The following is a 144,179-nucleotide window of genomic DNA, read 5'->3' on the forward strand; positions in this document are numbered from 1 at the left end:
TAAATGTGTGAACAATTTTTCAAATGGTTATTTCACAAAACAAACTTCACATTGAAAAGCTTCCTCTCAAAAATACAACAGTTGCTGAGTTGCAAAAATGTGGAGCAGAGATCTGTTTGTGGTGTAAGTTAATTCCAGTGGCATCATTAGGATGTCAAACCTCGGGGCGGGGGTGCGGACGACATATTTCGTAGGTAGACAAGACTTAGCATTAAGACGACATAGTGCGGCGCAAAATGTCACAAAAGATCGGGGGCAAGTTCATTATGACACCCAAAATTAAGTGTAAGTTCCAAAGTGAATTTCTGTTTATTAGAAAGTTTAGAGATTATGCTAATTGGACTGTACATACATTCTACTTTGTCGGATCTAGGACCCCCCCCCCCCCAAGCCTTCTTCTCTTGCTACACAACAAACTTCCTGTGAAGAACGTCCCGGATTTTTACTTATTAAATGTAACAGCCTTAGGAAAGCCAGTTTTTTCTTCCTTTATTTTAAGTGGACATTTTTGCCGTTTGTGGCCAATCTATTTCTGTTTCTGATTCAGTTTTAGGGTTACCGAGCACTCAACTGCCGGACTGTGACCCGGTACCGAGCCAAGAGAAAAACTTATGTTCAGTGGCTGACAATTATTTTAAACCCAAATTTATATTTGCTATGAAGCCTCGAAATTTAACGTATGCCATAATATATTTATTAATATTTAATTTAAAGGGTTAATATCATTTGTATAATATTTTTTGAATAGAAAGGATATATATATATAGATAGATAGATAGATATTGGTAGGGCAACGACTAGAATAAATTTAAGTTATCGTTCTTTGGTCTCACAACGGTTCAGAACAACTACATTAGATTGCCGAAATGCAACAGGACTTGCTCCATGACCAGATTAAGTAGCCATTAAGTTAAATTATACATGAAACACTTGAAAGACAGAATAGAAATATCTTAAGGTACAAATGTAAAAAGGATTCATAGTAAATTTTCTATTTTGGATAATTTAAGAAACAAACTGTTGTTTGACGGTATACCTTTGATAAGTTTATCGAAAGATGTAGAAATATGTTCTTCTTTCTTTTTCTCTTCCTTCATATGAATGTTCATATGGCAAGTTCAAGAGATGAATTTTGTAGTATTAGATTCTATTTACAAAATATATTTAAAAAAAATACGTTAGTTATGTGAGTGTTATGGTAGATGTAATAAGCTTACTGAAATATGATGATAAACCTTGGAAATACATCCATTCAAGAAAGCCAATCTTTTCCCAACAACTGCTTATAAAAAAGGTAAAGTGCTCTCCTGTGCTTAGCACCACGCCATGAAGGAGTAAAGGGGGTGTGAGGTTATTGCCCCACACTTTCTTCATCGTGAGTGGGGGTGATGTGATCAGCATCACGCCCCTGACCGCCTTCGTCCCCCAGGTACCTATGTCATTCGAAGCTGGGCGGCCTAGGGGGCCGCTTCCAACGTTAGAAAAGTTCCTGCATTTGAACCGGCCGGGGATCGAACCAAGGACCTTTAGCATGGTAGTCAGACGCGTTACCGACTTTATATATATATATAAAGCAAGGCCCCTAAGCGGAAGCTTCACCCATCACACTTCATTCACTCATATCATTCCATTTAAATATCAATTTCAGGACTTTTCAGGACAGACAATCACAAACATCCATGTCCGAGCCGGGATTCGAACCCCGGACCCCTGGCGTCGTAGCGCTATATGCTAACCACTCCGCCACGGACGCCGACAACTGAACCACCGCGGCCACAACTTCTTATGTACCTATCAATTCTAATTCGAAAGCTGTATTTTAAATTTAGGTATAAATGTGCTTTTTACATTAGTGATATAGATCAAAGATGTGGAACTAGAAAATTGAGGCCAAATAATCTATTTTAATTAATATGAAACACTTTGCGGGGAAGAAAAGGCGAAACAAGAAAGTCGCGGGAAAAACCTCCGCCCCCTTAAAGAGAAAAGGTTTTCTCCGACCACCTCAAACTCTAAATTTTGACAACCCATTTATCTCATGAATACAATGGATACATGTGTCAAAATTACCTAAGTACTACTAAAAAAACAGGGCTATATTGTTTAGAACCGCTGCATTGTCAAACTCGACTGCCAAAAATAGGGAAACTACATATACATATATTTCTTGGACTACTGCTAAGAACTAAAAAAAAATATGTTCGGCGAGGAAATTGGATAAATTTTGAGAATAACGAAAATTTTATGAGAACTAATGGGAACTAACTAAAATCAATCGATTTGGATGGTTTTCGGTTCGAAGTTGAATATGGATCGAAGAATTGTGAAGTTGGTCGGACCCATTTATTTCCTTAATAGTTTCTATGTATTTTTGGAACTAAACAACATTTTATGAGAACTATCGAGAACTAACGAAGAACTAACGTCCTGACTAGGTTTAGGTGGGCAACGAAATTTGGCCGCTCAGGCCAACACATTTCGCCTACTCATTTATTCAGTGAATAAATTAGATGAATTTGATAAAATGACTAAAGTTTCAACAAAATTGACTCATACTCTCTACAGTCTGCCAATATGGAAATTTTTTTTGTGAAAAAATCGGTGTGAAAATTGGGAAATTTCAAATTGCTTCCATATTTTGATCGGCGAATAAATTGGATAAATTTTGAGAACTAATGAAAATTTTACGTGAACTAGCGAGAACTAACGTCCTGACTAGGTTTCAGGTGGGCAACGAAATTTGGCCGCTCAGGCCAACACATTTCGCCTACTCATTTATTCAGTGAATAAATTAGATGAATTTGATAAAATGACTAAAGTTTCAACAAAATTGACTCATACTCTCTACATTCTATTAATGGACAATTTTTTTGATAAAAATTTCGTGTGAAAATTGGAAAACTGCAAATTGCCTCCGTTATTTGTTCGTCCAATAAATTTGATAAATTTTGAGAACTAACGGGAACTAACGAAAATCATCGATCTGGATGGTTTTCGGTTCGAAGTTGAATATGGGTAGAAAAATTGTAAAGTTGTCTCGACCCATTTATTTCAATAACAGTTTCTATGTATTTTCGGAACTAACGAATGATTTATGAGAACTAACGAAGAACTAACGTCCTGACTAGGTTTGAGGTGGGCAACGAAATTTGGCAGCTCGGACCAACACATTTCGCCTAATCATTTATTCAGTGAATAAATTGGATACATTTAATAAAATGACGAAAATTCTCCCAAAACTAACCCACTCTCTCTACAGTCTGGCAATATGGACAATTTTTTGTGCAAAAATTCCGTGTCAAAAGTGGGAAATTTCAAATTACTTCCATTTTTTGATCGGCGAATAAATTGGATAAATTTTGAGAACTAACGAAAATTTTTCGTGAACTATCGAGAACTAAAGAAGAACTAACTTCTTGACTAGGTTTGAGGTGGGCAACGAAATTTGGCCGCTCAGGCCAACACATTTCGTCTAATCATTTATTCAGTGAATAAATTGGATGAATTTGATAAAATGACTAAAGTTTCAACAAAATTGACTCATACTCTCTACATTCTACCAATACGGACCATTTTTTGATAAAAATTTCCACATTTTTTGTGTATCCATTTTCAATTTACATGTAGCTTACTGCTCTATACGCAAATTATCAAATATGTAACATTATATTGACAAGGGTTAGGTGGTAGAGCAGCCCTAGACTACATTATTATTATTAGGAGTGAGCGGGACATACATATACATACATACTTTATTGGTTTTAGCTGTTATACCAGCTCTACACCAAGTGTCCTAAAAATATGTCATGCATGACACTGTTACACAAATTACAAATTTTGAATATATACAGTTTTCTTATACATAATTTATCTACATCATTATCATACAAATTTAAAATTGATAATAAATACAATTGTTATATCTGGTGACTATATCAAGTTACACATTTTGAATATTTACAATTTTCATATGTCTATATTAATATCATGAAAAAATCTACAAATGATAAATACAATTGTTACATCTGGTGACGATATTAAACAGGATAAAGAAGTTGGAAGAGGTATTCCTTTCTTTATTAGATTCTTGAATAACATCTCCCTTTGAGTGGTATAAAGTGGACATTGAAATATAACATGATGAGCATCTTCCTGATCTAGATTGCACTTGCACATAGGTGAATTTACTAAATTAATTTTATATAAATGGTGATTTAAACGTATGTGACCTGATCTCAATCTTAGTATTAAAACTAAAAACTTTCTGGGTATATTAAATGTATAAAACCACGGAGTCTTATTGTTTAAATTTAGTACATTTTTATATGAATGACCCATATATGTAAATTTTTGTTTGACCCATATCTCCCAATCTTGTTGAATTTTGTTTTTAACACTTGGTAACATATCTGTATATGATAATAATATATTCGTTCTGTGATCCATAAGTCTTGCTTCTTTAGCATTTTTATCTGCCAGTTCATTATAATGAAACCCTGAATGTGCTGGTATATATGCAAAATGAATTGTCCTTCCCTCTGTAGTTAACTTAACATACAATCTTATTATGTAAAGTACCAATGCTGATGCCTTATATAACTTTTTATATGAAGATTGCACACTGTACAAAACACTTTTAGCATCTGTTAATATTAATATCCTTTTATCTGGAATATTATTAATGTACATCAATGCACGATATATTCCATATGCTTCTGCCGAGAAAATAGAACACTCTCCAGGTAGTCTAAACTTTTTAATATTTCCATTTGAAGAGTCAATAAAAGCACATCCTACTTCTTCTTTATTTTTTGATGCATCTGTGTATATGAATCTATAATTCTCCCAATTTTGTAAATATAATTGAATATTTTCATAACTTGTTAATGAAATATTCCTTACCGGTATTTGATCATATGAAATTTCATAAATTGGATGTTTGCTATGCGGCCTATTCCAAATGCAGACAGGCAGGGGGTGTCAGGGTGATGTCACAGATATCCATGAAACTGAAATATATTATTCTAGATACAAAATTATAAGACACATATTTTTTTGTTTCGCAATAAAAAAAATTTTGGCCGTCTTAGGCCGCTTCAAAGTTTGGGGCCAAATTTTCACAAGTTTTGGTGCCAAAAAATGTAAACGGCTGTTTCTCAGGAACCATTAAAGATATTTGGATTCTGTTTTTTTTATCTGAAAGTTTATTGAAAGCCTTTTCAAATGCATATACAACGAACTTTATATGCAGCTTTTGGGGTGTGCTATGAATGAAATTTTAAAAAATTAGCCCCCTTTTGGACCCCCAAAATCTCGAAAAAGCCACCCTAAAAAATTTTCAAAATTTCAGGGCAATTAACAGCAATACCTCAAGTTGAACATATATAAATTTCACGGGGTGTATATGCCTGGTTGTAATTTTACACAACATTTTAATAAGCACATTGACAAGCTGAAAACTTAAACGTAAGACATTTTTTATGCAAGCTATGCGATGTGAACTCCCAGTACCGGCATTGCATATGTTAGTTCTGTTCATGAAAGCTTTTTCTACACAGGCAGTTTCAGTATTAGAGATGGCATGCAGTCTTCCAGATTGTCCAAGGGGGTGTGGTGGAGAAAGAACTTGCAGAATATTTTGCAAAGATATCACGTACTGATGTTCTTGTTGCCTAATTCTATCAGGAAAATTATAGCCCTTTGCAGGTCCACGTGGCAGCATGAAATTTACATGCACTTCCTGCATCTCGAAGTACACTTTAGTTGCTTCTTCAAACCACCAGCAGTCATCATACATAACAGCCAAAAACGTTCTCACTTTGATGTCGTGAATTTTACAATACTGCATAACATGTGAGCTGTTTCCAATAGTAACATTCACTTCTTGTTTCTCATTCTGGGCAGTTCTTGCAATGGAAACTACAATATCATTTCCAGTTCCCTCTGCATGCCACACATGATTTTTATGAATCATTCGCACTGCCTGCACATGTTCCCACTCTTTGTGTTTCATATCACGGAATGTTTGAATCTCTGCAGATGGAATGTAAATCAGTGTAACACCTGATGTATGTGTCTGAACAACAGTCTGAAATTCTTCTGCAGTCTGAATGCACTTAATATGCTTTGCTGATAAATTGTGCCGTGTAGCAAGGTGCTTAACTGTGTAACGACCCTGCATGAACATATGTTCAAGTTGTCTGAACTTCCAACTCTTGCTTTGATATACACATTTTTTATGCCTGTTCTCAAACCAGGTCACTTTATTCTTTTCTCAGAAAACACTGCTTTTCCACTTGTAAACATCTTCCTAATGACTCAAAACTCAAGGAATTAACAGCAATTTGTCTCAAACGAAAAGAAACAAATGAACATGTGAACATGAAAAACAAATGACTTCTAGTATGTTCTATAAATAATAAATGTTGAATATGATCAGCAATATCATGATATATACCAATTACATGAATTATTTGGTTATGGACTCTTATGATTTGTATATTGTTTACCAATAATAGCCTGATGAAATAAGGTTTGTCTCCTTCAATATTACGATTGTGTTTAAATTTTCAGCTTGTCAATGTGCTTATTAAAATGTTGTGTAAAATTACAACCAGGCATATACACCCTGTGAAATTTATATATGTTCAACTTGAGGTATTGCTGTTAATTGCCCTGAAATTTTGAAAATTTTTTAGGGTGGCTTTTTCGAGATTTTGGGGGTCCAAAAGGGGGCTAATTTTTTAGAATTTCATTCATAGCACACCCCAAAAGCTGCATATAAAGTTCGTTGTATATTCATTTGAAAAGGCTTTCAATAAACTTTCAGATAAAAAAAAACAGAATCCAAATATCTTTAATGGTTCCTGAGAAACAGCCGTTTACATTTTTTGGCACCAAAACTTGTGAAAATTTGGCCCCAAACTTTGAAGCGGCCTAAGACGGCCAAAAATGTTTTTATTGTGAAACAAAAAAATATGTGTCTCATAATTTTGTATCTAGAATAATATATTTCAGTTTCATGGATACCTGTGACATCACCCTGACAGATTTTCTCAAATCTGCCTGAATTGAAATGGATTTGCCCATGCGTTATTATTGTAGAAAATAAATCTTGAAATTCTATTTTACATTGTAGGAAAGTTGAATATTGTCCCTTTATTTTGTTCTCTTGATATAAAATCCATTGGTCTTGCATAAGTTTATTTACTGGATGTTCTTGTGTTTCCCAGCACTTGAAAACGAATTTATTTGTAATCCATTTGCATCTATACTTAAAAGGTTTTTCTATGGATTCTAAATAAACTCCTACATTGGGAGCTGAATTCATGAGACCCAATGATCTCCTCAAGACTTTTCTTTCTAAACTATCTATCTTAGATAGAATTCTTTCTGTAGCATTTCCATATATACTGCATCCGTATTCGAGCTTAGGCCTAAAAAAGTTTTTGTAAAATAAAAGCATTATTCTTGGGTGAGCACCCCAATTAGTATTTCCTAAAATTTTAAGCATGTTGAAAATTTTTTCACCTTTAGCTTGTAAATACCTTATATGATCCATCCACATTAATTTTCTATCAAAATTAATTCCTAAATATTTTATTTTATTTTGAAATGGAATACCAGCAATTTGTGTCAACGTATTTGGATATTTATGTTCACTTTTGTTATTAAAACATACAGCTGCTGACTTGTTCTGTGATATGATAAAGTTCATTCTCTCCAGCCAACATTTCACTTTATAAAAATTATTTTCTATTTTCTGAATACCTTCATATGGATTACAAAATGATCCTAATATACACAAGTCGTCTGCATACTGAATTATTTTTATTGTAGAATTATGAAATTGAAATATTCCTCGCATATATATATTAAATAATAATGGACTCAGTGGACTTCCCTGAGGTAATCCTTGTGAAGTGGTACGGGGCCCACTAAGTGTGTCCTGAAACCAAAATAATATTTTCCTATTTATCATCAAGTTCCATATTATCTTCATAATTATTTTCGGAGTATTTGTCTGATTTAACATATCAATTAATATATGAGGATCAACGCTATCATATGCACCTTGTATATCTATAAAGTGAGCAAATGTATATTGTTTCTTATACATTGCATTTTGAACATGCAATGTTAATGTTGATAATGCATCAATACAACCCTTGTTTAGCCTAAAACCGAACTGATAGGGATAAAAATATTGTTCTTTCTCAAAATACCACTCTAATCTTTTTAATAATAATCTCTCAAATATCTTCTCAATTGTAGGAGCCAACGTAATAGGTCGATATGATTCAGCTTCTTTCGGATCTTTAGTTGATTTAAGTATAGGTAGTATCATATGTGTTTTCCAGTTTTGTGGCACATTTCCACTTCTCAGAATATTATTATAAATATTTACAAGTACTTTTAATGCATTGTCCGATTGATGTCCTATCATTTCATACGTTATTCCGTCGTATCCTGGAGCAGTTGATTTTATATTACTTAGAGTTTCTCTTAATTCTTGCAATGTTATTTTTGAATAAATTTCATCACTGGAACTTATATTATTTATAATCTCGGGTATTTTATTTCTTACATAACTAGGTGTAAACTTTTTTTCAAAATGTTCTTGCCAAATTGTTGTTATAGGTGAAACTCTAATTTTATGTCCTTTTTTAAGAAAATTTTTTTTTTTCCAAATTGTGTTTGTTTTAACGGATGGTGATAATGATTCACAGAATTCTTCCCATGCTTGCCTTTTTGCTTTATTAAAGATACGTTTTGCTTTAGCAATTACTTGTTTTAAATTTATCCAATTATTTGGCAAAGGTTGTTCAGCAAATATTTCAGACAATCTTATTCTTTCTTCTTTTGCATCTTGACACTCATCATTCCACCAACTTATAGTAGGAAAGTTGTTTTTATTATTAATTTTCTTCTGTTTAGCTACAATATCCATTGCATATGTTATTAATTGTAAATAACGTTGACACGTTATGTTTTGTTCCTGTTTAATATCTTCCATTGAGATATAAGAGTCCAAAATTATAGAATATAATTCCCAATCGATGTTTTTAACCTGCCACCTTCTAATTGGTAATGAATATATTTTAGGTACTGAGTGTGCATCATTTAACAGTGTAATGAAAATTGGCAAATGATCACTACCCCTATTCACAAAATCTACTTCTCAAAACAATTTATTTATTATATTATTTGACACAATAGTTAAATCTATGGCTGTTGGTAATTTACCATTCCATGGATAACACTGGTCTACGTCCATTTTGCTGACTGGAGTCTGATGGTTGTTCTTTAGTAATTCGAGGGTGGTAAATCCAAAACCGAAATCCGTTTTTTTCTATCACGTCAGGTTTCGGAGGAAAATAGAAAATTATCTAATATTAGGGATGTATATTTAGAGCAATGAAGCAACGTAGTCCGTAAAGAGGTCACAAGATGGCAGCACATGGAACATTATAGTGATTATTATTTAAATCAGTTATTCGAACATTGTTAACCTCAAAACAAAGGACAAATATTACTAACTTAGTAAGGAAAGCGTATAGTGCATATTTCGGGATTAAATTGGGTGACCAAGATAAATCCTGGGCACCTCATAAAGTATGCAGGACCTGTGTAGAAAAGAAGGAAAGAAATATGTTAGCGTCTAGAACAACCTTCATGTATCTGGACAGAGATAGGCATGTATTAAGATATTTTCAAAGGGACGAAGAATATGTGTATTGTACAGATGTGAAGGGACTAATTGAAGCTATGGGATGTACGTATAATGCAGAAGAATGGAGGCTTTTTATTGATAGCAAGAGGAGTTTGAAGTGTGTGTTGATACATAATGGCAATAAGTTAGCATCCATTCCTGTTGGCCACTCCGTACATTTGAAGGAAAGCTACGAAACAATGAAAGAACTGCTTCGAAAGAAAAAAAGTATGCAAATGACAGTTGGCTTGTGTGTGAAGATCTCAAGGTCATTTCAATGTTACTTGGTCAACAAGCAGGTTTCACGAAATATCCATGCTTTTTGTATTTATGGGACAGTCGAGCAAGGAACGAACATCGGGTACGAAGACTGTGGCCTGCCAGGAAAAGCTTTGAAGTCGGGGCGAAAAACATCCAGAACAAGCCGCTTGTTGATCCTAAGGAAGTGTTACTTGCTCCACTGCACATTAAGTTGGAATTAATGAAGCAGTATGTAAAAGCTCTGGATAAGAATGGGGCTTGCTTTAAATACATTTGCTCAAAATGTCCTGCATTGACGCATGAGAAAGTAAAAGCAGGTATTTTGATGGTCCTCAGATAAGGATGCTAATGGAAGATGAAGAATTCTTACAAACAATTAACCACACAAAGAAAGATGTATGCTGTGCATTTTCTGATGTCAATACAAACTTTCTTGGAAACTTCAGGGCGCACAACTACGAGCTTCTAGTTGAAAATTTGTTGGTGACGTTTCAAAAGTTAGGAGTAAATATGAGTGTCAGGCTTCACTTCCTGCACAGCCGCTTAGATGTATTTCCGTCCAATCTTGGTGCCGTAAGTGAAGAACAGGGCGAACGCTTCCACCAAGACATAAAAGCCACGGAGCACCGATATCAGAGGAGATGGAATGAAAACATGATGGCCGACTATTGCTGGTGCTTGCAGCGTGACGTTCCTGAGGCCACGTACTCCAGAAAATCAAAGAAACGAATAATTTGGCCTAAGTAGGTATGCATGTTGTGCTATTCTGTGGTGTATGTTAAGTTTAGCATAAGTACAGGCATCAGGTGCTGACTGTATGTGCTCGTGAAACAAATTGATCAATTTGCCGGAATTACCTAAACTTTTTGTTCATTAAGAACTCCCTATTGAGAAAATAGAAACGTATGTTTGTTAAACAACGTGACGTGATACTCTGATTGAACATCTGACTACGTCGCATTCTCTTTGCAAGTGCTGTTGGAATGTAGCCGGATATAATTTTCTGAAAATTTTGAAATGTGACTTGTCAAACAATGCAACTTAATACCTGTTATCAGCTCCGCCACCTTATGTATAGTCCTATAATTTCATTATGTGCAGATATCTATATGGAAAATTGTTGGAGTTTAGCCCAGTATTATAATATTGTGAAAATTTTCAAATGTGATTTGTGAAAAATTGTGACGTGATACACTTTTTCTGACTACATATTTGGAATCAGCGACCTCAAATTATATAGAATCAGTTATAATATGTAAGTCAGCAGAAAAAGAAATTTCATTATGTGCAGATATCTATATGGAAAATTGTTGGAGTTTAGCCCAGTATTATAATATTGTGAAAATTTTCAAATGTGATTTGTGAAAAATTGTGACGTGATACACATTTTCTGACTACATATTTGGAATCAGCGACATCAAATTATATAGAATCAGTTAAAATATCTAAGTCAACAGAAAAAGAAATTTCATTATGTGCAGATATCTATATGAAAAATTGTTGGAGTTTAGCCCAGTATTATAATATTGTGAAAATTTTCAAATGTGATTTGTGAAAAATTGTGACGTGATACACATTTTCTGACTACATATTTGGAATCAGCGACCTCAAATTATATAGAATCAGTTAAAATATCTAAGTCAGCAGAAATCTTTTTTTCATATGTAGACCAGTGTAATGAGTAGCTGACCCATCGTTCATGAAATGTAATGATCGATCACTAATCCAGTCCAAAATACTACATCCTAATGCATCTCAATAATTACAACCCCATGCTTCATGATGAGCATTCATATCACCTGTGATAATGACATTGTCATGGACATAATATAATAATTCATTAAAGTGTGTGACTTTAATATGTTGAGATTTATAACTCGATGGAATATAAATTGAAACTATTGTACACTCTAATGTGTTCATCTTAATTTTCACTGCTATTAATTCTACATTAAATAATTTTATCAACCCTAATGATTCTGGTAATGTTACTCTTTTAAATTTTATACTTTCATGTATATATAAACCTACACCTCTTGTATCTTTAGTATGTAAATTAGATATTAAATCGTAATGAGGTATTTGATAATATTGATGCTGTCTACCACGAAATTCGGACAAACTCAATATACCTGGATGATGCTCATCTATAATTTGTAATACTTCTAATCTTCTAGCTGTAAATGAATTTATATTCCATTGCACTATAAAAGACATACCTATTGATCCTCTTCTACAAGTTTAACTTTCTGATAATATTGCAATTATCTTTCCTATAATTTGTTGCATTGAAATTAAAATCTTCTGTTTCTTCCTGGAATCATTTAAATCACGAACTGATTCAATCATGTCTGGTAAAAGGTCCAACAATGACTGATATATTTCCTTTTGTCTACAAGAAACTGATTTACGATCCGAATATCTTCTGCAATTTATATTGTCCATATCTTGTTCTTGCTTACTATAAGGGGATTCTCTCAAATATACTGGATATTTGTATTTTATTTGTTCTTTTTCTGTGTCTGATGAGGATGAAGAATCCACGTTCACATCCTTTTTGTTTTCCCGTGGGAGTTCTACAATACGTCTTGTAGCCGTTTTCATAATCTTCTTTGGAGGTGATGTAACAACTTTGCTGTATTGTACTCTCATTTTTTGACCACTATTCTCTTTTGCTATTTTCTTTTGTTCCGCCATTTGAGTTACAAAACTCGCACAATAACTCTCTCTGCCCTCCTTGCAACTATCACTTGTTGGTGCATTCTTCTCATTCACATAACTCTTTTTGATGGGAGGGAATTCCAATCCGCTTCTTCGAACAGTTTCATGTTGAAATTGATCCCTAAATAATTTAATTTTTTGTTCACATGATATATTTTTTGAATTATTTCCCGTCACAATACCTTTTGCTTCATAGTATGAGATGTTTTTCTCGGCCATAATAATTTGAATTTGCTTTTCATCCTGATATTTTGAGCACATTTTGTTGCAAGCATTATGATCTCCTTTGCAATTTATACATGTTTCACTCATTTCGCAGTTTCCTTCGTGATAATCTTGGCCACATTTATAACACAATTTTTTACCCTTGCACTGTTGACCTGTGTGAGCAAATCTGAAACATCTATTACATTGCAACACTGGTTTCACACGTGGCACTACCTCAACTATTTGTTTTCCAACTGCTATGTATTGTGGTAAAACTGTCCCCTTAAAAGTTACACATAAGACTTGAGTAGGTTCAAGCTTAAATGACCCATCATTCCGCCATATTTTCTTCTTCATTCTTTCCATCTTAGTCACTAGCACTGGGCTTTCTATACTGCTTTCCAAATACTGCATTTCAAATTCTGTGGGTATTCCAAACACAAGGCCTTCCTTCTCCACTAAAGATTTAGGAATTCTGGCATTTACTCCTAACTTGTCTAATAACACTTTATTTTTCACAAAGTTATTAGCTTCTTGTGACGTGTTGAATAATGCTCGAACTCTATTTCGTCCACTTTGATCTACATACTTTACTTTCACATTATTATCCATCAACATATATCCAACTTTAACTGGATGCAAATTTCCTAACTGTTGGTTTCTACTTTCTATTATCACTAAATAGGGTTCGTTGGCACCTATGTCATACTGGTATATTTTTTCTTCATGATTGGTAGTGTGTTCCATCCTCGAACTTTTGTTACCCATTTCATTTTGTATTGTATTGTTCTTTCTTTTATTCGGCCCATTTACTTTGTGTGAAATGTCCATGACATCATTTACATCATTTTCTTCATGTTTTGAATCAGATGATATTATATCAATATTATCACTGGTTATAGTATTATTGCATATAGCACTATGTCCGTCCTCAACAATATTGCTTCCCTTTTGATCCATTATGATAAATAAACGAGACAGTTAAAGCACATCTCTAATACAATCCAAAGGGATATTGAACGTCTTAAATTGTAATAGATTTGATTATTATCAATCAACTTTTGTCCTTTTCTATCACAATAGATAATAATCTAAACACTACTTAATCTTACTACACAAGTCCTTCAATTAAATCCACATAACATTCGATTCAATCTAGCGAATAATCTTGCTTATTGAACCAATACGCCATTTTTTCACTCAATCCAGAGAGCGGGACAGAAAATTTTTGGTCGGGACGGGAAATACTTTTTAAATCCCGATGATCGGGACAGAAAAAAAATAAAAATTCCGACGTTGTAGAAATCTCGAATCTACACGTCATTTTCCATGACGTGATTTTTTTCTGGAATAAAAATTAACAATTTGCGTGAAGTACCGCCACAGGTGCTACCGCTGTGTCAGACACTTACAATGCAGGAAACATCGAGAATTGACCACTTTTGAAAATAACCATTTGGAATTTTCCGACTGTTCTGGATCCCGAAAAGTCGGGGAATAATTTCCCAAGGCGGGATCGAGACGGAAATATTTTTCCGATTCCGGGAGCTTATTATTGAAACTCGTTACGGTAGCTAGCTGACGAGTTGGTGGCTGAAGTCGGTTGCAAGACAAACGACATCGAATATACCGTATTATTGAAACTCACTCGTTCGCTGGCTCTCGAGTCGTTCCGTTCGCTAGCACTCGGCAGCTCATACCCAACCGAGATCAGTCGTTCGGTCGAGTCGTTACCAAAATTGTCGAAGATGGATGTATATATATGTTTGCTTTTGGTACTTGAGACAAGGATAATGTGAGATGCAAGAGAATACTTACATTCCGGGCCATCTTAGGGTGAGTATGTTACGATTTGTATTATTATTATTATAAACTTGCACATTAAAATAACAGTAATCAGCGATGTAAATATGCCGTTGTTAGTCAATGCATTTTTTTCGATTTCTTAAGGAAATATTGGTTTCCGCGTACGCATGCTTGACTTTGTTGAAGACATATTTGTCAATGTATATTGTATTGCAGTAGTACAAGGTGTAAATAAAAATATATTTAAAAAAATACAATAGGTTTTTCCAATGTTCTTCTAAGTTGCCTTCATGACACGGTTCTATAACATTGCCTTTGCCCTTTTCTTGTGTAAAAAATAATATAAAAGCACTTTAATGCTCATGGGGTAAGGCGTTAATATATGATTGTCTCATCATATATATGTCATAAGTTCGCAGTTATTGTCGCGATTGATCCACATGATAGAAAAGCGGTGCAACAAAAATTAAATTGAAAATACAGAAGCACTTTAAAGGTCATAATTGAGAAATAGAACACTAGCAGCTAACCTGAATTATGTTTAACTACAAGAACACGTTTCGTGTTGATCAGAGTTACAAATTGTATAGAGAAATTTTGAAATAATGGAATGTATATAAAATGCAAATGTATACACACTTACTACTGAGTACTGATAATGTAGAACTAAATTCGAACATTTTTAGAATGTTTAGTGATGTTTATATTTGCTTTTTTGCAACAGGCAGCTACAAGTTGGCAGTGGCAAGAGATTGCAGAATTTCCATTTCCTAGGCCAGAGTCAGGAATTGCATCAAGCAAGACTTTCTCCCAAGAAGAATACAGTGGAGAGGGTGAGTGTCTTTTTAAACACATTTATTCATGATTTCCAAAATTTAAGAAATGTTATTTTTGAAAAAGAAATGTAGAAAAAAATTATTTACCACACATATGTAGGCATTCTATTTTTCATTGATATGTGGTAAAATTTACATTTAGAGGTGTTCCACTAATTTATAACCATTGGTCCAATACTGACAATTTCAGAGGCCAACAAAATTAAAAATTAATATATACACATCAGTAATGTAAGTACTAATATAATCTGCATTTTTAAAAATATGTAGCAAACAAAACATTGGAACGTCAACTTATTCCTCTGTGTCTGACACATATACCTTGTATTAACAAAACCTTCCATGTCATCATCACTAAAACCCATAGCAGCCTCCCCGATGGCATAGCGGTAATGCAGTCACCTTGTAATGAAAGCATCCCAGGCTCGATACCTGGTTGGAGGCATATAGTGTTCCAGATTCCACTTTAAACTGTAGGTCCAGTCCCAATTAGTCTATCTGTGCATAAAAGTGGACTTAAAACAAAACTCAATCTCAAACTAAAGACCTCTAACAGTTACAATTGAATGTATTACATAAATCATGACACCAGTATTCACTAGACTTTAAAAACTGAAACAAAATAAACAAGAGATAAGGTAACGTCAATGTCTGAACTTATTCTAAGCAGTTAAGAACATGGTTGACTGGAAGATACTGAGAATCCTCTCTTCTATGACTATGAGACTGAAGTAACTAGTGTTGCCCGCGGGACAGGCTTTTAAAAATTCGAGACGAGACGAGATTGATCATGTGTCCCGAGACAAATGAATATTTTTGAGACGAGACAGGCCAAAGTCTCGTCTCGTGGGCAACACTAGAACTAACATGAAAGTTGGATGGTTAATGTAGCTACATAGCAAGTTAGTGAATAACCACTGATTGAGATTTTCTGTGTTTATAACTGACAATACTCAATACTTTGCTGCTAAAAAAAAATCTGCTTCTAAATAACAAATTTCTTGCTGATTTACAATATCGGAGATGAAATGCATGACATTATTTTAGAAAGTATTTAGAAAATGGCTCTGTGGAAGTAACTTCCCTTTTGAGGTCCTTAAGTTATATTCGATCTTAAGATTTTATGTTCATATGAACTTGATGCACACATAAATTCCCCTTGCCTTAACAATATCATCCAATTTGTAGTTACTGCGCATGTAACCACAGTTAATATATATTTTATAATGTCAAGTTTCATGGATTTAGAAGGCCACAATTCTTGTTCTAGTACATAATGACACACTTATGCCATAAATGATTCCAGTAAATGTTTGAAAAAATCAATTTTTTAACACGGTTGTGGGGATTACGGTAGTGATCCACTCGTTTATTTTCACATGCTTCTGTAGTTTGGCAACACTAATCACTTTGACTCCCAGTGTACAGTGGGATCCATGAGTATTACCGTCAAAATTGTCCATGACTATTTTAATTAATTTTTCTTACATCCTACGTGTTTTTAAGCGATGGATTTTTATGTATGCTGGTGCAGAAGTTGTCAACAGCTTGTTTTGACTTTTCTTTTAATTCTTGAAGCTCTCATTGGGTCAAAGAAAGTGAACGAACATGGCGATGGACAATTTGCACGGTAATACTCATGGATCCCACTGTACCTTCGTGGAAGAGTGCAGAAAGTCTGTTCATCCATTATGTGAAATATATCCATTGTTGACTTGTTATAAAGCTCACATTTCAGTGGAGCACAATAGGGATCCATGCAACCATTAACGGGAGTGTTTTCAGACACAGTATTTGTACATATACTAGTAATAGTTTCTAATATCCGTTATAAATGTATGAAATCCAAACTACGAAAACCATGTATGAATTTTGTAGGGAAAAGTAACAATAAATGTAACAAACTAAGTTGTTATTTTCATCATATTGAAATGTAATTCATTAGATTTAGAATTTCCTTACCTCTGTTGAGTGAAATGACTTTTTTGCTAATGAAACCAGAATACTATTCATAGGACATTATTGCTGTAAAACCATGCTGCTGTTATCAAGCTGGTGTGTGTGTTTCTTTTTTTTAATAATCCTGTGTAAACAAAAATGAAAAATCCAGAGATAAGTGGGAAAGTTTCTTTTTCCCATGGCATGACTGGTCGTGACGAACCCCTGATCATTGTCGTGGGTTTCCATGACCATGTTACGCTACTCTTTCTTAGCTCCCCAATTTCCTCACGATGGCTGGTCGCCATGGGTTCCATACACAGGCTGAAATCTTGGGAAAATTTGTTATGCTTCCCCCAGGAGACCCAAACCTATGCATATCCCATTGTCAGAGCCAAATGCATGACACAGTGCAGATTAAACTTTTTTCCATTAATGTGAACGATATATATTTTTATAATCACAGTTTGTTACGAATGGGACAGCCCTAATGGTTAAGCATTAGCAGCAGCCAACGTGAGCATATCACATTGGTCCACCCCAACCATATATATTTTTTTCCATTTTTCTCTTTGTGATACATGTACTATTTATACTCTTTTATTTTTTAGGATTTGAATATACTGCATGGCAGACAGACATGACCCTGGAACATATTGACACTGTGATGTCAGATTACAGGAACTTGCGAAGTATTTCAAGTGTCAAAAAGCAAATTTTACTGAAGACTTTCAATGAGAGTGCAGTTTTATAGTGGTCCCAGCAAGTTAACCATTTTAATGGTGGTTTCCCTGTGTTGAGTGTACATGGGAGTTGTTCAGCATCCTGAATAGTAGACAAGTGGTCAAATGTCGTGTATATACGACTTTCTATCTGCAATACACTAGGAAACTGGCAAATTTCAGAAAACAAGTCGAACAGGTGATTGGATATGTTTGTTTGATTACAGAAAATATAGTATCCTGATATCAACAATACCTGCCCAATTTGTCAGTGCTAAACCAGGTGATGTAACACAAACAAAATTTTTCAAGTGTGTTGTGCTTTAACAATTTTTTGTTTGTCAATGAATAGCTACGAATGTTGTTTTGACAACAGTGGAATTGCTAAACCCATGCAATAAATTCAAACTAATCTATTCTCTAAATATACTATTGTGTATGGTGCAGTTTGGTTATTCACAGATCAACCCATATGCATAAATATTTCTAATAATTGTAATTTTTTTTCTCTGAAAAGTGTGTGTATGTCTCTCCATATGAAATATTTGTGGATACAAATAAAGTACTATTATAGAAAAGTAGGATTTATTAATTTATATAAAAATAATAATCCTGTGCATAACAGCCCATGAAGGGCCTTGGCTTACCTACCGGCCTCCCTCATATGCTTTCCTTCATCACCACTAAGTGTGGAGATCTTCAACCAGGATTGGAATAGTCGGGGGGGTCAGCATGACGTATCCCCAACCGTTGTAGTAGGTCTTCGTGACCAGATTATGCTTACTCATTCGGAGCTCCCCAATTTCCTCATGATGGTGGATTGCCACCGGCCGAAAATTCCTGGAGACTGAACTTGGGATCGAACCCATACCGTCCCGCAGCTGCCATCCAAAGCAAGGTGCCTTAGAAGGCACGGGCACAGAGGACTTAATTTATATAGGTTCACAAAATTAATATAATTGCAGTAAATTACAGACTATTTAGAGAAATATTGGATTGGTAAAAATATCTAATTTTACTTGAGAGTATAACTGCTCTAATGAAAGTTGAGGTTGGCAGTGTGATTGGTATCTTCTGCACACTAATGTAAATTATTTTTTTCTGTAAAATATATTTAAATATGCCCCCAGCATGGCAGTCAATGTCAAGGTTTAGTTGTGTGTGACCAAGAGCGGCTCTGCTGTAGTGCTTGTTAAAATATTGACCAAAGTGCTGCCTACAATGAAAAAAAGGTACAGCAGGTTTAGCTTAATTGCTTGTCAGTTTTGATTTGGTGAATCCTGCAATAACTGAACCGGTTACACGAATGCTCCCTTCATCAGACATTTATTTTTGAATAAATGTAAATAAAACTAAAAATAACTGTCTGATTAAGGGAGCATATGATCTGCTGAAACGTCACAATGAAAAACTGTGTTTTTATGCTTGTAATGACTGTAGACTACAAGAGAAATAATTCTACAATGCAAGCAATGCGTACATACAAGAAAAAATATTTTCCAGAATATAGTAGTGGCACATTTTATGAACAGATGGAAAGTTTTCGGAACCATGGAACTTCCTGTTTGAGGTAAAATGTATAACATAAAACAACATGGGTGATAATTGGTTTTCTTGGGATATCAACATGGGTGATTGTTGTGCTGTTTCTGTGGCATTGGGTTTTTGCTGAATACAGCATTCATTGTGTGACCAATTCACCTCATGCAATTAAATTTCAAGTACATATACTCAAGAACCTTCATTTCCTCTCAGCAGACAAAATGAATATGTTACGTTTAGTTGTTCACAACCAAATAAGAGCCCTTCAGCTTCTATGGTGCTTTCCACAACCGTTAAGACTGAAGGGTGGCTGTGTAAACAACGCTAACTGATAAAGTATCAGGGGGGGGGGGGGGAATGGTGACAGAATTAACTTTTGCTAGCCAAGTTAGGATGAAATTTCATTTCACATAGACGATGGTTCACCAAGTAAAATTTTAAGCAAAAAATACAGGCACGACCAGGACTCGATCAGAGCTACCGAAAGAAAGGTTCACCATGTATGTCAACCTCATCTATGATAAATGTCAGCACCTTAATTGTAAAGTACATTTCCTTCCTTTTGATGCACACAACAATCACCACCAGAGATCTTTCAGAAAAGCCATTCACGAATGTCTCGCTTCTCATGCCAGCAGCACAAAGACATCCAAGCAGATTTTCATCCGCACCCATAGGATGTCACCCAAAGGGTTGCAGGAAGCTTTGAAATATATTTTGCTTGTGAATTATTGTATGTTTGAAAATAAATTGAGAACACTTTCAAGCACAAATAGAAACATTTCTTATAATTGAAAGGAACAGTCCACGTAATTTTTCCTTTCAAGTTCCAACAAATGAATGAAGGTAGCTTTGTTACAGAAACCACTGTCACCAGAAAATAAGAAGAAATGTACTTTTAACCATTGTACCCCTTCGAGAGTTAATGTTTTCCTTTTTAATCAACCAATTTTGATGCTTTACGAAATATATAATTGATTATTGCATGCAGAAAACACAAATAACAGATATTTTAACGCAAATTATGGCCAGCACAAGTAGAAACCTGCCATCTCTGAATACTTTTGCTGCTTTTTATTAGTAAAAAAATGCTTGTATGCACACTAAAATAATGAAAAACATGGAACTTTCTATAAGCTCCAAACCTAAGGCCCCCAACATAGTTGTGGAATGTCTTGTTGGGTGCTATATTCACTGCCGGGAAGTCTTTGGGCTGTGCTCCTTCACAGTAAAGTAACCGTTAAGGTATCAAATGTACTTTACTTCACAAAAACATGTTTCCGAGAGCTAAAAACAACTGAAAATGTTCACAGCAAAACATTTCACAGGTACAGAGGGTTAAGGGTACCAAACATGCTTCAAATGAAGGATGAAAATACCCAAACAAAATTTCTACTTTAGCAAACACTTTTATTGTACGTAATAAACTAAGTAGAAAAGAAATTTTTTTGATAAATTTACTGAATTAGTTATGCAAGTTTCTGCACTTTAGTTTATTTTTGTGGGTAGACAGGTATCAATTGTATTTATTTTATTTTGTTTCAATGAATGTGATGGTCACATAAAAAACCTTATGTATCAATAGCACTGTTGAAAATTTGATTGAATGGTTGCAGCAACAAACTTAATTTTAAAACCAGTTTTCATTTTTAAAACATCATCAGCTAAAGTGAACATGTTAACAGCTCAAGAACATTCTTGTGATAAACAAAGCAACTGAATAAATTCACATCATTCCACTTGAAATCCCAGAACAAAACTGGTGCACATGCTGCATTAAGTAGATGCTCTAATTTTCTACATTACCGAAAACTATGTAAATTCACATGTATAACAGCCAGTCTCAGTGGCGGAGTGGTTAGCACACCAAGCTACAATGCTAGGGTTGTCGGGTTTGAATCCCAGTCAAGGCATTGGTGCTCTTTTTTGAAAGTCCCTTCATCAATTTAATCTCATTACCATTCATCCTCACCTTTGCAATTAGCCAAAAGTGACAGAAAAGCGAAGTAATATAAACCAAACCAATCAATCACATATATAACGAAAACGAGCACTATACTTATTAATGGTAGTGTCACAGCACCCTTGCTGACAAGACAATATCTATGCATGTTTGATTTGGAATGCCTGGTCTTTTAGTACAGTACACATTTCAACATCCCCCAGAATCCTACATATGAACATTTTCTTCTCTGTAAATTTGTCTTTGTACCTGAAAGTAATAGGGATAATCTAGTTTCAACTTCATGAGATCATTGTCTTTAGTTCAGCAAGATGATTTCACAGAGCAAATCTCATTCACAGTAAAGTTTCTCAAACTATGGGCACTTTATTCCATATACTCCCTTCCCACAGTATCAGCAAATACTATTAACCATTCCATCTAGTATTGCGCCCATGCAAGGACAATTTTTGTTTAGGAATAACAGACATGTAGACATTAGTAGTAAGACCTTTGACTGTGTTCATACTCTCCCATGGGTTATACCTTAGTTACAAACTTCAGGAGAAAGGAAGAACTTGGTCTCAGTAGCTTAAAAAAATAGCGAAACAGATGGTGAAACTACCAGTTGTTTGATACAGTGTTCATCCCTGATTTGTACTGAAATCACTTTGAACTTCCTGCTTGACCACAAAATATAACTACATTTATTTTCCAACTCTGAGCACAAATACAGGTAGTTTGAGTGCAACCTGGCATATTAAAGCACTTTTGATCACTAAATTTTGGCCAGGTGCCTAAATTGAATAACATAATTTTGAAGAAATACATCTCACAAGTCTTTTGTAGGTTTCGGAATGTTTACAAGAGACTGATATTTCATCGGTGATTTCGGTATCACTTGTCATGTCCAACCTTCTTTTCTTCTGCGCGGAAGCAACGAAGTCCATGATACTTATTGAAATGGTTAGTAGTGTTTACATATGAGGAAGCAGCCATGCATTTTCTTTTTCAATGCATGATAAATTATCCCTTTATTGTACACCAGGTTCAAGCATGAAGATGATTGCAGCAAGATGAGACCTCTCCAATACCAGCCATACACAAACACAAGCCATATGTTACTTCCCCATCCTCTTTCAATTGGAGTTCTGGGAATGCTTAATCTGAAACGCTGAAAGAAAAATGAAACGAATTAGAATGAAAAATATATACATAACTATCTGAAGTAATACACTAGCCAACATGGTAATGATTCAGATTGTGTAATGAAATTTGCAAGTTCTACAGAAAGATAAGAAATACATTTAGAATACTGAAAGTAAATTTAGAGAAACTGGTAACAGTTTAGTATATCGGAGACACATTTCTTCAATTTTACAGAAGAAACTACTTATGGAAATGAGTTTTTCCAAGGTTTACAATGTTCGTCAAGGTATTTTCTTTCATCGTGGAATATATTTGAGCAAGAAATCATGTATTTTTAAGAGAGATATCTCACCGACGCACAATTGCCATTGCTTTCATTTGCTTGCCCTACGACAACCGGATGCTGCGTACGTTTGATAACGTAAGCCCCTGTCAGTGTTTCCAATCCCCTTTTTTTTAAATATGCTTGCCTAACCTAACCAAACCTAACCTTATAGGAAATGGTTCGTGTGCCTATCCGTCAGCTACCCGTGCATAATGTACAATTTGCACAAGTGACAAACATGACAGTAGGTATTTTTGGTGAAGAAGGTTGGAAACACTGTATACCCACTACGGTAGTCAACCTCACCCCGCCATATTGTGTGTTACGAAAGCGAAGAAATGAATCAAAAGAAGTACTCTGTATGTGAAAATATATTTTTTTTCTTTTCGTGTAAAAAGCATAATGGCACCTTGAACTATGTTCCGCAATACACAATTGGTAAGTACGAACCATATGTCTCCGATATACTAAACTCTTACCGAGAAACTAATTTGTACATTTTAAATATGAAGAATGCATTAATTCATGAGGAATTGTTGTGAAAAGTAGCTTGTGCAGGCTACTCTGCCACAAATCACTGATGTATGAAAAATGTTATATATTTGTGTAGCACATCAAGGAACATGTGGAAATGTTAAAGTATCCAAACCCACTTAAAATGTAAAATTACCTGTATGTGTATGCACATAGGAGTATAATTATAACGCTAAGGGCACCAACCCTAACCTACTGATGTAAGCCTACAGAAACATGTTGAAAAATCGATCTGCACATAAAAACGAGTTAAATAATAATGAAACATGTTCAACATGTGCTTATAGTGATGTACGGAATTCGATTCAAGTAGAAAATAATGTGTATCATTATAACAATGGAATTGGAAAATTGGTAAAACACAGTAACAATAATGAAAATCATTCTTAAATACAGGTGGAGATTCAAAGTACGTAATACAAGCTTTCACAGTAGAATAACAAAATTAGGCTAAAAATTAAGAAAAGTGGCTTAAAATAGAAAAGAAGCAAAATACAGACACACATAAGCACAAGTTGTATTTTTTTGTGGTTACTTTCTACTTGGAGTATTTTTGTGTCGAGCAATAATAGAAATGAGGTCTGTGAGTAACACAACATCCAGACCTGATTAACTTTTGTGTACCAAACTAAACTTTTTCACCACTAGGCACCGTTTTATTAGATTGTGCGTCTTCGCACAATTTCGCATGTTCGCAACAATTTAAATTAGATTAGATCGAAGACATCCTTGCTTATGAATGGTGCATACGGTTTTAATAAACTCATAACTGTGATTTCCATTCAACAAATACAATAATTATTTTTATATTAAAATAGAATGGATACTTGCCTTTACGCAGCAACAGAACTTCACTTATTCTTCATATCTTTGTCAACCGTGGAAGAGTTTTACTGCTATTTCCAGATAGCACAGCACGGTCATTAATTGTAAGCGATGTCACCCACATTTTACACTTAACACATCCGTGCATTAAGATCATACGTGAAAAATAGTATCGATACATTTCATTCTGTATTTCATTGCAGACGAAACAAAATTGTCCGCGATCAGCTGTGCATGACCGAGATGGAAAAAGTCGCAACGCCATTGGCTGATGGTACAGTAGCCTCTCTTGCCAGCCAACATTTCACTCCCATGCAACTCGAGACCCCGAATCCGTTAGCTGCTCAACTCGTTTACTTTCAATAATTCGCTTTTCGGCTGGCGACCGACTTGGCTACCGAACGAGAAAACTCACTCGTGAGCTAGGTGTTGACTTTCAATAATAAGCTCCCTGGTCCCCACTTCTCGCACACCCCTATATATTATTGTTCTTATTACATAAGATTTTAGTTATAGCAAAGGACAGGACTTACCAACAGTGCACTTCCGGTAATCATCTTTCATTTCCAATGGCAATGGCGGTGCTTGGTAGTTTACATGGTATATGAATGTTTACTTTCGAAATATCTGTTTCTTTAAATTTCCAAATACAGGTAAGGATTTGAAATAAGTCTTATGTAGATGGTAAACATTTTTGTGATTTTTTTTTCAAATAAACAAACAAGATGATCAACAGCTTAATGTCGTTCTTAGATCGGGAGAAAAGATGTGACATAATTTTTGTGGGTAATAGTGTTGTAATTTATTGTTAATATTTGTAACATTATTGATTGTATTAATATATGGCATTGGCACAGAACGTTAATAAGTATTTTTTCTTGAGTAATCGTACGAATCTGTGAACAGTAGGAAATTGATAATGTGCGCAAGTGGTGAAATCCGTAAAGTGAAATTCGGCCCAAGTTCCTTTTGTTTTATTGCGATTTCATCATGCTACGAATGCAATTTTTACATGGTTCGATTTCGATGTGCGTCTGTTAACACATACTGCGGAGTTTTAGGATTACTTAAGATTTTTGTTCAATATATGCTTTCGTGGTTAGGTTCCCTTAGCATTAAAATAAAGTCTCAAAATGCATTCTACTAAGGTTCCGATTTACTTCTACTTTCATTCCCACGCTTCTACGATATTTACTGTCGCTTGTCGACGGAGAATATCCTGTCCAGAAGTGTGTAATGTAATTTCCAAGTTGTTTTTTTTCAACATAAATAACTTTTTCCACGAGTCCAAATAGTGCTCATTACTTTAGGGAAGGTTCAAATTACGTGTGACAATGATTTCCATAATTCTACGATAATTAGTCTTTGTGCTAGGAGAAATCATAAAACAATCGAAACCGTTACCGAAAAAGAAGAAAGTAAAGGAATTTCAGACGTTTGGCGGATACTGAAATTTTAATGGAACGATTTACGGAAATGAGTTTGTCTAGCATTTATAAGTTCATGGAGGTATTTTCTTTCATCGTGGAATCTGTTTCACCAGGATTTCATGTATTTTTGAACAGAAATATCTCTCGGACGCACAATTGCTATTGCTTTCATTTCCTTCCACTACGTGAACCAGATGTTGGGTACGTTTGATGATGTAACCCCCAAACATTGTTTCCAACCACACCGTTGTTTTGCAAGAAGATGACAATTTTATCTATGTTTGCCTAACCTAACCTTCCCGTGCATGGTTCGTGGGGCTATCCGTGAATGGTTTGTGGGGCTACACATGCATGGTTTGTGGGGCTACACATGCATGGTTTGTGGGGCTATCCGTGCATGTTTCGTGGGGCTAATCATGAATTGTGGCTACGCATGCATGGTTCGTGGGGATGGAACGACTTGAGATGACTGGACCCCTCTCCGATTTTCTTCATATTTGGCATACTCGCTAATTGAGGCCTCCTAATCACGAATCTGAAGTTAAAATTTGTCTGAATCGTCTAGAAATTGCAAAATAAGTGAAAATAAGGCGTTAATTTTCGGAATGGAAACTGTCTATTTTCGCGAATTTTTTTGTTTCATAGCCAACTATATATGTTCCTGATACTACCACGACACCCAATTTTAACTATGTTTGCCTAACCTAACCACGTGCCAATGGTTCGTGAGGCTAGCGTCAATGGTTCGCAATTTCTAGACGTGACCGACAAATTTTAACTTCAGATTCGTGATTAGGAGGCCTCCATTAGTGAGTATGTCAAATATGAAGAAAATCTGAGAGGGGTCCGGTCATCTCAAGTCATACCATGGGGATTTTTCGGTTGAGAAGGTTGGAAGCACTGCATACCCACTGATGGTCTACCACGCTAGTCAAGCTGTCTCGTCATATTGTGTCTTACGCAAGCGAAAAAAGCAGGAACAATAATTACTCCTCATGTCAAAAATTGAAATTATTTTCGTGAAAAAAGCTCAATACCACCTTGAAGATATTTTACAATGCATAATAGGTAAGTATGAATGTTAAAACTAACGATATAAACGAGTGGGAGGTGTTGGGACAATATTGAAGTAGTAATCTGCGAACTACTTTACATACGTGTGGTGCAAGGGGTTTTCTTCTTCAGACATACTTTCGTTGTTAGGTTAGGTGGGTCCGGTTGATGGCTCTTAGCTTTAATAAAACATTCCTAAATTATTTTGTTTTCAGATTAGGAGTATCACATTTAGCGTTCATAAATGCCTCCTAGAGTTGGAAGTGGTCAGAACAAACCAGGCTTTTTTTAAGATAAAATGGGAGTTTCTCCCGAGGCTTTTTTCAGGTTTTTTGATAAAATTGTGTCAAATTATGAAAACACAGGAGTTGGCAGTATTTTTTCTGTTCCATGGTTTTCCTTTATCTCCCTACTGTAAAATAGACAACCATTCTAAATATAAAATATAATTTATTATATGAAACTCGTAGCTCGACATTAACAGTGTTTTTAAAAAAACTGGCTGATTTGAATAATGGGCGGCTCTTTCAGAGTGTTATCTTCCTTCATATTACAGTAGGCTTATTAAATATATCTATGTATTATAAACAGTTTCACATAACTAGAGCAGTTTTATATAGGGTGACCTGGGGTAATTATTGGACACAGAAAATAGAGGTAAATATTGGGCAGTGATCAAAAACCATGTTGTATCATAACTTGTTACATCTAACCAACTAAGATTTCTTAATTGCATATCCAGCAATGCTCTGATTAATTTTGGCATGAGATTAGTACATTTTCTGAAAAACTATATTAATAACCCAAAGCACTTGAAAAAAAAAGGGTTTTAATTTTTTTTCAAATGAAACAAAATTGTGTATATGTTTGTTTTCTTTTACTTGATCTTGAATTTTGTAAAGCCCAGTTTTGGATATGTATATGAAGGTGGTTTGTGCTGAAAAACAACATTGTAGGATGAACAGTAACAGTATGACATGTATGTTTTATTTACGGGGTAATTAACGGACACAGCAGGGTAATTATTAAACTTCAACAGGTACTGGTGGCCAGCGCAACCACAGATTGAAATTGTGAAAACACTGTATGTGTTCTATGGTCCTGTGCAAACCATATCAGTTCAAATAACTTGTAATGATAAAGTAAGGTCAATGTTTCAAATAGTCTCTAGTGCCTCCCCGATAGCGCAGTGTTAGTAGCGTCGTTACTTTGTAATCAAGGTGTCCCAGGTTCGATACCCGGTGGAGGCACATAGTGGTTCGGATCCCACTTTAAACTGTAGGTCCTGTTCCAATTAGCCTTAATGTGCATAAAGTGGTCTTAAAGACCAAATGAAAATCTAAGTATCTCTAGACTCAGGAATGAAATATTCCCTACTCCACACACTGATCGTGTAATTATTGAAGATGGTGTGGAAAGTGACAACCTACTGAAAGCCTATAGCATCTCAATATATGCTTTGTTGCAGTGTGTTTGATTAAAAGACATTTGTGCAATGGTTGTAGGCCTACTTGAAAAAAGAAGTTGTCTAAAAAGTTTAAAGTTTTGAAAAGTTATGTATTTAGTTTTTAGTTATAACTAGGGCTCAGATAGTTATGCACTAAAAAAATGCAAAATGTGCACTAAAAAGTGTAAAATATGCACTTTAAAAACCTGTTTAATTTATAAATGCTGTATATTACAAACTATGAAAGATTACATGTCAGGAATTGAATATACATTATTCTGAAATCTCATTCGCTACACAGATTTTTTTCAATTAATATGGATCTGCGTTAAATGAAACACAATACATTACAGATCAAGATCATGATTGCATTTGATAACAACATGATGTCTCAAACTCCTTCTATTTCATCTAAAATAGTTTTATATTTAAAAAATGCATGTTCCACGTTTGCAAGATACTAGTGGACTGTATTTTAGGGCAACAAAGTCAGACACATCAAGTTCGATATCATCCACACATTGTCCATTTGTATGCTGAATTTTGCAAACTTCCACCGTTGTTGCAAGCCCACTGTTTATTTTCAATACTGCATCCAATTTCTGTACATACACAAAGATCTTCAACTTGGGCGAGGATCTCTTTAACGTCTTCTATAATTTTGATGCTTGCTTGAAGTTGTTGGAAGAAGAAGGACAGAGAAAAGATAAAGAAACGAGAAGAGAAGCGAGGAGAAGAAAAATAAATACAGTATATGCTCGGTGTTGGTTGTGGATACAAAAATATGCACATCAACTTGTTTTCATATAAATATGCATTTGCATATACAAAATGCATAATTATCCGAGCCGTAGTTATAACAGTATTTAGTTGTAATCAGTTCAGTTAGTTGTAGTTTGGTGACAGCACCTCAATATGCTTAAATTTACTTGTTATATTTTGTGTGATTAAGCCTCGGCTGGATGTTTCTCTCAACAGCTGAATACTGCTTCTCCTTCTGTTGACAAAATCTCCTAACATATGCCTCCAATTTTGGTGATACTCTGCAAGGCTTTTCTAGAAGGATACACAAAGTGATGTACCGAATACAAAATCGATTTGGGATTCTAGTTTGGCGTACAAAAAATTGGAAATGCAGCATTAATTGGATGTGAAAGCAGCTTTAAATGGGGCGTTTGAAGAGTTTTAAACCAATTTAACATTTAGGTTCAATATTGTGCATCTTAGTGTCTTGAATTTATATAGATAATTCCAAGCGTTTGCACAATATCTTCAATAGAAATTACATAATTTTATTACAAAAAAGACAAGTATTTAGTTAATACGCCTTCTGAAAGTTCGAGGATTTTCCGCTTATGGCACTGCTGTCGCTTCTGGGCAAGCAACCCTCTGAATGTGTATTCTCCCATCTGCGACACTGGTCATGTGCAGCTTGGAGCGGAGGAGGGGGAGGGTTTCACACCGCAATTTGTAAACTTCTCTTGCTTTGACATCTGGTTTATGTTTTGTCCGCGCAAAGACTTTGGAAACTCAGGGAAGTGCATTCATTCCTTCAGTGAATGGCCACTTTCAAAATACAAGACAGACAGTCTTGCAAGTTGAGGAAGTGAATCGCCATCACTTAGTTTACACAAATTACGTCGGTTTACAAGTCTGATCCAAAACAAGAAAGCCAGTTACTTCGTTGACTTACTCTGTGATGCTCTCCGATTTTTTTACATATCTAGGTTATGCATCATAATGGGAATTGAAGAAAATGTAGGATGGAAGAGGGTGGTTCAGAGATTCCCATTTTCGCATCTTGACTTTTTTTTTACCTAATACAATTATATTACTTATACTAAATCTTTTGCGGCACGGTGACACACAAGAACTGATTTATTTTAATTTATTGAGGCTCAAAGTAAATAATAAAATAAAAATTTAAATTATCGTTCATCATATTATTATTATTATGATCATCATGCGTATTATTATTATTATTATTATGAAATGTATAAAGCGCAAAATTTAATAGGACGACAATGCTCTGTGTGAGTTTGGTGTGGAGTAACAACATTTTAATAAATGTATTTCCAAACCATGAATTTCATCTGAAATTAATGATCTCCCTGATTGCATAGTGGTAACGTCATCACCTTGTAATCAAGGGTTCCCGGGTTAGGGGTAGGTCCAATCCCAATTAGCCTATCTGTGCATAACATAGGACTTGATACAAAAATTAATGTAAGATTATGTAAAAATTGACAATTTTGACTGACATGTCGGCGATAAATGAACCTAAAAATTAAAAGACAAATTATACAAAAATAACAGAAAATTTATGTTACTGGTTGGAAGATGTAGAGGCTGGGGAAAATGAGACAGGAGACACTTACCTGGAATCCCCTTTAATTTGAACAGTGACTTGACATTGGTAACATTAACTAAGGAAGCATTCATTCATTAACTGACATTCGAGCCTATAGGACTTATGACTTTGCGGTGCATCACAGTCAGAAATCTGGTGAAATCTTAATATTTAGTTTCAAGTGGGATCCAAACCACTCCTTCGGGAGCGGCGTGCCTTCACCGGCTATTGAACCCGGGGCCCTTTGATTACAAGGTGTTACCATTAAGCCATCTGGTAGGCCCCCCTTGGTAATGGGGCATAATATTAGAATACAATTTAATTGTATTCCTTTTCCATCAGTTTAGCGAGTAAAATTTTAAAATTTCGTTTACACTCGAAGCTAGGGCGACTTTTTTTTCGCCTCATTTGAGCTGGAATGAGACTTGGGAGAGTCTAGGACTTGTAATACAGAAAACTCCCTTTTATTTATAACACTCTTATCTCTCTGTGTGTGTAAAACCATTGTATCTTTTTCGCGATTAGGTCTTGTTCCATTTTCCCTCCTGCGTTCTTTGCTCTCTCTCCCTGGCTCTTCAGATATAGAGCTTCCTTCATTTCTTGACCTCTTTCTCTCTCTTCCTCCACTTGCTCGTTCTCTATTTCGCTTTCTACCTTTTGCTTCTGTTTCTCATTCTCTCTTTCTATAGATTTTTCTGTATGCCTCTCATTTGTTTCTCGTCCTTCCTTTATCTCTTTATCGTTCTGTACTGTTTATTTTCTTTGTTTATTTTCTCACTCCATCTTGAGAAATGTTTATCTTCATTTCTCTCAATCCACCTCTCCCTCTGTTATTATACTCTGTTTTGGTTGGTTTTCCTCTCTTTCAGTCTGTTTTGCCTCTTTATTTTGACTGGAGGCACATGGCACAGTGGTTCGGATCCCACTTTAAACTGTAGGTCCACTCCCGATTAGCCTTTCTGTGCATAAAGTGGACTTAAAACCACAAATCAATCAATCAATCTTTATTTTCACTTTCATTCTCTATCCTTTGGTTTTTAAGCATCACGCTCCAGCCTCCTTTAGCCTTCCCCCGCCCCTAGGGTGTCGTCCTCCACTGGTACCTATTTATGTGAGAATGGGTGAACCCCAGAGCCGCTTTATGCAGAGAGAAGGCCGCAAAAATCCGACCTTACAAAACACGCTCAGGAATCTTAGTCTCCTGCAGGCCAGTGAGACGCACAGCCGACTTTACAAAGGTAAAACTTCCCTGTTATTGTCCTTCAATACTTTTTCTTTCCCCAAATCAACTTTAATCTCTATTTTTTCATTCCAAAAAGAATAGTTTCGGAGAATTAGAGATTATAAAAAGGAATTCACCTTGGCTTTTCTGTCACTTTTGAGCCGAGGACTATTTAGGGGAGGGAGATCCAGAGGGCACTGGCGTACGCAGAGAGGGTGCTGAAGAAGCTACAGCCCCCCCCCCCCCAATTTTTAGAAAATAAAAAATTCAAATGAAGGTAGTAATAAAGTCGAAAAAACTCAAAATGACCCCCAATAACCATTTTTGTGTTTGAATTACTTTTAAAACGAAGGTTTAAAATGGTAATTTGAGCTCATACCAAATGAAAATAAAACACCAACACTGAAATTGATTTACGGCAAAGTATTCTATGATTCAACTAAATATTTAATCTCACTCTGTTCAGTAAAGGTTAGATTCATAGCACGGAACCCGCATTCACATTCAGTTGTAGATATTGGTACGTACAATTTCAATTGAATTCACATAATCCTTGAGTGAGGTGAAAATGTGTCTTGGCTGACATGACATGTTTCCTGACATAAAACATGCTTTCTTAATCATCTAAATGCCATGTGTGTGCATTTAATAGGACTATATGCAAACATAAACCTGTCTTCAAAGCGGCCATTCGTATTGTGCAATTAAGATTGAAAACAATGCTTTCAAACGTATGGTTTTCCTCCATCAGGGACAAACTCGACTTATTTTTATAAAACACAACAAAATACTACAGATCTCAACAAGCTCTTAAAGAAGATTAAATGACCAAGGGACTCAACATACGTGAGAAACGCTGCCCAGTTTTAGTGTTCGATACAAGAGTACTTGTGCATCACCAGAAGTCTGAAAACATACCGAATACATGGCATTTAAAAGAGATAGCCAGGGGTGCCAATTTTTCAAAAACACTGGGTGGGCTCAAAAATTTGAATTCACAAAATCACATAAATTATTGGGTGGGCTTGGGCCCCACAGACCCATATAAATTGGTGTCACTGTACACAGTCACCATAAATTGCATAAAGAGAATTTTTTGTATGTGGTAAACTTAATTGAATTCAAATGGAACACCAAATGTACGATATAGTTTACAAGTGGGTTGGAAATAATGATCCCCGGTTGAGATGTGTCACTCATAACTAGAAATTTGATGTTTCAAAACAAGACGGGGGGGAAAATCCCTCCTATTGTCCCTTCAAATGACCCCCTGCATTAAAATTAATAGATATTCGCTACTTTCAAATGACAAAATTCTGATTTATCGTTTCATCCTCTTCCAAATGAGCACAAAACGAGCTTTATGTTTCGAAATTATCTGTTTTTAAAATAACCATAAATTCTTTAAAAAATAGATAAATAAATAAAATGTATTTATTTAAAAAAAACAGGAAATCTGTGTGTGCTCTTCTAAAATGGAATTTTCAATGCCCCAACTTTATGTGCGTGTGTGTATAACATACACACACACATTTATATATATATAATGTGCAGGACGAATTTTGTACCTTACAGATGAAAAATGTTCCTGCGCCACTGTTTATGCACCATCAAAGTTCACAAGTTCAGCCCCCCAAAAGAAAATATATAGGAAAATATAATTATAATCTCTAATTCTTTGTATGCCAGTGCCAGAGGGTATCAAGTACTGAAATTAAATAATAAAAATATACGTTTTAGTATTTGTTGTATAATCGAAGGTTATTTATTTCTGCCGAACTTTTGGAAGGCAGCGATTATATTGGGAACATACAGTTGTGAAGGCCAGTGTCAAAGAAGATTTATGCACACTGGAACTAAGAAAGAAATTTACTTTTCATCTACTGGATCCAACCTTCTTTTTTGTTATTCAATAAATATTCGATCCTTGATCTATTTGACATTCATTTCCCATTTCATTTTTTTGCGATATTAACTACACCTAAGCTAGATAAAGAATACGTGTTGTTATATCCCTGTTCTTACACTGTCTTTTTCCCTATTCAAGTAATAATAATAATAATACATTATTAATTAATTTACATATTTCATTAATGTCATTAATCTAACATGAATACTTTAATTTCATCATTTATTTATATTATTATTATTATCATTATTATTTCTGAGACTTGGTTCACACTCTTCTTCCCCCGAAATATATTCCTTGATACGTGCCTGCTTTTGACTAATCTTAATTGATTGATTGATTGATTTGTTGTTTTAAGTCCACTTTATGCACAGGAAGGCTAATCGGGACTGGACCTACAGTTTAAAGTGGGATCCCAACCACTGTGTCATGTGCCTCCACCGGGTATCGAACAGACTAATATTGAGTAATAGAGGTCCTGAGTTCGGCGGTTATGTACAGAATGGTATCTGAAAGGGAAGGGGAAGTCCTCCATCTGCTTGCTAATATTTGGTTATTGTGGGGAGACTATATATGTACAATTTATAATATATCGATGCTTCAAGAGTAGTTGCCGGAAATTTTGCAAATACCTCACTCTTTACGTGCACCTATCTATTTTGGACACTTATCAATATCTCCAACTATTAGAGCACAGCCAATTATAATTGTGAACTGATAGCAAAACGTTTGTTTGTTAAACTTGTTTTAAGACCAATTTATGCACAGAAAAGCAAATCGGGACTGGATGTATAGTTTAAAGTGGGATCCGAGCTACTCAGTGCAAGTAAAATATTGAGGGGCCCCTTTAGTGTAAAAAAAAATATGATGCCAGAGTGGGACGGAGGTACTACAATAGTTAGCTGCCCTTCCCCCTTCGTTGTACAAGAAATTAACTTTTACCTCAAATATTATGCCTTCCCATTTTTTTGTTATCGACTTATATCACAGTAGTACCTTCTTGAAACTAAATCAGGATGGTCTGAATCTCTGAAAAATAACTGGAAGAAGAATCTGGAAATATTTTCTCTATTTCAACGCAGCGACACAGCCAGGAATCACTTTTGGAGGAGGGGGAAGCTTCCCGCTGCCAAATATTTCGTTCGTGATGCTTTGTATTTTTGCTTTAAAATTTTTTTTAATGAAGTTACATATATTACACAGATATTAAAAAAATACTGTTTTGGTGGAATTGTAAAAATATAGTAAACACTCCTCTTTCGGACTTTGAGGTGGATGTGTCTTCAGCCCCTAAGCCATCCCTGGTTCCTCCAGGTCAAGATTCAACGTAAGAGTCGCTCATATTAGCCTTCTAATACTGAATGAGTAATATACTAAGCAACAAACTTATCCTTCAGTAATGGGGCTTGAACCGGACATCTAGATTGTCTGTAGTAACCTATCACAAGGTACATTTCAATCTGCTACGAAGAAATAACTGCAGACTATAGTATTGAGTGATAGATAATAAAGCTGCGAAGGAACTCTATTCACTGAAAATTTGTCACTCAATGAAATACAGCTTGGAAGGACTGAGCCCCCTCCCCAAATAAAAGAAGGTTGCCACAGGTTAGTAGACCTCAACATCATTATTCATAATTTTAACGCTGCCATTCTTTTTTCGATAGACCAATGATCAAACTTTCTTAAAGACTTTTTCATGAAACAATAACCTTTTATTAATAGACCATCAGTGCTCGAATTTGCATAATCATTCTCCTTCATTATCTTCAAGTTGTTCCACACAAAGATCCTTCCTTCTATCCCCAACGCGAACAATGAAATTTTGCAGCTAGGAATTTTCCCTTCGAACACTGCAGATCAAAAAAATCATAACACATTGGAAAATAAGAACTAGTTCGACAGAAATGTCCAAAAAAATGCCAAATTATAAGAAAAATGAACTTACAAAATGACACAAAATAATGATCATATTTAACTCATACTTTGTATACCCTGTGTGGCAGAGAATGGGATAATGGTCTTTACAGCAAAGGGATAATTTACTATGGGTCCCACCTTTAACTGAGGTTTTTGGCCCCTTTGAAGTAAAACGTATCAAGTGTAGACAATGTGGGAAATTCATTTCAGCTCTTATTTCAATATGAAAAGAATTGGGGCCCCCCTTGAAAATATTTGGTGCAAAGTTACATTTTAAATATCACGTGTAAAACTAAAAGGTTACGATTTAACAATTTTGATGTTTATTGGAAAATAAGGATAGACTGGTTGAGCAACTGAATATTTCTACTGGATTCATAACTGTAGACCATTGACACCCTACACTATGCTTACGACAAACTGCATAGATACAAAGGTATGAGATGAGGGATATTCTACTATCGATAGACATCTGCGAGCAAGTAAGTTAATTCTGCATTTCGGAGGGGGACCCATATGACAAGTTACTGGGGCCCCTGTGGCTGAGATAATACGTCACTGCTTGTTATCGCAGACGTCGTATATGATGTTACTGGGAACCAGATTTCTGTTTCGTAAATCGATTTTTGTATAAGCGACACTATCTGTGGAACCTCATCAACATGCTCTGGAAACCACTGTTGAACAGTGCCAGCAGTATGAATGGGGGCATTATCATCCTGGAAGATGGCATTCCGGTTTGGGAATAAGGTTTGCACCATTGGGTGGATCTGGTTACCCAAGATCTATACACTGCTTATGAGACCCGACTGTGTAATGTGACAAGGGGGCTGCCGAATACCATGATATAATTTCCTAGACCATAATAAGGCCACCACCATGTTTGACAGTCGGGCGGTGACAGTCCACATCGTATGCTGCCCAGGGTGTTCGCCATACAAACACACGTCCAGTAGTGGGCAAGTGGGTAAAGGTTGACTAGTCTGAACAAACGACATGTTTCCAGTCCTCCAACGTCCAAGTTTTGTGCTCATTGCATCATGCACGTCACCTTCGAGCACTCGTCTCAGTTATTAGGGACTTGGTAATAGCAACACGCCCATGGATACCCATTTGATGCAGTTCCCGCCTCACTGTTTTGCATGACACGGGGTGTTTAGGTGCTGATTAAGTTCTGTAGTCACTTTGGAGGCCATTGTTTTCTTTTTGCAAAGTCACAATACACTTCAAGGCCCGGCGGTCCCTTTTCTGTAGCTTCGTCTTTCAACCACTATTGTGCTTAGCAGATCCTGTTGCACCGTGCACTGTGTATGTGGTCATGACTTTCGAGACCGTGCCTCGTGTTACACCGCATAACTTCGCTGTTTTGCTCACAGATGCTCCAGTGAAATGGGCACCAACAATTCGACCTCTTTCAAACTCCGTAAGGTCGGCTATACTGGTCACTCACTTCACCTGAACAACGTGCACTACCACACTGCCTCACTCTACTGTCAGTGCACAGTCCATACTACCTGCAACAAACAAGAGAAGGTTGATTTCCGCCGTGCTCAGTATTACCAGGCACATTGAAAAAATGTCCCACTTCTGACTCGTTTTTCCATTATTTTGTCCAATACCTGTATTTTACATATCTAACCACATTATAAGTACAGAAGCATACATACCAAGAAACTGCTTAGTGATACAGAAATTCTTTGATAAAATGTATAATACTTGTGTCATCTCCTCTTGCTTCAGCTGGTGTGTTCACCGGTGGCTGTTACAGGGTCCACTTTGCAAAGGACTGCATGTCTTGGGATTTTAAGAACATCTGGTCGCCTTGGATAACTAAATGGCTGTGCTGGACTACAAGGATGTATGAAAGACACCTGCACTTCATGCCATACATCATCTTTCGAAAGTACTCATCCCACCCTGCAATTGGCATCATACGAACATGCTACAATACCTGTGATGTGTTCGAGGAGTACATTTTCAACATCTGCATTAACTTTAACACAATGTACTAAAGTTTCATCAGATGCAGAAAACACTTTAGTCTCCACTTTTTCTGTGCTTACTGGTATGAATGCAGCTACAGCTACACAACCGTGTCTGTAAAAGTCTCTCTTCTTTCAAATATTCATCATTTGTCACATAAAAGAAAGTTATTGGTGGAATGTTCTCCTTTCCCCACTCAAATAGCTGGAGTGGTGTCATGATTTGGTTTGAAAGAAGATTCTGGAAACTAGCTTTGGCTGCCAGCCTCTTTACTGTCTCTCCAACACCATCACACACACTCCCTTACCATGTGTTGTTATATTGCGCTCCCTTACCATGTGTTGTTATATTGCGCTGCTGAACCATCAGAGAAGTAATATACTTTCTGTAAGTTCGCCAGACAATCAATTTTCAAGAATTCTAAAAGCTTTCTTTGGAAAACATAGACAAGAACTTTGTTGTGAATCAAGCAGTCTGAAGTGAAGACATAATACTTTTAGAATATCTTACTACAAATGGATAAACTGTTGCCATTGAGTTGTTCCAGTGGAACCCTTGTACTTCATCCTGTAAAGTAAATGAGTAATTCTCAGCAAAATCACGTCACCACAGCTTCACCATGCACTAGAGAACTTTTCATTTCAGAAAAATATACTGATTGCTGTTTGGCTATAAAATCGTTTCTCTTGAGGTTGATCAACTGATTTGAAAAATCTTGAAGAAATTCCTCTGTGGATTTAGTAATTGTCTCAAAAGAACAGCAATCCAATGATATCCACTGCTTGTAGGTTATATTTTCAATTATCTTTTCCTCAAGGCTTCCTTGAAATCAATTATGCTGGGACAGAATCACACTCATCTAGAAAACACTTGTGTTACCCTACACATTATTTTTGAAAGACCATCTTGGTATGTTTTTAATGGATTTTCGTGATCCAGCTGTCGTTGTGGGTCATTCCATGGGAAGTCACCAGAATTGTCCGGAAACGGATCGCCACATAGTAACAGATTGTAACAAGCTTTTGTGCATGTATAGAGTTAGTAAGGAAATATCATTGTGTGAAATATCTCGTTTCAAAACATAATGCATATTGTACAGGGTGCCTCTAAAGAATGTGATCCTTCAAAAAAAAGTACAAGACACCAACATTTTCACATAATTGTTAAGAAACAACGAAGTGAGATAGAAAGTATGTTTTTGCTTTATTGTACAAAGTAAAGTATACTTAATTGTAACGAAATGTAGATTTTGCCTTACCTTTGTATGTGTATGCCCAGGAAGTGGTTGAAATTCATTGTCGTTACGATGTGCGGCAGAAAATCAGGTAAGTTTATTAATTTCCCCCCTACTGAGGAAATCAGCCAAAGTCTTTATATTAGTCATAGTATGACTTCTATGTATGGTTCATCAGCACATACCCTCATATTGCTGTTTAATGTTTCTGGTTATAAATTGCAGACACTTTTTACAGTATGTATGGGAAAGAAAGTGCAAAATGAGGCTATTTCAGGAGTTAAAATCTTGTAATGGGAAAGGTGGCAACACTATGCAGGTGGTATAATTGGAAACACCTGAACTTTGGTATTAATTACAGGAAATATGAAAATTGCACTCTGCCTCATTTGGTATCTGTTGCGAACATACGAAATGCGTGCAGTGTAGAATATCCGTAATACGGAAGTTTCCAATAATCATATCCCAAGTCAACTGGAAGTTGTAAGTGGAAAGTAATTTCAAGGGATCAATCGGAGAGTTGCAATGTGGAATATAATTTTACATTGACAGTGATGGTTGTCAATTTAGTTCACTGAAAACAACTCATTTGTATGTTGCAAATGCAGTGTGAATACATTGCACAGTTGCTGAATCCAGAGTATAGGTTCTCCCAGTAACTGTGCCAGGTGATGAAATCCTGAGCAAAATGTCAGTGTGTGGAAGCCAACATGAATCTTCCTTGCTCGGCCATGTAAAACTCTGTGCAGGTCCATGAGGGTGCATAAATTTGACACGATATTCACTGTTGTCATGAGACACTTCTGTAATGATACCCAACCACCACTGCGAATTACACACACAGGCAACGTATGATGAGCTGTGTAGCATTATTTTACCTTGTGTTACCGGCACGTTGGATACTTCTTTAGATATCACACTAACTTCAGTTCTTGTAGTGATGCTGGATATGTGAGATGTAAGACAATGAAGACTTCTTGTTCCTTCAGTGCGAGTTGCTTGAGCAAATCGTGGCTTTAACTTGTCTGTTTGCTGTTCAATTTCCTTAGAGCTGACATAGAAAACCTGAATGTTCTTGATTGTAGATGCAAATTCACATAGTTGCATAGGAGTTAGAATATAATTGTTGTATGGTCTTTGAATGCTTGCCCTAGTTGACAACCGTTTCACTGTGGCACCTACACCATCAGAAGGTCCCTTCCCATGACAACTAGCATAAAAGTGCCACTCTGCTTTCAAACCGAAATCCTTCTCATGATGACAGAGATTTATAAAATTTTTCCTGTTTTTGTATTGTGCAGGAGATCTATCACTGAAATACAGAATTTTCCGTATAGCTGGGAATCTGTTTCCGAGAATTGAGAGAACTTCTTGTTGAAAGGAATAAAAATATGTTGTCATGAATCAGGTGATCACTTACAGCACACAGAGAAACTGTACTAACAGATGATTCATTTTACACATAGGCAACAAAAGGATGAAGTGTGGCTTGAGAATTTTCCCAGTGAAATCCTTGCACAGCATCTTGGGCTACAAAAGTATAATTATCTGAGAAATCTACTAGAAGGATGCACTCATCATCTGCAAGCGATGATTTCCTTGTTGACAGAAAGTGGCTTTGTGCATAGGTAATAAAATAGTTAAGGCTGGAATTCTTTCAAGGAAAGTAGCAATGAATTCTTCTGTTGTTTGTACGACTGATGTGTGACAGTTTGTATGTTATTTCCTCATGTTCTGCACACACATTTTCTAGGTACTCCTGCACTTCGTAGCTTCCTGGGCAGTTTGTACATTCACCAAACATACTCGTACACTCTATATTTGATATATCACAAAAACATTTTTCCATTATAGTAAGACATTTGACATGGGGTTGAACAGAGTGCAGCATGAGCTTCATATTCTAGTGTATGATGCATACACACACTATGAGTTCCACCTGCTCCTGGAAGAACACACCATTTTGGACATAATTCGGCAAATTTTGAGAACACCATTTGCAAGTTTGGATGTTCATTTTTAAACAATGCATACAACTCTTTTAAATTGCACATTACCAGATGCTTTTGTTTATGCACCCTTCCTCCGTCAACCTTCACAGAAATGATATATTTCTTTCCTGCACATATTCGGCTGTTTTCATCATTCTCATAAAACTTGTGGCAAGCATCAATGGTATCCCCATTCAGAGCAATGCCAGTCTTTGGTGAAGGCAGTGCCAGTATTCCTTTCTCAGCTCTCAGTTTTTTGGCTGTTCGTATCATGTACTCAGTAGTGTTGAAATATTCTTTAACCTTTGTTGTTTGCCAACTATGAGGGGCAAGTGTGAGTATTTGAAGCTGTTCTGCTCTTGAAGACTTGATGAATTTCTGCTGAAGTTCTGACATGAGAAGGTTTAGGTCACGTTCAGCATGAGTTTTTGTAGGGATATGTAAAACTGCTGCAACATGCTTTGTAATAGAATATTGTATTTGTTTCATTTTTGCTTTTCCATAGCTTTTCCTCTTCTCTTTTTTTTTTATTTCAGTCAGTGTAAAATTTCACACTCCTGAAATTCACATGAAACAAATGAGTATCAAAATTCACAAATGTTTCACAATTTGCATTAATTTTTTTGTTTTGGAATATACTCTTTTACAGGTGTGAGTGCATGGGTCGAGGTACAGCAACCCGAAATATTTGAAAGGAAATCTCAATTACGCATTATATGTGAAAGCAGATATTAGCAGAACGGCAGTACACATAATTCAGTATTCTATGAAAATGGTTCAGAGTGCAATTATGAAATTTCTCCTGAGGAACATGTTGGAATAGTACAATATTTTACTGCCACTCATTTCTTCTTGATATCTTTCCCTCATATGGAACTTTGCACCCAAAAAGAGTGCTTTTTTTAGCTTTTTCATATTTTTAACATACGTGACACACTTTTTAAGCAAGAAGGAAATATATTGCAGTCTTCCTTTTTAGTGTGAAGACCCCACACTTTGGGAACTGTTCTTGTGAGAACTATGAAGATTGCACTTTATTTCCTTCCACTTTAAAATATGACATAGATTTCCACATATATACCACATATATGTGTGGGAAGTTGCTTTTTCGGTTATGAAAAAGACAACCACAAATTAATATAGTTGTTACCAAAACTTAACTTTTTTCATTGTATATATTTCCTTTACATAATACAACAACTAGAAATCATATGTCATTTCTTTTCGTTATGCTACAAGCATTTATCTTGTACCTACGCGCTGTACGTTACCACGTCACTACACACTGAGACGATAACTTTAATCAGTCCTGTAGCCCAAACTAATGACCGTAGACATAAATAATTTTACAGTTTTCCATAATACCCTCAGACATACATTTGTGCAAAATTTTATTAAAATTGGAGATGTAGTGGCGACTACCATTTCGGTGATTTGCCATGGAATGACCCTAGTTTAACATTTTGATAAGTGATACAAATACATAAAATTTGAGTACCACTGGCTCCTGCTATTATGCAACTCTTTGGTCTTAATTGTACAAATTTTGAAAACCCAATCTTAAGTAGTGGGTATTTAGATTTAAAAAGCCTGAATATTTCTCTTAGATTTCCCAGGATCAGTCTTTTTTGAATGTGGATACGTTTACCATCTGTGTCCGTCACGGAAACATAGTCTTTTTTGGCAGGCATTTGCCTGCTAACTTTATCACTGAGGCTGTTTTTTGTGGTAAAGTTTTTCCAGGTCTGGGGCCAGGTGAGTATTTTGCTTGCTTGCTATGTAATTACGAACACGTAGTGGCGTAGCAACATATAACGAGGCCCTGGGCAAGATTAAAATGCGAGGCCCTCTTCCGTTTTCTAAATTTGAAACACAGTGTTGTTCGATACAAAATCTCCAGTCATACATTAGCAAAATTTTAACAACAACAACAATAATAATAAACTTATGAAAGTGAAAATATTATGATACACCTCACAAAGTTTTCGTCGCTCAATATATGTAAACAGTTCTTTCATGTCGTATATGTTTGGAGGAACTACAGCAACAAGCACTTGCAATTCTTCAAACAGTCCGTAACAGTCAACATCACAATCATCACCAACAGACAACACATTTTTCAAATCTAGGCAATGTTTTAAAAGTGTGTCCTTAGTCATTGTTCTCAAAGCAGACACATCAAACATGAATCCAAACACCTCAATGTATTGGGCGAATGCTTCAAATCTGGCTTTTAAATTCGATTTGATGTTATTTATCATAACATTAAAATATTCTATTCTGAATCGGTCTTCAACATTTATCAATGGCTCATCAACATTTTCAGAACCAAACAGATTTTTTCTTGCGAGCAATTCTTCTGTCTTTGAATGTCATAGTCACTCTTTTTTGCACATTCTCGAGCTTCTGTTAATGCAGACTGAAATCCAGTCGAATAGTATTCTTCAATCCAAGCACAGAAATCACGAAGGTGAGCTTGAGCGTTGTGTAAATGAATTTAAACACTTTGACAAAGTTTACTCACTCTAACACGAGACAGGATATCATACCATGCAACCAGGGAAAACAGACACTCGAGGGTTGTCATTTCTTTTAAAGCTGATTCACATTCACTTACTGTTATTGAATCATCACATGTCTTTTGAAGATTTTCTATGGCTTCACAAATACTATCAAACTGGAATCTTATGGCTTATGGCTTCCCAACGTGTTTCTGACAAGGGTTTTAAAGAAATTTTGAGTTTTTGCATCAAAAAGCCCATCTTTTAGAAAACCTAGACGGGAATTTTCTTCCCACATTGCTATCTCTACCCGACATTACTGTAATTACTGTAATATCACTACTGAACACGGTGGAGAGTTGATAAAGCGAGCAACGCTAAGAACCGCTTGTTACCTTGCACAACATTCTGTGCATTGCTGTGTCTGGCTTCAAGGCTTCAAAATACGTCAGCAGTGAAGATCTTACAGTTACAATAATCGCAATAACACTTGTGTTTAACAGAACTCCAAAACAAAGAAAATTTGTTGGATTTTTCGTCTCTTTTCTTGACGCCGTGCTGTGTAAGGTTTGGATTTCAATGCATTGTGACATCTACCGCTGTGGGTTGCAAGTTTGTAACAATAAGTAAAACTATTCTTTCGTTTGAGTTTCATGATATCAGAATTCAGATAAATATATAACACAATGCCGTAAAATTTTTCTTGAATTTAAATTTTTAGTAACCCTATGTGTGTGTGTGTGTGTGTGTTAAATTCTTTCGTCAAGCTTAAACCAAGCATACCTTCGGAGACAGAAACCGGCCCGTTTTATGTTCAGAGGTTTCCAACACTGCTTCCAAGTCCATAAAATGAATGAATAATAGACAGAGAATTGATAAAACTGAAAATTCTTTTATTCTTAGTTTGTTTATAGAGACTTGGCTTCTCAAATGCTAAACATGTAACGTATTCAGTATTACTTTTATTGCTGGGCAAACAATATAACTTTTTCACATTTTTCTCACTTCTAGTTATTATATATTTTTTTCATATAAACCTGGGAGCACGAGGCCCAGGGTGGTCGCCCACTTCGCCCACCCCTTGCTGTGCCTCTGCTAACACCAAACTCTTTTTCATTATTATCATCTGGTCCTGAAGGATTTTATTTTTCGGGAGCGAAAGCCTGCTTTTCCTTCCCCAACTGCAGTCTACAGGAAGTGTAATTTTCATGTTTTCTTCAATTCCGTGATTTAACCCTCGGATGCATGTGTGGGGTCATTTTGACCCCACTGTTTGATTTTTTCCTGGTATTATAATACAATCTAAATAAAAAATTCTGATTTTCTGTGACATCTTACCATGCTACTTCAGCTATAGGAACATGTATAAATAAATTTCTTACAATTTATTTTTAATTATATTTTTAACGTTTTTTTAACAATACCCCTCCTATCCATGTGTGGGGTCATTTTGACCCCAGCCTGAAAACAGCAGGAAAACATTCATAAAGGGAAGTTGATCCTAAATATTATGGTCAATTATGCCCAAACTAAACACAATCATCTCAAGGTCAACCACTCACCCTACCATGAGTCACTGCAAAGTGCGCATGTGCAGATGTATTTGGCGCGGATCGAGGATAAACAAGCCACCAGTTATTGTGCAGGGGGTGCTCGTTCGGCGGCGCAGATCGTATGCGCAGTTGTCCGTGGATGCATGACGTCATCATCGAAACACTCGGCATGGAAAAGGCTGGTTCCTTATGCAAATATTGAGATATTTGACAACGAATATCTTCTAAAATATAATAGCAGGGGAAAAGCTACAACTTTTACTGTTAATATTCATCCTTTCTAATCAATTTATCACAAAGTTGATTCAAATGTGTAAAATGGTTTTCAAGAAATCGTGTTACGAAGGAACCCCTGTTTAGTTCTCTCCAGGCTTCCAATGTAAGGGAGTTTTAACTTAAGCGCGTTGGATTTCTTTTTGCTCTATGTTTTTAAATAAGATTATTTTGTTCTTGTCAACTGAAATCATGCCTAAATGCTATGGAAAAGTGTGAAAACTATCAGAAAACTAACTGAATAAATCTAAAATATCACAGCTTGACTGATATAAAAAATGCGGTATTGCCCATTCTTGTGAAAAAGGCATTGTGCGAGATCTAAAAGCAGAACTTTTTAATATTGTATATAAATGTAAGGGTGTAATAAAAGTGACTGCTTCCCAGGCACGTATCCAGGGGGGAGCTTAAGGTGCTCGAGCCCCCCAAAAGTTTTCGGTTTACACTCGATAAAATGAGATTTTTTAGTTTCTTGTGGTGTCAAATAAAATAATGTGACGTTAATTTAAGGAAATAAATATTTATCGAGGCAAGACGGAGAATATTCCATAACCCTGTTATTGGTAACAGCTCATATCCAAGGTGGGAGTCAGGGGGGGCTCAAACCCTCCTTTAGAAAATTTTCAGTTTACACTAGATTAAATTAGGTTTTTGGCTTCTTGAATAATACGTATGGTGATAATTTGAGAGATAATTATCTAGGCAAGACGGAGAATGTTCTATAAGCCTGTTATTGTATAGAGTGTATCCAAGGTAAAGATCAGGTGGCTCGAGAACCCCCGCTCCCCAAGGAAATGTTTCAGTTTACACGAGATAAAATTAGGTTTTTGTCTTCTTCAATAATGTGATGATAATTTAAGGAGAGGAATAATTATCGAGACAAGACGGAGAATGTTCTATAACCCTGTTATTGTTAATAGTGCGTATATAAGGTGGGCATCAGGTGTCTCGAGCCCCCTACCCCAGGAAATTTTTCAGTTTACACGAGATAAAATTAGGTTTTTGTCTTCTTCAATAATGTGACTATAATTTAAGGCGATAAATAATTATCGAGGCAAGACGGAGAATGTTCTATAACCCTGTTATTCTTTATAGCGCATATCCAAGGTGGGGATCGTAACTCGTGCCCCCCCCCCCCCCACCAGGAAATTTTTCAGTTTACACTAAATAAAATTAGGTTGTTGTCTTCTTGAATAATGTGACGATAATTTTATCGTCTATCAAGGCTTGATGGAGAATGTTCTATAACCCTGCTGTTGATAATATTGCACGTAAACTTTTCTTACGCTTTCGGTGTTGTCGTAGCAAACTTGAACTCTATGTAGAGACTTGTCAGCATTTGCAAGCTGCACAACAAAGGTGGCGCCACACGTAGGGCGATTCGGATTCATTGTAATTTTTTAATCTCTAATATAGAAAAGGAAAGTTAAAAATTGTACTTACGTATGTGAGTATAGTGCTCTTATTGTAGAACGACGTTTCAGAGATTGACTATCTCTTTCCTCAGGTTCGTATAAAAACTAAGTACTTGGCATAGTACTGCGTCAAAAATGTAATATGAGGATTGTGGTTAAGGGTTGGTTAGGGTACATTTAAAATATTAAGTTTTTGCTATTAGAAGTACGTAAAAACCAAGCCGTTCCCTAATAAAACTTGTACAGTAGACCTATTCACAGGTAAAAAAGTTAAGAAAGTTAAAATTCTAAAAAACCTGCATAAATCACAATGCAACCTGCAGGTTTGGCCTTTCCTACCCAACTGTGCTTATCTATCCACATGAAGGTCAATTCTCAACGAATATTTCCCCTCCCCTTAATTTTCTCGTTTCCCCTTATTACGTCACAAATCCAACGTGAATTCACGTTCCTCTCTTGCAGCTTGCATAACTTCCGGAGTGACGTGGAAACCGATATTGGGTTCAATCTTCCAGGCTTTATCCCATTTTTTGAGGAAATTGATCCACCCTTCTTCCAAATTTCCTTCGTCCCTATTAAGATTACTCTTCCCCCCCCTACAAATACTCGCTGTTTCACACACGTTTCTTCCTAATTTCCTCCCCTCTTTTCTGATTACCTCTTTTTTTGCGATTCTATGCCCACTTTCCAAAATATGTTCTGAGAGACCCGTTTTGGGAACTTTTTCCCTTATGTCCTTTTCATGCTCGCTCCATCTTTTACCCATATTTCGGCCCGTCTGTCCTATGTACTCCTTCCCGCATTGGCATTCTATTCGATAAACCCCCTTCTGTTTTTCCGGTATTTCCCTAGTTGTCTTTCCTTTCTTATAATCGGTGAAGTATTTTTCTACATTCTTTGGTGCTTTCATCCCGCAAACGATTCCAAAATCTCTCGTTATTTTTCCGATTTTTTCCGATACGGATTGATGGTAAGGGATGCCAACGTACTTTACCCTCCTATTTTCGATTTTTTCCCCTTCTTTTTGATCCCCTTCTTTCCTAATAATTTTCCGTGCTCTCTCCGCTATCTTATCCATTTCTCTATTTGTGTATCCATTTTTTAATCCTGTTTTTCTTATCCACCGAATTTCGTTGTCTTTTTCTTTTTCATTATTGCATAGTCTACCGGCCCTAATAAAAAAGTTAAGGAATACGTTTTTCTTTGTTATTTCGGGGTGCGCCGATTCCTTGTTAATATATAAGTTCCCCGATAGGGGTTTATGATGTACTCCTGTTCTAATCCTATTCCCTTCTTTCAAGATACTAAGATCCAGGAAATTGATTTTTCCATCGCTTAAGTTTTCCCTAGTGAAGTTTATTCTTTCGTCTTGTTTTTCTAATTCTTCAAAAACCTTGTTCAGTGCTACCCCCTTTCCTATAATCAAGATATCATCAACGTATCTCCCATAATATTTAATACACATTCCTGTTTTTTCCAAAGCTGCCTTCTCAATGAAGTGCATAAAAATGCTCGCTACTATACCCGAAATGGGGTTTCCCATCGCCAAGCCTTCTTTTTGTCTATAAATACTGTCATTGACATAGAAAAAGTTATATTCCGTTACAAGGTTATACCATCGTACATATTCCCAAGCAGTTAGGATGTCTATTCCTTTTTCTAACAGCCACCTTAGTAAACAATCTCCCGCCCGCCCCCTCGGTACACTTGGGTATAAGTTAACAACATCAAAACTACTTATTGTATCCTCGTCATCAATTTCCAGATTTTCTATACATTCTTTAACTTCTACGGCATTCCTAACGCTATATTGGGTGTTCTCATTTACCTTCCTTATTCTTTTTACCAGCAATTTTGCTAGCCCATATCCAGGATGTTCGTATGTTGGTATAATAGGTCTAAGTGGTATGCCTTGTTTGTGTGTCTTAGGAATTCCAAAAGCAATTGGTATGTTGCCAACTTTAATTTCCTTAATAAGGATTTTCTTTTCGCTTGTGCCTAATGTAATGCTTGTCTCTACCCCTTTTTTGATCTCTCTTCTAATCTTATTAATAGGGTCTTTCTCTATTTTCTCAAAATCGTTACCTTTAAAGCTATCTTCTAATTTTTGGTGATATTCCTCTCTGTCCATGATAACCATCTTGTTTTCTTTATCAGACCTAATTAGAAATACGTTATTCGCCTTCACCCATTTTCTTACATTTTTTAAATCGCGTCTTAGGTTTTCGTTTACTTTCTCTTTCCGTGTTCTATCTCCCCCTTTCATGTTCGTTTCCTTTTTAATTTCTTTTTGCAAGTGTTGTTCTACAATATTACGTATCCTTTGTCTAACCTCAGTTTTATCCTCCCTTTCGTCAATAGTTGTTACGATCGTTTCTGCTGCTATTATGAATTCCTCTTTTTCAAGTTTCTCTACCCCTATTGCAAATTTCTGCCCCTTGTTCATAATCCTAATCAACTCTTTAGGTGGTTCGTGGGTGGTTAAATTTAAAATGTTCTCATTATTTCCCCACTCCTCTGTTTTTTGTTTCTTATTCTCTAGATTATCCTTCCTATTCAATTTTAATTTCATCAATTTCCTCTCTATAGTATTACTATCCCTAAATTTGGCTTTATCCACAGCTCTAAAGTGTCTCTCTTCAATGCGGTTCCACGTCACTTCGTCTAGTTCCCCACTAACTTCCAAATGTAATCTATAGCATTCCTTATAAGGTTCCACGTCACTTCGTCTAGTTCCCCACTAACTTCCAAATGTAATCTATAGCATTCCTTATAAGGTTCCACGTCACTTCGTCTAGTTCCCCACTAACTTCCAAATGTAATCTATAGCATTCCTTATAAGGAATGCTATAGATTACATTTGGAAGTTAGTGGGGAACTAGACGAAGTGACGTGGAACCGCATTGAAGAGAGACACTTTAGAGCTGTGGATAAAGCCAAATTTAGGGATAGTAATACTATAGAGAGGAAATTGATGAAATTAAAATTGAATAGGAAGGATAATCTAGAGAATAAGAAACAAAAAACAGAGGAGTGGGGAAATAATGAGAACATTTTAAATTTAACCACCCACGAACCACCTAAAGAGTTGATTAGGATTATGAACAAGGGGCAGAAATTTGCAATAGGGGTAGAGAAACTTGAAAAAGAGGAATTCATAATAGCAGCAGAAACGATCGTAACAACTATTGACGAAAGGGAGGATAAAACTGAGGTTAGACAAAGGATACGTAATATTGTAGAACAACACTTGCAAAAAGAAATTAAAAAGGAAACGAACATGAAAGGGGGAGATAGAACACGGAAAGAGAAAGTAAACGAAAACCTAAGACGCGATTTAAAAAATGTAAGAAAATGGGTGAAGGCGAATAACGTATTTCTAATTAGGTCTGATAAAGAAAACAAGATGGTTATCATGGACAGAGAGGAATATCACCAAAAATTAGAAGATAGCTTTAAAGGTAACGATTTTGAGAAAATAGAGAAAGACCCTATTAATAAGATTAGAAGAGAGATCAAAAAAGGGGTAGAGACAAGCATTACATTGGGCACAAGCGAAAAGAAAATCCTTATTAAGGAAATTAAAGTTGGCAACATACCAATTGCTTTTGGAATTCCTAAGACACACAAACAAGGCATACCACTTAGACCTATTATACCAACATACGAACATCCTGGATATGGGCTAGCAAAATTGCTGGTAAAAAGAATAAGGAAGGTAAATGAGAACACCCAATATAGCGTTAGGAATGCCGTAGAAGTTAAAGAATGTATAGAAAATCTGGAAATTGATGACGAGGATACAATAAGTAGTTTTGATGTTGTTAACTTATACCCAAGTGTACCGAGGGGGCGGGCGGGAGATTGTTTACTAAGGTGGCTGTTAGAAAAAGGAATAGACATCCTAACTGCTTGGGAATATGTACGATGGTATAACCTTGTAACGGAATATAACTTTTTCTATGTCAATGACAGTATTTATAGACAAAAAGAAGGCTTGGCGATGGGAAACCCCATTTCGGGTATAGTAGCGAGCATTTTTATGCACTTCATTGAGAAGGCAGCTTTGGAAAAAACAGGAATGTGTATTAAATATTATGGGAGATACGTTGATGATATCTTGATTATAGGAAAGGGGGTAGCACTGAACAAGGTTTTTGAAGAATTAGAAAAACAAGACGAAAGAATAAACTTCACTAGGGAAAACTTAAGCGATGGAAAAATCAATTTCCTGGATCTTAGTATCTTGAAAGAAGGGAATAGGATTAGAACAGGAGTACATCATAAACCCCTATCGGGGAACTTATATATTAACAAGGAATCGGCGCACCCCGAAATAACAAAGAAAAACGTATTCCTTAACTTTTTTATTAGGGCCGGTAGACTATGCAATAATGAAAAAGAAAAAGACAACGAAATTCGGTGGATAAGAAAAACAGGATTAAAAAATGGATACACAAATAGAGAAATGGATAAGATAGCGGAGAGAGCACGGAAAATTATTAGGAAAGAAGGGGATCAAAAAGAAGGGGAAAAAATCGAAAATAGGAGGGTAAAGTACGTTGGCATCCCTTACCATCAATCCGTATCGGAAAAAATCGGAAAAATAACGAGAGATTTTGGAATCGTTTGCGGGATGAAAGCACCAAAGAATGTAGAAAAATACTTCACCGATTATAAGAAAGGAAAGACAACTAGGGAAATACCGGAAAAACAGAAGGGGGTTTATCGAATAGAATGCCAATGCGGGAAGGAGTACATAGGACAGACGGGCCGAAATATGGGTAAAAGATGGAGCGAGCATGAAAAGGACATAAGGGAAAAAGTTCCCAAAACGGGTCTCTCAGAACATATTTTGGAAAGTGGGCATAGAATCGCAAAAAAAGAGGTAATCAGAAAAGAGGGGAGGAAATTAGGAAGAAACGTGTGTGAAACAGCGAGTATTTGTAGGGGGGGGAAGAGTAATCTTAATAGGGACGAAGGAAATTTGGAAGAAGGGTGGATCAATTTCCTCAAAAAATGGGATAAAGCCTGGAAGATTGAACCCAATATCGGTTTCCACGTCACTCCGGAAGTTATGCAAGCTGCAAGAGAGGAACGTGAATTCACGTTGGATTTGTGACGTAATAAGGGGAAACGAGAAAATTAAGGGGAGGGGAAATATTCGTTGAGAATTGACCTTCATGTGGATAGATAAGCACAGTTGGGTAGGAAAGGCCAAACCTGCAGGTTGCATTGTGATTTATGCAGGTTTTTTAGAATTTTAACTTTCTTAACTTTTTTACCTGTGAATAGGTCTACTGTACAAGTTTTATTAGGGAACGGCTTGGTTTTTACGTACTTCTAATAGCAAAAACTTAATATTTTAAATGTACCCTAACCAACCCTTAACCACAATCCTCATATTACATTTTTGACGCAGTACTATGCCAAGTACTTAGTTTTTATACGAACCTGAGGAAAGAGATAGTCAATCTCTGAAACGTCGTTCTACAATAAGAGCACTATACTCACATACGTAAGTACAATTTTTAACTTTCCTTTTCTATATTCTGGATTTGTGAGTAACACGCGAGAAACCTATAAAATGCTTTTAATCTCTGGAAAGCGCGAGAGGGAACGTTCTTGAAAAAGAGAAGGAGTCGAACTACTGGCAATATTTACGAATAGTTATATCTGCGGAACGTTCTAGAATATAATGAGGATATTAATACGAGGCTTCAATTTCCCGGTTGATCTGTACAACAGAATAAGTGGAGACTTCAGAGGTAAGTATGACAATTCATACAGTCGATTAGTGATCAGTCAGTGTCCATTGATTTCTTTAAAAGTTCTAGTGATTCGAAAATGAAATGGACTAAATACCGTAAAGTAACGAAGTCTACCACTAGTTCCAGTTCGGTCCCAAAGCTAAAGACATTGACGACAGCGGAACTTCGAGTAGTGCTACGAGTAGTTCGGGTCGAAAGACGAAGAGATCGAAGGTCTCTCTCTCTCTCTCTCTCTCTCTCTGTCTCTCTCTCTAAAGTGAATATTTCGGCAGTATCGGGCTTGGCATTGGAGCGATTTATTAAAAAAGAAATAAGCTGCACAGACCAACTGAAAATCAAAGTTTTGAGTGATGATTTGGTTGTGCCAGGACCAAATTTTGTGTATGCAGTCCGAGAATTTCATGGCATAAAAAATACTTTTATTTAAGGCTGCTTGGTTCGACACACACTCAACAGACAATTTTGAACACTTGCGAGTGCTTGGGCCTGAATATGAACAATTTGGTGGGTTTCGGATTTTATAAGAGCTGCAAACATGGGAGGACAAGACACATTAGTGGTGTTCAGGCTTAAATGAGAGAGAAATATTCGTGAACTGTCTGCGTCCAGTTCCCAGCAGACAGTTTGAATCTCTCGTTGTCGAGTGGATTGTGCATTCCGTGCATGTGTAACACCTTCGTAAAAATACTTCTGGTACATAGATGTTTTGATGCCTGATGAGAAGAAATGGACAAACACACATACTGAGATGGTTCCGGCACACAATGTTAATGCATGGAAACAGAGGAGTTAAATGGTAGAAAATGTCCCGATTTCACGTTCTGATTAAAATGACAGTCTTAAACAGTGGCGACGATTTAGGAGATAGTTGCTCCCCATTCTTTTGCCTCGACACTATCACACTATGGCCTCTTAATGCTTGTCTCCTTGTCCCCCCCCCCCCATATTTTGGAACCCAATTGCCACCACTGGCCTTAAACATACAATTGTGATACCCCTTTAAAAAATGGTTTTCAGCCTCCCCCCGAAAGGAATCCCTGGATACGTGCCTGCTGCTTCCCGTAAAATATCACTGCACTCTCCACGTTTCTCTTCTGTCTTTTCTTTGGCGCCGTCAATAGCTTCAACACGTTGTTTATATATATATATATATATATATATATATATATATATATATATTTGTCACATATTTGTTTTAATTAGTATTCTGCTCGTTCCGCCACCTGAACGTAGCAGCTAGGGCTCAAAGGGCAGTGCAGTTACACCGGAAGAAGGCTCGGAAATGTTTGGCTTCATAAGTTAACTCATCCAAATTAAATGTGCTCTCTCTAAATTTAAATCATAGTTCACAAATAATTTGATTAAAAGTTTTAAAAGTATCTGTTTTATTTAATAGTGTATTAATTGGTGCATTTTTCTCCAGCATAGTGACCACACTAAAGGGGGGAGGCAGGAACACCCCCCTATTCTCGTTCGACAATTTCTCTCTCTCTCTCTCTTATCTGCCCCCAATAAAACTACAAAAATAAATAAATGATTGAATGATGTTTTAGCCAAAATATGCGTTTTTCTGTCGTATGTAACGGAATAATAAACATGATTGCCCCGGGAAAATATGATTTACCCCTCCATCTTTACTATTGCGCCGTCACTAGCTACAACATATTTTGATTTCTATTGTTCCCACATATTTATTTTAATTTTAGTATTGTGAATCATATTCCACTGTGTTACCTCACATAGCCACCCCCCCCCCCCCCCACACACACACGTACGATATCAGTTGTAAGTTTTAGACTAAGCTTGACAAATGTCCACTTATATCTTTGTATTCTTGAGCCATTTTAAAAAAAATCATTTCACCCCTTCTTCTGGACTATTTCATAGCAATGTTTTCCCACTGGAAGCCCCTTTGCAGATCGAGATCCGGGGCTATAGCCTTACCAAGCCATCGTCCCCTCCAAATACTCTCTTGGCCTCGTGAAAGAAAAATATATGTATTTCTACGAAATATAAATTTGACTTGGCAGTTTCTTTTTTCGAACAGGAATAAGTTTTAAATTTTAATAGCTTATAAATTTACACTAGCAATTTTGAGTAGCCTAAGGGTTTTGCGTAACCCTAAAAGTACATTTAGAGACTGCAAGGTCAACTCTCGATATTTCAGATATATTAATAATTTTCATCACAACGTCTTGTAATAATTATTTGTTACTTCAATAATTTCCTCGCAAATGTTTCTCGCATATTAAAACATAGATGCAGTTTTCTGTTTACGTCCTTGTAATGCTGACCTCCGTGGCGACGTGGTTAGCACAACGCTTTACGATGCCAAGGTCCCCCAGGTTCGAATCCCTGCCCGGGCATGGGTCTACTCTCCTTTCTTCAATTTCATCATATCATCACGCATCCTCATCTTTGCGATTAGCCATATGTGACAGATAAGCGAAGTAAAATAAACTAAGTCTATTAATCAATTATTTTTTTAACTCTTTAATTCTTCTTTAGCATGCCACGTTTTTGTTAAAATTATATTACGATTTGTAAAATGACGAAATTCTAAAGGAGAACATGTAACTTTCTTTGTAGCGCATCGGTCAGAAAGTTTCAGGAATATGGATTTTCCATATACATTTTTTCACATGTCCTTTGCCCCCTTTTAAAAGTAGCGCGTTTTCAATTATGTTACTAATCATTAAAAGGATGCCTCAATATCATCTTGGAGGATGACAATTATTATTTCCCCCCTCCTAAAAGTAATAATATACTTTCGCTCTCTGAATCTCCCATATAAATGCTAGGGGCCGTCTGCTTCAGCCGAGCTCACTGCTTCTCCGGTGACGTCAAGCGTTCGTGCAAGATCGGCAATCTTCGGATGACTTTACCTAATCTCTATCTACCTTGGTTATTGTGTAACGAGGCGGCGTGTGAGTCGGTCGGTATTTCTACAGTTCGTCGTTTAGATTTCATTGTTGCGTACGAAGAGTTGCCTACAGCGTCTGGTATGTCGTCAAATTGTGTTTGTGACCAGGTACTTCCTTAGTGCTGTTTTGTACCACTCTAGAAGCGTCTGTGTATTATTACATTGAAAGTGACACTGACAGTAATGACCACAAGAGGATAATTCTGAATAAAATTCACGAGCTGCTAGAAGAAGACGATGATGGTGTTGCCAGTTACACGTACAGCTTTGACGAAGAGGGTGGTGTTACAGAAGTGGAAGAGGTTCCGAAAGAGAGCAGTGATGTTGAAACAGACATAAGCAGTGAAGACCGTGAAGAGGATGATGCAACAGATGACCAAGAATCTTTCGGCATGATCTCAAAGAATGGAATTCAGTGGAAAAACAAGCCGTCAAGCTCTTATCAGACTGCTGCACACAACATCATACGAGAACCTGCACTTACCAATATCAAGACAAGACAGCCTTGCACATCACAATTGGCCTTCCATGAAAATGGGACCCTGGTAAGCTACGTGCCGAAGAAAAACAAAAATGTCATTCTACTTAGCACCATGCATCATGACATACATATTAATGATGATGATTCTAAGAAGAAGCCAGAAATCATAGAGTTTTACAACCAAACAAAGAGTGTAGTGGACGCCATGGACAAACTGGTTCAAACATACACCTGCAGAAGACAGACACGTCGATGGCCAATGGCCCTCTTTTATAACGTAATCAATGTAGGCGTTCTCAATGCATACACATGCTACTTGTCACAGCATTCTGATTACAATTGAGGCGTCAGTCACAGACACCATATGTTCCTTATCGAGTTGGCGAATGAGTTGATTCTTCCTGACATGCATGGGAGGTGCCAAAGCTTGAACCTGAAGAAACCAGTAACCGAGGCAATGAAACTTTGCGGCGTAGTAAGGTAGGCACAGAGACTGGAGGATAGATCTTCAAAGAAAAGAGTAAGATGCCAGGTCTGCACAAGACAAGAGGACAGGAAGACGACGGAACGTTGCAGAAGATGTGGGAAACCTGTGTGCAAGGTCCAGAGCAGTGTGATTGTGGTGTGCTCAGAATGCGAGTGAGATGAATTTAATTGCCATGAGATTGATTTATTGATTTAGTTTGTTTTACTTCGCATTATGTGCCTCTTGGCTAATTTGCGAAGATGGGGATGAGTAATGAAATTGATGAATGGACATTCACAAACAACCAAGCCCGACCGGGATTCGAACCCGGGACCATTGGTTAATTGCCATGAGAGGCCAGCACATTCTTCTTTTTATTTATTTTATTATTATTTTTTATTCTTATTTTTTAAAATTTATTTTTTCTAGAAAAAAGAATATTTAGTGCTGTATTGTGTTATCTCTAAAATACTGTTTCTCAGGTCAACTGAAGTTCTGATAATTGCGAGCGAAGTGTAACTACCATTAATATGTAGAACAGTGAATTGTCAATACATTGTTAATTTTTTTTTTGGGGGGGGGTTAAATAATAATAATAAAAGTGTAATTGTTTCCTATGTTATATTCAGAGAAATTATTGATCAATAAAACCATATTAGCTGAACTATTTACTCTGTCGTACTTATTTCAATGCATAATTGCATTGGGGTCAAATTGACCCCACATATGTAAAGTTACAAAAAAGAAGTGACATGCATCCGAGGGTTAAAGAAATCATCCAAGCTGCCACATCCCTCAGATCTTTACTACACCAGTGTCCCTTTTTCTTCAAAGGATTACAACACTAAATCGACCACTTCTTGCCATCCATATCAAGATTTCTTTTAAAAAATGAAGACACTAATAATGAAAGTTTCAAACAATTCACAGCATAGAAGTTAACTGAGATGTACACACTCTGACAGCTACACCACAACTGATCCAGTTGGACAAAGAAGCATAGGAGATCAGGAATAAACAAGTCAGTGCAGGAAGGCATGACTCACACTTGAGCTTTAACTGTCTCTCACTCACCATACCAGAGATATACCACCTTGAAATTTTGACTGAATCTTCAGTAGATGTGTATCAATATGTGTAATTTTTTTGAAAAGTTCGTTTTTTGGAAATTGTAAAATAAAATTTTGAAAAACTTTCAAAATTCGTTTATCACAAAAGAAACAAGCATGTTGTATATCAAATGAATGCCCTCTTCATAAGCTTTAAAATGAGACCATGCCCAGCCCTGTCGTTGAAACAGGTCTCTTGCAATTGCATTTCAAGTTTCAGCGGTGAGAAGTTTTTGGACAATTTTCAAATTTCAGTAACTCAAAAACCGGCAACGTGAAAAATAAAAAAATATATTTTCTATATTTCATATGATAAGAAACGGGTATACCAAAATTTAGCCAAATCCATAACATCAAAGGTTTATGCACTGGTTGATTTGACATGGAATTACCCATCCAATAAAATATATTTGTATTCTAGCTTTTCAGTACATCATGCATAATTTGTTTAAATGGTCGATAAACCTGGTTACGGAGCAACTAGTGATGTATTTTGGCTGCTTGTTGCAGTGGTTCCAGGATGGCTACTCACCAGGAATTCCTGGAATTATGCGTGAATTGTTGGCTCCGGGAATTATGCGTGAGTTTTTCTCCGTAGACGTAAAGAATTGGAACTTTCATTAATCTAAATCCCACTGAATTTGTACATATTTATTAATGCCCTGAGGCAAGTTTTTCACAGTTTTAGCTTTTATTTTTACCAAGGAAGCAAAAGAAAAAAAAGATGCATGAAAAATAAAACAGAATTCTCTCAACCCGTTTGCTTTGTTAGCGTCTTTTGCAGAACAATGTATCTGATAGATGGAAAATTATTGCAAGATATCTTAAAGTTCATTAGGTAAATTTGAATTTGAATTTTTTATACAATTAATAATTTTTCGTAGATTACTATATCCCGTAACATTAGTGACTTGGGTTTGTGAATGTATTTCTAGTCTGAGTATGTGAAATGGCAAATGTAAACTCCACAATTTAGATTAAATATTATCTACACACTCCGTTTAATTAAATCGAATTATAATTTTTTGATAAATTGGAATTGCACAGACCCTTTATATTGTTCATATGATTGTGTGTGTGTGTGGGGGGGGGAGAGCCAATAATACGTAAGGTTGAAATAGATAATACATCTGCTTGTAACCTTGAATTTTTGGAAAGTTTGCCTTGAAAACTGGCAATTATACTTGAATTTTATCAAGGTCCTAGAGTGACCACCCTGGGTTCTCAACCATTGTGAGACCACATCCCAGTAAATTTATTTCTTACAAGTCGATGCGCTGAACCCAAAAATTCCATTCATAAATAGATTTCTGATCTTTAAAGTTTATATGTAAATTAATATGCACCCTTAATTAATATATGAACTGTGACATAATCATAAAGACTAATGAATAGTTCAATTATGTATAGACTTGCTGTCCAATATAATATCGGATTTAAATTAATTGTCAACCCCTGGGTGCAACAGAAGCATGATTGGCTGCAAATGGCAAAAAAATATAAGAAATCTGGACTGGACCTACATTTTGAAATGAGATCCGAAGCGCACTGCCTCCACTGAGGACTAAACCTCAGATCCCTTCTTATTACAAGATAACAACATTACTTTATTCCACTCCAGATGCGTATTCATGATTGTAAAAGGAACCTTCTATCAAAAAGCTGACCTTTTTCCATTAACAGTACTTGCAATTTGTTCTCTGTGATTTACAGGCTAAATTAAATCTTAATCTCTGATGAAGTAGCAAACAATGTTGTTAAGTATAGAGAACATTCAGACCGAAGCAACACATAACAGGGGGGGGGGGGTACATTGAAGTGATGAGCAACATTAGCCCCTTCAGTCTATAAGCAAGCATTCACCATACATGCACATACAAGATCGAGGTACACAATGTGCGCCATTGAACATTGAAGGAGCTTTCAGACTGAAGTCAAAGATGACAAGCGACACAGTCTCCTTCAGTATAAAGCAAAACATTCACCGTGCATGCAAGAACAACAGACTAAGCGGCACAATGTTAGCCATTGAGAAAACACTTCAATTTGACCGACATGTGTAGCTTGTTGTCACGCTTCTGTTCAAAAGGTTGAATGGATTACTGAGGGTCTCCTTCCAAGTGACACTTGTGACTTTGGTCTGAAAGTTCGCTCAGAAATCCATCGAATGAGAAACATTCAAAGGTAGCACCTGATCAAGTGCATTTTGGATCCTATTTACATTACATTTATGAATAAGAGTAATACAGAAATATTGGGAACATCCTAGGGAACAATGTATATAATATCAAATAAAAGAGGTGGTGGACCTGTCGTGTAAGCTAGTGTTAAAATTGTTTCTGAATTACTATGTAATGTGTGTTCAGTGGGATTGAACCCACTACCCCTTGATTACAAGACAAGAACATTACCACTATGCCATTGGGTACACATATACAGGGTGGCAACAGACCTGGAAAACCGGGAACAGTCACGGAATTTGAGGTGTTAAAAAAAGCCAGGGAATTTTGTCCTTTTTTTTTTTTTAACTCTGCACGGGAACAGCAAATCTCGTTGCTAAGTTTTGGCCTAAACTTTTAGGCCCCCTTTTATGCACAACACAACTACGGCACCAGAAACCAGTGATGGCAGGAGGAGGGGGAGAGAAATTTCCGGAAGAACAGAAAAGTCTGTTAAATATTACATGGAAAATGCATTGATTTATAATTTTTTCTTGTTCATATGGGAGTAGTAAGGGGACAGAACTGTCAACAGATGGAGGAGTTGGGAGCGATATAGTTGTCGTAGTAAGGCATTTCGTTGGACAAACTGAAGGAACATGGAAACAAATAATCCATCAAGTGTCCATAGGGGCGACGCTAGAAGTGCTTTGCCAGATTTTTTTTCTGTAAGCTGACACCACTGTTTTCCTTATAAATTGTTAAGTGAATCAGGTGATGAAGCATTAGAGTTTGCAAAAAAAGCAGGCTTTTTTGAATGGACGTTCTTTTTCCAATAAAAAGCTGGCTTTTTTGGGGGGTAATGGAAATTTTGGCTTTTTACCAATTACAGCTAACCTATTTCATTCGAAGTTACTGTTATGAGTTTACAGGTTTGTAATGACATATTTTACAACTAGCTAAAAAAATTTACATGATGTAGCAGCCAAGAGACAGATATTGGCCATTGGTTATTGTTACTAATTTGATTTTTCCTAACATGTATATCAGGGTGGCTCCAAACAAGCAGAAATGAAATTCCCTGACTTTTCCAGGTTTGCCAGGACAAAATTTACATTTTTCCCTGACAATTACAAACTAAACTAAATCGATGTTTTGCAAATGGAAATAATAAACTCATACAGATCCAGGTATGGAATTCTTAAGTACCAATATTATCTTCTATGAAATTCACAATTTCTCTATTCTCTATGATTTAAATTCAAAATGCAAAATAGTGAATTTGAAAAATCATTACAATTCACAAGGTAGGTAGTAAGGATTACGGAATTTTATCATACGCAGTAAGTTTAAAATAAAATACTTGATTATTTTTTAAGTTACGACTAAATGATATTAGAGTGAAGAGTGATTTAGAAATACTTTTTGTAATTTATCAGTCTCCTTATCCATTCCCGGTATTATATGTTGATATTTCCACTGAGGTTTGGAACCCTCTGCTTGCAAGAGCCATGAGTGTGGACTCATTTTTCAATACATAAAGCTACTTCTCTTCTCTGTAAAGCAAACAACTTAACTCTTGCATATAAGTGAAACAAATTAATTGTACAAAAGAAAGTGTCGTATTCTCTTACATTTTCAATGTGATTTCTGCTTCAGTAAGGTATATCCAAGTGAAGTACTGTGAAACTCATAACAAGCAGTTATACCATTATTGCTGATGAAAAGGGTATGTAGGTATTAGAAATTTAACGCAAGGAATTTATAGAATTGCATTGTATAAGTACCTGATTTAGCTAACCAAACATTAAAACAGGAACACACTGTTAATAACAGCTTCTGAAAGTTCATATACGAGGGGCATCCTGACAAAAGCTCTAATGGTGCCTGTATGCAGCACTAGTGGCCGGAGAGCGACACACACACATGCGGGCAGGAAGAAGTGGCATGTAGCTGTAATCTGGTACAGTCGCAATGTACAGTATGTTTTTAATATTTGTATGTTTTCTGTGTCAAGTATCATTAAATCAGAATAATTAACATGGCATGATAAATTTTTGCACTGTTGGTCGCCGAATTTTAAAATCTGTAGCGATACGGTAGATTTGGCCATATATTAGAATGTTTTGCTTAGGATGTATCCTTAGGAAGGCCACTCCAGTGCAAGAATTAGTTATTCTTAATCCAGTATTGTATTACTTAATAAATTAAATGTTTCAAGATCACATTTCATAGCTTATTTTACTAGGAGATGCTACGAGTTGGAAAATTGAGTTTGGGATGGGACTTCGTGTAGTGCACACTAGCCATCCATTTATGAAAAAAATGCATTTCAAAGTTTCGAAGCGTACATCATGTGCCTCAAGCCGAAAGCACCTGTGGCTAGGTGTGGGAAAGCAGTGGACCTTTGTCCTTTAGGCATTTGACAACATTTTCGCAAAATTTCAAGGTTTGGGTGGTTTGGAGTGACAGACTGAAAAATATAATTAACCTTTACTCAGCCAATGGGTCACATGTGACCCATAGAAAATATAGGCGTAGTCGGCCGATGGGTCACTGGTGACCCATCGTGTGGATTAAAAAGTTCATGTGCTTTTAGCACCTTCATACTTGTATGTGAGGTTGTAAACGCTGACAGATGTTCAGATAAGACTTTGAAATGCCCTGTCGAAGAAAACCCAATTACCCATGACCTCTTCTCCCCCTCCTTTCCCGTTGCATTTTTGATGCGAGGTTTGACAGCTGGGAAATGAATGCAATGCAATATCTGAGATTTACGAGCTTGTTTTCTGCCTCCCAGCTTGGGAAATCCGAGCTATCTTTAGTCAACATGTTGGGTTGTGTGTTCCAATGCTGAAGTTGGTGACGAGAGTCTAAAAATAGAACAAGGGAAGCCAAAATGCACTGTCACGCCTGACTGGAACAAATGGAAATATGTTGGTCACAGCATGCTGCAAAGGAAATGTGGCACCTCTGCTGTGTGTGTTGATGAAATTCTGCCTGCCTTACCCTCCCTCCCGTGTAACCAATAGCATCTTTATGAGTCGCACACAGTGACAGGTCACAAGTGATTCTTGAGTGCTAACTGAAACTTGTGCATCTGTGTGCTCTGTTGTTGGTGCTTGCTTGTGCGTTGGCTGATTGTGGTAAGTCCTTGTTCTGCAAACCCACTTTTTTCTGTTTATTCAGGTCTTCGATCAAACATGTCTGGGAAAAAGCGAATGAGCGAAAGGGAAATATATGATCTCCTAGACAACACGGATGACGAAGATGAGACTGTAGGACCAGAGGGTGACGAAGATGCTGTAGGAGCTGATGATGTTGATTGGGTAAGTGTATTCAATTCTCCTTCAGAAGAAGATGATCCTCCTGTTCCATCAACATCATCAGCATCGACTTCAACTTCATCAACCTGGGGCCCACGACCCGCTGATCTTCCAAACCAACTGCTTTCCCTTTCACTGGCTGACACAGACCCAAAACTTCTGATCTTTCTGAAAACTCTTCGCCTTTTGATTCTTTCCGACTATTCTGGACGGATGCTCTTTTCGACATTCTGCTGGTAGAATCTAACAGATACTACCATCAGTTTGTGGACAAGAGTCATCTGTCCAGGGTAGAGCCCCCCATCACCCTTGGCACACTTTTATTTTTCTTTGCCCTGTGGCTTTACTTCGGACACAATAGACATGACTACATAGAATCTTACTGGCAGAAAAACCTTTACGATATCCCTGGGTCGGCTATCTCCTTTTCCGTAACTGTTTCCGGCACATTCTTCACATCCTTTACTTTTCCGACAATTCATCTCCTCCTCCTGCGACATGGACCGACTGTGGAAACTGAGACAGATTTTAGAACATTTCAGACAACGTTACCTTGACTTGTGCCATCCCACTGAACACGTATCCATTGACGAGGCTATTGTTCTTTACAAGGGTAAAGTGCTGTTCAAACAATATATATTCCAAAGAAGCACAAGCGATTTAGTATCAAGCTATACTTGCTCTGTGACTCTTTGGTATATACGTTTGATATTCCCGTTTATCTTGGAAATGACAGAGCAAGACAGACAGGAACTGTGACATCCACCCATGCCCTGGTCATCAAACTAAGTAGGAGAGTTCAAGGAATTGGCCATAAATTGTTTATGGACAATTTCTTTACCTCCCCTGATATTTTTTATGATCTCGCAACAAAGCACGTGCAATGTTGTGGGACTGTCAATAAGAATCGGCTTTCCATGCCCATTGACTTCAAGACAAGCAAGACAAAACATGGTGACCTGGACGTACATACGAAGGGAGACTTGACAGCTGTACGGTGGCACGACAAACGTGACGTCCTTGTGCTGACGAATTACTACAGACCCCCTGTACAAGGGAACTTTCTTGATGCCCATGGTAACCTATTGAAACCCGAAATTATACTTGACTGTAATAGACATATGGGTTACGTGGACAAAGCTGACAGGATGACATGTACCTATCTGACTGGCAGATGGACAATCAAGTGGACTAACAAACTCTTTTTCCACCTTGTAAACCAGTCCATCCTGAATTCTCACATCCTCCTGAAACACTTCTCCAGATACTCACATCGTGATTTCCGGATAAGTTTGATCAAGGAACTGGCTAAATGGGGGAAGACAGAGCAGGCTGGTCCTTCTAGGCCTTTGCCTGGTGCCGATGCCAATCTCCCACCATCTCTCGAGATGGTTAGAAGAGAAGCTTCAGTTAACAGGCATTGGCCTATATTGACTACGACACGCAGAAGGTGCAAGGTTAAAAAAAAAAATTCCACGAGTGCAAAGTTGCACTATGTGTGTACCCGTGCTTTGAGGCTTTCCATGTGGGCAACTAGGTGGTGAGTACATATATTACTAGGGCCCGGGACTTTGTTATAACATATTTTTCATTTGGCTTCGGATCTAATATATGGGGGTTGAGATCTTTACATATCTGATGAAAATCAGCCGAAATAGACAAATTTGACAAAGCATATTTTGACATATTTCACCAATTTCACGTTTTTAGAACATATTTCTTCAATTTTGTTGTAATAAGACATATTTCTGTATAATTTCGTAATTCTCTCGCACATATACAATTATTTCATAATTTTTTCTTCATATTGTCGATGGCAGGATATGAAAATTACAGAGGAAGAAAGGTGCCGTCTTTTCTTAGTACAGAACTCTAATACCCCACTTTTTTATCCTGCCGATAATGATAGCCATGCAAACATTATTGAGGAAAAATGTTCTCTCTCATTGTTGCACGGGAAGTAAAGAAGTTTCGTTCTAATTTCTTTGCCTTTTTAGCTTTTCATAAAAATCTGTCAAAAGTAAAAATAACATTCGGTACATTACAGCACCTACTCTACTCTATCGGGTATGGAAGAAATTCGAGACTACTGTTGTGCATATTTTTGGCTTTACTGGAAATATTTCTGCATTTTTCTGACATATTTGTAATTTTTCATGACATATTTGTAATTTTTCATGACATATTTTCCAATTTATATGACATAATTACATACATATTTTATAGTTTTATAGGACATAAAGTCCCGGACCCTATATATTAGATAACACTAGTTATTTTGCTGTGCAACATTATTTATCATGTCTCTTTTTCGTACTGTTTGCTCACAAATGTAACCTAACGGGATATTTTGACATTGCATTGTTGGAAATATGGCATCATTCTAAACTTTCTTTGACAGCAACGACCATGAAACAAGTTTAATTTTGTTGCAAAAGGTACATTCTTTGAAAACAATGCAAAAGTTTGCGCCCTTTTCCCAAAATAGCGAGAATGCAAGATTTTTATGTTTTTTTCATTGAAATTTGGGGACTTAGCCCCCCCCACCCCGTTTTTCTCGCTTGGGCATTCTGAATTGTAAACAGTCGCGTGCTCTGATGTTTTTGCTTCCAAACAAAAGTTAGCCGAAGTAGATTGCTCAAATAGTCTCAGAGTAATAATAATTTATTCTCAAATATGCAAATTAGCTATTTTTTGCCAAAATGCAGAATTGTACATATTGCGTCATATTTCAGCCTGTTTGAGGACTACGGACTTGAAACAAGTTTCACTTTGTTGCAAAATGTCTATTCTTTTAAAACAATGCAAAAGTGTGTCCTTTTCCCAAAATAGCAGGAGAAGAGGGAGCAAACGCCAGATTTTTATTTTTTTTTTCATTGAAATTTTGATACTTAGCCCCCAATTCCGTTTTTCTCACTTGTGCACTCTGAATTGTATACTGTCGTGTGCTCCGATGTTTTTTCTTCCAAACAAAAGTTAGCTGAAGTAGATTGCTCAAATAGTCTCAGAGATATAACGTTTTTCTGAAATAGGTGTAAAAATTAAAAAATCGAACGCAAAGGCCACGGCCAGAGAGGGGTTATCTTCGAAAACCCGCTCGGCAGTGTAAAGGACATTAACAGGTAGATTATACACTGGGGTAACTTTGACATCACCGGCCTGTGTCTTGTTGAAGATTTGAAGTTCATCGTCCAATTGTTGTCCGCATGTTCAGCATATCAGCTGTTATGATATTTATGTTGGTCGTGTGCAACGGAAACCTGTGTTGGACTTTGCTCTCAGTTGGAACAGGATCTGCATCGCTCAAACTCTGTTTGGTCGCCTGTGAGCACTGAACTCCGTGCTGACGAGAGAAAAATGTATCTACTTCCTTAAGTACTTGAGAGTACTGAGCAGCATATCCGATAAATTGGACGCTCCTTGCTTGTGGGCTGAAATGTACTGACTGCCGCCTAGAGTTCAATTCCCTATGCACCTGATTTCTAAGATCGTCATGATCTTTACGGAGAGCAAGAGTCGTGGAAACTAGATTTTTCAGTACAGACATGTTACCCTGTAATATATCGAAAATACTGGGTGTTTCATAAATACTTGAGGAGTTACACATATTAATGTATTGAACTTACGTTAATGAGACCAGTCCAGAACGAACAAGGAACTCAAGTAGTTTATTTTAACACCTGCAAATGTTCAATGTATGCACCACGGCTGACACGGCACGCATCAACACAATAGTCTACTTCTTACAACACTCGCATCAACATGGGCCTGTCAATAGTATCTATCTCTGTGATGCTATTCTCCTTTAGGGCTGCTATATCATGCGGCACTGGTTAGACGAATACTCTGTCTTTAATGAAACCCCACAAAACGAGGTCACAAAGTGTAAAGTCTGTGATATTGAGGACCAAAAGATTGCACAAAACACTGTGAGTGATGTGGGTGATTTGAGTGTCACCTAGTGGCAGGGATATGAACTCTCAGCTTAACAAAACATGCACACATGAACTTTTGCATTCCTATTGTGTTGATGCGTGCAGTGTCACCTGTCGTGCATACATTGAACATTTATAGGTGTTGAAGAAAACTGTTTGAGTTTCTTGTTCGTTCTGAACTGGTTTCATTAACGAATGTTCAATAGTTTACTTCCAATAAATTTTTATAAGCCCTCAATCATTTATGAAACGCCTGGTACTTTGTTGATTTTTAGAGATCTGGTTGTGACGTTTTGTGATTGTGATATATGTGACGTCAAGGTAAGAGACTCTTAGAGCAATGTGTTAGGCATATCTCTAGCTTGCAAGAAGGGATTGTTTGTGCTAAAGGTTTCAGGGGCGGTGAAATTGTTTCTCACATTTGCATCCCTGAGAACTTCTTTCTGGCCTTAATGAGCTGCTCGTTGGGAAATTCAGAAAACAATATTTTCTCTATACTACGAAAAAACCAGTGCATTAACCACCATGTTACGCTTAGGTCATTCACCAGCTTAAATTGCTTGGCTGCAAGAAGATGTATAAATGAGGAATGGAATAAATTACAATCATCACCCTTTACCAATATTTAATCGAAACCATATGCACAAGTCAGTGTTATATCTAAACACTGACATTGATAAACTCAGTGTCACCACTGTACCTGCTTTGTCTCGTAGCTCCTTGGCTGGGTCACGGCACAGTTGCTTTGGTTTATCGAAGGTATCTTCAGTGGGTTCACCCAACCCTTTTACAGTGACCAACTTAACAAGGTCACTCGCAAAATGACCGACTTTACAAGGTCACTCGCAAAACACTTCACGCTTTGCCCACTCGATCAAGACTTCTCCCAGTGACCTCTTGTCCCCAGGGACTGGTGGTGTTTTTCTTTACACAGCCTTTTATTCTGGCTCATGACCCATGTGGTGAAGATATTGTGCAACTACCAAGTCACCCGGTGGCATGGTGCTAACGTATCAGTGTTTCAGACTGTACCAATTTAGGCACTTTGCAAATCAACCTTTTGTAACTTTCTGTCTCTTTAAAATGTACAAAGTTGTCTCTCCAAATTTGTAGTTCATTTGTGCACAATCATTTCCAGTCATACTCTTGTACCAATTATAAAATTCATTATTCTAATTAGCATAATAATTTGTTAGATGCCTGAAAGCACATATATATGATGTGTACTGAGTGCAGAATAATTTTAACATCCATGTTCATGACCATCTTGTAACAATTGCCTGTTAATTAGCTGTTTTCCGAGGGTTGTTTTGCTTTCGTTTGTTATAGTGTGCAGTTGTTTGAGTTTTTGTTTCAAGTCCCCATTATGCACAGTAAGGCTAATCTGGACTAGACCTACAGTTTAAAGTGGGATCAAAACCACTATGTGCCAACACTGGGTATTGAACCCTGGGCCCCTTGATTACAAGGTGATTGTGATGTGGTGAACTATGCCTTTAAACTAGGTTATATTGGGTTGGTTTGGTTTAACATTTCACTTTCTTTTTTCTATTTGTATGTATTGCTATTTCATGAAAATTACCATGTCATAATTGATTTTGTTGTTCTCCGAAACAGCATGCAAGAAAACATATAATCAGCCCGACCCTGTGGCCGAGTGGTTAGCACATCACGCTGCGATGCCATGGTTCCCGGGTTCGAATCCCGGTCGGGCTTGGTTGTTTGTGAATGTCCATTCATCAATTTAATTTCATCACTCATCCCCATCTTCGCAAATTAGCCAAGAGGCACAAAACCCGAAGTAAAATAAACTAAATCAAATAAAAAAAACAACCTATAATCAATCCAGTCCCAAATACAGAATTGAGAATAACCAATAGAATTGTTTTACTCGTGTGGCATTCACATAGTAGTTACCTGGTATTAATAAAATCTGATCTTTCTTCAGCATCCATTTTTAAATTGCCAATGGATACTAAAAGCACCTGCATTTCTTTTTAGTAGATATCACACATTGTTTTAATCCCATCTCATAAAATAATGATAGATGAGTAGCCTATAAACTGAGCAAGATTGCATATTTCTGTATTTTCTTTGCAGGTAAAGGAGAATGGAGCCTGAAGTACAGGAGTCTGCTAATATGAACGAAGAAGAGAGAAGCTGTAGTATGCAGAAAGTGAAAAATCAAGCAATCAGACATGTTTGGTGCCAGAGATCTGAAAATAACACATCAGAGATTAGTGCTTCAGAACCTAAGTGTATTGACGATAAAGATTGCATTGCTGATATGATGTCACTTAAGATATCCCACGAACAGTCAAATAGAAACTTGAAAAATAGATGCAAGGAAAGTGAGATGTCATCGTGTGAGAACCCTGCCACAAATGGAAGTTCCAAAACTGCTAGTCCTGAATCGGACAGCTTTCCAACGGATAATAGTGCTGATTCTTGGGATTGCCAGTACATTGTAAATTGCAACTACTTAGAAGATAAAGATGTTGGTATGTGGAGTAGTGAGAGTACGGAAACAAATGAATCGCCTGATGATTTGGAAGACAAAAACACATCCGAGGGAAATGACTTCTCCAATAGTGCAAGTGACATTTATGATGCATCTTTCAAAATAGATACTTGGGTTATGGAAGGTGGGTATACATGTCAACATTTGCTTTCATACGCTGGTATAGTATCACTGTGTAGCTGACACATGTTTTCAGATCTGATATACTTAGGAAAAGGGTCAAAGGGGTTCTGCGGATTCGTTAAGGCACTGTGGCATTTTTAGGTTGAGCATGCAGACTCCATCATCCATCTGTGGAACTCATTGCCCTTGAAATCTAGAAAATAAACTCTTATTTTTTTTCTTCCTTCAAATGGCTACTTTATGCTTAGATATCTTTCTTGGGACTGAACCTGTAGTTTTTCTTGTATGTATGTATGTATTGCTTGCATTGTAGAATTATTTCTCTTGAAGTTTACAATTCTTACAAGCATATGAACACTATATTTGATGTAATGTTTTGTGAGAACACACACTCCCTTCCTCAGACTAAGAATAAATGCTTGTAAGATCCCCAAACTACATCAGAAATCATTCTTAGCCTATAATTAAAAGTGAGATACAAAGCACTGTGCCATGGGTCTCCACTGGTGATAAAACCCAGGACCCCTTGATTTAAAGGAGACATTATTACAGATATTTCAATTTTCTTTATTAAAGGGCGAGGTTCAGCCTGCGTCTGTTCTATCACCTACCCATTGACATCCTTCCATCTGTGTTTTTGGGCTCCTGTATGTGATCCTGAATGAATTTTGTGGCTTGTGTATAGTAATTGCTAAAAGCATGATTTGGTGCTTGTCTAGCTACAAAATTCCTCCCCTGGGTATCTCAGATAGTGTAGCGGTATAAGTTCCTAGGTTCAATCCTTCATGGAGACACATTGCACAGTGGCTTGGATTCCTCTTTATACTTTGTGGGGTGTATTAGCCTATTTGAGCATTTGTTAAGTAAAAACACTCATGTGTGCCTGTAACTTGATTTGGTTATCAAAATATTTTTTTTAGTGCCTGAACATGTAGTCACACAAAATATGTCTTCAATCATCCATGCTAGGAATTGCTCCAAGCAAATTTCAGGTAAGGGGTTTATTTTCCATTGGCTTCTGGTGCATGTTTGACCATTTGCCACCAGATGTGCTGTTTTTGCAATAGAAACCATGTGAAGCAAGAGTAAACACACATTGAACAAGCAAATAATCCAACATCACATATGCCAAGCCCACTGATCCTATCTGCATGGGAATAACAGCCATGAAAATTATAGAACTTAAAAAAATGAAAACATTCTAAATGTATACATGTTCCATATTTATGAGATGAGTTTATTTTTGCTTCCACATAATATCTTTCTGTGGTATATTTTGACTAATGTCCGTAAGATATGTCAAACGTCTAAAGGTACCTGGAACATGGTGCTCCACTGTAGCTGAAATCAAGAATGTTCAAACTATCTCCCTCCATATGTGCCTTGATATTATGGTTGGAGTGCACATTATCTTCTTTTTTATGGCAAGATGTATGCTGATATTTTGTTCCCTCTTGAGGTTATAATTGTCCTGAAAAACAGGAAACATTATTGAGGCAGATCTTAATATTCATTATTTTATTTCAGGCACGGGTAACTTGGAACAACAGGGAAACGCATCCAATGAAGATGATGTTCCAGTCAGAAAGATATTTGTTGGAAATCTTGTTCATCGGGTAAGTGACATTCCGTGTTCTCGCACCCTAAATTGCAGTGATTGAAATGCTTGGGAAAATTCATGTGCAAGGTGCAATTATTTCAAATAGGGAAGAATAATGTTACCAATCGTATATATAGGGTGTACCAGAAGTGATAGCACAAACTGAAACTTTGAAAAGTACACAATAAGAGAAGCAAAAAAGTCTCTGTAAACATAGGATCGCAAACAAACCACTTGCAAGATGATTGTGAATGTATGGTTATGTGTGAGGTGCCATAGTCCTACTTAGTGACAAATAACAAACTTAAAAGGTTCACCTCGCTAGACTTTACTGTTGCTTTTATTATCAAGAACTTTTGTACTGTACAGTATGTTACATGTTTGACAGTGTTCAGTTTTAAACAAAGAAACCTCGGAGTGCACAAGGAGACAAGCGTACGATGTGTACAAACAATCAAGTCCAAGTCCAACCATAGCACGGTGGCTACTCACCGGGAATTCCTTGCATTCTAGGAATTATGCTCGAATTATTGGCTTCTGGAATTATGTGAATTCTATTTTAATTTTTCTCCATAGGCGTGAAAAATTGCAACTTTGAACTTTCATTAATCCAAATCCCAGTACATATTTACTAATGCCCTCAGCAAGTTTTTCACAGTTTAACTTTTATTTTTATCCAGGAAGAAACAGAAAACATAGCTCTGTGGAAAATAAATGCTTTGTTAGTTTTCTTTGCAGAACAGTCTGTCTGATGGAAGATTATTGTTGCAAGATTTCTTGAAGTTGGTTACATAAATTGAAGTTTGAAATTCTTGCACGTCAGCTTATATTGTCTGTATGATATGCTCAATATGTTGATCCTCTTCAGCAAGGCACATGTTCAGACGACACTCCCAGTTCTTTAAGACACTGAAAATTGTGGCAGGTGGTATTTGTGCTTCACATTCAGTTATCCTCCCTTGCAGATGGTGTAGGTTGTGAATCTAGGTGGAATAAACCATTGCCTTCAGGTCACCCCATAGGTAATACATTTGTGTGAGGTCCGGGGACTTCCTGGGACACTCAATGGGGTCTTGCAGACCTATCCACCTTTCCGGAACCTGGTCATCCAGCCAGTGACGTAAGATTAATCCATAAAGAAACACTGTAGGCAACTTGTCATCCTCATTAAGAACTTTTGACATGACACATTCCTCTAAGAGAGTCTTGTACATCTAGGTGGTCAGGCTACCTTCCTTCGATAGAAAATGGACCCAATATTCCACACCACACCAGTATCTTCTCTGCACCCTGTCTCTTGAACGCATCTGTCTAATGGGGATTGGTGTCACTCCACAGTCGCCAGTTCTGTGTGCTGACTACCTGTAAGAAATATCCTCCTGAGTGCCTATTAGCAGAACTCTTAAGTGTAAATCAGGATCGTCCTCACTAAGGTGTTGGATCATCTACAGTTTGTAAGGATGTCATTTTTACTTCGTACAGAACTCTGACTCTCCTCGGCTACTGTCCAAGGTCTACCTGATCGAGGTCATTCATGCACACTGCCAGTCTCCTTGAACCATTGGAGCAACTTCACGACTGCACTATGCATGATTGGATGTCTATCAGGTTGTAGACGATCGAATTCTGTAGCAACGTCTCTTGCACTGTGACTGCCAGCCAGCAGTACCACTTCAACACACTCGTCTTTGGTCAGCACCTGAAATCCACAATAGTCACACATAGTCCTATGGTTCCTGACTTTTGACTCACCCTGTATATACCGATCAATTGAATTGAATTAGAATTTTTAGATAATTAGTATCGCGCAGACCCTTTATATTGTTAATGCATCTATGTGTGTGTGTATGTGGGAGTGGTGAGAGGTGGTAATATGTAAGGTTGCCTTGCCTTGAAAACCGGGAATTATACTTGACTTTTATCATGGTCCTGGAATGGCCACCCTGCATACATTCGCAATTCTCTCAAATGATGAGGACAAACAATGAAGTCAGTGGCGAATCTTGTGATCCCAAGTTTACTGAAGTGTATAATTTGTATTGCTTCACCTAGTATAACTCTAAATAGGCAGTTTCTTTTTCAAATGTAAAAATCCATGCACTTACCTAGTTATTCATGGGGTTAAGGAATCATTCAGGTTCTTCAATGAACATTTGAAATTTTGTATCCGGTTAGTAGGATACTAGTCCTCGTTATCTGTGAATTTGATATCTGTGCATTTATCAACATCAGTCCATCTCTAGTGTGAGCATTACTGTATTTACAGCAGTTTCAAGTAACTTCTTAATTTTTCTTGGAGTAAGATGTCAACTGACAGAATTAAGTAAGCTACAGATTACATAAATAACATTGTTGTAATTCTTAACAATTTTATCAAGTAATCTCTTTATCTGTCATTCAAATGATATTTGTATCAATTATCTTGCATCATATAGAAAAAATGTCATCAACTTGCAGTGGAGGGAATAGAACAAATAATGTGTACTTTGGTTGTTGTAACAGGATAGCCCAGCATTTTTTTACATATCATATACTGGTGTGTGTTATAAGTTATGACACAAAACTACAAACTTGTTCTTTTAATGTTTAAAATTCTTTTAGACTTAATTTTTTAAAACGTAAGTGCAGATTTTATTTATTCGCTAAAACTAATTGTTTGGTTCATGGAAAGTTTGTGGTCTAATTTTGCAGACTTTTATGTCTGTTGCTCTTTATGGATTTCTTTTGTGACATGGCATACAGTGTATCACTAGTTTGGGATAATGTCCCTGGAAATGATTGTCCATGTACAATATATAGATGAGTCCTTCCTTTATTTTTAACAAAATTTTCATAGTTCTGCAGCGAATACATCTTTTATGTAATAATGTAAAACTGAGACTGATCTATATGAAACTGAATATTTTTAATCTCAAAGTGCTAATTCGAGACCTCAGATTACCTTTAAAACTATTTTGCTTTCTTTTGCAAACAACCAAAGTAAGATTCTCGTACTTTCTTCTCTGAAGCTTTTTGCTCACTGCTTTGTTGCCAAGTCATTTAGCACAGGGAGAGGATTATCATCTTATGTGGTCATGTGAAGAGTAAAGCATGAAATCAGGGGTTAATACTAATTATAATTATGAAATGGATAGTAGGAGTTTACTTTTGGGGGATCCAAATTCATCAATTCTTATCTTATCTTATAAATGTATACTCTATGAGAGGGGATCGGTTGTAAGTCCACAGTTCTGTTCTGCTTTTTGTAGAGGCATTTATTTAACCGGGATTTTTTCCACCTGTTCAAGCAGCTCCGGTGCCCACCCAGCATCGTATAAAGTGGGTAACTGGACTAAACTCCGGCGGGTAAAGGTGGCCAGGGGCATGCTGCTGATCACATCTCCCCCACCTTTGGCCATGATCAAGAAAGTGTGGGGCCTAACTCCACACCCCCTATATGCCTTCATGGTGTGGTGGAAAGCACAGGGGAGCACTTTACCTTTACTTTTATCCTTAACATTGACATGCAATTGATTTCACTTGTTTTTCCATACATTATTCCTAGATTTACCTGAGGTTCATTTCAATTTGCTATTCAATGAATTCAGTCTTATTTCCTCTCTCCCCTTTGCTTTCCACCCTAACTCAATTTACATTACAACCTGGCACAAAAGGACATACTCTTTAGTTATAACTAGGGTGCTAATTTATAGCACTAAATATCTCTCAAATAGGCAGGCAAAAAAGTGTCAAAAATGATTAAAATAGGCACTTAAAAAGGTGCTATAAAATAAAAGGCACTAAAATAGGCAATTAAAAGGCACCCCTAAACAAAAACAAAAGGACATTATGATAGGCATTGAACATGAAGTTATTTCAATGTTCTTCTTTCAGTGCACAGTCATACTCAGGGCATGGGTTGGTGTGGGGTCATAACCATCCCTTTTGGCTCATTATTCCTAAAAAGGAAAAAAAAAACATCAATGGAAGGAGAAGATGGTGAAATGAGGGCTGACTACTAACAAAGTATATGTAACCCTACCTTTTGATAATCTGGCCGTCTTGTGCTTTGGTATTTTTGTACACATGAACATGATATATCTACAGACAACTATCTACTTCCTTGAATGGGTGGATTGGCATCATTTTGTCCAAGTATGAGTCACCAACAGGTTGTCCAGTTTGCTTACCCTGATCAAAGGACATTTGCTATTTCTAAAGATCTGACATCCCTTGCGACTCAAATCTAGCGAATATCCGATTTTAATCAGTTTAACATCAACATAGGCTTACCTTCTTCAATGTAGGGAAAGGCAAAGGAAGCAAGAATTGGCATTTGTAGGCATGATTAAGCAAAATATTCACTAACCATCCACATTTTTGGACTAGAAACACCATGAAAGGAACTTAAAACATTAATGCCTATGTTTTACTACAATGGAATAGAGAAGGAAGAAGGCACTCTAGTTATAACTGTTGGCAGTGCCATTAGTTCATTAGTCCACCACCTACAGTGGAAAAGCTGGAGAGTGAGTACTTACTTCCCTTCTATTCACTCAGCCTGGAGTGTACATGCACATTGATAGATATTCCTTCCATGTGTATATTAGGTTTGCTTGATCTTATCCCATACCTTCTCTTGCAGATCAAGAAGAAAGAGCTGAAAGAAGTATTTTGTAAATATGGAAATGTTGTTGATGTCCATATATCACGGGATAGATATACGTTCAAGTATAAAAATTATGGATTTGTGACATATTTAAAAGCTGAGGAAGCCAGTAGGTAAGTACTGTTCTTATTAAACAACTTGCTTTGTGCGTGCACCTGATGTAAATTCCATTTTATGGAAATATAGGCTAATTTGAGATTGAACAGTTCAAAGTAAAATTTAATAGAATTAACTACTGTGCTATTGGGAGTCAATCATTTGAATAATAAGATAATACAATTCTATCACCCTTTTCTCCCTGACATGCTTCTCGTTCAGCATAGTGACAGTGTAGGCAAGCAGAATGTTAGTTTTATGTAACTATATTTTGTTGCCTGATCTTTTTTGTTTTCCCATTTTTCATGTTTTAGAATTTTATATGCATCACAAAGCAATTTGAGTCTCTATTGCTCCTCTTTTTAAATTTATCATTTTAAAATTTATCTTCTAGAACATATATATTATGGACTGATATGAAAATTCTGTCGATGCAAATATTCCTTTTTCTACTGATACAATGTTAGACAGAAAATGTTCAATGAACATGAATAATTCATTCAACTCCTTAAATAATATATGCAACAAGTGTAACTGTAATGGGTTTTCTTTTTTAAAAAAAGTGTTGTGTTTGTATGTGTTTGACTGACATTGCTGCTAATGGAATAAAGCAAATGAGAATTGGAGCACTGTTTGTTGCCACACATACTGTAAGTGTATGGTTTTCAACACAGGACAAACAAACCTCAAGGTCAACCATAGGTTGAAGTGACCGACAATATAGGTTCAAATCCTGGGTATGGTGTGAAAATCATAGTGTTCATAGTCTAGAAGTATCAATTTTTAAAATTCGTAGCAATCTTTATAAAATTGTTTTATCAGTATCCATAATTGTATCATTGCATCATTTTATTCTCGGCATTGTTGATTGAATTGGTTTATTTTACTTTGCATTTCTTCCATGTTTGGCTAATCGCGAAGATGAGGATGAGTGATGACATGATGAATTTGATGAAGGGATAGTTGTAAAGAATATGTATGCCCAAGCTGGGATTCGAACCTGGAATCCCTGGCATTGTAGTGTGCTGCGTTAACCACTCTGCCTTCGAGGCCGACTCCCTTAGCGTTTTGATTGGCCTACAGACGAAAAAAAAAAGGGCAATGTAAAATACCAAATAATCAGTAAACTGATAAGTCAATGGATCGTTAAGGTACCTAATGACATGGCAGTCAATTTAATATCATTACAAGTGGCTATTTGAAATGTGTGTGCATCTCGGCTATTAATAAAGCTGTCAAGTTGGTAAACTCATAATGTCTTTTCTTCCAGAGCATTGAAAGCCCCAAGGAGTGAGTTGAAGCTTCAGGGACAGCAACTCAGAGTCTTTCCGGCAGATCAAAAACATCAGCCTGGGAGAAATAAGCCTGTCAAACCAAGAGCTCGCCATTATCAAAATAAACAACGCATACAAAGTAGTCAGGCTGATACCGAAAATAATAAAGATGTTCAAAACAACAACAAGGATGAACCTGAAACTGACGATGGAAAGTGTAAAATAAATGACCTCAATGCGGATTGTTTGTTGCATATATTTAGCTTTCTGTCTCTAAGAGATCGGATTAGACTAGAAAGAGGTACGATTCTCCATTATTTTCTTTAATTAGTTATTACAATCACGAAGTTGTAATTTATTTACATGCTTGCACATACTGGCTGCGGTGGCTCAGTCGGTAACGCGTCCGACTACCATGCTAAAGGTCCCGGGTTCAATCCCCGGCCGGTTCAAATCCGGGAACTTTTCTAACGTTGGAAGCAGCCCCGGTGCCCACCCAGCATCGAATAACATGGGTACCTGGGGCAAATCCTGGGGGGGTAAAGGCGGTCAGGGGCATGGTGCTGATCACATCACCCCCACTCACGACCGGATCAAGAAAGTGTGGGGTGTTACCCCTATACGCCTTCATGGCGTGGTGCTATGCACAGGGGAGCACTTTACTTTTTTTTACATTGCTTGCACTTACATTGGGCATGGATAAGCTCTTTTCACTAATGCTGACTTTCTTAACAGTGTTTATCATTCAACTAGTATTTATAAATTCGCTATTTAAACCTGTACATATGATTTTTTTTCTTATATTCAAAGTAGAAAAGAAAATAGTTTTGTGAAAGTTATTGTAAATCCTTTCAAAGAAACTAATCAGGACTGTACCTATTGTTTAAAGTGAGATCTGAACCACTGTAACATGTTCCTTAATGATAAGTAGAGACATGCAAATTTATACTCTAAAACATGAAATTTAAAGTTTCTTTACTGCTGCAACACTTTTGAAGCCTGAATTATCCTGAGTTATGCAGAATCATGGAAAATTAATTAATTCTGTTGTAAATATTTGAGGGAAAAAATGCACTCCTTTACACAGGAATAAACCTTTATCATCCTGAGCTTCATGCTCCTGTATTCTTGTTGATGCCGACACCTTTTCAAGTGTGTTCTTTTCGAACTTGCCGCGAAGTACAAAAAAATCTTAGCTCAAGAACTACTTGACATAGACAAATGAAATTAATTTTGCTTTCTTTCTTTAACCTTTACTCCCCCGATGATACCATATGGTATCATGGTGCTGATTACGAAATGAATGTGCTTTTTGGACCTTCATACTCTTATGTTTGGGTGGAAACTCTGACACATGTCTGAAGCAAACCTGGGAAATTCACATTGATGACCAGCCTCTCCCCCTTCCCCTACCCCTCCTCCGCAACATATCCATGCCACATTTCCGAACAGAGTTTCACATTTTAGCTCATTATTCAACTTGTATAGCACCCAGGAACATGAAACATGTTTCATTCTCTTTGGAAACGTCCATTCTTTGAAAAGAATACTAAGGTTTGCGCCTTCTCCCCAAAATAGCAGGAGAAGAGGGAACAAACTCCAGATTTTTGTTTTTTTCCATTGAAATTCGGGGATCGCGCCTCCCAAACCCCCCTTCCTTGGTTTGACGTTCTGAATTGTACACGGTTGCATGCTCTGATGTTTTAGCTGCAAAACAAAATTTATCTGAAGTAGATTGCTCCCATAGTGCCCAAGTTATAACAATTTTCCTCCAATGTGCAAATTACCTATTATCTGTAAAAAAAAAATAATAATAATAATTCAAATTTTGGCTTATTGTTCAACTTGTATGGCACTCAAGAACTTGAAACATGTTTCATTCTCTTGAGAAATGTCCATTGTTTGAAAACAATACTAAAGTTTGCACCCTCTCCCCAAAATTCCGGGAGAAGAGGGGGCAAACTCCAGATTTTTGTTGTTTTTTTCATTGAAATTCAGGGGTCGTGCCCCCAAGTCCCTCCTTCCTCGGTCCTGCATTCTGAATTGTACACGGTTGCATGTGCTGATGCTTTAGCTGCAAAACAAAACTTATTCGAAGTAGATTGCTCCCATAGTGCCAGAGTTATAACATTTTTCCTCCAAAGAGTGTTCGATTAAAATTTTTCAAAAGAAACCCTGTACCCCCCCTCAATGGACCAAGGTGAATTTTAAAAAATGTACTATGTAGAGGTGGTACATTCCTGCAAGGATGCAAAGTTTCATTGAATACTTCTTGGTTAAAGTGGCAGTGTTGCCAGCTTATGGAATAACTTCCAGAATTTCGCTTCTAGCATCGGCCCTATGTACAAAAGACAACTGAAATATAGTGCATAGTTTTCAAGAAATGGCATGTTATTTCTGCCATGTGGTCCGGACAAATTTCAAACATTTGGCCTTTGCTGTGTCTCCCATTGACCCTTAATTGTCGGATGTTGCTTAAAATGTTACTTTTTATTCATTCTTACATTTTAAATTTTACCTAATGATGCAGTGGTTGAAGAGTTATAGTAATTTTTAAAATCTAATCCATAATTTTATGGGCCTTCCCAATGACGCAGTGGTAGCATCATCACCTTGTAATCAAGGGGTCCCAGGTTCGATACTCAGTGGAGGCACATAGTGGTTCAGATCCCACTTTAAACTGTAGGTCCAGTCCCGATTAGCCTTACTGTACATAAGGTGGACTTGAAACACCATATCAATCGATCAATCATAATTTTATGGCAGTACAGAAGGGAAGGAAAGGACTTTTCAAAGTTCTCTTATTAATAATAGTAACAATGGACATATTGTTTAATAATTCGAGTATGCCATACCTTCATATGATATGTATACTAAAGACCAAAAAGACAGAATTGAAATAATGTGTGTACACTGAAATGAAATTTTACATACTGCTTTTGATCCCGATACATGCCCAGTTTTTGTAGTGAAATCTTGATCTTTTATTCACCACAAGAAGCATGCGGCCCTAATGATGATAAGGTGACAGCATTACCACTGTCCCATCAGGAAAGCATGCAAAGTTGCTTGCCAAGGTCGATTCTTTCAATCTGCTTTGCTTTTATATCTTGGATGGGTGCATATAGCAGGAATAGAGTTTGAAGATAGCAGACAAGAAAAGGCATTCATTTTATGTAGTAATCTTCATAAAGTGTGTGGAAATAGCTCCACTCACATTCATAATCTCATTCAGTTAGCTAGGCTGCAGTTGTGGTTGGCATGAACAATCATTTGGATGAATGATTTCATAACTCTTCAGTTAATATGTACAACATAGTGAATTTAATTGCTTTTAACTGAATTTGGCTTTTTTGCAATTCATGTGTAATAGTTATTCAGTGTTGCCATCACTTTGTCATATGTTTACCAGGCACTAAAAAAGTAGGGATGGACCTATTTAAAATTTACTAGCGTCAATAACCGATATTCTATCGATCTGATATAAAATTCCAAATGGTTCATTGACCTCCTTAATAAATGTATGTTACCAGATGAAGGAATCTTTTGCAATACAAAGAAGCTGCATTTAAACATTCAATTTAAAAACTACAGAATATAGAATATGGATTTCTATCTGTAAAAGCTATAACAAAATTTCACAATATTGCACTAAATTATAAGATATATCAGATTGTTAAAATTATTGACTTGTGCCGATAGAGTACCAATATATCTGCCTTATCCCTACTGAAAAGTGAGAAACTGAGAATGTGATAGTCCTCATGGCAGTGTATGCACAGAGCCTTAAAGGATTTTTTTCTTCAGTTGGAATCAAACGCTATTGATTATGAGTCTATAAGCTCGACACTTCACCGCTGAATGCTCAGATAAAAGGAAATTTGACTATAATTAATTAATTAACATTATGGTACCACTGTTTGCTTAATGTCAGTAGCTGATGCATAATTTTAATTCCAGCACAACAACTAACCTTTCTTTGTGTATGTTTTTCACAGTATGTAAACTCTGGAAGTTTTTGCTCAAGATCCTGTGGGAACAACAGAAGTACTTGGACTTCAGGAGTTTGTTTTCACATGTTAACAAAACAGCATTAAATACCTCAATTCTCTGCGGTCTTCTGAAACGTTGCAGTGGGAACTTAGTCAGCCTCGATCTATCATGCCGTCCACATCACTTAAATGCCAAAACAATGCAAGCTGTTGGTAAGTTCTATTTAGATGATGGAATAACCAAGAATATTACCTTATTTCCTCGAGTACCCTTCACCCTTGAATAAGCCACGCACCTGGATTTTAGAGAAGGGAAAAAAAAAAAAAACGACACTATTCAATCTTACACTTCCCTTAAAATTTCTTAATTTGCTTGAAAACAGTATTTCTGCTTATGTTTTGTGCATTATACCTTTATTGAGTGATAGCTTATTTATGTACAACGAAGAAATAGCACACTTTAGCGGAAATGTGGAATTTTATTTCAAATTAAAGACACAGAAAAAAGAAGCCATCTTTTGCTAAAGTTGTTGTTCTTCGTAAACTCAGATTGTATCTTCTAATGAACCTGACAATCCAACCCCGACTTGCTTTAAAACCATGAACTCCCAAGTTCTTTTGCCAGTGAAAGAGCCTTCAATTGACATATTTCTGCAGAAACTGCAAATCCAAATTGTCGTTTTTTAACAAACATAGTCATGCAGCTTCCCTTCTATTTCCGAGAATTTAGCCTTTCATCCTCGAAAAGCTCTCGGAGAGCCACACGTGTTTAGCTGCATTTCCTTTTTTTTTTCTCCAATCTCTCACACAACTCTCACTTATATCATACTTACGAGCAGCGGCATGATTTCCAATTTCCTCCACTTCTTGAATGCAACAACTTTTCATGTGCTGTAAAACATCGCAATCTTCTTCCTTTAGTGGTCATCTTGCTTTTAGCATCCATCTGTGAAGCAAGATAAGAAGGATGCTAATCAAATGAGTCACTGCAAGACAAAACAAGCCTTACAGCTTCCCCTACCCACAACCCACGCAGCTGGACTGGCCAGACGTAAGCATCCAGCTGATTGCTGTCTTTATCTCTTTCTTGGCGCAAGTGTGACTGCAGAATGATTCCCTTGGCAAAAGGCGAAGGAGAATATTCTTTTCCATTCTGTCTGCAAGCTTTTCATGAATTAAGTTGACCCAATTTTTTAAAGCAGGAGGGGGGGGGGGGCGAGGTGAAGGAACAACGCACATAATGCAGTGCAGGGAGAAAGAACTGTGATTTAATTAAACCAGGACATATTTAGAATTATTTTTTTCCACTTGATACAGGAATTATGGCAAACGTGTTTTGTTTTCTTTCCAAGAGAACAGGCTGAGAGATAACATCTTGACCTCAACTCATTCTATCGTAATCTTGTATAACAGGTTGCATACCTCCGCAGGATAAATTTTTTACGCCTGGTGATAAGCTTTATACTCGAGTAAGCCGTACACCCCCATTTTCTGCCACGTTTGTAAGGAAAAAAGTGTGTGGGGTATTCGAGTTAATACGGTAATTAATTTTAAAAGCCACTGATTTCATGTATCTGCAGTCATTATTTGTAGCACAACCTCAAGTTTCTTTAGTACATTTAATGCCTCTGGGTGAATCCTTCTCAAATGGTCCAAAAATAAAAAAAAGCATTCAGAAAAGTTTTGTAATCCCTATGCAAGGGAAGTTCAAAACATGCTTTATTTATTTTTTGTTCGACTTGGTTTAAAAGTGTTAATTTTTGTTTCATGGCTTCCTGCAGGCTCTTGTGATAAATTTGATAACTCAGCTAAGAAAAATGATAGAAAGCAACTACACTGCACTTAGTGTCAAAAGTGCAGCAAACTAGACTAGGCCACTAGGAAAGTGCCTATTATGTATTGTCCTAATTGATGTGTTGCTTTTATAGAAATCATTGCTATTCCTCGTGAACATTTGTAATGAGGTACTGTGAGGGAACAGTGTTTTAGCATTACGTATATTCCAAATTTGCAGGTGTTTCTGCCATTACCCTATATGTTAGTAATCTATCACAAGCAGGCCCATAGCCAGAACTTTATTTCAGGGGGAGGGGGGGGTTATTCCTTATCAGCAGCTGCCATCTAAAGACGAAAAGGTGGTGGTAGAAGCCCTGAAGGTGAAATTCTGAGTATATTACAACTTATTATACAAGATATTTATTCTTGCTACGGAAGTATTATTAATTACCACTACACATTATTTAAATTAGAAATTTGTAGTATTTTGGTTGGGAGGCATCAACCCCATTAGCCCTCCCCCTGGCTAAATGTCTGATCACAAGTATACGTCACCAATCGTAACAGTTTTTTATTTGTAATATAGGTTGTTCCAACAAAAGCAACTGTTTTAATATGCTTAATAGAACACCTTTTTAAAGAAGAATGACAAATATTTTTACATCATTACAACGGATAAATGCTCCGATTTAAGGATTCCAAGTTTGATTTACACCACATGGTATAACAAGTACCTTTATCAGTGATTGTTGCAGCTTAGTTGACATGGAGGGTTGCACAAAGGAACATTGAGTTTTGATAGTGAAAGCTCATTACAAGAATGGCGAGTGTTAAGCGGGGACTGTAAGAAAGCTTTGTGCAATCCTTGGACGTGAATGTGCACCTAGTGAGAGTAAGTTCGCAAGTTGATCAAAAAAATTAAGGAAACAGGTTCAACAGCAGACATTAAAACACCACACTCTCAATCTAGCTGGTCTGTTGAGAACATCGCTATTGTGCGTGACAGTGTTATTGTGAGTCCAAAAAAATCTTTCATTCTTAAATGGGAACATTTACCTGCTGTAATGATCTAAAAATATTTGCCATTTTGTAAATGTACAGTATTTTCTTAAGCATATTAATTAAATCTGTCGCTTTTATTGAGACACCCTGTATTATTCATATATTTGTGTCAGAGATAATCAGAATATTACACTAGCTGTTATTTAATCACAATGTATCCACTTTTGTTGCCAACTTTTGAGAGTTGTATATTTTGAATAATTTCAAACTCTGAAAAAGTATGAACCAGAATCGGTAGTTAAATTCGAACTAGTACCTTCCATGTTGATACCACAACTATCAGTTAGTGTATTGATGTGGATAGGGAGTGTATCTGATAAAGTAGAATTTTTTTTTTTTTTTTTTGTGTTATTTGTAGGGGCATGCATATTTCGTTTTTGACAAAAAAAAGGAAATTTGAAAAAACACATTGTAGTGTTAATTTTTCATGTTTTTGAAAGGTGTGAGATGCATTTTGTGACCATGTTTTGTCACGAAATAATGCAAAATGAACTGCAAAAAGCGAAATTAACTCTTGAACACGAAATTTAGGGTTTATTCACCGACACGGCACCTTCTGAGGTCTGAATTATCCTGAGAGTTATACAATTCCCGGAAAATTGATTAATTCTGCTGTTAATATTGGAGAAACAAAAATTGACTCCTTTACACAGAAATAAACTTAATACTCGGATAACTACATAAATGGCCTATTAGAAGTGAAATGTTAATTCTGTGGAATAAGTGTAGTTTTTAAATCAAATATAGGATTATGTTCACAATTTTAAAACCAAAATGTCTTTTTATATACCACTTTTGATGTGATTATTCACCGCTATAACACCGATATTTTATTTTATTTACCGCTTTTGAACCCGAAATTGACTCAGTTTTTATACCGAAATTTTGCTTTTTTATTTACCAAAAATATGTGCCTCTAGTTATTTATAATACACTTCTGGTGATGTATTTTGTCTTTTTCATAGTGCACATTTTAGTTTAAGATATTAACATAAATGTGATCGATACTCTTTATACAGTATGCCATATTTTAGAAAACACATTCACACTAGGAAAGTGCCTATTATGTATTGTCCTAACTTATGTAGTAATTGCTGCTATTCATTGTTATACATTCTAATGTAGTTCTATATTTTTTTTGCAGCAAAATACTGCCGAAGTATACAAAAGATGAACTTAAAATCCATGCCTATGCATGCATACGGCATTCATGCTATGGCTAAGTATTGCACTGATCTCAAGTGGATTAGTTTGGAAGACTGTTCCGGAATCAAAGACAGGGATATCCAGTCACTCTTCAAGCGGTGTAAAGAACTGGAAAACATTAACTTATCACAAAACGCACGAATATCCACCAAATGTTTTCATAACATACCCAGCGGTGTGAAGGAGGTGATTCTCAATGACTGTGGGAACATAAGATGCAAGAATCTTGTGGTGGGTCTAAAGAGGCTTCCAAAGCTGAGAAAACTCAACCTGGATGCATGCATGAGCCTCACTGCAAGTGATATAGTCGAAATATGTGAAAATGCACCAACTCTGGAAGTGTTAAGCCTGGCTCAGTATTTCCCCCTATTGGGCACTGGTTCTTTGATAGCCATAAGCAACCTCAAGAATTTGAAAGTTTTGAACGTGCAGATGAACTCTTGTGTAAATGATGCTCTCTTGAAAGCACTTTCGGTGGAATGTGTTCATTTGGAAACGTTAGATATTTCAGGTGGGTTAACCTTTACATTGTAAAACCTGTCAGGAGGGAAGGTTTTAAAGCATGCACTTTTCAAGGATGCAGACTTCCCCCTCCCATCCCACCAAAAAGAAACAACACTTTAGTGGATAGAAGGTTAATTGGCTGGCTCTTGTTCATGTTGAAAATTCTGACAATCACATGCTGAGCAAGTGCAAGTTACAAAAGAAGAGAAGTGTCACATAAAACATCTATGTCCCTTCCCCCGCCCCCCTTTCCACAATGAATCAAAGGGAAATAGAAACAATATCAAATTGCTAATGTGTTTACAGTCTTTCAAAGTTAAATTGAAAACCAATAAATTAATTATACCACCAACAAAAAACATTAGTATACTCAGCTGCAGAAACAGGATTTCCCACCACAACCGGAATTCTGTAAGTTAGATACTTGAATTTCCATTGAAGTACACAACAGATTTTCAACATGGCATTACCAATAATTTTTCAATTCCTTTCCGGTCATTGTGTGTGGAGAGGGGGATGAGACATAGTGACTTGTCAAATGTGAAGATTTTTTTGTACATGTCTGCACATTTGTAAAGTACATGTTATAAAACCTTCTTAATTTTATTGGTACTTTTTTTTAATAAACATTTGACATTGATATGGCATTGTACTTGTAATTTATTCCATGTACCTATCAAGAGGATAAAAACTTCAAAATTTCAGATCTTTTGGTCTCTTAGTTTTTGAGTTATTGACTTTCAGAAAAGCAATAATCCCAAAATTTGATGACAATTTGAAATCTTTAAATAGCTGTAGATCGAAAACTATTTGACCTAGAGAGCTCAAATTGATGTCATTCTCTTCTGCTTTTAATGAAATTTAATATTGCAACATGACTGTGCAATTTGAATTTTGTAATTTTTCAAAAACTCGTTTGTTTTTTGAAAATCTCAAAAACACCCCCTTTATTATTATTTTTTAAAAAAAGTATGTGTTTTGACAATTTGTGTGTAAAATTTCATAATGGGAATGTAATGGGTTCCTATGAAAATTATTTTTTTCTATTGTAATGTGTGTGAAATTTGCTAAATTTGTTGACTTTCAAGTTAAAACCATAACTATAAGCTGAGTGGTTGATGTTGAAGTCTTCATAGTAACCTATTTTATAATTTTTGGTTTATAAATATTGTGAAAATGCCTAAAATTTATAACTTTTAATATCAGTTAAGCTAATTTAAAAATGTATAGTTGTGTTTACATTTCAGAACAGGATTACAAGATTTTAATATCGAAATTATGTATACACGTAATATTCATTTTGAACTAAACAACCAGTTTTATCAACCACAGAATGAAAATGAAAATGAAAATTATTTAATATAGCATATTGCTTTATTGGGACCAACAAGGTAGAATGTATAAAACAAGTAAAAAGATAAATAAAGAGTTCCATTGTATTTGGTTTCATATCTAAAAGAGTTTTTTTGTAGATCGAACATTTCTGTTGCAGCTGTTGGAACTCGCATTGATTGTAATGGTTATCAATGATGCATATGCAATACTTGCACTAGTGTGATTTATTTTTATTTCTTGTTCATTTGTGTGTGTTGTAGGTTGTAGTACTTCCTCGACGGAAAAAGGCGTAACAGATAGAGGATTTCAACATATTTCAAGCCTTCGAAAGTTGGTGCACCTGTCTTCAAGCTATTTGGGGAATGTTACTGATGAGGCTCTCATACATTTATCTGATAAGGGCATATTGAAGAAACTGGTTTGTCGTGGATGCCCATCTTTCACAGATACAGGTTGCAGCAGGTATGTTACTTCACATATTGATTGACTGATTGATTGAGTTGGTGTTTTGTCCACATTATGCACAGAAGGCTAATCGCAACTGAACCTACAGTTTAAAGTGGGATCTGAACCACTATGTAACTCCACTGAGTATTAATTACTTCACATATCATTGATGAAAAGAAAGAAAGTAAAACAAATCAGGATGATACAAGTAATATGTCAGTGTGTGAAAGTATTGAATTAAAATGTTAACAGCTCATTCTTGAACTGGCAAGTTTAATACGCTCATATATACACAAAGGAAAGAACTGAATATACACTAGGGATGGGACCGATTAATCAGTACTCTATTGGTATCAGCCAATATAGGCATATTGGTAAAATTACCAATTATTTTACCAATCCAATATACCTATAAATATCTTACAATTTAGTGCAAAATTCTGCCATTTTGTTATATTTTTTAATGGATGATCTCCACACCATACTTTTTTGAAAAACTAAATGTCTAAATATACAGTTTCTTTTCCACAGCAGTGTTTTTACAAACACACATTTTTAAGGAGGTCAATGATCCAAAGGATCATTTGAAATTTTATATCGGGTTGGTTATCTGTAGGGGCATGCATATTTTGTTTTTGGCGAAAACACGAAATGTGAAATAACACATTGTTATATTAATTTTTTATGTTTCTGAAAGGTGTAAGGTGCATTTTCTTACCCTGTTTTGTCACGAAATGATGCGAAATGAACTGCAAAATTCGAAATAGACTCTTAAACACGAAATTTACCGTTTATATACCGACGCGACACTGTCTGAAGTCTGAAGTATCCTGTGAGTTATGCAATTCATGCAAAATTGATTAATTCTGCTGTAAATATTTGAGAAGCAAAAATGGACCCCTTTATACAGGAATAAACTTAATATTCTGGTAACGATTTATAGTGCTATTAGAAGGGATATGTTTATTTTGTGTAATAGTGCAGTTTTTAAATCAAATTTGAGATTATATTCACATTTTTAAAACGAAAATGTAATTTTATATACTGCTATAACAGTGAACAGGGTGGCGACAGACCTGGAAAACTGGGAAAAGTCAGGGAATTTAAGAGGTCAAAAAAAGTCAGGGAATTTTGTCTTTATTGACTTTTTTTATGTGATAGAATGAATGTGCCATCCGTTTGCTTTGAAAGATGTCGTTATGAAGCACTACATGGGAACAGGTAATCTTGTTGCTAAGTCTGAGCATCAACTTTTAGGTCTGTTTTATGCAGAACACAATTACAGTGCCAGAAACTAGTGATAGGAGGTGGGGAGGGAAAGAGAGAGAGAGAGAGATTTCCGGAGAGACAAAAAAATGATAAGCCTCTAAATATTACGTGCAAAATGCATTGAATTATCATTTTTTCTTGTCTGTCTGGGAGTAGTAAGGGGACAGGACTGTCAACAAATAGACGGGTTGGAGGGAAAGCACCGTCTGATAGTTGTCGGACGTCGTAGTACGGCATTTTGTCTCACATTCGGAAGGAACATGGAAACAAATAAGGGCACTATGCAATCCTGTAATTAGTCGAATGCCATGATACGGCATTTGTCAGATGAACATTTTAGGCTCAATTGATGCATATGATTTTTGTCGGATATCGTCATCCGACTAACGTTGAACTTCGACGAAATGTCTCACTACAACATGCATGGCACTCTTATGGAATGGATTGTTTTTGGATGCCTTCGGACTGCAACATCTGACGAAAAAGGCATGCATGAACAGAGCCTTGTACATCCGAGTTCGTCTGCTGTGGTACTACATTTCATATATATATATGTTGAATAGGATCACAAAAAGGTGAATCAGAAATCTGCATTGGTAAAGATAAAAATTTGATAAGCGCATGCTCGCAATCTCAAATTTTCAACAACATTCGTATTGCAATTAACACTCCCCTCTGTCCTGTCTGTTTAAACTCGTGAGAGATGGATATTAATCTGTCACAGAGTCAAGTTAATGTGCAATGTTATTTAATAAAATACTGATAATAAATATGCAAATATTTTAATATAATTTATAAAACTATAGCACTATCTTCAGTAATTGACGTTTCTCTGCCAGCCCTGCTAATTTTCCACATTTCATCTACTGTTTTATGCGAGGGACATCCAGAAAGTAAGTTCCAATTAGCAGGGACCTTGAGTTTTTGAACATTTTTCAGCCGTTCAAAATAGTGAAATAACGCGAATATGGCATAAAATGTGAATTGTTGACATTTTTCACCAATTTTAAGAACTGTACTTAAACAACGAAAAAGATACCTTGAAATATAACATTCTTGCCATATTTGTGTGTATAGAGCGTGCAAGTTTTGCAACATTTTTATCCCATAGAAAACTATAATGTATGTTATACATGGAAAAAATCCGATATACACATTAAATCACATATTTCCCACGATTTTTTAACTTCTATCAGAACAATTTGCACCACAGAGCAAAGTGTCGGGGTTCTGACAGGAGATCGAGTGTGCAGTGGCGTGCCCAGGATTTTCCAAAGAGAGGGGTTATGTGTACATTTCTTAAGTAGTCAGTCCCCATTTTGGTATATTGTCCTGCCTTTGACGTTCATTTTTTTTAGAAATTCTGGACCAAAAGGGGTGGGGGTTATAACACCCACCAACCCTCCCTTCGGCACGCCACTGCGAGTGTGTATCTGCCACCATCGGCATTTGAAGAGCGAGAAATAATGGAAAATTACTTCCTTAAAAATTGGTTCGAACATATCAAACTGTCACGAAAATACGTAGACAATGTGACCTACAATTGAAAATGATAGTTTACAAGCACAATGGAAGTGTACGTTTTGGTATATTTGGCAGGGAAATGTTCTAAAATAAAAACATGAATTTTGAATAAAGAAAAAAAAATACCAATTTTTGGTGCCGTAATATATCGGTATCTGTCATATGAGATTGATCGATTGATTTAGAATTTGTGGGTGCGCCGCCAAGTATGGCCATTATACACCCTTCAGTATATATCTGAAAAAATCACCTTATCTAAAACCCTTACCTTAAAATTAAAAAGGGGTATGGAAAATAACTTCCAAGGTATCAAACTCTCACAAGGTGACCTAAAATTTGAAACAGTACTTTAAAAACACCTTGAAAGTATAATTTTAGGTATATTCCCCAGAAATGCACTAAAATGAAAATGTGAATGGGGGGGGGGGAGAATGGCACCAATTTAGAAAAAATAACGAAAAATCAAGATCACCATGTATTAGGCATAAATAAAAAAATAATATCGGTAGTAATTTATTTTAGTTAGTTTATAATTGTCAGGGAAAAATGTAAATTTTGTCCTGGAAAACCTGGAAAAGTCAGGGAATTTCATTTCTGCTTGTTTGTAGCCACTCTGAGTGAAATTTCATTTTATTTACCACTTTTGAATTCAAAATTGACTCTGTTTTTATACCGAAATTTTGCTTTTTTATTTAAAATATGTGCCTCTAGTTATCGGTATCGGCAAATTTTATATTTGTACTTTATCGGTATCAGCCCATTGCTAATATACACTATAGTTTTGGAGAAAGTATACATTAATTGCTGTTATGTTTTACAGAGCCCATGAATAAAAAACTTAAAATTAGGGATGGGCCGATATGAAATTCTGGCCGATACCGATAAAGTATCGATATAAAATTTACCGATCTGATATAAAATTAGATATGGTACTTGAAGAACATAAAATGTTCCTTGATCTCCTTAACAAATGTGTGTTTTGAGGTGACTGCAGTGCAAAAGAATTTGAATATTTAGATAATTACTTTTTTAGAAAGTAGGGCATCGAAATTGTCCATAAAAATTACAACAAAATGGCAGAATTTTGCACTAAATTATAAGATATTTATCGATATATCGGATATGCCTATATCGGCCGATACTCTATTTAAGAAGCAGAAAAACGCAAGGGATGGTGAAACTCAAAGGCTGGTTAAGAAATGACCTCAAAATCAATATTTTTGGGAATATGATGTATTAGAAAGAAAGTAAGAACGAAAAGAAGTGATATTATTATGAATTCCTAAGAAGCCAGATATCAGTGAAAATCATTGGCATATCAATGGCTATCTTTCATGGGTGGTGCTGTAGAAGGGTGCTTTTTGCTACCACTTATTAGGATTATTGTAGACTTCTGATATCTGATTGAGTGGGATCTCCATTTACTCTCGTTAATTGGCAATTCATTGCTAGTTTCAGAAGTCTCATGGAAGGAGGTAATCACTTAATGTTAGATGTCAAGGGGCATATACTGCAACCAGTACTGGATTCAATTCATGATGGAGACATGTAGAATGGTTTGGATCCCACTTTGAACTGCATATCTAATCCTGATAGCCCATTGCATAAAATGAAATGCTTGTGCATTCTTTGTTGGATTAAGGAGTCTTGTTAAGGAGAATAGCCTTCCATCGGGCTCAGTGTCTGTTCCTGAACATCGTGTGATTTATTCGTAACACATTAATGGTTCTAAAGCAGTGATTATATTACATTTAACATTGTGTGCATTTCCTGTCTGGTGTTCTCTGAGTGTTCAAGATGTGTTTTCTTGTGTTAACCTGAAAATGAGAGTTACAGTTTTGTGTATGAAAAGGTAGCGAACAGAAAAAAATAATTTTATGGTGAAATATACAGGAGATTCTTCACTTTTTTCCTGAGAAATATAAAGGACTTCCCATTAAAAGGAAAAGCGTAGTCCTTACTCAATTGCTAACCAATGCCATATTCAAGAAGAAAGGAAGCTTTTGCTAACTAAGTTCACTCCCTCCCCTGCCACCTAGAAATAATTCTGTAAAAGCATGTATATGGAAGTGAATAGTGGCACCGAGTCCTGTTGTCAATTTTGCGCTCACATTTTCGTGGGATGAGAGAGCAAACAAAGACACCTCAGTCACATTCTTTAGTGTTCAAATCCCAAGGAAAGCAGCATTTAGCAACTGTTGATCAGCGTGTTTGTTCTCCAATCAAAATAGGGAAGAGTCAGTTGATTTCTACCTGACAGGGAATGTAATTTTTTTTTCCTTTACTATTTGTCAAGAGAAATATGAGACGCAGCTTGTGGATCCCCCAGTGAGCCATACCTCTTATCTCCCTCCTTTCCCACGAAAAGCCTTTCTCACTGGAAGTTCAAGGTCTTTCAGTGAATGAAACTACTACAAAAGCAAGGGAATGTAGAAGGAAAGAGAGAAGTCATGGAGTCAACCTTGTGGCCAATTTTATGAATTGTCACAGTTAGGAAAATGTGTAAAGCAGGAAGTCGGGGGTTACGGTATATGTAAGATTAAGGTAAATTACCTATTATTTAATGCGATCTTTAGGCCAAATGTATTAAGCAGGACATTTGTAAATTGCAGGAACGTAAAGTCAAGTCTTCCACTGTATGTGGATCAGCCATCTGTCAAAGGTTAAAAGTGCTTAGAAAAAATGGAAATTGGTTTTGCAAAATAATTGGGAACCCTGTATTGGTTCAAAGTTCAATACCCTCAACCCTAAAGAAGAAATTCAATTATTTACAGAATTATGCATGTTTAGAACTTATTGCTTATGTGACAGTGACAGTATATCAAAATAGTAGGGATGGACCAATACAAAATTTTGGCCAATACCGATAAAGTACTGATATAAATTTTACCGATACCGATATTCTACCGAAAAAATTCTTTTGGTAAAATAATCTGTAATTTTACCGATTAATCTGTCCCATCCCTGCAAGATAGGAGAGAGAAGCGTGGTTCAGTGCCATATTTTGTTGTCCTTGATGCACAAATAATATCAAAATTTAAACACATGGAAAGGGGTGGAGATGGCCACGAGTGTTAACGGGATGACAGACATCGGACTTCTTCAATATTCTTTTTTTTTTATTCTCAATAACAACACACAAAAATCATCGTGTGTAGTATGCATCTGATGTTGCAATTTGTTATGTATGGAATTGACAAATTGGAGCCAATATCGGAATCTGTAAAAGGAAGTTTCGTGCATGCGAGCAGTCAATATCTTTAGATACAATGTACCTCCTTTGCTTGGGTGGTAATTGCATTCCTTTTCTGTTTCCAGGATAGTGTCGTCTTGCACTGATTTGGAGGAGTTTGATTTCAGCGGCTGCGATCTTGTCAGCGAGGTTACCTTGAAAGCTGCTCTGGAGTCTGTGAAACTTAGGACAAGGCCTCTCAAGCTCAAACTCACTATTGGAGGTTAGTTTTCAACACTCAGTACTAGAGATTCAGACAAAGTCACTTGACCAGGTTCATGATTAAACTCTGCATTATGTGAAACCTTAAGTGAATAATTGGAATTGAATTAAAATGTATTTATTTAAGTGTTGTGAACAGATTTACCGTATTTACTCATGTATAATGCGCACTTTTTAACAAAATTTTTACTTCCAAAAACTGTGGTGCATATTTTGCACAGAATAATTTGGACAGCCAATGTGAAACTCTACAAGGTCATTCCATGATTTTGGGACACTTGCATTGATTTTTCATATTTACTGAATCCTATCATGTTATATATCGTTGTAAAGCTTAAATCCTGCAGTTTCTGAATATGGCAACACTATTCCATTCAAGGTAATGACATTAATGTGAAATGCGGTTGAAATAAGTTCATCACAAAATGAAGAACGTTCTGATTTCTATGGTGCTTTGGATGAAAGAAAACCTAAGATAATAATTAAAATGTATTACTGGCCAAATAATTATATATGGAGTGTGGTGTAAATTCCTTAATGGAAGAAATCTTGTGCGGCTAACTGCTATTTGGAATATCCTGAATGTGCCTTGTATAAATGTTACATTAGTCACAGAAGAAGTATATATTTTGAAGTTGTTTTAGAAAAAGTAAAGAAGGAATGATAAAAACCACATATAAAATTTTGAAGTCCATTTCACACGATTTTTCACTTTGTAATGTTCTGCGACACCAAGAAAAGCAGTGCAACTCTGGCAAAATTCAAGCATGCACCTTCCGTCACATGGGATGCATATCAGCAGTATTTGTTGGGCGAGAAATAATAGATCCCTGCAAATCCATAACATAATTTTGATCTCGCTTTTTACTATTACAGAATAAATAAGGTGGTTAAAGAGTGAAAGCTTTGGGATGCTAAACACAGTGGAGGGAGAGGGGGGGAAGGTGGCATGGGTTGATGACTTATTGTTTACACAAGAGGATATTCTCCTCTTGGTCCACACAGCAACAGGTGACTCATTGAATAGGTATGATGTTATTTACTATTGATCAGCATAGCAACAGCTTTACGACGTACTACTAAGAAAGCCATTTCTTGAAACTGGATTGTACTGCGCATTATATACAAGATATAATTTTTTGTAACTTTTACCCATAAAAAAACAGGGTGCGCACTATACACGCGTAAATACGGTACACCTTAAAACTCGGTTCTAGAGCATTCATGTGAATCTTCGCGTAGTTTTCTTCTGCTGTTGCTTAGGTATTTTCAGTAGTTTTGTGGTTACGTAAGTCTATTAAACTATTGGTAATATACAGACAACGACGGCAAACCACACAAAGATTCACATGGATGGTCTAGAAGGAATTTTACAAAATGGCTGTTGTGATGTCGGCCAAAGTCCAGCCGCGCCTTAATACAACACTGTGTATTTGACCTACATGCAAAGAACTATTTTACAGAGTTAGTTAGCTACATAAAAGGAGCTTATGATAATGCAGAGTCAATACCTAAGTTAGAAATTTTAATAAGAATGAAATTGAAGAATATGATTCTTAGAGTAGCCTACATTATTGTCGGATTTAATTCCTATACACTGGGACATTTACCTCATGTAGTGTTAACAGTATATACATCCTAGAGTTAATTTCATAATTGTGCTTGCAATTACATTATGATGTCTTCTGATGTTATACTGAAACACTTTTGTATGTAATTTTTCCATATGTGCTTTACATTATTATACCTGCTAAGATATTTTCTATAAACTGATGACCGAATATATTTCTTCTACATTCAAGGTGACATAATTTGAGTTAATAATAAACATAATAAATTTTAAAATTATTATAAATCTACAAAACGTTCATGAACATTTTAAGTTAGCAACATACACATTTCTTTTGAAATTTAATGGATGCCATATTTGACAGGAATATTCTAAGGACAATTTAAACATAATGGTATACAGGAAGATGAAAAGTTCCAAATTACTGATTGCTTTCTTGCTTCCCATCTTTGTGTCAGGTTTCCCACAATAGATGTTGCTTTTTTAAAAGTTGCATGTAAATCTGGTTTAAATTTAAGCTTAGTGTCATATGTAACACCCAGGTTTGTTGATATTGTCTACATTGTACTCACTCATTGTAAATTGAATAGACTGTGTACAGTGAAACCCCAATTTTATGTTCCTCTATTTTACATTTTCCCATATTATACAGTAGAACCTCTTATGTTTTTTAAGGGACTTGACTTACTTGACTTATTTCCTGTTACTCCGCTACGGAGCGTAGGGCCTCAACGAAGCATCGCCAACGGACTCTGTTTCCAGCCATCTTCCTTATCTCGTTCCAGGTCTTTCCTGCTTCCCATATTTCTTGCTCTATTGTCCTTCTCCAACTCATTCTTGGCCTTCCTCTCCTACGTTGTCGTTGTGGATTCCAGCTCAATGCTTGTCTCTCTATTGCCGATGGATCTTTCCTCAATGTGTGGCCAATCCACTTCCACGTTCTTCTTTTGATCTGTATTGCCACCGGTTCCTCTTGCGTACGTTTCCATAGATCTTCATTTGAAATAATATCTGGCCAATATATTCCCAGAAGTTTCCTTAGGCATCTGTTTATGAATGTCTGTAGGTCTTTAGTAATTTTCTTTGTTACTTTCCAAGTTTCACATCCATAAAGGAGAACTGACTTCACATTAGTTCTAAAAATTCGCAGCTTAGTTCTTATTGAAATTTCTCTGGCTTTCCAAACTTTATATAGCTGAATAAATGCCACATTTGCTTTCCTAATTCTTGATCTAACATCATTTTCTGTTCCCCCTGTATTTGTCACCAAACTCCGCAGTTTGATTGGCCTTATTTTTTTAAGGGACCAAGCCAGAAAAACTTAAAATGCAGGAAAATGTAAAATCGAGCAAAGTTTTATAACATTTTGCTGTGTTGATACCATCAGGATTGAATGTATAATGCGGGAAAATGCAAATTCCAGGAACGTAAAATCGGGGTTCCACTGTACATGTATCTTGGTGGTCCCAACATAGCAAAATATTATAAAATTTTCCTCAATTTTACAATTTCCTGCATTTTAAGTTGTTTTTTTTTACCTCAGTGCCCTGAAAAACGTAAAATCGAGGTTCCACTGTATTGTTTCCTGGTATACAAATTCAGAGTGGCTACTCACCGGGAATTCCGGGAATTATGTGCGAATTATTGGCTCTGGGAATTATGTGTGGATTCTGCATGGATTTGTCTCCGTAGACATGTAAAATTTCAACTTTTATTAAATTTAATAAAATTTTTCACAGTTTAGCTTTTATTTTTATTGAGGAAGGAAAAATACTGTATGGAAAATAAAATCGAATTCTCTTAATCTGTTTCATTTGTTAGTGTCCTTTGCAGAACAATCTATCTGATAGATGGAAGATTATTGCAAGATTAGATATCTTGAAATTGATTAGTTAAATTTGAGTTTGAAATTCTTATACACTATTGTGCAAATTAGTTGGGACAAAGAGATAAACGAGTGCTAACATTGAAGTATGAACATTGTATTTTTTCTTTACAGGGAAACTACAGATACACAAACTTTGTTGCAATGTTTTTTTTTTTGTTTTACAGTTAAATCGAAGTTCAAGACTATGTTATTTTCATTTTAATAGGAGATATGACCTCCTTTAGCTTTAATAACATCTTTCACTCTTTCACACATGGAATCAATTAGTTTCATGCACATGTCCTTCACTTCTGCTTCCTGATGCCACAATTTGAGGACACACTGAATCATTTTAATTTTGTAGAGCAGTCCATTTTGCGTATACGAGCCTTGAGAATGGCCCACAAATTTTCTATAGGGTTTAAGTCTGGCGAATTACCAGGCCAGTCCAGCACTGTCAGTTTTCTTGGGTGAAGAACCCTTTTGTGATCTTGGAGGTGTAGGCTGTAGCCCATCTCGTTCAAGGAATGATGAATAGCCAGAAGTACATCGATATGCTGCGGAGGAAACTGATTCCAACAATACATAGAAAGTTTCCTGGTGGTGACGGAGTGTTTCAGCAGGATTTGGCTACAGCCCAAATAGAAAATTCTCAAGGCTCGTATACGCAAAATGAACTGCTCTACAAAAATTATGATGATTCAGAGTGTCCTCAAATTATGGCATCGGGAAGCAGAAGTGAAGGACATGTGCATGAAACTAATTGATTCCATGTGTGAAAGAGTGAAAGATGTTATTAAAGCTAAAGGAGGTCATATCTCCTACTAAAATGAAAATAACATAGTCTTGAACTTCAATTTAACTGTAAAACAAACAAACATTGCAAAATAGTTTGTGTATCTGTAGTTTCCCTGTAAAGAAAAAATACAATGTTCATACTTCAGTGTTAGCACCCGTTTATCTCTTTGTCCCAACTAATTTGCACAATACTGTACAATTAACAATTTTTCGTAGATTAATATATCCTGTAACATTTGTGACTTGAGCTTGTAGATATATTTCGAGTCTGAGCAAGTGAAATGGCAAATGTAAACTCTACACTTTAAATATTTGAAATGTATATACCGTTTGAATTTAATTGTAATTTTTGGATACATTGGAATCACACCCTTTATATTTTTTTATATTTGTGTGATTATGTGTACAGATGGTGATAGGCAGTAATATGTAAGGTTGAAAGCATCTGCTTGCTTATTTGAATCTTTGGAAAGTTCACCTTGAAAACCAGGAATTATACTTGAATTTCATCTTGGCCCTAGAGTGGCCACCCTGAAATAGTTTTGTTTACATTTACTTTCAGTTTATTGCCTTGCATCCCTTTGTCTATGGCATAGAAATCTTTCTGTAATAAGTAGGGGCATGCATATTTCGTTTTTGACAAAAAAAACGAAATTTGAAAAAAACACATTGTAGTGTTAATTTTTCATGTTCTTCAAAGGTGTGACATGCATTTTGTGACCATGTTTTGTCACGAAATAATGCGAAATGAACTGCAAAAAGCGAAATCAACTCTTAAACACGAAATTTAGGGTTTATTCACCGATGCGACACCTTCTGAGGTCTGAATTATCCTGAGAGTTATGCAATTCCCAGAAAATTGATTAATTCTGCTGTTAATATTGGAGAAGTAAAAATGGACTCCTTTACACAGAAATAAACTTAATACCCTGATAACTACATAAATGTGCTATTAGAAGGGAAATGTAAATTCTGTGGAATAAGTGTAGTTTTTAAATCAAATTTAGGATTATATTCACAATTTTAAAACCAAAATGTCTTTATATATACCACTTTTCATCTAATTTTTCACCGCTATAACACCGATATTTTATTTTATGTACCGCTTTTGAACCCGAAATTGACTCAGTTTTTGTACCGAAATTTTGCTTTTTTATTTACCAAAAATATGTGCCTCTAGTAATAAGTAACAATCATGTAATTGATTTCTTTGTATATTGTTGCATCGTTGGCACACGAGGGACTTTGCTATTTGAAACAGCTAGGGACTTGCTATTTGAAACAGCATGCACCGTATCATTTATAAAAAGCACGAACAGTAATGTCCCGTTGCATAAAACCACTCTGCAGGTTAGTTATTTCTGAATTAAGAATTATTAATTTTAACTTTGAACTTTGTCAACATTTTACTGTAATTTTCTGCTAATGCTTGTCTTTGTTTACAGGCACCGAAGCTGTTCTTTATGAAGACAGCATTGAGAAAAATCCCCTTCTGGAAATCAACGTGCTTAATCTCTGTTTGCAGCATTTGAGACCAGATTTCTCAGATGACATATATTTTGCATCTCCAGACATAACAGATGAAGAGTTTGATGATGATGATGATGATATCTATGATGATCTAGGTAAGCATAGTAATTAATGATTCAGGTACCAATGGAATTTTTTTAAGTTTCAGAGATCCATGGTGAAGCCTGTGATATGGGGACAGAGGAAGAGGCAGTTGGAGCAAGGTGTTGATCACACCTCACCTCCAGTATAGCCGAGATTTAAAATGTGTTGGGACTTCTCTCCACAACGTCCATATGCTTACATTGCACAGTGCAATACACACTTTACCTTTTACCACAAATCAATAAAAAATATATTTTTTAAATGAATGGATGTAGTAATAACATATGCCTAAGGCAAAGAATGTTTTTTTTTATTTCTAAAAAAAATCTTATGGCATAAATTGAAAATTGATTTTGTAAAGGAATGAACTTTACCATACTGATATGATAACAGAAATTAATATGTTCACCGATTCTTCTGTATGGTGCTTATTTCTTGTTAATCTCACTCAATTCAATACAAATACACGTATTTAAGCAAAATGTGTACATTAAATCTGAAGTAAATGTATGTACTTTTTTTTTAAATTTAAAAAAAAATATGATTGCTCTTTATGCCGTGGACTTGTGGAAGATAACCCAGTATGTCCCTTTTCTACCAGAAGAGCTGGTTTAGTCTGAACCATGTTTCTGACACTTTGGCCCATACCTATGCTCATTACTTCATAATTTGGTGCACAGAACGAAAGTATTTTTTACACCTCTTTGTCACATGATTTTTGTAACCCTGTTATATGCAGAGCATAATTTGTCTGTGTTGAATTTTCAATAACATTTTTCCAATAAATTTCCAAAATCCATCTGCTCATTTTTCATTTCACAAAGAAAAATGGACGTAGTAAAAAAAAAATCGAAAATAGGCTACTTGTTGGCAGTTTGGTGCCATATGAACAGAAACAGTGACGCATCAACACTAATGTCAAACTTGTGTCAAAATTAGGCAATCTGACAAATTGGAAATGACACATGTGTTTGATAATTTCTGGAATGTTGGCACCAACAATGTAAGTAAGTTTCAGTAACATCACATAATTTTTATCCCAACGATGGAACACTACCTTTATGTGCACTGTGGCGTTAGGCATTGACCAATTTGGAGCCTGAAAATCGTATGTTTACTTTCATGCTTATCATGCAATTGGTACAAGATGAAGACTGGTTGATTTTTTTTATTTACAATTGCTTTTTTGGGCTAATTACTCTGTGATATTTTTCATACTGTTGATATTTCATTTCAAGATATTTATTTTATTATCGCGTGTCCACTGAACAGATTGAGATAATTCTGGGAATCTGAAAACATGGTACACTGGTTGGAACGTCCTTGGCACCAATTACCAAAATCATAGAACCCGTATCAAGAATGAAATTATACAGTTTACCTGCCTGCAATATGCTAATTGATACCAACTCTGCGTTTGGGAACATCTGAACGGATAGACAGTTAACAACTGGGGGTGTTGGCACGTCTCTTCCCCTGGTCGCTAGTGGCCGTTTTAAATTATTTTCCCTGGCCTGGCAAACATCGGCTGTGTGATGGGGGTAAGAACCTCAAGAACACGGAATTCCGTCTCGGCGTTCCCCTTGCTCCACTCGCGGCGATGATTATTGAAAACGTGGGGGTGGAAACGTGAATTTCCGCCCAGCCACTGCTGTCTGGGGTCATGTCGGGAAGACCTGTTACAATCGTTGAACTGCGGGCGAAACTGGCCTTGGTTATAAAAAGAACCTTTAGAGGACTGGGCGCGGGAGTTATAGGGGGTGGAAAAAAATAAAAATCATCGTGCCTCCCTACACCAGGCAGCTGCTGGCTGGGAGAAGCACTGGACAGTGCATCGATCCTACGAGACAAGTTCTTTAACTATTCTGCGAGACCGGTCTCAATAGACGGAGGTATCGGTTTCGAGTTCCCTTCGTATTTATGCTTGACCGAGGCAAGCTCAGCTTGAAGGGCTGCGACTTACTGTTCTAGGTCCGGGGTGTCCTGAGCCAGCTCCACGCTGTCTTGAAACACGAGATTCCTGGGACTCCGCACGTGAAGGTCCCCCATCTGGCGCAGCAGGGAATCTTTATTAGTGTCGGACAAAAGCTTCTGAGCCTTATGTTTTCTTATAAGGAACTGAAGCTTCTCGACTTCTTTTAAATCCCGTAAAAAGTCTGGGACGGAAGCGTAGTCTCGCCTGTACGTCTTGCGCATAAATTCCTGTTGGAGGCTCCTGGTCAAGTGTTTGATAACTTTGGCCGTGGGCATGTTGGGATCGAGACGGTGCAACATTAGTTGCTTGTCGCGAATATACTCCGTGACAGATTCGACGTCCGTGTGGAGGCGACATCGATTTTCTCTTTCAGCTGCAATTTAACGGCAGAGTCTGTAAACTCGTCGAGCACTGGGTCTTAAAATAATCGTAGGTCACTGCTTCATCTACCTGTACAGCTTTCCAGCCTTCAAACCAATGAAGCGCTGAACCTGCCAGAAAAGCAGAAACCATTCGCAACTTTTTGACGTCAGTCCATTCATTAAGCGTTGCAAAGCTGTCTACGCGGTCAAGGAAGCGTGTGACTTCCTCCCCGACCATTCCATTAAACTGGAGGCCTTCGAGCATAGGGGAGGGGGGGGGTCACAAAACCAGGAAAGCCATTGTGGACAGGCTAGGGGCATGAACCAAAGTACTAGAAGTTACAGCGGGGAGCATTTCGGCACGATTACTCGTTTAAGTTGGTCATCGAACAGGTGGCGACACTTGGCTAGGGGACCATGTCATCAAAATGAACGCGAGTTAAAATCCAATAAAAAAAACAAGGGAGGTTTGAAAAAGATGCAAAAATGCGAAATTAATATTGAAGTTAACTGGGAGCGGTAAAAATAATAGAAGGTTAAGTTAGGTCGTAAACGGAGAGAACGTGTTAAAGCTCAGGGGCAAAAATAAACACGAAAAATTAGTCATACATTTCTCGGGTGGAAATGAATGAAAGAAAAAGGCCTGCAACCTCAACCACATACAAACAAGAGTTTGTTTATCTTTCGGGATCGTTGATAGCCTATGTGAAGCCTGATATTCGAAGTTAATTGGCTGCGAGAGGTGTATCGTAAGAGGAATCATAAGAGCTGTGTCTACACTTAACCATGCAAGGGGGCTAGCTCCATGAAAGAAAAACTACACTCACGATTAACTTTAAACACTACAATTGACTGGTCTGGCAGGGGTGTGAGAGAATGATAGACAAGGATTGTAGGAACGTTTGTTGTTACCTGTAGATCTTGAAGTGACGATCGACTCGCTGGTTCGTTGATGAAACTCTGATGAACTCTCCTGAAATAAAGCTCCTTTCCGATAGTGTACTACTCCTCGCTGTAACTCCTTTTGTAACATTCGGTAATCCGACTTTAAGTCTGAGGCAATAACTATTCACGCCATAACTTTCTTAGTTCAACAACTTGTATAATTCCGAGGCACCGACTGTGCACGCGATAGATTTCAGATACTGTCTGTTTGTAGAAATATTCTCCCGAGCTATTTGCTTGAAAGAAGCTCTTTCCAGCTTCTTTCATACTCGGGCCCTTTTTATGAAATGATTAGACTATCGGACTATGGCACCCAGGGTCCCGGAATATTAGTCATGCCTTCGGCATGATATGTTTTTTACTAATCATGGCAAGGAGGGTGAGTGATGACATTATGAAATCGATGAAGTGACACTCACAAAGAACAATCAATAATCCCCAGACCAGGATTCGAACCCGGGACCCCTGGCATCGTGGATTGCTGTGGTAACCACTCCATCACGAAGGTCCACTCTTTGGCTTACCTGAATTGAAATTGGTTTATTTTCGAAATCTCAAGTTATGTATAACAAGAAAGTTATGTTTTATTTGGTACAATATTACAGAATCGTTTACAAACATACTCTTATTGCAATATAGACAGTGGCGTGCATAAAGGGGGGGATAATAACCCCATTTTAGCCCAGTAAAAAGAATGTGAAAGGTAGGAAAATATGTCAAATAGATAGCTGCCTACTAAAAAATGTATAGCTCCTCCCCCCCTTTCGAAAGTCCTTGGTACGCCACTGTATATAGAGCTTTGTTTTTAAGCCCTCTTTATTCACAGGAAAGCTAATCAGGACTGGCTCCTTGCAGTTTAAAATTGGATCCGAACAACTTGTACCTCAACCTTGCATCAAAACCGGGATCCCTTGATTGTAAAGATGCGACGTTACCACTATGCTATCCATCAAAGAAAGAAAATCGAAAACTGTCCCACAACTTGTCAAGACATGGGCTGTTCCATTTGGAACAAAGAAAAGTAGGGGAATGGTCTGTTCCACTTTCTGATAGGGGAGGAAGTGTGATCATTTACATTGACATTTCCTAATATTTAAAAAATTATTTTCTCGAAAATGGGACGAGGCCCCAAAGTTTTTTTAATATCCAGGTGTTAGTATATATATTGACCTACAAGTTGGCGTACTTAGTGTATTTTTACCTTGATGCTGTTTTGAGATAGGCCTAATTCTAAAGATACGGATTTTGCAATTTTTGAGTATGTAATGTTCTAATTTGATTTACTTACAAACGATTGCTACCCAAAAATTAAGAAAACAAAACGAGGCAAAATATTAGAACGTACAAAATCGTAAAGATTATGAGGTATTTGCTGCGTAGTTCACAGCACCTCAAAGTTATTAAATAACTTCAGTTAGTAAAAGCATTAAATGTATATGCTGGGACCTATCAAGATATTGTGTGTCAGAAATACAAAAAAGGGGTGGGGCAAAAACATATGTTGTCCTGAAAACAACTATCGTGCTAAGTTTTCCAGAATGCGAGATAATCCAAGGCAGCCTGCAAACATAAGTTTAAATCACTTGTACAATTACCACCACCCCTAGTAATTCTACTTTTCTACATATACAACTTATCAATGGTGAAGCTAACATTTGTGTTGAAATAACAATACGGGACAATTTATTTTCAACAAAGTAACCAATTTATTCAATTGTAGTTTCGTGTTTTATTTTTGCCTCAATCACTAACAATTTTGCACATGAAAATAACAGGACTCAAACGTTTTATAAATTGCAGAATTTGAAAAAAAACTAGTCTTTGGTTTAACAGCAATATATATATATCTTCAACATTACGCAAGTTTTTTGCGCATTTCAATGTCCTCTTGTGAGATTACAATTTATAGATTTGATTATTTTAATTTACAAATATGTATCCTGTCTTTTCTAATGTAATTCATTTATACAACGTTACAATGGCAACCAAGAATGTACCGTCATATCAAGATACAACAGCCCCCAACAATAACCATTTTTAAGCATGAAGTTCCATTAAATTATTATTTACAATTTTGTGAAGAAGTTTTGGCCAGTAAATAACCTATATGGCGATCTACGCTCATTTTACTATTGCACTGCACTCTTAATTACAAGAAACATTCAGCATTATCTCTTTTCATTAACTACCATTAAAATTCATGTGCTTTCACCTTTTTAAAGACTAACCTTAACGTACTTTGTCTATAGATGCTCAATAGTGAAGGTTCATTGAGAATATTCAGAGAATAATACAAATTGTGCTAGCGAAGAAGCACATCCAAACTGGTCGTTGCGATTAGCTATAAGTTCATCGACGTGATGTTGGTTTCATTTGCACACTTTATGCGCATTTCTCTCTCTTAGAGTACAACTAGCAGATTGTTATAACATTAGTTTAGTTGCTTCGATTTAGTCAAAATTATTGTGGCAATTTTGGTAAGCAGAAAGTACGTAACTAAATACTGTGTATCAAAGTAGCGTAATTCACAATCCAAAGAACATTACGTTCTTTTTATGCACTAGTAGATCCACTTTTAGAAAAGGTACACATCAATGTGAACAACGCACAAGTGAAAAGGGGGGTAGAGGTTAACTTTTATGCTACGTCACTAGCGGCACTAATAACAATAATCATTTTCATACCTTATTTTTGCAGCTTCTTTCCATTTTGCGAATTCTTGTAGTCTTTCATCATGGCCCTCCTTCTCAAAACAGTGGTCACGTAACTTTTTTCCTGGACATGTAAATTGAAGTAAAGAACCATTTGTAGAAACTGACCTCGTACCATTAAGAATTACCACGAGATTGTAGTTTCTTCACTTTCCACAACTCTGGAACTTGGACGATGAATTAATCTTTTCTCCCCTTTTTAATTACAATGAGTATCATGCAATTTATAACCTTCCTAACGTTATTCACTGTCAATAACTATCGCAATTTCGCAGTCAAAAATGTCCTTGCCCAACTCGATAATGGTAGTTAAGTTCTGCACCATTACGTAATACTTCCTGCTGCTTACAAGAAACTGCCGAATCACGGCAACGCTAGCTGCTATACGCGAACGAAGTCTTTCAACGTCTGGCTTTCAGGATCATTGTGTTTGCACTGTGTGTCAACTGAAGCGGCAGATAGCATGACACATTAATTTTAAATCTACAACGAGATACGTGCTGCTATCTATTGAGAGATCCAGCAACTATCTCACTTTCATTTTGTAATATGAGCGTAATAACGCAAAACAACACTTCAGGGTTGATAATGTAATGATTTTTCAGTAAATATTAAAAGGATATAAATAGAAAATGCCGAAAATCGCTACAAATATTCAAAGGTTTATATTTGCTAACAGCATTAATATCCCAGTAAAGTGCTATATCAGGTAGCTTGCCCTAATAGTGAGCTTCAATGCCCAGTAAACAAATCTTTGGGGTACTGTTGCTTAACCAAGATATTAAGGGCTGAAAACAGGAAAATGCCCTCTTTGTTGCCGCATAACAGTGGAAAGCAACAATGTCCCATCAAAAACAATTGAATGTATATAAGCAAACAGTTTTATATTAACAGTATATCAAAAAAAAAAGTTTGGGATGTTGTTGATTTCCAAAGATACAGCACTCAGAACTTACCCATGTTTCATTTCTCTTTAAAAATTAGCGGTCTGACCTTGAACTTTGACATTTTCTACAGGGGAGGGAAAAATTTTCAAGGTCTAAAAATTGCACAATATTCATTTCTCATGACCTACTTCAACATATAAAAAAATGAAGCCAATCAAAAAATACAACTATCTCACTTCGTTCGAATTTCAAAATAATGGCTCTTAACCCATCCGCTTACCATTTAAATGCCAATTTTTTTACCATGAAATACCATTTAAATTTGGCTATCTCCCGTGAAGGTTGCACAGCAAGACAAAATGTCAAGTATTGTTTAAACTATCCAAGCAATTTATGTGAAAATTTTATATATTGAAGTGGAAGTATAGTAATAAGTATGCACATATGCAGTTTACTTGAAAGATAATTAGAAACTCACCTAATAAATTTGATCACACATATCATTGCATTCCATTTCCATTCCTCAACCTTTTATATTTTTCCTGCCACAGCCACCTCTTCCTCACTTTCACTACATTCTTCAATTTCACTAACATAAAATGAACCCCCGTGTTCATCTCCCCTTCCAAAATCCACATTTTCCTTTTCATCGCTATCGAAAAGCAACTTTTCAATTGCAGAATCATCTACAACATTCTTATGCAACATGTTTGCAAGACGTAACAAATGAAGGTTTGTTTACATGAGAAATTACTGAACAAAACACGCTTGAAATGGTATGAAAAACTTAGCAGCACAAACATACACGTCATAGATTTGAAAGATCATACAACCTCTGCCATCTATTGAATGAAAAAGGAACTACATGATGAAAATCGGGAACCCGTCGATTCGACGACTAGGTATGGGAAGCAAACGTCCAGTCAGGCCGTCGATTCGACGACTAGGTAAGCGGATGGGTTAAAATGAACTGATGAGTTTTCTAGTGGACATTATTGTGATTTCCAGTACTAGCCATGGGTTAAACAATCTGTTGTGAAACATTACTGCACTTGAATCAACGTAAAGACCGAGCAGTATGTTGAATTGTTATTGAAATATTGTGTTTTTATGCAATATTTGTAATAAATTGAATATCACTTTAATTTTATTTAGTATAAGTGCAGAAGTAAGGCATCACATTTTGTCTTTCGTACATTGGTATTAATTGAATGTCTACCACCCTGAATTCAACGAATTTGTGCACTTTTTTTAGCTTCATTGAAGGCTTATATTATTACTTGGAAGCCGTGAAGGTAATAAGTTAATATTATATTTCAGCAGGGATTGGCATGAATAAGTCTATTGATTACTTTTTGGTAATTGTAAATATCTCAGATGTGGAGATTGCTCAGTTTGGAACTAAGGGGGAGATAGTCTGGAGATCCCAAGGGTGAGAGAATGGTTCATAAATTATTCACATAATTACAAGATAGCCACTCTATGCCCATGATAAAATTCAAGTATAATACCCAGGTTTCAAGGTGAACTTTCCAAAAATTAAAGGGTACAAGCAGATATTTTTATCTATTTCAACCTCACTATCCACACACATAAGTATATCAACAATTTAAAGGATCTGGGTGATTCCGATTATTATTATTATATCAGAGTGAAACCCCTATTTTACGAGGGTGAATCAAATATGAACGAGCCTTGTGCGGAAAAACAAAATTTATTGAAGGAAACAGAGACATTGCCACATCCTATTTTTCTACGTAGTCTCCGCCCTTAGTGATACATTTTCCCCAACGTTGTGGTAGGTTCTTGATGCCGTTCTCGTAGAATGAAGCTGGGTGGGTAGCCAACCAGTTGCACACAAAGGTTTCCACCTGATCATTGGTCGCAAATCGCTCGCCCCCAAGTGCTTCTTTGAAGGGTCCGAACAGGTGAAAATCACATGGTGAAAGGTCTGGGCTGGGTCTTGCATTGTCGTGGAGGAACAAGACCTGGCGGATGGGACAGCCTCGTCGTTTGCATCAATACTGCACCTTAACTTGATCCAGGAGGCCACAGTAGTAGGGTGCGTTGATGGTCCGACGTTCGTGTAAGAAATCCACCAGTAGGATCCCCCTCCAGTCCCAAAACACCGTGGCCAACACCTTCCTCGCAGACAACCAAACTTTGGCCTTCACGGGGTTTCCTTCACCTTTCCTCCTCCACTCCATGCTGGCACGCTTGGATGCTGGGGTGTAATGATGCACCCATGTCTCGTCACAGATAACAATGGGATGCAAAATCGCTTCCCCTTCCACGTCAAAACGAGTGTGAAGCTGACAAGCAATGCGAACTCGGTCATCTTTTTGAGCAACATTCAACAGCTTGGGAACCCACCGAGCTGTGATTTTGCGGAAGCCCAAGTGCTTTGTGATGATTGATTGGACACTTCCATAGCTCACACCAAGTTCTGCTGCAATTTGCTTCACATTGACTCAGCGATCCTGTTCGACAAGCTCACGAACATGAGCCATGTTGTCATTCGTCACACTGGTGCGAGGACAACGGGGGTGCACGTCATTTGCAACACGTTCACGGCCTTGCTGGAATTCCTTACACCACACCTTCACTCTTGCCCACGAGAGGGTACCATTCCCAAACTGGGCCTGCAGTCTCCGGTAAATTTCGGCCAGTTTGACGCTTTCCTGGGTGAGGAACTTGATGATTATGCGTTGCGCAACAGACACTGGCAGAGACTGCTCACTCATCGTGAGAGCTACTAAACGAAGCATGCGACACACCGGCTGTTCTGGTTCCTGACTCACGACAGCCCCAACTACCGGCCGCACATGCCCAATCACACCCTGCTACCCATTCCGACGCTTAGCCAATCAAGGCTCGTTCATATTTGATTCACCCTCGTACAATTCCCCTTATCATACATTGAGTCTTCGTTGACCCAGTAGAGCAAAATGCTAAAAAAATAATAGGGATGGGACAGATTAATCGGTACTCGAATGGTATCGGCCATTATTGGTAAAATTACCGATAATTTTACCAATCTGATATATCTATAAATAAATTATAATTTAGCACAATATTCTGCCAATTTGTTATAATTTTTAAGAATATAAACACATATAATCTAAAGTAAATATGTAGCTTCTCTTACAGTGCAGTCATCTGGTTGTTACATCTATTTAAGAGATCAATGAACCATTTAGGATCTTCAAGGACAATTTGGAATTTTATATTGGATCCATTATCTGTATCAGTCAATATTATATCGGTATTGGAAAAAATTCCATATCGATCATCCCTACTAAAAAAATTTCCCAGATTTTTGACATTTCTCTGCGTTAGAAGTTTTTTTTTCCTATGGTCCCCTCAAAAATGTAAAATCTGGGTTGCAGTGTATTATTATTTATGTACCTGGAATTTGTGGAAAATCCACTTTGAAAAACTGGAATTATTCTTGAATTATGTGTGATTGATTGAGGTGTTTCTTTTTAAGTCCACTTTATGCACAGTAAGGCTAATCGGGACTGGACCTACAGTTTAAAGTGGGATCCGAACCACTATGTACCTCCATGGGATATTGAGATATGTGAATTGTGTTTTTTTACAATGTGATTTAATTGGTGACTATTGTTTTCAGTGGAACCCCGATTTTACATTTTCCTGCATTCCTTTGCATTTCCTGTGTTTTTATGCTTGTAACAACCGCAGAATAGAAGATAAATAACAATACATTCAATCTTGATGTTCCCAACATGGGAAAATGTCATAAAATTTTCTTCAATTCTACATTTTCCTGCATTTTAAGTTTTTGCAGCTTCGTTCCCTGAAAAATGTAAAAATCAAGGTTCCACTGTAGTAAGTTGGACGCAATGAAAGCCAAATGGTGACTGTTTCAAGGTCAAATTTTAAATACCGATTCTATGTGATCTGTCCTTTGTTTCAGAATTTGAAATTCCACGTGGGGATGATATAGAATTCATGGTAGATATTCTGGATGAAGATGAGTTAGATGACTTCTTCGGTGATATTTACTAAATAACGCAAGGCCTACTTCCATTTGGTTCAACACAGGAAAATATCTGCACTCAGGCAGTCGTATGTGTTCAACTTGTGCAACTGTTTTCATTGTGTGCTCAGTTATGAGAACATATTTGTTAACTTCAAAGTCATTATGTGTTCAACTGTGAGAATGTACCTTTAGTTAGCACAACAGTGTTCAGTGTTCGATAAGTTAAATAATATTACAATGAATAGTCAATTTTTCTAATGTTTTGTTGATGTGGAAATTATATTATTTGGTTCTCTATTTTTCGTACATTCAACAGTTTTAATTTAATTTTTGTAAATGTTATTTCTGGTAAGAAATATAGATGTGTATGTTTGCATGTATAGTAAGGTAAATAAAAAAAGGGGCAACTGGAAAGTTGAATTGTATTTTTATCATTTTGCATATTAGTCACCATCAACCGATTTGGTCCACTCCTTCACAGCTGTGATGACGGCATCATCTGTTGGGAAATGTTGCCCACACAATGCAACTTTCATTGGCCCGGAAAGATGGAAATCTGACGGAGCCAAATGAAGACTGTATGACGGATGTGGATGGACAGTCCAGTCAAATTTTGTAATGTGTTCCTTGGTCTTGAAGTTTGTGTGTGTGCCTTACCATTGTCATGCTGCAAGAAGATTTCCCTCTTCTCTGGTCTGACTGGAAATTCGAGCCTTTGTTAGTGTTGCAATATAGCGGTCAGAGGTGATTGTTTCTCCACACTCCAGGAAATCCAGAAGGATGACCCCTTTCCTATCCCAGAACACACTACACATCACTTTATCCGAGTAGGACTGCACCTTAAACTTCTTCTTTGTTGGGGCATTCACATTTCGTCAGATTTCCATATTTTTGGGCCAATGAAAGGTTCATTGCATGGGCAACATTTCTCAACAGATCATGCGGTCATCACAGGTGTGAAAGAGTGGACTAAATCTGTTGATGGCGATTTTTACGAGCATGGCATAGAGGCTCTTGTTCATCGCTGGCAAAAATGTGTAGAGAAAGGCGGTGATTAGATAGAAAATTAATGTCTTGCAGCTGAAACTGTGCTTTATTCAATGGTGTATTGTGATCTTTTGTATCTGCTGTGGTTTGTTGGGGGGAAAAAATGGAGGCATTACTTTCGGAGCAACCCTCGTGTGTTTGTTTCAGTGTTCATTTGTAACAGACAATTTTTATTATATTACATAAAGTATGTACAAAGTTTCGGACACATATTTTCTGATGGAAACATCTTACTTTTGTTTGTGATAAACTTTTGGTCATATTGGTAATTGTTAAATACAGCTTATAATAACAAATATATTTATTAAATCAGAGTATAGTAACAAATATATTTATTAAATAACAGAGTAATAACAAATATATTTATTAAATAATAGAGTACACCTGACTCAGTGAATGAATTCATTAGATATCAGAATTCTAAATTTGAACAAGGAACTCCAAAGCAATCATTGGTTAACATATATATCCTGTTAAATATATTTACATAAAAAATTTCAACGTAGTTCTAATTTAAAGATAGTTAAAGTAAGAGGGGATGGTTTTGGGTGTTTCTATATTACGTTGATTTAAAGTTGGTTTTAAAGGTTAACTTTAAATATATAATATATCAAAAACAGCAAAAACAAAAGAGAACCATGCTTTACGCGGCCACACGCAGACCCTATCCCACGTGTGGTGTTCCGTATAGTAACAGATATCCCCTGAGATATCTGTTAAGCAACAGACAAACTTTAGCCTAACTTTAATAATCAGTAACTAGAGGAGGGCTTAGTAGGCTTATGATTCACTAAAATGATAGAAGGTCAGACACCTTTGAACGACATATTTATTCATTGAAAAGAACACCGCTTGTGGCATAGCTACCACCAAACATGAGCACTTCACTGTACATAACACAAAAAAGATATACAAAAGATTTTGTACTTACATACCAGCCGTTTTCACACTACATCAATCATACCTGGGGCCGTACACACAATATTTCACTCTTTATCACCACATCCCGACACATGGACAATTTTGGGGTACACTACACTAAAAATTGGATATTATGTGCTTCCTTGGTGTAACAAAGGCTTTGGGGGAGTGATAAATGAGTTTTCCTGGCTTTTCTTGGATGGATGGCTAAGAACAACTTGGATATTCTCTGATATCCTATGGATGCTGCTATGGCGTCAGTTCTGCCGACCATGTGGTCTGGATTTCCACATGGGACGAGGGACACAAAACTCGCTATTTTGCTGAATTTTCACTGGGATCCTTAAGTGCAGTTGTGGACACAATATCCCACTTGGTCACACACACTTAGGCCTGTGTTTACTGTAACAGGACCTTAGATCCCTGTTCCCTTTATGTATCCTTTGTTGCTGGCACAGGTGGCCATTCACACACTGGATTTTACCAGCAACTTCCAGGTGACCTGCTCCCAGGTGGGTCTGTAATACAAGTGAGCTTGAATAGCAAGCTCAGAACACAATAGGCCATCTGAAAGTCTCCTCTGTGACGTCACAGCCTTGAAGGCTTCATTGGCCAGCTGGAGTCCTTTGAGATCTTTCCTTGTCTGTAGGAGAAGTGCCACTTTCTCCCACCAGATGGCAGAGTTATCAATTGCTTAAAAAGTGTAAACAAAAGTGTTTTTTCACCTTTTCTGGCTTAATTATGCCAGATAATTGCAAATGAGTTTACTTTTAGTAAATTAGGCATTATTTTACCTATGGGTGAGTGTTATTTCTGATTTTCAATAAAGAATAAAAGATTTAGTAAACATGTAATTTGGAGCACATGGTTTTTGTTCTCTAAAATGGCTACTGTTAGCCTAACAATGGTTGGTTCTTTATAAATAAAGCATTTCTACCCCTCCCATGAGTGACAACTGGTTGGTAAACATTACCCATGATTCTAATTGGGGGTGGGGGGTATAAGTCTCGGGGAAAATAGCTCTCACAAGCTTTCCCTGATGCCAACCTAATGGCCCTTGTACTTAGGTTGGCCTGTTGTTATTTGTGTGTGGGCATGTATGCCCAATGCTGATTGGTCATAAAAGTAACAAGCATTTTATGCAATCCCTCAATTATGGCTGAATCAACTTTAAATTACAATTTAATATATTATGAACTTATATGCTGCTTCCATTTATTTGATCAATGAAAGTTTCTTTATCTGTCATCTATCTCTATATACAATAAGAATGTTTATATAAATATATATACAAATATTTCCAATGAATTACAAAAAAATACAACATATTTATCTGTAGCATAAAACACCAAAATGGTCTCATTACATGACAATGCAAAACATGGTAAACACAAATTTAATTATTAAATTCATGTCAATAGTTATACAGTTGAGACTGCTTTATACGTAACTCAGTTCTGCTTAATTCTGTTTTGTGGATAAATTATGGTAGGTCCCAGCAAAATATAATTTAAAAACATGTTACTTTAACTTTATTTGCACATAATACATTTATACGTAATTCAGTATTATATGTACAAATTTTCGTAAAATACAGTTGATTTGTATGTAACCAAGCTACAACAATTGACAGTTTCAGTTGCTACTTGTTGGCCATGGAGAACAGAAAGAGGAAATTTGCACGCTTGACCAGAAACTTTATACAGGAAGTGGACTCCACATAAAACTAAAATAGCTGCAGATTTAGTCATTGCTTATGCCACACTTTGCACAGTCATTAGTAAAAGAAATGCTATTTTAGACAAGGTTTTTTTTAAAATTGGGTAGTAAAACTATAGTATCTGCTGTAGTACTTTAGTGTTGCAGTGTTTACTAATAAAGTGGCAACTGTAATGTATTTAAGAATTAAACATTTAGATTCGTTAATTTACCACTTTATAAGAGAAATAACCTGTATTACGTATATATTGTTCCTCAAAATAGATACACAGGGCCTCCCCGATGGCATCTTCGCCTTGTAATCAAGGGGTCCCACGTTCGATACCCGGTGGAGGCACATAGTGGTTTGGATCCCACTTTAAACTGTAGGTCCAGTCCCGATTAGCCTTACTGTGCATAGAGTGGACTTAAACACCAAATCAATCAATCAAAATAGATACGATTACTTAATTTTAATAATGATATGATATCTTAATCTGAATTGTATGTAATTCTCAGTTATACATATTATTTTCTCTTCACCTTGACATACGTATAACTCAGGTTCAACTGTATAACTCTCATCTATGTAATAACATCTTATAAATAGGGTCCTGCACATTTAATTTTTGTTGGAAACAAGAAATGAGTGATTGCCCACTGTAATATTCATATTTGGAATTTCTGCAACGTGTAAGAACATTTTTTTACTCTATTTTGTCACAAAATTAAGTGCAAAATGTGAATTAAACCCTTAAACATGAAAATCAAAAAATTTTTACAACTACAATATTCTCTGGAGTCTGAAGTATCCTGCAATGAAGATTAATTCTGATCAAAATGGGAGATAAAAATGGCTTTTTAAACAAGTGGACTTTTTAAACTTTAAAAACATGCAATAACTATGTAAATGATTGTAAAAATCTCTCGTAACAAAACTCTTCTATGTTGGTAAAGTAAAATGCCATGTTCTAACATATACGAGGGCTTGGGCATAACAGTTTTTTTCATGAGAGTGCAGGACCTGCACAAAAATTCAAAACACAATTTTTTTAACATAATATAACGAACTATAACTATAATTTATCATAGTGATGTACCTAATTGTCAAATCGTGCTCATCACTTAAATGCAGTTGAACCTCGGTTTTACATTTTCTTGCTTTATACATCCAATGTCCATGGTCCCAATAGAATAAAATGCTATAAAATTTACCCAGATTTTTCATTTTCCCGCATTTCAAGTTCTTTCACCCCTGAAAAATGTAAAATCGAGATTCCACTGTATTATATATATATATATATATATATATATATAAACTGTGGTAATAATAATGATTATTGATATTACTATTTCTACTAATCAAGTTTTGACTCCCTCCCTCCCCCTATGAAACTCTGGCGACGCCCATGGCAATAAGACAATGTAAGACATTGTTTAAAAACACTGGTTCACTTTCAGTTGTCCTCCCATTTTTCTTTCCTGCAACTGCCATCCTAAGAACAGTGTAAGATAATGAAAATACCATTGAAATTTTCCTTTTCTAAAAAAAATCCCTCGATTTACAATGATGTATGTGTTGGAACGGGATTGAAACACTACATTCCAGTGTATGACTGCTGGTGGTAACGCCAGTGGCCAGAGGTAACACGGAACAAAATGTGTTTGTGAACATTTTGGGTAATACAAAAGTATAATTCTGAATCTACTCAAGAGATAGTATAATTAAAAAAAAGTGTAATTCTAATCTCAAATTTGAAACTTCATTCACTATTATAATGCTGATATATTCTCAGTTTTTTGTTGAAATTATCATATTAAACTGACCAAAAACGTGTGTTATAACTAGGGCTCGGAAGTTGAGGAAAAATCCTTTTTTTTATTTCCTAGTGTCCGAAGACAAGGCCCAACATAATATATGTTCATTTTGGGTCATTGTAGGCGAGAAATAGGTGGGTTTTATTTATCCTTTTTTGCCTTTTTCGGCATTTTTTGGCTTATTGGTCCTTTTTTAGCCTTTTTTAAGGTCTTAACACCTTTTCTTTGCAACTTCACCTTCTTTCGACTATGTTTTTATTGCCCATTCTCAATTCGAATCATCATCAGTTCATCACCTCTTAAACATTATTTCTGTAGTAAAGAAATTAAATATATATATATATATATATATATATATATATGAACCATCTCTGAAAGGAGAGAAAAACCTTTTTGGACAACTGAAACAAGTGGCAACTTTCTCTTGTTTTGAAGCTTTCAGCATGGTGTATACGACCAGACAGCACTTGCCTGCAAAGATCTCAAGTCAGATAAGGAGGTGCCGTGCGGAGGGAGGGGGCAGGGAGGTTGTCTACAGACTTTATGTTTGACTTCAGTTTGTGGAAGAAAGCCAGACCGTTAACATGCCTAAAGCGAGTCCTAGGAAAACTTCTTTTTTGCAAAAGCTTGTGTCTGAACTTGGAGCGGAAGTGTTTTCCACGGATGGAAGTATTCCTTTCTGCAAATATTGCGAGGTGAAAGCGCAGAAATGCTGTTACATGTCCAACAGCATGTTGGGCATGAGAAACACGTGAGAGCAGCTTCCCAGGCCACGGAGAAAAGTACGTGCACCATTGCTATGAAGACACGATTGAAAAAATTCGCGACTACGTTGCAGGTGAGTCGATTTTTGTGTCTATTGACGAAACCTGTGATGAAGTGGGTCGCTCCATTGCAAATGTGATGTTGGCACGTTAGAGGAGGACAAACCAGGGAAAATATTTCTCCTTGCAATGGACATCCTGGAGAAAGTGAATCGCCAAACTATTTGCCAGCTGTTTGACAGAAGCCTCTTTCTGTTGTGGCTACGCTGAATAAAGCATGACAATATTCTGCTTTTCTCTCACGCATGCTTTACATCGAGTCTGTGAAGAAGTGCAAAAAAGTTTTCTGGATGTTTACAAACTAGTGTCCAATGCAATGTTAAGAAAGTTTTCTTAAAATCGCCGTATTGAGAGTGCCATTTTAGTGAGAATGCCTCTGACATACCTCTACCTCCGGAACCGGTTCTGACACGGTGGGATACTTTGTTAAGAGCTTGCATGTATTACTGCAATCATTTTGACGTGATTAAGCGACAATTCGCTAAACCTGACGTATTTAAGGGGGAGAGGGACAATTTCCCCTAGGTCCTTTTCAAATCTAGCATGATTTTGGGGGGAAATTGTTGAAAATAAATTGAACTGTTATTCTCACTTTTTCAATTCAATATGAAGTTACAAGGGAGTGGAGTAAATCTGCATTCAGTACAAAAACATTATTGTGAACACTCGTATTCGAACTGCCAGTGGCGCAGGAACGTTTTTCATGTGGGGGGGTACAAAATTCAGCATCCCATATATATATACATAAACACACATACTACTGCACCTAGAAATACATTTCGGGCATCCAACCAAGTGATGCAATAATAATAACAATAATAATAAATAAATATAATTATAATAATTATTTTTAATTAAATTAAAATATTAATTAAATATGTAAATTAATATCGTATTGTTGTTATTACATGAATAGGTAAAATATATTAAAAGAATAATAATATAAAAGCATATATTCATTATCTAGCTTACGTGTAGTTAAGATCGCCAAGATTTGCATAAAAACAACTGCCCTGGCAAGGAATTTAATGTCAAATAGGAAAATAATTGAATATTTATTGAATAACAAACAAGGAGTTATATCCAATTAACGAAAAGTAAAGTTTCTGATTAGTATTTTATGGATATTATTATTAGTTGTGTGCATAAATCTTTTGGAAACCTTCAAAGCCGTATGAGCCAAATTCCTTGCCTTCCAATAAATTCAGCGGAAATAACCATCGATTATATAACAAATGCTAAACAATTATATTTTGATTATTTACTTTTACTTCTTGGTAAGTCTTTCAGGGGAGTGTCCGGACCCCCTCCTAAATACGTCTTTGATACTTAGGTATAATGTGAAAGAAAGGGAAATATTCTATTTTAGAACAGCACACACGAATGTCCTGTTATCTAATTCAAAATTTGCATAACTATTTTTTCTTTGTTTTTCTAAGAATTTATGTTTTTTAAACAGATTTTAAAACCAGATAACAATTCTGAAACATATAAAGCTCTGGACTTCGTTCTGGCATTATTTGAATTTAACGCAACGCAAAATCAGGAGTTCGAAATATGAAAATTGCGAACAAAGATACATCTATTCATTTTAATGCAGGTTGAGATTAAAGGGGGTGAGGAGGATCTTGAGCCACCCCAACCAGGAATAGTCATCTCCCACCCACTGAATATTGAGTTGGTGTTTTAAGTCCACTTTATGCACAGTAAGGCTAATTGGGACTGGGCCTACAGTTTAAAGTAGGATCCGAACCACTATGTGCCTCCACCGGGTATCGAACCCGGGACCCCTTGATTACAAGGTGACGACGCTACCACTGCGCCATCGGGGAGGCCCACCCACTGAATATAGAAACTACATTATGAATATATCATACTTATAGACTTCCACTTCAGTTCAGTTCATTCTAATTTTAAATTCCCATAGCTACGCATAAAAATATCTTTAAACAATTTATGGCAGATGTGTACCACATCCAATGTCTTTTAGAAGCCACGTATTTGGTATTTACTCGGACATCTGTAGGGCGTTGTATTAAAAAAAGAAAAAAACTGAGTTGAGATGGTTCCCGATCAACTCGTATGACAGTTATATTATTTGATTAATTTTGTACTCGAGTGTATTGAGGTAGGAACATCGCTGTGACGTGGTAGACTACCTCAGAGCTCCTCATGCCTTGCAGCTCGAGCGAGGTGGAAAGGGAGCGGTGCTAGTAGTTGAAACGGCAGATCGCTTGACGTCGTACTGGGTATCGAGCAGTGGCTTGACGTTTGTACGGGGTGTAATACCTGCATTTACGTGTTTGTATTGAATAAATAATAAGTCAAGGAAACTGATACTTATTACTTCCCGTCGTCATACTCGTAAGAAGTCTAACTTTGAAATATTTGTGAAACATTTGACAAAGCATTTATTTGTTATATAATTAGCTGTACCTAATGACACTCTTCAATCACTGAAAGTACTATCATTACATATACAAAACGGAAATCCTTCAGATGTCAGAGGAAGCAAGGAAAGGCATACGCTGAAAAGGTGTTTTTTTTGTTTTTTTTATCTTTGGTGGACAATATGAAGAACCGCCCAAGGTTTCTTTTCATATACGAGGGTCCCTATTTATATTTTGAGCCTTGGCAACACTGATTGAAGTTAGGCGCGATTTGACGTTTGCACGGAATCGTCTGGCATTATTGACCATAACGTACTTCAAATGTTTTGTCAATAGCTTCATTTGTGTTGTTTATGTTGCCTTAGAGATTGCGCGACAACAATAAAATGGAATTAACTCGTGAACATTTTCGTGCGATGAATTTTTACGATTTTCGACGTGGATTATCAAGACAAGAGTGCATCGATCAACTTACTTCCACATTTGGCGATGAAGTCCCATCCTTTGCCACTGTGAAACGCTGGTATAACGAATTTAATCGTGGCCGCCATTCGCTCACCGACGAGATTCGCGAAGGTCGTCCAAAATCAGTTGTTGTTCAAGAAAACATTGATGCTGTGCAAAACCTAATACTGCAAGATCGTCATGTGACATACTGTGAGATTGAGGCAACCATAGGCATTAGTTCCACCAGCATATATAAAATATGACATGATCATTTAGCTGTGAGAAAGGTATGTTCTCGTTGGATCCCACACAATTTGACAAAAACTCAAAAAGACGCTCGCGTCAATTGGTGCAAACAAATGCTCAATAAATACAATCGTGGTGCTTCAAAAGACGTATATAAGATTGTAACAGGTGACGAATCATGGATATATGCATATGAGCCGGAACGTAAACAGCAGTCGACTGTATGGGTGTTTCAAGATGAACCCAATCCAACAAAAGTTGTTCGCGCTCGAAGCACATCGAAACAAATTGTCGCCTGTTTTTTCGGGAAAACTGGTCATTTGGCAACTGTGCCTTTAGAGGAACGTAGAACGGTCAACTCTGAATGGTACACAACAATTTGTTTGCCAGAGGTCTTCGGTCAAATACGGAAAACAAACAAACGCCGTCGGATCATTCTTCATCAAGACAATGCCAGCTGTCACACATCTCGTCTAACAACCGACTTTATGAACAGTCAAAAAATCGAATTGATTGGTCATCCGCCGTACAGTCCTGATTTGGCACCCAATGACTTCTTCTTGTTCCCGAATGTCAAGAATAAATTGCGTGGACAACGATTTTCGTCGGCGGAAGACGCCGTTGATGCGTTCAAAAACCATATTATGGAGGTGTCTCAAGAAGATTGGAAAAACTGCTTTGACAAATGGTTCGTACGAATGCAAAAGTGTATTGACCATAAAGGAGAATACTTCGAAAAACAATAAAGCAGTTTTCAATGCCAAATTCCTGTTTTTTCATTGTTAGGCTCAAAATATAAATAGTGACCCTCGTAGAGAAGTATTAAGTGCAGATACATGCTTGTGTTTTAGGGTGACATGTCAATTTCTCGTTTATGTGAAAAGGTAAACTTTAATGTAAGCAAAAGCATGTGCGCGTCACAGTTAAATATTTTCGCATCTACAAAGAAAATCCAAAACACATTCCCATCTCGCCGGCTGGCATAGCGCGCTTTGACGCCAGAGGTCCCAGGTTGGGCATGTGAGTGTTCATCAATTTCATGATATCATCGCCCATCCTCATCTTTGCGATTAGCCAAAAGTGGCAGAAATGCGAAGTAAAATAAACCAAATACATCAATCAAACATTCTCATCTCACTCAAAAACCTTGTGAATCCAATCCAAAATCTACCAATAGAACCTGCAGTGAGTTTCATTTATCTCGTGCATTCATCTGACTAATGTAATTTTCTTACAGATTGACTTTAGGGCTTAACTTAAAATGGCGTTGTGTTTGTGTTGCATTCGATATCAAAATTAGATTTTAAGCAATTAATTTGATTTGATTTGTTGTTTTAAGTACACTTTTTACACAGCAAGGCTAATCGGGACTGGACGTACAGTTTAAAGTGGAATCCGAACCACTTGTGCCTCCACCAGGTATCGAACCCGGGACCCCTTGATTACAAGCCGACGACGATTTAAGCAATTAATGTCCAATTATAAGTATACCTAATACATAGGTAAAAATAATCCCCCCCCCTCTGATAATATCGCAAGTTGCACTTTGTTTAAATGTCTAGGAAATATTTCATTTCACCTAGGAATGATATCGCGTTGCGATGAGTCGAAAATTGTCGCAGCCTCATCTCGTCTTCTGTGTGGCGAGGTCCTTCTCGTTCTTGTTTGTGTTAATTTTTGTTTCGGTTTCCACTCGGAAGTCATTAAAACTTATTCTAGATTCACTTCATGCTCAGATAGGCTAATCGGGACTCTATTTTCAAAATCTCTTGATATATAGGTTTAAGTATAGTTTTCCGAACATCCCCTTACAAAGTTATGAAAAATATAGGTGAGGTACAGCAGTACATTGTACCCCCCCTAAGTTGGTCTGTAGTGTCTCGTCTCGTTCGTGTAAGTACCAGGTGGTTATAATTAAAGTGACGGTGTTCAGAGTGGTACAGCACGGGCTGTAATGAGAGTAGCAGTCTGAAACTTCGTAGATATGATAATGAAGCAATGCGCTCGCGAATTATGCAAAAAAAAAAAATAGTTCCAATTCTCGCCACCAGGGTAAAAAATGGCGCTGTAAGCAGTCGAAACGTGGAAATTTCCATAACTCTGACGTCAAAGTCGGTGACATTGCCTAACCATTGTGTGAGCTCCCTGGTTGTCATTGGTGACGCTTGTTGCTTTTTCCTTTAGTAATGTTCATGTAATTCGAATAGTGAAATTGTAGCGATATTTTATTACAAAGAGTATTGTTTTCTGCGATTTATAGTGTTTTTCCTGTAACTATACCACGTTTTGACTGCTTACAGCGCCATTTTTTACCCTGGTGGCGAGAATTGGAACTAAATTTTTTTTTTTTTTTTTTGCATAATTCGCGAGCGCATTGCTTCATTATCATATCTACGAAGTTTCAGACTGCTACTCTCATTACAGCCCGTGCTGTACCACTCTGAACACCGTCACTTTAATTATAACCACCTTGTATTTCGTTTTGAAAAATTCCATTTTAAATATTCAAAAGAAAATGGGATCAGTCATATACCCTTCTGATGAAGATTTGTATCTTATCTTCGAATCGACGCGACCATTTCTTTAGAAAAGTGTACCTTCCTCCCCTTACGCAAAGGAGCATTCGTCTGCAGCGTGATTTTCTGAGAGCAAATCTGATTCCATCGTTCCACACACATTTTAAACAATTTTCATCTCCTTAAAGAGGTTTCCAAGAACTTACGTCAATGAACTAACTATAGTGGAACCACAAGCAAAACAACCTGCGCAGACCCGCGACTCCTGTGCACCGTACTCCCGCGAGGAGGGGAGGGGGAGAGTGGACCATGCTTCCTTATATCCAGAGCTGAACGGAAGAAGGGAAAGGTGCGCGGGGACTTTTCGTCCAAGGTTTTTTCCTTGTGGTCGCTCAATAGTAGAATAAGTTTAGAATGGTTTGAATTTCTGTGTTTATAAGTTATAAACAATATACACTTTTTTATTGGGCGAACTGAAAATAAGTTCTTTTTACAGAATCACCTTGCGTCTGCGGTCAAATCACCAAGGGGGGGTACAGGGGGTACAACTCGATTTACGGATTTAGGGGGGTACAATACCCCCCTTCAAAAATTTAGGGGGTACAATGTACCCCTGTACCCCCCCCCCCCCGTTCCTGCGCCACTGTGAACTGCACGCGACGCCACTGTGTCTCACCTTGTTGATTAGACAATTATTCAAACGACAATAAGATTAACTATTGTAAAATGTTTTGTTGGTAAGAACAGCGAGACAATTCAGATGTGAATTATCGGGGACATTTATGCGGGGAAGAAGCCGGAAAAATTCCAACCAATTTCGGGAATCGAATCCGCATCTCCCGCGTGATTGTCAGACGATCTACCGACCAGACCACCGCAGCTCCTTGGATGAGTTCCATACTTTGATTATTTCAATTTATTTTAATATATTTTCTTGTTTTTTATGGATTTTCTTCACCCTTAAAATGTCTCAACTCGTTGACCAGACAATTATAACGTAACAAAGAAACAAAAAAATGCTTCCAGGATTTGATAAAAATCGAATGACTAGAAAGTAATTTCGTTCTATTGTTTTCATAAATACTATATTTATGTAGATTTCTACTACTTAATAGTAGTATTATTATTAGTAATTCAGCTAATTAATTAATTATAAGTATTATTAATTAATTGTGATTATTATTATTTAATTAAAGTATAATAAAACAATGGTAATGTGAATTTGGAGAAAGTTTTAGAAGTAACCTCCCCGGTGAAATCATGCGTACGCTTCTGTTTATACTTACGTAAGACATTGTCTTAAAAATCTGACAAGAACTTTTCTTCTACATTCAGCTGTTTCATAAAAATAAAGAAACATAGTCGATGTTCGAGAGGCACCAACTTTCAACGATGCACGTGGGCATAGGGTTACCAGATCGCTATAAGGGAAATGTAGGACATGCTGTCTCAAAATGTAGGACACAAAACATTCTCAATAAATAATACGTATTTCTATAGAACAAGTTAGAAAGTAATTTAAAAATGACACTTTTCAGTTTAAAAGAATGAATTTTAAAATGCAAAATTTCAAAACTTGCAATCATACTAAACACTGAACCTCTTACTACATGATTAAAGTGGTACTTCTCAGAGGAGCCAATTTTTCTCAACATTTCAGGTTTAGTCAAAATATATTTATGTTAGAGTGGACAGTCAAACTCTTTGAAATTATAGGGACCAGTACCAAACATTTTACAGACTTTATGAAAATCCTTTCTCTCATGAGTCTGTTGTGCTGATGGTAACAAAAGTACTCTCTCAACATTTGCATTATGACCTGTCATGGCAAACAAATATTCAGCAATTACCATAATTTGAAGTGGTTCCAGAGTTTCATCTTGATTAGTTTTTAGTTCAATTACAGGGTTTCTACCAAAATAACAAATCCAGAATTCTTGACTTTTTCTGGACTTTTCTTGATCTTTTCTGGACTTTTCTTGATCTTTTCTGGACTTTTCTTGACCTTTTTTTTTCGTTTTTCTTAACGTTTATTTAATCGACTCCGAAATTTGGAAATTTGCAATTAAGAAAATAAATATTTATTTAATGAAAAATCCCTACCAAAGGGACAGTTAAGAGGAAAACTGAAGCTGTATTTAAGAAGAGAATTAAACCTGCTTTATCTATTAATGCATCCTCAACTGCATTTGACAGACTAGCAAGGCTCTGGTGTCTGGACTCACAGCCAGTATAATATTATGTGGGGATTTGTGTCGGTTGTCCCTATATGTTCGTGACTGTCCCTTCATCCATCTTATCTTACCACCATTCATCCTCATCTTCACGATTAGCCAAAAGGGCAGAAAAGTGAAGTAAAATAAACTAAATCAACCAACAGTCACTGTGATAGCAAAAATTCTTGACCAGAGAATAATTTATTGTCTTTTTATTGACTTCTTGATTTCTTTGCTTTTTCTGACTTTCATGACTTGCAAACACCCTCAATAACTTTGTTCTCTATCTCCCTGCTTTACAATGAAAATATTGAATCAGTATAAACCCTAAGGCAAAGAATTCTACTCACAGTGATATCAGCAGTAAGTGGTCCAAAAACTTTGTTCATTAATTGCTTCCGTTTTCCCGTTTGTTTTCTAGCGGGACAAACATTTATTTTCTTCTTGGGCAATGACTGAATATCTATGTTCTTCTTAAAGGTCCACATAACCACTTTTTGTAGATGCATAATAATCTAACACAGTTATTTTTATTGTCTTTTATTTGATTTTATCTGCGACGTTTCGTCCTGGTTTCCCAGAACGTTTTCAAGCTACACGAATATATACCTACAACTGATGAATGACTGAATCAAAAGAAATTTCACTATTGAGTTTGGAAGCGCAGTGATTGACTTGTAACTTGCATGATTTTTCTTGTTACATATTTTCATAATTAATATTATGTGATACATACGAAAAAACCGGACGTCTGGTAACCCTACGTGGGCACCAACTTTCAATGATGTTCGGGGACACCAACTTCCAATGCGGTATGGGGGGCACCAACTTTCAACAATGCACAGGGGGCACAAACTTCAAATGATGTTCGGCACTCAGCAATTTTTAACGATATATGGGGTGCATCACTTTTCAAAAGTGTACACATAATTAATAAGATTTTTTTTATTAATTTTGTAAATTACTTATTACGAGTATAATTTGCTCGAGCATTTGGGCGGGGCACGTGCCCTCCTCTGGATCCGCCACTGCAGCGGCGTATACTCTGGGTCATCTAGGTAATCGCAGATGACCCGGCTGTATTTCTTTCTTTTTTTAAAAAAAAAATATATATACATTTCTTCGCAATATTCTTCCAAACCAATTTCGATGCTTACATTTCTTTGCTTCCAGCGCGCCGCGAATGCTTCCAACCGTTTGCCGCTGAATGTCCGTGAACCTTTCTCCAGCCGGTGGAATGACGTTAGGGAATCTCACCCTGACGTCATTCCACCCGCTTCCTTTACAACCCTTGGCGAGGAGGGAAGAGAAAGAAAAGAGGGGGAGGAAACTCTGCTTCTCAGGCGCGGCGATTCCGTGGCCAGGGTAAGCTTCTTCTGGTGAGAGTCCACCGGTCTCAACCCCTAGAATTTGCCTTTCCCTCCGCTGGCGACCATTGACCTCCTACAACCCTCCTCCACAATTCTCTCCCGAAGGCTATGTCGTCGCTAAACATAGAAACTGTGTTTTTTATGGCAGGGACATTTCTCAGGAACGGGAATCTTGGGTTCACAAATTGCCTTCTGTAAGGGAAATAGGGAAAACATACCCGGTAAAGTGCGAAGAACAGGAAAATATGAATAACATAGGCAAACCAATTCTACGCTAATTTTCACTATACTCCTGTCTTGCTGATGTCTGTTACATAGAAATTTATCAAAAGGAAAAAGCTTAAATATTGAAGATGAAGCAAACTAAATTAAAATTCAAAACTTAAGCAATTAATGCACCTATAAGCTGACTCCCCCCATTCTTGTATTTGCAAAAATAGTGATTGTTTCTTCTCTCTAATCTTCAAAAGCAGCGAGAGTACTTCCTTCACGGAACTGAATATTTTTTAAAGGTAAAAAAGGTAAAGTGCTCCCCTGTGCATTGCACCACGCCATGAAGGCGTATAGGGGGTGTGGGGGTAACGCCCCACACTTTCTTGATCCGGTCGTGAGTGGAGATGATGTGATCAGCATCACGCCCCTGACCGCCTTTACCCCCCAGGGTTTCCCCCCAGGTAACCATGTTATTCGACGCTGGGTGGGCGCCGGGATCGAACCCGGCATGGTAGTCAGACGCGTTACCGACTGAGCCACCGCGGCCACACGAATATTTTTTAAAGGAAAAGATATAAATAAATTACATATATTTTAGTTTATTTAAGTTACTATTCCACCTTTTTAGATTAATAGTGATGAAGATGAACGACTAAAACATATAAGGAACAAACACATCAGGCACGTAGCCAGGTGGAGGACTCGGGGAGCTGAAATCCCCTCCCCGAAATCATTCATATATCTAATTTAAAAAGTGTATAGTGGTAATTAATTTTACTTCATTTCCAGATTAAACACCTTGCATAATACGTTGTAATTATCTGAGATTTATCTTCAGAACTTCTACCCCCACTTTTTCAACTTTGTGTGGCGGCTGGTAATAAGGGATGAGTACCCTCCTCTCCACCCCACCCCGAAATAAATTTCTGGCTCAGGCCTGCACTGATTCGAACTTTTAAAACCTGTCATCGCAGGGAATTTGGAGCTCGGAAAGGGAATTTTTTTTATCATTCATAGGGAATTTCATTCTGAGTCCTGGAGTAAGTTGAATTTTGCACTTAAATTAATAATGAGGGTTTCTATTTCACTAGTGCATGTCTTTCATTTTATATTTCACAGGTTTTTTTTATTTTGCTTTATAATACTGTCTTGTTTTATTATTTGAAATTCTACACGTATATTAAACTCCAATAATGAGAATTAATTGATTGTGGTCGCCACAATAAGACAAACATTCCCACAAAATATTCCTAAATCCCATATGGATCCTGATATAAAATGCACGGAAACTTTTGGAGTTTGATGATCAAGGGTCGGAGATTACCCACTCGTTAGAACCAGCATACGCCACTGCGCCACTGTTCATGTGGTTGTCTGACATATTTTTTTAGCGGATTTTCAAATTCGAAGGTGACACATTTATTAGTTACCTGTATGATTTGAGATGAAATGGCCTGTAAACATCCACCAGAATTTCTCTTAATTCAATTTTTGTAGAATTTATCATAAATTCGTTAGAAATCTTCTTCCAGGTCTAAGGCCCGTATTCATAGTCGTTTCTCAAGAAAGGAAAGCGTCTTGAGACCTCTCTTAAGACGCCATACTGTTTCATAAACGTATCTCAAGATACTAGCCAAGAGACGGTTTACTTCACCATCTTGGATAAGAACAGTCTGTGCCAAGAGACACTTTTGGCGTTTCATAGTCCCCTCTCAAGATCCATCTTAAGATTCGCTGTTTCATAGACACTTCTTGGCAGCGTAAGAGCGATATTCGGTCTCTTAAGATCCTGTATTCGCCAAGAGAACGAAACAGGTCTCTTGAGATACAGAATGTTCTCTTGAGAAAATAAAAATGGACGTTGCAGTTAGAAACTATGATGAAGAGGATGGATATTTTGAAGATTTTCTCATTGCAACAGCTGTTTTGTCCAGTTTTTATGCCTCAGTTTTGCATCAGGTATGTAAATTGAACTACTCTCTACGTAATTATCTTAGTTTGAGGAAACATAAACCTTGTTAATTGGTTGTACTGCCTCTCTTTCTTCGGTTTATTGATTCATAAAGAAAAGTGTAATCCTGTATTATAATAATATTGCTTCTGCATGAACATTATTTGATTCTGAAGTAGTGCATCGATTTGTTACTCAGTTGTGTAGCAAAATAATGGAATACAATAGGATTTCGGTGCCGTTAACCCAATGTACTCCCTCGAGAATTGTTTTCTTTTCTTTTTAATGGACAGATTTCGATGTTTTACGTAATATTAAATTGGTTCCAACTCGCGGAAAACACAAATAACGGATGTATTTGATTCCAAAGTATGACCGGCGTAAGTTAAAACCTTCCATCTACGGTTACTTTCGCCGCCTTTTATTAGTAAAAAACCGTTTATGTGCACACAAAAAGAGCGAAAGAACACGTCAACTCCAAACCTAACACTCCTAACTTAACGACGAAAAATTTTAGCTCCTGTTGTGGAATGTCGTGCTGGGTGCTATATTCACTTGCACGAAGCCCTCAGGCTGTTTCACAGTAAGGTAACAGACGTACTTTATTTCACAATGACACATCTGTGCGAGCTAAAAATAGTGAAAAACCTCAACATTTAACATAAACCATGCAAGGCATTTACTTTCTTGAGGGAGTACAGATTGTTAAGGGTACCTAGTATTTCTATTTTGGGTGCAACTACTGGCACAATGTGGTGAGACCAGATATATCTTTCACACATTTTCAATGTATGTATGTTAAATTACTCACACTAACTTGGGAAAATAAACAAGACAATAACAGTTAATCAAACTACCTAACCTGTGCACTATAGAAGTTTCTGATTATTTTTAGACACACACATGGAATACCTAACTGCCCTCCCTAACATGCAGTGCAAAAGATAGAATACAAGAAAATATTTGTGTCTTAAAAATAAATTTCCACAGTGACAAATCACGAGACCTGGTGAAAATAGCCCCAAAGCTTGGTTCATCACCTGGTGAATGAAGGTAGTCGCTGATTTTATTTGATTACTACAGTATATATGATTACACAAAAATATATGATTTAACATGAACATATTTGAACAAGCATAATTGTGAAATCATGAATATTTCTCTTCTATTTTCCATTCCAAAGGTGTACACAGAAGAGGCTGTATCCCTTCAGATAATTTTTATTTTACATAAATTAATATAGGTGCAAACTCTGCTTTTGTAATTTCGATATTCTCATAGTACACACATGCATGTACATAAATCATATTCTACATGTGCCTATAAGCAAATACTGAACAGGTTTTCTGATGAGAATAATTTTACCATCCTGCTCGTGTCCACTTATGCAAGTAGTTTAGGCAGGTATGTAGCAATTGTTTAGATTTGAATAATACTGAAAAACTTTTACAAACACAGTTATGTTCATGTTATTAACTTCAGAAATGAGTATTTTCTGCATTTCAAAATGCACAAGATATGGACATTTTAATAATCAGGTATGTGTATTGGGTTAATTTGTGGTTAGGCATTAATTTATGTGGAATGAATTTTCTTTACAACTTTCCATGTTCTTATTTTAAATTGTGAGATCAGTCTTAAGGATATTTTGTTGTTATTTTTTCAGGTAGTGCAGGTCCCAAATGGGAGTTCTTGACTTCGTGGCTAGATGGGCAGGAAGTATTTATGATAATTCGATATTCCAAAGGACAAGATGCAATTCTTCATGGCAAGGGATATTCAGCTCAGCTCGACCATACCTCTACAGTCCATTCCAAGACCCACCAACTGATCCTGAAAGAGGTACAACTATGCCCATGCTCAGCAGGGGAATGTTGTGGAGAGAACCTTTGGGATATGGAAGCGACGTTTTCCACGTTTGTCCAGAAGTCTTGGAAACAGTTCGAGACATTGTTATCGTGTGTGCAGTTTTCCACAATATGGGTATCATATACAGTGGCGAGGTTGAAATTTTCAAGGAACCTCAGATATCATGTCTGTAGAAATAGAGCCTACACGTGTGCATCGTAACAATGGTGAGCTGCAAAGGAGCTTCTTGTGAATAGACTGTTCATATGAATATAACAATGTGGTCAGCTTATACTTTGTCAAAGACTATTCACTCAGTTTTCAATGTTTCTCTTTTTCTCTCGCACACAATTTTCTGCGTCAGCATGTGTGTGTGACAGTGAAATAGTTGTAGGAATCCTAGTTTTATGAGATGCCACCTGGGTATCTCTTCGTTTGATTTTTATTGTGAACGCTGTTTTAGCATTTTCCATGACGTTAAATTCGTATTCATCCAAGTGCTGTGTGCATTGATACTATTGATTGATACTAAGAATATCAAAACGTTATCCTGCAAAACTGTATTTTCCTTAAAACCATGCATTTTACTACATGGTTTTAATGTCACCAAAAACATGTGTATTTTGTATACGTGGACAACATAATTTCATTTAACTTATGTTCTTTCCCCTTTTTTTTTAGAGTCAAAGAAAATAATGAAATGTGACCTTCCTTTATGTATGACCAGTGAACAAGATTATTCTCAAAATAAATTAGTGCTTTACCTGTAAATTACTTTTGATTTTTATTTATTACACAGTTTAATGTTTCTCAGTGATGTCCATGTGTCTAGTAAAATTAACTTCTCAGTGATGTCCATGTGTCTAGGAAAATTAACTATCTTAATTCCTTTGGTTCTTTTATGGATTTGTGCCGGACCCTGTGGCTGAGTGGTTAGCACATTGCGCTGCGACGCCAAGGGTCCCGGGTTCGAATCCCGCTCGGGCTCGGTTGTTTGTGAATGTCCATTCATCAATTTCATCACTCATCCCCATCTTTGCAAATTAGCCAAGAGGCACAAAATGCGAAGTAAAGTAAACTAAATCAATCAATCTATTTTATGAATTTGTAACATGTGGATATTCTTGGAAGCCATGGGAGGGAGTATGTATGCACCATGTGCACACATGCACAGACAATCGATAAAAAAGTAACATAAAAATCTGTGGTATCACACCAAAAATTATTTACAACAGGAATTATATGCTTTCAACTATTCAGTATAGCCTGGTACAGTTGAGAGTTACTCAGGTAAGTAAGTGCATCAAATTCTCTTGATATTCATTAATGGGAAAAGGCCTGATGATAGTGTACCATCAAGCTAATGTTACTCTAATTGACTGGGTAAAAAAATATATACTCCTTATACGATTTGAAAAATAATGAGTAACTTATGCAAGAGAAATGTTCATAGGAAGCAATTGAAGGTCTCTGTGTGTAAAACATGCTAAGTGACACCTTGGTCATTTCAGAGTTCATTATGAAAAAATATTATTAGAAGCTATACTATAGATAAATTGTTTTTGTGTTGTGTTTACCAATTTCAGAAGGCTTCACCGAGTCCAATGCAAATTGTATGACATGGCAATTTCACTCTAAAATTGAAGGATGGCACATTTTACTTTGTAACTCAAAAATACCAAAATGTCACTTACCATGTTTTCCACCCAAGCCCTTCAATTGATCATAGCTCGCTGGAACATTTTATTGTGACCATGGACTCTCACTTTGTTTCTATAGCCTATGGTACAGCGTAAATGAGCAAAGGCAGAGAGGCTGTGATTAGGGAGTGGGATAAATGAGTTTGGTAATGTTTGTGCATCTCCTCATATGTGAGAATCCCATAATCTTGTACCTTCTGTTTTATGATGGAATAAAAAACACACCCAGTGTATTGTTATAAACTTTTGCATTAAACTTTGATACATCTCAGATATTCATTAAATGACAGTAGATTTATTTTGTCTTCTGTCAAAAGTTTAGCCCTTAACATATTCTGAATAATTGATGTCCTTTGCTATACACTCATTTTGTGCATAAATGCCAGGCTATAATCACTCCGCATATCTTGTTCACGTGTATTGTAACCACCCATTTGAAATTCAAACTTCTAGATGTTACGCTTTTTTCGTTGATGAATTTTACTTGTACTTGTGACGAATTATGTCATTGCATTTCGCTTATACTCTTGAGAATAGGAGTGAACAATTTATATGCACATTGTGGAAATTCATTATGAGTATTCTGCTTGGGATTTCGAATCCATAGAAGTAGTTTTGGTACTAATCTGATATTCCCCGGACAGATTTTTTCATTTTTACAGAAGAAACTACTTAATGGTAATAAGTTCCTGTAGCATTGTTTAACATCTGGAAGGTGTTTTGTGTGATGTGGGAATGTTTCATAGCGGAAATTCAACCATTGACACATAGCCCCATGAACGATTCCCGGTAAGGTTAGGTAGGGTCACGTTTAGGTTACAATAGCTAAAAATTGGTTTCGAAAGAAATATACGTAGCCTCACACACCATTCTCGCATAGCCCCACGAACCATCGACACATAGCCCCACAAACCATTTGCGGAAACGTACGTTCTTCAGTTACAAAAACACTTTTATTAAAAAAAATTACAATTACTTTGATCAAAAAAACGTGAATGAATTAAAGAATGTTCCGTGAAGCAGATAGGTAAATACAAATGTCAAAAATTGACAAAACGAAGAAGTTATAGGTGTCCGGGGAATATCAGATATTTACCGAAGTTTTTAGTTTCTTTCATGATGTCTTCTATTTTATGTATGTGGAAAGAGGACATCAAGTAGATTTCAGGAAAAAAATTGTAAATATTAACAAAGTGAACAACATCTGTTCTATGGTTTTCTGAAAAGAACATGACAATGTGCAGGTAAGTTTGGACTAGATAGCCCTTTCTCATTTGTTGCAAATTGATACTTGGGTAGAAAATGGAGAAGCATCCCAGTATTAGACTGATGTAAGGAAATTATGTTCAAACAGATTGATGCTACAGTGAAAGAGTGGTAAGGTTGGTAACCTTCAAGTTCATAAGATTCCTCAAATGCATGCCTGCAGCTGTAAATGCCCATTTTGCTCAACTAAAACTTTTTTTTTTTATCTTATGCTTATGGATATGACTGATGTAAGGAAATTATGTTCAAACAGATTGATGCTACAGTGAAAGAGTGGTAAGGTTGGTAACCTTCAAGTTCATAAAATTCCTCAAAAGCATGCCTGCAGCTGTAAATGCCCATTTTGCTCAACTAAAACTTTTTTTTTTATCTTATGCTTATGGATATATATTCACAAATGAATTGATTTTTCTAATATATAATGTATCACATTTGTGTCCCAAAAAAGTTGAATTGAAATGGTTCTCGCACACATCAATGCAGCGATGTCCGTTGAACCATAGAAACTGCAGGCTCTTAGTGCTAAAAGTGTTGGACACGTTCCATGTACATATTTACTCCATACTGTCTACCAGTCAAGATAGTAAAGAAATCATGCTTGTGGTCAAGAATGTTTGCAATTTTTTTTTTTTTACAGTGTAGCGAGTTAAATTGTTATATACCTGTCCTGGGATTTAATAATATTGAATATTTGGAAATTTAAATTATATTGAGTTGTGTTTAAAATTTGTTTACTTTGGTTCTTAAGAATTACATTTTTGTATGCATAAAGTTTTGTAAAAATATTACATAATGTAATGTGGCCATTCCCCATCTAAGATGATATCTGGAGCATTAATTTTTACATGCATTAATAATTAAAGCAAGTCAAGCACAGCTTCAGTTTTCATCTTCACCGGCCTTCTGGTAAGGGTTTTTCACTGAATAAAGATATCTAAATTTGCAACTATGCCTAAGTAGTGAGCAATTAAATAAGGTTAAGAAAAAGGGAAGAAAGATGAAGAATTTTGGATTTGTTATTTTGGTAGACACCCTGTACTCCGTTGATTAAAAATCTGTTTTGCAATGTGAATTGACAATGATAATGGATTTGAAAAACAGATGCAAAGACCTTCAAAGCAAGACCAAAATTGTATTTGTAGGACCACAATACTATAAGAGAAGTAGTTTCGCAATAATTGATAAGAATAGTTTTTTGACAAATTTAAAAAATCTGAAAATTAAGAATTGTTTAAAACCTTCCTGGTTGCACCGTAATAAAATTTCATTAGAATCGGACCACCCATTTCTTTTTTATAGAATTTCAAAGAGCGATCGTATGCAAAAAAAAGGGGGGGGGCACTTTTTTCTCAAGACAAAAAAAATTGCGTAGCATAGATTAACGCAGAATTGAGTACGCTGAGTTTTGATGTAACTCGTTTCTATGTAGACTAATTACTGGTTAATTTTTAATTTGAATCCAAACTCGAGTATCTATAAGTTTTAATCCGTGAGTAGATAATTATTTTGTTGTTCTTGTTTCTATTTCATCAACGTATATGAACAACAAAACATGAAGCTACAGCACAGCGCCTGCTGTGAATTTACGTCTTTACTGCACACCGCTGCGTGATTTTCTTTTGTTTTACTACCAACATACAACCCTATCGCTAGCCCAAGAAAAACATACAAAGCCAGGAAAGTAATTCATCTTCTGTAACAAAATCATCACGTATCGAAATAAATGTACTTTTACGACTCTGTTCATAACTTCACGTAATTTATTAATGTATTTCAAAATGTGTTTTGTTGTTTCTTTTGACAATTTCTCTTGCAGTTCTTTTAAGTTGGTATCACTTCAGGCAATCGTATCTCAGGATCGTCGTCTTGGCGAAGAGAAAGTTTCTTTCCTTGGGAAGAGAGGCTCTTAGCCAAGAGTTTCTCAAGATACGACTATGAAACGACACTGTCTCAAGACGAGATTACCTTCCCAAGATCGTCTTGGCTAAGAATCTCTTACACAGTGTCTTGAGATTTAACTATGAATACGGCCCTAACTAATTGTACTACACTATAGCAATTTTGTTGGTGAAAGCATTAAATTAATACCCTGTGTGTGAGAGACTGAAAATAAGTGTTTAATCTGTCTAACACTATATACACACACTATAATTTCTGGTAACCATTACATTATATACATTAGGCAGAGATAACCAGTGGCGAAGATATAGTACAAGCAATGCAAGCACTGCTTGCACAATTAAAATATTATTTAATGTACTTAACGTTGAGTGCATTATTTATTTTCTATCGCACTCGATTTCGCGAAATTTTACGGCCGCAAATTCTCTCCGCAGCCCGTTGGCAAGCAGCAACCTCTCTGCTTGCAGCCACTGTGCGGGAAACCAACGCTTCTCAAGTATCATATGGCGAAGGGTAGATGCTGGTGAAGGTACGGTCACAGATGTACGGTCCCCAGCCCCAAACCACTAATAAAAGCTCTGCTTTTCGGAGCTTTTCGGCTTCTCGAAAACACCCGAGCCAAGCAGAAAGCAGACACTACTATCAGAAAACATATAAGTGTTAACATGATCTCGAAGATGTATATTTGCTTTATTATAAACACAGAATTATTGAAATAAATTATTATAACTGTTCCAAATTCCATGTAGATAAACTTTAAAGCATTACTTTGAGTTTCAAGATTTGTAAAACGTGTCAATAATGTCGACGTTCAGGGCACTGGGGAGCGCTGGAATCTGCAGAACAGCTGGCTGTTGTCCGCTTCACACTTCTCTTGTCTCAAATTACAACGCACGCCAGTGTTGACAACTACCAAATAATTTACACTATATTTATCGTAAGTTTTCATACAAACAATGAACTGATGTTTTTTTTCTCGATAAAACGTATGTAAAAAAAAAAAGCAATGAAACTCTCTTCTGAGACCTGCAAATAGCAAAAACGTTAAGTCATAAATGCTATCCAACTCGAAATATTATTTTTATTAATATAATACATTATTAAAAGGAAGAAACAGCGCATGTTCTTCCTATTGTAATGGCCTATTATTCGAAAGCTTAATTAATTTTAAGCTTCAAGTCAGTTCTATTACTCCCCCGTGAACATTAATTTTTACAACGAGGTTGACATCACTTTTCTGTTAGCTTCTGAGCTTTTCGGAATATTTTCCATTTATGTGGGAAGAACGAGTGGTTGAAGTGAATGTTCTCTTTTGTGAAACAAACATGGATATTTCAAATTTCGTACGGGAAGCTGTAAGTAATAGCAAGTATTTTATTATCAATAACGTGACAAGAATTTTGAACTTAGCAGTATGGCCGTTGAGAGAGGAGTTCATGGATATATTATTATTATTTAAAATGTCCTTTCTTTCCTAGAAAAACTGGGGCAATGGACTGTATAATTTATATACCCCCCCCCCCCATTTTTCGGAGTACTGCATTGCTTTCCTTCCTCTTAAGACCACGCTTCGCTACTGGAGATAACAATATTGATGTTTGCTGTCAATGCTGGGCAATTTGTAATAACCTTAGGTCAGCTGTTTCTGTTATTGTTGTGTTGTCTACCGGACTGGCGTTGGCGTATTCATTTTACCCGAGTACTCTAAAGAGAAACACACTAAAATAAAATGAGAGTTGTTATTCAGCGTGTTACGAAAGCCAGCGTGGCAGGTACATATGTCAATGTTCATTGTAAATATTATTGTTTCATATATCCGGAAACATAATTATTAACCAAATGGTTCAGACATTGTGAGCTGAATGTTGGGTGCTCCTTAAAAGTTATTAATAATAACTTATTATAAACTGAATCAGGTATTGATCTAGAATTTTCTTTTGGATGAAGAGAGAATTTAACGAGTTGCAAAGGTAAATTTAGGGCCCAAGTTCCTATTGTTTAATTCGAATTAATAATGTTACACAGACATTTTATACATTGTTCGATTTCTATTTGGTAAAAATCTGATATTTCCCGGACACCTATAACTTCTTCGTTTTGTCAATTTTTGACATTTGTACTTACTTATCTGCTTCGCAGAACATTCTGTAACGTTTTATGTCTTAACTTACACTTGAGTGAAGTGTATTAAAGGTGAGGGTGGTATGGCTACGAGGGGAAATTTAGTCTATTGTAAAACAAATGCACTGTGTATGGAGGATTCTGAAAAAAATTGAAGATTCTGGAAAACTCGGGGAAAATATAAGTATTTTGAGTTCACGTGAGGACCCTGTTCAGCCTTGGCGATTACTTACTGCATGCTTGCTTTAGAATAGGGAGCGATTTTACAATACCGGACAATTCCCCAATTTCGTTCATATTTCGCATACTCAATAATTTAGGGCTCCTAATCATGAATCTGCAGTTAATAATTGGCGGTCACGTTTAGAATTTCGAAAAAAAAAAAGGGGGGTCCGTGATTGCAACCGACAATGCACGGTTGCTCATTATTTACTGGAAGATTTTCTGTTTCCAATACTTAAAAAACGAAATATACATTCCTGATATTACTACGACCCCAAATTTTAACTGTTTGCCTAACCTAACCTTACCGTGAATGGTTTGTGTGGCACCGTAAAAAAAAATGTCAGTTTCATACAATCTTGATCAAGTGTCCTAAATTATTGACTATGCGAAATATGAACGAATGCCATGTATTATTAATATGTACCCAACTAAAAGTTACTAAAAAATCTTACGATAGAAAGAACTTCATGTCCTACCTTCAAAGTCGCCATCTTCCTCATACCACGCAGATTACTGAACAAGTGAACGCTACGTTGAAGAAACATGGTTTCCATGCGCGGTAATTGAAAAGTTTATTTTACAACTTCTACACATGAATTAACAATGTCAAAACGTCACCCCCACATGTTAACCTCAGATACTTCATCGGGACTATGTATTTTGCGAGTATAAGAAGTAGGAAAGAAATTAAATTTCGTTTTTTTCAGTATTAGAAACACAAAATCTTCCGGTACATAATGAGCAATCGTGCATTGTCAGTTGCGATCACGGACCCCCCTTTTTTTTGTTGTTTGGATTTCCACACGTGACCGCCAAATATTAACTGCAGATTCGTGATTAGGAGCCCTAAATTGTTGCGTATGTGAAATATGAATGAAATCGGGGAATTGTCCGGTATTGTAAAATCATACCTAGAATAGTTTTTTTTTTTCCTTCCCTATACTCCTAAGTGAATCTTTTCTTTCCACCAGCATTCGTTTACTGTGGGGCTTTATAGCTGAAGTCTTGGAAGCAACACCAGTTAGGTATTTTTGACACAACCCCAGAGGAAGCCGACCGGACACATATCTGGTTTCAAGCCACCACCTGTTTTTTGGCAAAGTGCTGTTGTCACTTTTGCCTGCAGTGTTTAGACATCCATTCATTCACTGTGACGTTTTACTTCCATGGTCTTTATATTGTATAAAAAAATAGAACAACACAACCTAGCAAAGATAAAGAACCGCAACCTCGCGTTCAGTAATCTCTTAAGAAACCGAATTAGCAACATCTCATTTACTCCATGTGGAGTTGACAGGATACGGTCAGTTCTTGGACGGACACTATTGGTGGGTAAGGTTTCAGTGGAGGATTTACTGGACTCCACGTGGACCTGATATATGGTTGTAAGCGGGAAAAATGATCTTTCAGAACTTTATTTGAAGTAAAGAGAGGTTGCTTCCAAGACAAGCACTATACTGTCGTATTGGTTGCAAACAGCTGCTGGCATCTAGGTCACGTGCGTGGGGTGCGAAGGGGTTTTCTGAATCTGCGAGCTATTATGAATTTTCCATTATATTGCACAAATGTTTGCAGATATCTGAAATATGTGTAAAATATATTCTGTGTGAAACTCATTTAGCATTAAAATAACACCCCTAAATGCTGTGGTAGTTAGGTTATGCAGGTAAGGGACCTTAACATTGTAATAAAATCCTAAATGCTTTGGTAGAGGTTAGGTTTAGGACTCGTACCATTCAAATAATGTTCCCAGTGCTTAATGTGGTTTCAGTCAGTAGCCGGAATACTAACTACAATTTAATACATAAGTACTACTAGTACTACTAATAAGATACAATGCATATTAAAATAACAATGGTGTTTATTATTATAATTTTTATTAAACAAAATTTGTATGTTTTATTACAAAAATGTGATTTTTTTAATACACTATCTTGTGGACTGGTTGACTCACTATCACACTGCCAAAGGTTTCATGATACTATGTTATATATATGTAGGGGTAATATGTATTATGTAATACAATCTATAATATATCATAAGGAAGTGTAGCTCACACCGGAGGCTTCAGAAACAGAAGGAAATAGCAAATCACTGAAAGTTGGGGGGGGAGTATAAACCTGAAACTAGGTAAGTTGGAGATATATATTTATTGTAGTTGTAATGCTGATTTAACAGGTTTTTTTTTTTTAACTTACAGTGAATGATGAAATAATCAGTTCCATTGGAAGAGGGCTGTGCATCCTAGTTGGAATATCTAGAGATGATTCTACAAAAGATATGGACTATATGTAAGTAGAATAGGGCTACTCCATATCAGTTAGACCAAAATCTGGAAAGTTACCACATCATAGCTTTAGATGGTTCGATCATGTCTGGAATACTTGTATTCCGATTAAGCGGCTCAGGAGTATAACTTGATAACCCACACTCCATTAAGAATTTAGATAGCATTAGGTGTAGTTGCTGCACAGTCTCCTGTTGCTCTCACGTTAGTCAACAAGGTCTATTCAGTATCCAATATTTGGAAAAACACCCAGAAACATCTGGGTAACATGCAATAGATGAACTTTCACTTGAGTGTTGCTTCGTTTCATACTTTTGTGGGTTATCAAGTTTTACTATCGAACTGCTCAATTATTAGGTTCTTCTGAGAAATATTTACGGAGTTATATCCTGTGGAAGAAGGTGGTGCCAAACTGAAAATGTGAGCAATGATCCTAACTTGGGCACTATTGATTAAAGTCCAGTGACATTTACACACCCAGCAAGTCTGCACCAAAGGAACACATGCATTGTATCAAAATACCCACAGCTTGTTTACATGAGCAAATTAAACAATTCAAAATATGCCAAAAAGTATTGCATGTCAAAAGATACATATCACACTCCGATGCACATACACACACACACACATGCCCTAAACTAATTTATTTGTTCACATATACATTTCAAGGACTCGCCTCCACCATTCACAGAAGGCTGTTAATTAACATTTTATCAATCCTATTGGAGATTAAGTACTAAAATTTATGTTGCCAATTTTGCCCCAAGTTATTGTTAATTTTAAGATGATTCACTAGTGCGTATCTTTGTGTGTGTTGTTTCTCTGCCATTATACTAATCATAAAGATGAGGATGAATGCTGATGAGATGAAATCAGTGAAATGATCCTCAAGAAGAAATCTTCGGATACCACACAGTGTACTCAATCACAGAGACAGGCCTCCCCGATGGCGCATTGGTAGCATCGTCACCTTGTAATCAAGGGATCCCAGGTTCAATACCCGGTGGAGGCACATGGTGGTTTGGATCCCACTTTAAACTGTAGGTCCAGTCCCGATTATCCTTACTGTGCATAAAGTGGACTTAAAACACCAAATCAATCAATAAATCACAGAGACAGCACTCTTAACTGTTGTGTACTAGAACTGAAAGTGGGAGACAACAGTAATTCCCCATACTCATAAATCTGAACCAGTGAATATGCTTGCCTATTGATGCACAAGCATTTAGCAACCAGAAGGAAATAAATACAAATGCAACATTAACTTGTGCAACCCAAATTGCTGCTATATGAAAATAATAGATAAGTAAGTGGGTTAATTATTATTATTTTAAATGGCAAATTATGAAAGGTTAGTTGAAATCATGTGGAATACTCTTATTGATTTTTATTACATCCATCTACATCACTCACATGGGAATAAATATACTTTTCTTTCTTAAAGTTGAAACCTAATCCTGCTGTTTGAACCAGTGGTCAACCTGAATACTAGAAGTTTTAATTGTTGTTTCCTCTTATTAAATTTCCTTGGATCCCTGTGATATCTCACAATTATCCATTCTTTACAAAAGTGAATGTTTAAGGGAGCTTTCAAGAGGAAGCATTAGTCGGCACGTGGCAAATGGCAAGTAACTCTTGGAAACCACACTGAAGAAATAACCTTTCATGACACTTGTCACTTTGGTATGAAACCCCCATTTTTCCTGTTGGTCTGAAAGCTCCCTAAGTTTCATGTCTACATTAACGAATGTAACATTAACATGCACAGCCCAAATTTCTGCTATGTGAAAATAAGTAAGTGGAGAAATTATTATTATTAGACTAGAAGTTCCTTGCATTGATTTGCTATCATTTTATGTAATTTTCCCTTTGGTCTCACCTTTTTTGTTGGCTTCCAAACACACACACACACACACATACGTGTACAGTCAGCAGAAACTGGAGTAAAAATGACCTATAGGCAATGGGACTGGATTCCTTAAGAAGAAAGAAAGCTTCAGAACCACCTGAAAGAGAAGATGCTAGAAGGACCGAAAAGTCAAAAAACAGCAACCGTTGCAATTCTGCTTCACCAATTACCAGGATGAGTCAAAAGTTCATTAGTTTTTGCACATTGACATTGAGACTGAAGACACAAGGCATCAGACTTATTCAGCAAAGTATAGGCCATTTTGTTGTATGGTCTTCTGTCAGCATTCCGTGATAGCCTTGATCCCACAATGATACCATTCAGCTGGTTTCGAGGCCAAAAACTCGCGCACCCCTGTTTCCACAGCATTCAGTGTGTCGAACTGTCATTCTTGCAGGAAATGCACGAGAGAGCAAACAAATGGTAATCGGATGGCGAGAGATCAGGGCTGTACGAGGGATGAGGCAACACTTCAATTTCTTCCAAGTTCTGCAGTTTATGGGCAATAATTCGTGACCACTGACATGAGGTGTTATTGACCTGCAACAATGCTCTCTTCTGACTCATCAATGTTGGGTACTTCTGGAGCATAGCATCATGGACCTGCTGCAGTTGTACAGCGTAAAGGTTCCCATTGACCATCGATATTCCACCATATGCACACATGACCTTCTTTTCATAACAACTGCTTACCACTGGCAGAATATCGTGGAAAGATTTACTTTTCATCACCTGTGAAAATTCGATGCCAAAACCTGTCGTCCCGTGGATTTTGAAGCAATTGTTGACAGATGGAGACTCGTCGTTCAGCCTGTTGTGGTGCAAACACATGGGGCACAAGTCGAGGCCATCGAGAGACAAAACCCATTTGGTGAAGAGAGCAAACCACAGTGCTTTGGGATGATCCAACCTGTTTTGCCAGTTGCCGTGTACTGACGCTTGCATCGGCTGTCACATGCTGTAGCAGGGCATCTGCATTCATGGCACCCAGTGTCACATCGAGGCTTGTCTTCCACACTCGTGCCCCCAGACGAGAACCACTTGAACCATTTCTGTGCTGTCCTAATGTTCACTGTGCCCTCTCCTTCCACCACACAAATTTCCCTCGCAGCACTTGCAAGCTTTCACCCTTTTTTCCAATAAAGTCATAACAAGATACGCAGGGCTAATTTGTGGACCTCCATGATGGACCACCATAATTACACTGTGCCTGTGCGAATATATGTACCAGATGGTGTGAACGTCACGTGCGCACCGCGAGGTGCTCGCTTGGCTTTCTAGGCTTTTTCTCCGGCTTCACCATTTCCCACGTGAAAAAACGAATGAACTTTTGACTCAACCTGGTATATTGATTTTTGTGTCTAACATGTCCACTAAGTGAACACCAAATTTGCCAATATATTTGAGTTTTGGTTTTAAGTCCACTTTATGCACAGTAAGGCTAATCGGGACTGGACCTAAATTTTAAAGTTGAATCCGAGCCTCCACCAGGTATTTATTACAAAAACTGTGCCAATATAATCAGTACACAATTCAATTGGTGTGTAATATAACATTGATGCCTACTACAAAATTATTCCTGTTTTTGTGAGCCTAATAATGTGTTACATAATAAATTTCATTGCTCAATGCAGCGATAATCCTTAAATTTATAGTTCTTTTCACAAATATTATTGGAAACATTAATTCACTTTTTTTTTTAAAAAAAAAAGGTTAATAACAGGGTTCCTATGTAAACTCTAACTGCATTTTCCCTGAGTTTTCCAGCATATTTTTTCCAGAGTACTCAATACACAGTACGTTACTATTCTAAATATATTTTACAATGGCCTATGGTGCATCTGTTTTATCAGTAATATTACCAATCTGATATATTTATAAACAATCTGTAATTTAGTGCAATATTCTGCCATCTTGTTATTTATTTTATGAATAAGAACATGTAATTAATGTCATGGTTTTGCAAAGTAAATATCTAAATAGGTAGTTCCAAGGGCAAAACCCACCACAATCACCCAGTTATATGCAATAATTAAGGAGGTGAATGAACCATTCATCAAACATTCAAGGAGCACTTGCAATTTTAGACCAGTAGGCCTATTAGTAAATTTTGTGCAGTACTTTATCAGTATCAGCCAATAACAAAACAAACTAAAGAATAAAATTGTCTTTATGCACTTAATTAAGGAGTAAGGTTTTTTTTGGGAATTTTCACACTTTTTTTCATTCAGAGCTTTGAAATATTTATATGGTAAAACTGTGTGTGTGTATGAAGAATACTTTCGGCAAACAGACTACAGTCCGACCAAGGAAGACGAAACTACCTGGAAAGGACGATTCTAAACGCGAGAGGGGAAGCAGGGAGAAGCACTCGCCAAAATACCCTGTGGTATTTCGCTTGCGTGGGTTCGCTTGTTGTGTTTATTACCGCTTTCTGTGTTGTGTTTGTGATGGCTATTACAATTCGCAACAAACAGTTTCGAAGTGGAATGAGGAAAATTGGGATGTATTGGCCTCTGTTGCACATTCTACAAAACACCCTCGTTATGCTAGAAAATGTCACAAGCCATTCAGTTACTACATTTATATTTATAATACTATATACAACAATATTATTATTATTGAATACTATCCTGATTAATGTTGTGTACATTTGTGCTAATTATAATATTTACTAAGAAGATCAATTTAATTGAATGATCTAAAATAAATCTACCGCTTTACAAA

General features: G+C 36.6%; 2 protein-coding genes across 3 annotated transcripts in view; both read left to right on the top strand.

The window, feature by feature from the left end:
* Window positions 1-25,060: 25,060 nt before the first annotated feature.
* Window positions 25,061-112,133, top strand: LOC145985093 (uncharacterized). The gene is made up of 11 exons (XM_083118688.1): window positions 25,061-25,173; window positions 69,072-69,616; window positions 71,143-71,231; window positions 75,840-75,976; window positions 77,230-77,534; window positions 81,232-81,438; window positions 85,208-85,780; window positions 87,369-87,570; window positions 93,667-93,803; window positions 99,483-99,662; window positions 110,472-112,133. Exons 2-11 carry the CDS (start codon window positions 69,082-69,084, stop codon window positions 110,561-110,563), a joined length of 2,457 nt encoding a protein of 818 aa, XP_082974814.1. The 5' UTR covers window positions 25,061-25,173; window positions 69,072-69,081; the 3' UTR covers window positions 110,564-112,133.
* Window positions 112,134-136,243: 24,110 nt separating this feature from the next.
* Window positions 136,244-144,179, top strand: part of Dtd (D-aminoacyl-tRNA deacylase) — a 12,616-nt gene continuing 4,680 nt past the window's right edge. The window contains exons 1-2 of one of the 2 annotated variants that reach the window (XM_083119913.1): window positions 136,244-136,265; window positions 139,457-139,547. In XM_083119913.1, coding sequence (XP_082976039.1) covers window positions 139,537-139,547 — 11 coding nt within the window. In that variant the 5' untranslated portion in view covers window positions 136,244-136,265; window positions 139,457-139,536. Of the gene's footprint in view, window positions 136,266-136,484; window positions 136,683-139,456; window positions 139,548-144,179 lie in introns of those variants that run through there. The other variant, XM_083119912.1, reaches the window with a different exon arrangement.

The sequence above is a fragment of the Lepisma saccharinum genome, chromosome 3 (assembly GCF_977018435.1).
Source record: "Lepisma saccharinum chromosome 3, izLepSacc3.1, whole genome shotgun sequence".
In the NCBI taxonomy this organism is placed as follows: domain Eukaryota; kingdom Metazoa; phylum Arthropoda; class Insecta; order Zygentoma; family Lepismatidae; genus Lepisma; species Lepisma saccharinum.

Bases quoted from the DNA above. Each gene is read 5' to 3' on its own strand.
- LOC145985093 (XM_083118688.1), top strand. From the start codon at position 69,082: ATGGAGCCTGAAGTACAGGAGTCTGCTAATATGAACGAAGAAGAGAGA. The intron at 85,781-87,368 runs GTGGGTTAACCT...TGTGTGTTGTAG, and splicing joins GGAAACGTTAGATATTTCAG to GTTGTAGTACTTCCTCGACG. The intron at 93,804-99,482 runs GTTAGTTTTCAA...CTTTGTTTACAG, and splicing joins GCTCAAACTCACTATTGGAG to GCACCGAAGCTGTTCTTTAT.